Source organism: Sarcophilus harrisii, chromosome 2, assembly GCF_902635505.1.
Source record: "Sarcophilus harrisii chromosome 2, mSarHar1.11, whole genome shotgun sequence".
NCBI lineage: Eukaryota > Metazoa > Chordata > Mammalia > Dasyuromorphia > Dasyuridae > Sarcophilus > Sarcophilus harrisii.
The window spans coordinates 217,963,447-218,090,136 of record NC_045427.1 but is presented as its reverse complement, the minus strand read 5'-3'; the positions used below and the strand labels follow the sequence as shown (position 1 = coordinate 218,090,136).

Genomic DNA, 126,690 nt, shown 5'->3' with positions numbered 1-126,690 from the left:
TAGATGTCAAATATATTTTAAAAGCATAGGTCTGATGTTGGCACTCCTTTTGTCAAGACACTAGAATGATTCTCTCTTGCTTTTAGGATAAAATAAAAACTTTTAATGTTCTTAGCAGTTTGACTCTAGCCTATTGTTTTAGGCTTATTGCACTATTGCACCTTACTCCTTCATATAATCTAATTTCTGTTGGTATGGTATAAAAATATTGAACTTATAGTCATAAGATCTAAGTTTGAATCTCTGACTTTGCCACTTATTACCTATGTGATATTGGGCAAGTCTGAGTTTCTTCCTTTGTAAGATTAGGAGGTTTATCTAGTAGGAAGGAAGGAGAGGAAAAGTTGGAACAGAATGTTTTGCAAGGGTCAATGCTGAGAAATTATCCATGCATATGTCTTGTAAATAAAAAGCTATAAAAAAGATTAGGAGCCTTGATTAGATGATGTCTAAGATCTCTTCAAGGTCTATATCTATAAAGATCTCTTTACAAAATCTTTCATCTTCTACTTCTATACTTTGCCATATGCAAAAGCATCCCTCCTCACCTCTGTTATGAAGAGTGTAGTCCAGCAATATCAGGGAGTTTGGGGACAACAACCAGAGAAAGTGTGAGAAGAAAAATCATGGAAAGTAAAGCTATTGTGGTGATATTCAAAACTGGATCTTTATGCTTATGCATCTGAAAATACAATCCAGTGGAAATGGCATTGATAGAACTGCTGAAAGTGAACATGGACAGTTTTGTAGTGCTGGACTTGCCAGAGATGTTGAACCCTTTGCATATTGTTCCCAGAACTTGGAGTGTAAGCAGTGCCTTCTCTAAAAGTTCTCTTTAGTATCAGTCAGTTTGCAGAAGAAGAATAGATGGGGTTAGAACATAGAGGAGGGCAGTGTGCCCTCGAGAAAGGATAGGCTTCCTAGTGATGTTTGGTATTTTGATCTCCATAGTCAGTTGTTTCTGTAGATCTGGATGTATCAAGTGATTTAATATATCTTCTGCCTCTGTTATGCACTAGAAAGCCTTGTAGGCTTCAATAGATTGATGACAGGAGGAAACAAAGGGGAGAATCTGGGAATAGAACAGTGGTAGTATGTGGGCTCTATCCAACTTTGTTCTACCATGTCCACACCTGCGGTATAGTGTTCATCTTTTATGGAGTCATACAGATTCCTGGGCCTTACTCTATTTGTGCTTCAGGAATTTATCTTTTCCTCTCAGGATGATGTGTCTGTAATTTAGCAAATAGCTAGATGTGGTGTAGATGCTGAAGGATGATTCTGGTTAGGTATGTTGGGCAAGATCCTCAAAGTCGATGACAAGATCTTTAAGACCTGGTCCAACAGGTCTTAAACATCAAATTCGTGAAAGACTGTGTTTTCCTTTACTATCTATATGATTTTGGATAAATCATTTCATCTTTTGGGTTTTATTTTCTTCATCTGTAAAATGAGGTGGTTAGATCCTTCTAGCTCTAGATCTGCCACATTCCAGATCAATAATCACACTTTTATGTGCCAGATATTGTGAATATAAAGACAAAAATGAAACAGTCCCTTCAAGAAGCTTACTAATTATATGACATCTGCAAGTATATCTTCCTTTTGTCACCATTTCATAACCAGATCAGACTTTTTCCTCTTCCTTTCCTACTAGGTCCTAATCATGATCAAATTGTCCATCAAAGTGTGAGTCAAAGGTAGAGAATTTTGGTTCCAGATGGTAATGATTCTGAAGATTTAATAGTAAACCTCCAGCAGAATTATATTTTTGTCTAATAATGGAGTCCAGTGGAAGAATTGAAGAATGGGAGTGGAACCCATAATTTATAGTTTTTCCAAGAGTTTCAATAGGATTGTGGTCTTTGACATGCACAAATGTAGACTGGAGATTGTGGCTTTCAGAATTAAATTGATTTAATAATTCAACAACTTAATTCTCTGCTTCAATGATACTAAGAACTTTTCTATAGTCCTGGTACCAATGAGGGTACTTTGGCTCCAGATCTAGCTAGGAGCTACAACCAGATATGGCATACTGCTGTTTTAGGCCTTGTATCTGATAATAGTAAGATCTCTAAAAGCCACGTAGTGGCTATATTATATATATATATCACCAACCAACCAATTAATCTAAAATACTCCTGGGAAAATCAGGGAGTAGATTATATTTAGGCCAAGTATTTCTTCTGAAGTATGAGATAACCATGTCCACTTGGATTATCAAAATGTATAGAAATTGGGGCTGCTAGTTAGTGGATAGAGCACCAGCCCTGAAGCCAGGAGGATCTGAGTTCAAATGTGATTTCACACACTTAACACTTCCTGGCTGTGTGACCCTGAGCAAGTCACTTAACCCCAATTACCTCAGCAAAAAAAATATAGAAATGGCTTACAATCCATATGGATAGATGTCTGTGGAATCTGGCCCACTCCTTTCCAAGGGAGACTGTGTTTCGATCTTAAGATCATAAATATGTTCTAGTTCCTTCTTTTACCCATCTCCAAGCAGGATAGCAGACTGGAAATAAATTTATCTCGTTAAGTTTAGGGCTACAAATCTGGTTCAGAAGGGAAACTCCCTCCTTTGATCAATCTTAAGGGGAGAGAAGCTTTGGCTTTGTACAGCTTTGGGCACTCTCTTTATGAGTTCAAATCCAGCTCCAGACATTTACTAGCTGTGTGACCCTGGGCAAGTCACCTGCTCTATTTACCTCAGTTTTCTCATCTGTCAGATGAATTGGAGAAGGAAATAGTAAACCACTCCAATACTTTTGTCAAAAAACCCTCCAAAATGGGCTCACATGACTGAAATAATTGAATAACAATAAAGCCCCTGTGTTACACTTACCAGCATAGTTTCTTTTCCTGGAATACTATTAATACAAAAAGATCATGACAAAAATCAGATAGAAAGAAAAAACATTTATCCAAACAAAATAGAAATTACAGATTGGGATATATTAGAAAATACTCAAGAGTAAATGAGCTTTTAGATGGGAATGAGGTGATGGATCAACTCAAACTAAGCTCATTGTCGCCCAAAAATCCATGCTGTAGTCTCTAAGGAATAAAGTTGGAAATCAGGGATATATTGAAGAGTTGGCAATTACTATATTTCTGCAGTTTCTTTACGTGCGTTTCTTTTAAAGAGCGTAGAAAGCAATAGATGTCTCTCTCCTGGAAGCTCTGGTCCCAACTGTGTCCTTCATATAGGTATGCATCATTGTGTCACCATTCTCTCCACCAGTTAGAGTCATGATTCCCTCTATATAGAGTAGTGTGCAAAATGCCCCAGGTTTAGTTTAAAGTCTGAATTATAGAAATCTGTGCACTTAGAACTACAAGGTTTGGACCCCTGTGTCTGAGTTGAAGTAAGTGCCTGTTTATTATTTTTATCACCACAGGGACTAATATGGGATCTCTGTGGTACTAAGTATTTCATGACTGGTATCAAGACCATAGAATTTGCAGAAGGCACCAAGTTCTTCAAATCTGAGATATAATACTGAGGAGCTGGAAGTTTGATCTTCAGGGTCAGAAATAATTAGATCACCAGATATGACAAATACAGTTATTCCTTTTACTTTGCAACTTTATAACATTTTTGATATATCATAGGTTGTCATAAGTAATTAAATGGGGATTAATTTTTTGGGGGAGTTTTGTAGAAGCTCAAGATGATATGTGAAGACCAGCAAATGACACAGAAAAAGTAAATTTATTTAACATCAATCTACTTATAGCCTATGATCAAATATTTAACCCAAACTTTACTATAAGGTAATGTAAACACCCCATAAAAAAATTGAGATTTCTTCTTTGGTATAAAGGGAAGGCCAAAATTTTACATGGATTTTCTAGATCATGGTTGCACTGTCCTATTGATCCCCTTAGTGTGGAAGGAATAACTATAAAGGATATAACAATACTTTTTATGATTATAGGACACTAGAAACAAAATGAGTGCTTGTCCTTTGTGAAATAAGAAAGGGGAAAGGAAAGGGAATAAGTGTTTATATAGCATCTATAATGTGGCAGGCACTGTATTAAGTGTTTTTATAAATATTATTTCATTTACAAATGGTTTCACTGTGGTATATGTATGTCAGATTATACTATTTTACTGTAACAAAATGATAAGTATGAGGAATTCAGGGAAATATGGAAAGACTTATATGAATTGATGTAAAGTAAATAAAACTAGGAAAACAACATATACAATGACTATAAAAATGTAAACAAACAGAATGCCAATAGAGTTGAATGTTGGGAAACTAATGATGAATCTTGGCTCAAGAGAAGAGATGCTATATTTTGCAGTAGAGCTTTGGAGGTCTTTAAATATGGTATGTTGTATACATTGTTAGACAATGTTATTGTTTCGGGCGGTTTTGCTTAACTATTTTATTTTGTTACAAAGGAAGATCCATTGAATGAGTGCTGTATATTTGGAAAATATTTTGTAAAAATAAAGCCACCAGTACAATTATTATTGAAAGAAAGAAAGAAGAATACAAAGAGAGGAAAGAAAAGAAAGAAAAAGAAAAAAAGGAAGGAAGGGAGAGAAAGAGAAAGAAAGAAAGAAAAAGAGAAAAGAAAGAAGAAAAGAAAGAAAGAAAAAGAAAGACACAAAAAGAAGGAAAGAAGGAAGGAAGGAAAGAAAGAAAAAGAGGAAGAAAGGAGGGAGGGAGGAGAGAGGAAGGAAGGAAAGAAGGAAGAAAGGAAGCAGGGAAGGAAAGAAGGAGGGAAGGAAGGAAAAAGAAAGTGTTTAGCCATGGGTTGGTTTAAGGCTAGGCAAAGGGGAGAGTTGAAGAAATCCTTACTTGTGGTATTAGATAGCCTGGTATATGGATGGCTCACACTGTGGGTGGAACACTGTATCTTGGTAGTAAGGATAATTCAGAAATTGTAGCTTCATACTATGCAGCTCACAAAATTGTATAACCAGCTTCCATCCAGTGGGTTAGGAAAGTGTTGGAAAATCTTCAATAATTTTGGCTTTGATCAAAGGTAAGACTTGACTAAGCTGAGTCTCAGAGGGGTTAGTTACCTCTTGAATGTGGTAAGGTTAAATCCTTAAAACATGGAAATGCCATATAAATGAATCTACTATAGTCTTTCACTCTCCCTTATCACCGGTTGGAGTCAGGAGATAGGGGGAGAAATAATCTTGGGTTTGAATCATGTATGAAAAACTCCTTGAGCTCCCAAAAGGATTATTTTACATTGTCCAATAAGGAATAGAGAGAAATCATACAACAGGAAAGAGATGAGTTAAATTCTGACTCTGACACTATTTGTGTGCCCTCTCAAGCAAATCACTTTATATCTGTGACCTTCAGCTTCCTTATTTATAAAAATGAATATGTTAGATTTGGCAAGTAGAAAATTTCCTCTAGATCTAAGATCTTATGACATAGTAATTAACATTTATTTTGCACTAATATTTGTAAAACACTTTACAATGACTTGATGCTCACAACAACTTTGAGATAGATGCTGTTATTAGTCTCATTTTGCAGATAGTAAAACAGAGACTACAAGAATTTCAATGACATATTCACCCATCAAATCAGAGGGGAGTGGAGACTAAAACCCAGGTCTTCCTAAGTCCATATTCTAGCCACAATGCCTAAGCAATGTAAGGCATAGAAAGCAGCTGGTCTGGCCTTGGTACACCATGAAGTCTGCCATGGTTCAGTTCCTGGGGAATCCCCGGGAAAAGTATCTCCATATACAAATTGTGCTGGGCCAGAACTCTTGGAAGAAGTTGCTTTGCCTTTTCTTGAAAAGTAGTCAATTCTGCAGATGCCTAAATCCTCTGTTTCAGCAGCTCCCTAGAAAGCACCCTTTGGTTTTGGATTGGTTGTGCCATTTTCTTTTCCAGTTCACTTTATAGATAAGAAACGGAGGCTTGTCCAGGGATACACAGTAAGTGTCTGAGGCCGGATTTGAACTTATGAAGATGATTCTTCCTGATACCAGATTTGGCACTCTATCCATTGTGCTACCCAGAGGCAAAGAGGTGATGTGGTTTGTGCAGTGTCATGTAGCTAGTAGTATCTGAGGCCAGACTGAATTTAGGTCTTCCTGATTTTTTAGGCCAGGCCCTTTGCAAATTTAGAGTTTTTGTAGCTCCAATATTCACCTAGTCCTGCCACCTAAATTTACAGATGGAAAAAGATATTGGCTTCAGTTTTGAACATTTTGAGCAACAGGAATTTGTAATTCAGTCTATAAATTCATTAAGGTAAGGCTTTGTTTTCTGCAAAATTACCCAAGATGGTTTTTTTGGGCCTGAGAGCACAGGGTATATTGGCCTAGCACAATGCCTGGCAAACAGTAGCCACTTAATAAATGCTTAATAAATTTAGCCTTGGGGCATAATTGCTAACACTTAAAAAAGTGACTGAAGGTTTACAAAGACTACATAAGGACCTCATTTATAATAATAATAACAATAATAATGGGAGAGGCCCCATTATTATTTCCATTTTGTTTGATGGGGAAACTGAGGCTGAGAGACATTAGATGATTTTCTCAGGGTCATACAGCTAGTAAAAGCCAAGATTCAGATATTTGGGAACATGACATTAGTATGAGATGAGGCTAGAAAGGTAAATTGGAGCGTGTTTGCTGAAGACTTGAATGCCATGCAGAGAAGTTTGATTTTCACTGAGTAGAAGAATAACATATTCCATCTTTTTTTGCACTTAACAGTATTTTATTTCTTCTCACATACATGTAAAGATAGTTTTCAACATCCATTTTTGTAAGATTTTGAGCTCCAAATTTTTCTTTCTCCCTTCCATAGTTCTTTCTCTGGATGTGGATAGCTATTTTCCATCACAAGTCTATTGAAATTGTCTTGGATATTGTATTGCTGAGAAGAGCTAAGTCTATCAAAGTTGATCATTGAACAATGTTGCTGTTGCTGTGTACAATATTCTCCTGGTTCTACTCACTTCAGTCAGAATCAATTCATGTAAATTTGTTCCAGATTTTTTTGAAATCTAACCTGGTTAGATCTTTGCCCAAAAAAGATTCATGCACAAATCTTTGTGACCCCATTAGATGTTTTCATGGCAAAGATCCTAAGCTAAGAGACTTACAAATATTATCTCATGGAGCAGCTAGGTGGTGCAGTGGATAGAGCACCAGTCCTGAAGTCAGGAGGATCTGAGTTCAAATCTAGTGTCAGACACTTAACACGTCCTAGCTTGTGTGACCCTGGGCAAGTCAACCCCAATTGCCTTAGCAAAAAAATAAAAGATGGTTCTAGCAGCATCCTGAAGGATAGATTGGAGGAATTGTTTGGAGGCTACACTAATAGTAGAGTCATAATAAATATTTGCACTGGTATAGTGATAGTAGGAGTAGAGGACTGAGATGTATGAGATCAGTGAAACTAGAATCTATTGGCTCTGGTAAATGATATGATATGAGAGATGAGGAGAGAATGAAGAATCAAAGATAATCCCAAATTTATGAATAGGGGAGACTGGTGAATGGTAGCTCTATGGATAGAAAAAGCAATACAGGAGAGGTTGGGGATGGGACAGACAATAATATAAGGTTTGGATATTTGAAATAGAGGACATCTGCCTGAAGATGTCCTGTAGACATGTGGGTCTGGAACTCAAAAAAGGCCTCCATCCTTTAGTCAGAGGGTATTTCCCAGGTATGAGTTTTAGGGATGAAGTGATCTTCCAGGTATATGATAAAACATAGATAGTACAGCATATTGATACCTGATGGAAAAGTCCCAAAGACAGAAGGCTCATGTGAAATTAAGAGATCGTATGTCATGGAGAAGGTTACATATCACATATTTGTAGTGGATGAAATTGGCTTAAATTTTTGATTTTCTCCATCTACCTTCAGCAGCCCTGGATGGAGAGGACAGAAATCAAGGACTGGAAAATTGGGAATGGTAGAAGTACATGCTAGATACTAGGGTAACAGATACTAGGATAACAGAGAATGAAATATTAAGATTAGACCATGGACTTAAAGGATGGATATAGAAGAAAGGAAATTAGGATGTGGGGCATGAATTAGAGAATATGGACAGCCACTGACAAGACAAAGAGTAGTTAAATGTGAATAAAAATGTGGGGGAAATAAAGGATAAGAGGTTGTGGTCAGAGAATGACTTTTCCAAGTTTCCACATTTTGGATCTAGCACATTTACACTGTGTAGCTGAAATGGGGTGGGAAAGGAAGTCAAAGTTGGAGAATTATGTATTCAGGTTATTAGAGGGATCATTATTGTATATGTTAATCTTCCAAGGATGATGACAGAGGAATATGACCACCTAGGAAGATGCCAAAGTCACTGAAAAACTTGGGAGAATGATTTGTAGGCCATGAAGTGACAGCAACAACAGTTTTCCTGTGTATTCCTAATACCTAATTGAGCTGGCTTACAATATCCTAACCTACCAGTAGATCCTGCTGTAAAATATAATATACAGTCTAGCCTGAAAATTATGTAAGTTAAAGCTTTATGTTTTACAAAGCCAGCTAATGGTGTTTTCTTTATGAATTCCATAAATGAAATTCTGTATGACAAGTTTAGTTAGAAGAAGAGATGTTTCTGTTTCTATTGGGGGACCTGATCCTGTGTTCAGAGGAATCTTTCAGATTAAAATAATGAGGTTTTGGCAAAACCAAGTCATCAATGATGGCTATCTCTGATTGTTAATGAGAGCCATCTGTTTGGGGCTGCTTGGGAATGGGACAAGGAAAAGGAGAGGGGATAAAGTATGCAAAGGGGAATTCTCACTAAATCACAGGAAATATTTTTGAATTGTGAATTCCATTAGACAATGGAAAAGAGTCCCTACAGAGTTTCCAGAACTCAGGTCATTACATACTAGACTGGTAAGAAAAATCCTTATGGTCATACTGTGAAAAAAAAGTAAACCGGGATAAATAAGGTCAGGGCCCTGGACAGGGAAGAACATATGATGTAGGAACACTATCAACTTCATGAGAACAATGGGGAAGGTATATCATGTAATACCTTAATCTAGTATTATTATTATTATTATTATTAGCCTTAATCTATTGGAGAGTAGGGAAGTTTGGATTTAGAATGACTGGATAGATTTGTTGGCTCTGATGGTCAATGTTACTTGATAGCAGAAGAAAAGAAATGGCAATGTACTGAAACAATTTCTCCTTTTCCTCTCTCTCTATATAATAACATAGGGATATTCTGGGGGTGTTGGCAGGCCCTTGAGAGCTAACACAGTAAAGAGTGAGGCAGGCCAAGAAAATATATGTTAGGCCTGGGTGGAACTGATATACCATCCTGTTTTCATTTTTCCTAAGTGCAAAAAAGGCTTTGTACAAGAAACATGCAATTTTCTGTTGATTCAGAGGCTACCACCAACTGCCATGTTTCCCTTTTGGGTTCAGAACACTATAGCATATCTTGGAGAGAAAAGCACAAGAAATGTTTACATTTGGCCATATTCTCTTCAAAATTAGTCTCTATGGCCAACTTCTCTTTCCCCACTCTTCTTCCTAGGTAATGATAAAGGGGAAGTGGTCTAACCTCAAGATCCTGGGAGAGTAGAGGAATGTTGCAAGGTTTCTCCTTGTCTGGTTTTCCTTGGGTGAGTCTGGAGGTAGTTTTTGAACTGGTCAGCTGATCAGCTGATGATAGTTGATGGTGATACTTGACCTTAGGTCAGTTTGTGAATCTCTTAGATTGTGTTTGGAACCCCAATGTTCTGTTTTTAGTGGGATAGGGAATACCCAGGGAAGATAGTATAGCAAGACAATGTATATTTATGGATCTGTATCTATTTCTAGATGTAAATAGAAGTATATATATGTATATTATAATATATTTGTATATATATATGTATATAGTATATAGATATTTACAGGCAGGTGAATGGCACAATGGATAGAATACCAGGCCTGGATTCAGGAATACTTATCTTCCTGAGTTCAGATCTAGCCTCAGATACTTACTAATTGTGTGACCCTGGGCAAGTCACATAATCCTGTTTCCTCACTTATAAAATGAGCTGGAAAAAGGAATTGTAAACCACTCTAGTATTGCTGCCAACAAGACTTCAAATAGAGACATAAAGAATTGGATATGATTGAAATGACTGAACAATAAATAGATATCTAGATATATTTCTCTGTATAAATATATAGATCAATATCTTTCTCTTCAGATCCACAGATCCAGATAGATATCCATTTATACTATATCTATCTATCTATCTATATGTATTTTATATATATATATACACATTTGAGATAGAGCATTTATTAAGTGTTTTTTATATTACATATGATATATAATTATATTATATATTAGCACAGTGCTAACCTCTGAGATTACAGATACAAGCAATCAAGATGGATCCTACTCAATGAACTTATGAAAGAAGATAACATAAAGGGGAGTCAGAAAAGAATAGGGAGAACAGAGGATGTTTATTGGTGAAGAGATGAGTGGGAAAGACATGGAGGCCTGATTACAGACCAGATAAGGTAAATGTTCACTTGTTAGAGCTGGGAGAACCAGGCTTGAGATCCAAGAAGAGTGGTGATGATGATGACTGGAGAGTGGGCAGCATGATGAAGAGATGGCTAGGAAAGGGCAAGATGAGGTGGGAAAGTATCCTCCTAAGCCAAAGCTCCTCCACAGACCACCCCATGAGTAAGATATTGTTCTACATAAAAATACTAAGGATGGATGTAATTATGGTGTCTCCTGTTTACATTCAGTCCTTCTACAACTTTTAGTGTAACAGAATAAGTATATACAAAGCATGTGAAAACTTTCCCTGGTAGAATAGGTGGATGAGAACAATTTGTTCTAACATTCATGAAGGTGTGGAAGCAGGGACTATGGAACATTTAGAGCCTGGTCAGACATCTAAGATTTCAGGGTCATCCACTGCATTTTGAGCCATTGCCAATCATCCTATGTCCTGTCACTAGACTTGGATAACTAGAAGCAAGAATGAGAATGATGATTTTGCATATCCTGCCTCACTTAAATCCAATTTTTTCACAAGTCAAGACACCATCTCTATGTCATTTTCAAAAACAAAAGGAAAAAACCCCAACAAGATAATAGAATACTATTTCTTTCTCCTTCTTTTGTTCTGAAGTTCTGACATGTGATTTTGCCTTCAAGGATTTATCATTAACTTCTTGTGTTGTGCAAAAAACATTTATGTTCTTTTTGTCTCTTCTTCCCCATTACATTGGTCTTTGTGGGTTATTTTGTTATGGCCAGAATGTACCTTTTTGTTTCTTTTCGTGATATTTACTCTAAATATTTTAATCACTAAAGGCAAGGTTGTTTATTTTCCATATTTCTCCATTATGCCTCTTTCTCTGAAAGCATCTTACCCTAGGAGATCTCTGTCCATATGGTTTCCTCCTCCACTTGGTGAATTCCTTCTAGAACCTTCATTTTAAGGAATTGCTTAGCTCAGCCATATTGATTCCTTCATTCCTCTCCAGGCTCTGTTCCTAATTCTCTGGAATTGTCTTGGGTTCTACATTAATACCTTTTCCCTGTGATAGATAAAATCTTAAATAACCAGGAAATCAAAGGTTTGAGTTTTATGTATAGCATATCTATATATGACAATTATATAGCAAGTTAGGATCAGGCCTCCTGTTTGACACTGGACCTTGAAAACAAGGGAGAGACAAATTTTTATGCATTAAAAGAAAGCAATTAGAATATAAACCAAAATACGGGAATGGATCATCTGATTTCTGATTGGAAGAAAGATTTGGGGCTTTCCAAGTTGGTAGGGGAAAAGTAAATAGATACAGTTCCCTAAAATCAGAAAAAAAGGTATCCCCTTCCTGCCCAAGTATGCCAGGAGAGGGCCAGTTTTCAAATAAGATGTATGAGTTGCTCAAGATGTATAATTTTTGCATTAATCTTTGGATCTGACTGTGTGTCTGGTCAGCTTAAGCTAGGTCTTTAGTTAAAGGTCTCTAAGCATCTCTCTCTGCTTAGAAAGGGTCTCTAAGAGGAGGTCCAGTTTCTCAGTCACTTCAGGCTAGTTTCAAACAAGGCAATAAAGTTTTCTCACAAATCCTATAATTGAATAGAAAGGGAAATGAGCTAGAACTGAATTGAGTCACAAGATGGAATCAATTTAGTTCACACAATTCTCATTATTCCTTTATACCTTTCCTTGCCTGTTCCAGCAGCCTTTTATATTATATCTTTCCCCATTAGAATATAAGCTCCTTTTTTCTTTCATTCTCAATGCATAGCATGTATTAAAAGCTTAATAATGCTTGTTGACTTGCTGATTGTTGCTAGGAAAAACAATTAAACCTTAAATATCCATGGCACAAAATATGGATTAGATAATTCTCTCTGTCTCTCTTTTTTCTTTCTCTCTGTCTCTGTCTCTCTCTTGCTCTTTCTCACTCTATGTATCTCTGTATCCACGTATCTATGTATCTACCAATACATCTACCTATGTATCTATCTGTTTGTCTAGCTATCTAATCTACATGTATATTAAAGAGATTTGGAATTTTCCAAATGTTGTTCTTAGCTTTCTCTCTAGTTTTGACCCTTTTTTTGAATGCTAGGAGCTATCAGATCTTTGTTTGTTGGTGATATGAGGTATGTGCAATCAGAAAGGAAGAAAGGAGCTATTAGAGGGAGAGGCAGAAGACGAGTTTCAGCTCTAAGGACCTAGAGGGGAGGGGAGATATGACATATCTTTAGCCACCAGAAATGGGAATGGATAAATGAAGGTAAGAATGAATGAATGACAGAGCATTTATCAAATATGTAAAGTATGCCAGCCATTGTGGTAGGATGTCACATTAAAAATGAAATAGTCCATTTGCTCAATTACATTCTAATAAGGGAATATGAAAACTATGGGACAATGGAAGTTAGGGAGTTTTGTTCTGGGTAGTTGGAGGGATTTAGAATGGGACCATAGGATAATAGATTATTTGATCCTTCCATGAGTAAAGGCAGCATTCCCAGAGCAATTATTCTATCCACACAGAATAGTCTGGGAATTGGTTATATCTGATAATAGCCATTTGGACTTCTTAACAGGGGAAGAGATTAAGTCCACATCACAACTAGTTAACATTTCCTTATATTTTTTGGCAGTTAACTAAAATTAGAGAACATTTTTAGGAGGTGCTTGGAACAGCAAGACAGAGAGAGAAACTGATTTTTATTAAAGATGGTGTATTTTTCTAGTCTTCTTTGATCTGGAGAAAGGACATTACCTACTTCATAGGGTTGTTATGAGGATCAAACAGTATTATATATTTTTACATTAAAATTCCATGTGTAAGAAACAAAATATCTTACCAAGAATTTCACTGATTCACTGATGAATGCAGGAAAGATTTTATTATACATCTTTGAAAGAATGGGTGTACCTTACTTCAGTAGAGTGGGAACATACCTACAGAGGCCAGGTCAAACCTTTTAATGGACTTTAGTTAGCCCCATTTCTCCCTTTAGTTTCCTAATTTGTCAGGATCCTTTCCAGGTAACCATTCTCCCTTAAAAGAAAGTAATATACCCATTTTTAAGCAAAATGTGACCAAGCAGTTCTTCCTTTGGTTCTTGGAGTTCATGCTGTTGATCTTGTCTCCACTCTCCCAATCCTTCCTTGTCCAAGTGGCTAACTGCAACCCTGTCATATTCCCTGGGGTATATCCTTACTCAAGGACACACGTGGAAGTAACTAAGATTGCAAAATCCCATTTCTTACACATTTAAACCAAATTTATTTTTAACATTTAAAAAAATTTTGAATTTTAAATTCTTTCTCTCCCTTCCTTCCCCCCTCTTTAAGAAGGCAAACAGTTTGATATAAAATATACACGTACAAGCATGTAAAACATTTCCCTATTGGGTTAGGTAAATACCCAGTGGATAGAGTATCAGCCCTGAGTCAGTAGGACTTGAGTTCGAATTTGAGTTTACTAGATGTATAGCCTCAGGCAAATTACCTAACATCAACTGCCTTGCCTGACTTCTTCCCCTTAAAAAATTCTATTAGCCATAGTGCAAAAGAAAACACAGACCAAAAAAATTCAGAACAATAATATGGTTTTTTAAAAGTATGTTTCAATCTATTCAGACACTATCAGTTCTTTCTCTAGAGGTAGAGAATATATTTTCAAAGTGCTTAGCATAAGGCCTGATTCATAGTTGCACTATATAAAAGCTTATTCCCTTCCCTTTCCCTTCATTGAATTGAAATGAATTTTAAACTATATTTAGTGGTGAAATGCCCAGGACTATGATGGGTGATAGTCTTACTATATTTCTTATTATATTCTGCCCCGATCAGATCACATATGGGATGTTGTGTTCAATTTGGGGAGCTACAGTTTAGGAAGGCTTTTAATAAATTGGAGAGTATCCAGAGGGCAGAAACCCAAGCAATAAAAGGCCTCCAGATTATACTATATGAAAAAAATGTTGAAATAAAAATCAGAGAACAGGAAAATTGAATGCAAATCCTACCACTGAACATAGACATGGGCAGAAGAATATAGACAATGAAAAATACATAATAGAACATTTATTGCTTGGTTATACTCTCTTACCTTCCTTTCTTAGGAATTCTCAGTTTTCTCATCACTAGATAAAGATATTAAAAACTATAGCCTTTAAGGGAGCATCTAGGTGGCGCCACAGAGTTTTGGGCTTGGAATCATGAAAACTCGTCTTCTGAATTCAAATATGGGCTCAGACATTTACTAGCTGAGAGTCTGGGCAAAGTAATTTAACCCTTGAACAAGGCAAGTTTCCTTATTTGTAAAATGACTTGAGGAAGGAAATGGCAAACTATTCCCATATATCTGCCAAAATCAAAACAAATCAGAACAAAAATAAAAAAAAAAACAAACAAACAGACCCCAAAGAGGTCACCAAGAGTCTGAGAAATGAAAAATGAAATGAAAAAACAAATGAACAACAAACAACAATGTAGCCCTTAACTTTAAAGTTTATTATGAGAGTCAAATGGGAAAATATGTGGAAAGCTCTTTGCAGCTCTTAAAGTGCAACAAAAATCTCAATCCTTACTCTGTTTAGCTTGGTGAAGACAAGCTTTAGGAGGGACATGATACTTATCTTTAAGTATTTAAATGGCTGGCATGAGTAATGGGATTACATTTGTTCTGCCTAGAAAAAGTGGGTACAACCAGAAGTTTAGGTGGAGTTGCAAAGCAATGGATTTATTCTTGATCCCCAGTAAAAACCTCTCAATAATTATAGCTGCCTTACAATGCCATGGGTTGCTTTAGGGATAATAAGCTTCTCATCACTGGAGGAGTTCAAGCAGAGACTGGGGGATGTTGTGGACAGGGCTTTTGTTGGGGACGTGGACTGGACTAGATCTGGATTTCCTAAACTTTTTCCACTCACAATCCCTTTTTGTCCAACAATTTTTTACTTAACCCTGGGTATATAGATATATAAAATAGAAATACAAATCAAACATTTATTTATAATAGTGTATAATTTTGTGATCATAATTCAGTTATCAAATCCCCTGTGGAGTTGTGATCCACAGTTTAACAAACTTTAGATTAGATGACCTCTGAGGTCCTTTCTAACTTTAAGATTCTGTGAAAGATCACCAATAACCTTGTCTTAAAATCCAAAATTCCTTAAAAAAAATGAAACCACAGAGACAACTCTGGGCAGTGACTATCTGGTTCTTCTTATCAGATGAGGCTTAAAATAGAGTGATACATTTTTACCAAATGTGTTCATCCCTGGCCTGAAGGATCTCTTGTTGGAAGCCTAAATCTCAGCAAGAGATTCCCTCTATATGAGACCCTCTGAATTCCTTTGTTTGCAAATGTTATTGGGCTAATTGCATTGAGCTCTGGGATATCTTGGGGCCTCCTTTGTAAGATTCATGATTATTCCCAATGATTACATTGGATCCTGATTACAGGATCTTACATTTGAAAGAGATCTCAGAGATAGGATCCTTGTTGTACAGTTGTTTCAGTCACATCCAATTCTTTGTGATCTCATTTAGGGTTTCCTTGGCAAAGATACTGGAGTGGTTTCCCCACTTTTTTACAGATGAAGAAACTGAGGCAAGCAGGATTAAATTGACCAAGATTGCATAATTAATAAGTGCCTGAGATTGAATTTGAATCCAGGTTTTCGACTCCAGAACTAGCACTCCATTCACTGTTCTACTTAGTTGCCTGACTGAGATGGGATAGTGTGGTGGAAAGAGGCCTTAACTTAGATCCCTGAACTTGGAAAGCTTGATTTGGAATTATGGATTCCTTAGCTTAAATCTTGGCTGGGCCGTCTATAAAATGAAGGAGTTGGAGTAAATGGTCCCTGAAGTCCTTTCCACTCTAGATCTAAGATCTATGATCTTATTTAGGCCATCTAATATAACCTGTAACTGAACAAGATTTTCCTCTATAGACATTTGCAACATATCTGAGAAAGCTTCCTCCAAGTATTGCTTGAAAAATCCTTCATAAGTCAGTCCATTTCCTTTTGCATAGATCTCATTGTTAGGAAATTAGCTTTAGAATTCATTCAGAAAAGCTAAATGGGTGAGAAATGCCTGCTGCCTTTAAAGTCTGGACAGTTGGATGGCCAGGATGATGTTGATCCATCAATGCATATCTGGGGCAGATACAGCAGATGGGCAATGGTTTAAACAGGATGGATTGTAGTTGGGAAATGGTGCAGAGCTTTTTAATGATTCCGTGCTGTTCTCTGGAGCAAAGGCTCATCTTTTTAGCACAACTGTAATAAAGTGCCACATAAAAATGAGATTGCACATCTTGGAAAGCATGTGTATGTTAGAGGAATGTGGTGTCTTGGACACATCCTTTATGAGTGTTCAAATGTTTGGCATAGGTACAAATTAAGTGCCAGGCTCCCAAGGAAAAAAATTAAGAAAGCTTCCTTTTACCTTTTTTGAAAAATGAAACATACTTCTGGTACTATGCCTCACTTCCAGCCTCTTACAAAATGAAGTCTTTCTTTCATGCTATTTGTGCTTAAGTAAGGAGTAAAGATGAGACTCTTTCCTTTACTTTATGTCTAGTCTGTTCTCCAGTGCCTCTTTATTTTCACCTGTGTAGATTGGATACATACAAGAAACTACAACTCAGCAAAATGAGTCACGGATCCTTTGTAACCAGGAAAATCTAATCTATACTGAAGTGGTACCTTCCTTCCTTCCCCTTACCAAATGACAAAATGTTCTATTCTCCAAAATTGAACAAGAAGGACCTTAGACAAGAGAGAAGAGTGTTAAATTGTTGAGTGTTAAACATTTTGACAGTGTAAAAGACAAATTTATCATGGACAATGTTGATTGTCTTTTCCTTGCAAATATGTAATATAAATTTCTGAATGGAGGAGAGGCCTCCAGCAGCCAGTCTCTCATGAAAGTGGGATCCAGACAGCTTTAAGATATTTTTCCAAGAATTCCCTCAGAAGTGATTTGGATGGGAACAGTGACACACATCATTCTCATCCTAAAATAAGCAGAAAATTCTTTTACATTTTATTTTGGAAAGCATTTCCTCTCAATAGATCTACCATCTTAATGATGTTTCCTTTAAGCTATATTAAAATGAGGTAATTTCCTTGAACTCACCTCAGTTGGCAGCAGTGGGAGAAGAAAGGGGTCCAAACTTTTTGGGTGGATGGAGGAAGTCAGTATGGATTAATATATTCCAAGAAATGCAAGTGCAAATGTGTTTTTTAAAAAACATTTCTCAGATCCCTCTCCACCATGATCTTGCATTTCTTTGTATTTTATTATTTTTCAATTTAAAAAATCTGTTTCTACTCTATCTTACTTCCCCCTGTATTGGAAAATAAAATAAAACAGGACCCTTGTAACAAATATGCATAGCTAACATACTGGCCATCTCCAGAAAACCCATGTCCTGGCCTAGTTTATACCCTAATTCTATTATTTGTCAGAAGGTAGATAGTTCAGATAAAAAATGAGTTCAAGTGTTGCCTAACTCTCTACCTCTTCTTCTTTGTATAGACTTTGACTTGCACACCCTGATTATGTGAAAAAATTTCCCCCAACCTTCTTCTTCCCTTCTCCCCAATATGTTCTTTTTCTCTTCCCTTTCTCCTCTTCCTCCTTATTTTCCCCCTCCTCTTTTTTTTTCTCCTTCTCTTTTTCTGCCTCCTTCTCCTCTTCCTTTTCCTCCTCCTGCTTCTCCTTCTCCTACTTTTCTTGCTCCTGCTCCTCCTCCTCCTTCTCTTTCTCCTCTTCTTTCTCATTCTTCTCTTCTTTCTTCTCCTTTTTCTCCTCCTCTTTGTTCTCCTTCTCATCCTTTTTCTACTTCCTCTTCTCTTCCTTCTCTTTCTTTCTCCTCCTCCTCCTCCTCCTGCTTCTCCTCCTTTTCTTCCTCCTCTTCCTTCTCCTCCTTCTCCTTCTTTTTTTCTCCTCCTACTTTTTCTCCTCTTTCACCTCTTTCTTTTCCTTCTCTTTCTTCTTCTCCTTTTCCTTCTCCTTCTCTTGCTTTTTCTCCTTCCCATTTCCTTTACCCTCTTTCTCTTTCTCTTCCTTCTCCTTCTCCTCCTTTTGTTCCTTCTCCTTCTCTTCCTCCTCTTCTGCTTCCTTCTTCTCCCCCCTTCCAGCCCTTCAGGGTCCTTCCTCAAATCTCTAGCATTCTTTTTGTTTCAAAAATTTGACAACCATAAATTGGGCTACTTAGAAAACAGTCTTGGTGGGGGGTGGAACTTTATTTAGAGCATATGCTCCTTTTAAAATTTATTTTCCATTTGTGTTTGCTTAAATGGATATTTTTGTTGGGTTTAAGAGTTAAGAAAAGCAAGGTTGGGGGACCAGCTAGATTTGAAAGACATTTTTTTTACCTTATTTCTCCTTTTTTTTTGAAGGTCATCAAAATAAAATCAATCTCAGATCCTCTTGTCTCATTTGACTTCTTCTATGATCTCCAATGATATGAAGGCTCTTCCCATCTTACAACCACTACCTGTCCTTTGTGACCATTCCTAGGCATAGATTCTCCTCCTCCATTTTCAATGGATCTATAAACCCAATATTGAATATAAGATCCTACTTACATTACTTTATATTTGGGGTATTGATCCCTGTTGTCTACCCAGAATTAGGCCCCCCAGAATTCATTAGTATATAAGTATTTAGCCAAGAACAATCTGTCTGTAGCTAAGAATTCACTTCCTCCTGCTAACAGAATTAATATCTTTGTACAAAGACTCTCTGACTTAAGGTCAGAAAGTCCAACTTAACTCCTTTCAATTCCTGTACCTTCCTCAAATCATTTAGGGGGCTTCCTTGTAATGATGCAAAGGGATGCCTGGGTCTTAATAATTGAACTTTTCCTGAATATAATCCTACAGGGGAAAAATAGACCTTCAATGAAATAGAGGACTTCATGTATTCCTGATGAGTAGACCAGAACTGTGGTCTTTGAAGTTAAGAGTTAAGACAAACAAACAAAATAAACATGAATAAACTATGATAAAGAACTATGACACAATAAAATGTTTATATTCAGAGGTCATAGAGGGGATCTAACTAAACAGAAAGGCTGGGAATCATTCTGTTTTTATTATATCTTGATAACCTTAAGAGAAGAATGAAACAAGAGGGGAAAAGGTATATTTATATTCTTACAGTTTCCTGGATGGATAAGTGACTTATCCAGGATTATATAACCTATATTTTGTTAGAAGTAAAACTTGAACTCAGCTTTCTATCCACTTCGCCACACTGTCTCTCATTATTATATTTGTACTGAAGAAGTGAGAGAATGTTCTCCAGCACACTAGGCTGATCTTCTAGAAAGGATTTCCAAGTATAACACTTGAGACACCTACCTTATCATCATGGATGTTCCAGAAAAGCTGCTATAGGTTCAAGAGACTTTATAAATCAAATCACACTCAGAACCATAACTCAAAATTCCTTCTGCCGGTCAGTCAATAAACATTTATTTAGCACTTACTAAATGGCTGGCATTGGGCTAAGCCTGGAAACGGAAATACTTGAAAAAGAAAGACAGTGTCTGTCCTCAGGGAATTTAAAATTGAATTGAAGAAGAAAGTAAACAAAAGGCAAATGAAAAGAAGGTAGCAGGGAAGCTGCCCTCCAAGAGGGAAGGGACAAATAGAGTCCAAAAGATACAGTCATGTGGGAAATGAAGAGATGGTTGGCCAAAGGATGAAAGTTCTGGGAGGAGCTCTCTGCTTTTTATCATCCAAAGCGAAGGAGGGTCTCCAGGAATGGAAAGTACCAATGAGGTGTGAGTGAAAGGGCTGGTGTGCTCTTGCAGGATAAAAAAGTTCCTAGTTTGGTAAAGAGAATTCCATCAGTACAACAATGTATTTACTTCTTATTATTCAGAGGATGTTCAAGGTAAAAATCTGTAATGAAATGGAGTAGCAAGAAAAATAGCAAAAAAGATTATTTTCTCTCAGCTCTTGTCATAAACATAGAGCTTATCTTTTTACAAGAAGAGGGTATTTTTTCAAAAAAGGGATCATGTATGTGATGGACACATTTATAAGAAAAGATTTGTTGTAAGGACATAGACCAGAGGGGCAATGAATGTCTCAGAAGTTGCAAGTCCTTTAAGGTTTTCTGGTGCTGTCATTGTGCTGCTCATGCTCTGCCTGAGTCTTTTATCTATGTATCATGTTGTACCTCTAAGTCCTCTGTTAGGTGTCTTGTCTTTGCCACTCCCCAATTCTCTTTTTTTCTCCTACACAGAAAATGAGGTGAGAGGTGCTACCTCATCCCTGTATGAGAGTCTGCTCTTTAATCTTCCTTTTAGTTTAATTCCCTAGAACTTACTTCATCTTGTTTAGAACTATAAGGGCCCTCCTAACCCAGTCATAAGACTAGAAAAGTAAAAAGAAAACTAAGTGTTTTCCTACCATAAGGAGTGAAAATTGTTGGCTCTTAGAGTTTTTGCCATTAAGAATTAAAGTTTATTTTTATTTTGAAACAGTAGAGTCCTTAGGCATTTAGTCTATTTTTGAATTCACTTCCTCCTGCTAACAGAATTAATATCTTTGTACAAAGACTCTCTGACTTAGGGTTAGAAAGTCCATCTTAACTCCTTTCAGTTCCTTTGACCCACCTGTACCTCCCTCAAATCATTTAGGGGATTTCTTTATAATGATTTGCAAAGGGATGTCTGGGTCTAGTCATTGAACTTTTCCTCAAGTGCCACAAAATTCTTGTGATGCTATCATGAAAAATGAATCTGAGAAAGCACAAGCTGAGCTAGGAGGGGAAGATCTTCAGCTTCTTATTTTTCCACCTTTTTGTCTTTATTATATATGTGTGTATGTATATATCCAAATATGTATTCATATTATATATATGTATATACACATACGTATTTACATATACACATATATAACTTGCAGCAGATCTCTTTGAGCTACCTAATACAAGAAAACATGGACAAAAATCACAGAATGAGATCTGAAAGCATTGTAATATGAACAAAGATAATACACAAAAGAAATAACATGCTTATAAGACTGCTTTTTTTTAAAAAAGCTTTTTATTTTCAAAATATATGTATAGATAGTTTTCAATATTCACCCTTGCAAACCCTTGTGTTCCAAATTTTTCTCTCCTTCCCCTCTTCCACCCCTCCCCCTGAGAGCAAGTAATCCAATAGATATTAAACATTTGCAACTTTTCTATGCATATTTCCATATTTATCATGCTGCATAAGAAAAATCAGATCAAAAAGGAAAAATGATAAAGAAAACAAAAAGCAAGCAAACATCAAAAAAGTGAAAATACTATACTGTGATCTACATTCAGTTCCCATAGTCTTCTCTCTGTGTGCAGATGGCTCTCTTCATCACAAGTCTATTGAAATTGGCCTGAATTACCCCACTGTTGAAAAGGGCCATATCCATCAGAATAGATCATCACATAATCTTATTGTTGCTGTGTACAATGTTCTCCTGGTTCTACTCACTTCACTCAGCATCAGTTCATGCAAATCTTTTCAGGCCTTTCTGAAATCATCCTGATGATCATTTCTTACAGAACAATAAAATTCCATAGCATTCATATACCATAATTTATTCAGCCATTCTCTAACTGATGGGCATCCACTCAGTTTCCAGTTCCTTGCCACTACAAAAAAAAAGCTGCTACAAACATTTTTTACATATATGGGTCCTTTCCCCTTTTTAATGATCTCTTTGGGAGACAGGCCTAGTAGAGATCGCTAGATCAAAGAGTATGCACAGTTTGATAGCCCTTTAGGCATAGTTCCATATTGCTCTCCAGAATGGTTTGGATTAGTTCACAACTCCATCAATAATATATTAGTGTCCTAGTTTTCCCACATCCTCTTCAACATTCTTCATTATCTTTTCCTGTCATCTTAGCCAAACTGAGAGATGTATAATGGTACCTCAGAGTTGTCTCAATTTACATTTCTCTGATCAGTAGTGATTTAGAACATTTTTTCATATGTTTAGAAAGGGTTTTAATTTCTTCATCTATTTATCAATTGAAGAATGGCTTGTATTCTTATAAATTTGAGTCAATTCTCTATATATTTAGAAACGAGACCTTTATTAAAATGTTTAGTTTTAAAATTTTTCCCCAGTTTACTATTTCCCTTCTAATCTTGTCTGTATTGATTTTGTTTAAAACAAAAACTTTTTAACATAATATAATCAAAATTATATATTTTGTGATCAATAATGATCTCTAGTTCTTCTTTGGTCACAAATTCCTTCCTCCTCCACAGGTCTGAGAGGTAAACCATCCTATTTATTTATATTTCTTATATTCTTTATGTTTAGATCATGAACACATTTTGACCTTATCTTTGTAGAGGGTGTTAGGTGTGAGTCAGAGTCTAATGTCTGCCATACTAATTTCCAATTTTCTCAGCAATTTTTTCAAATAGTGAATTCTTATCCCAGAAGCTGGGGTCTTTGGGTTTATCAAACACTATATTACTATAGTCATTGATTATTGTATTTTGTAAGCCTGATCTATCCCACTGATTGACTACTCTATTTCTTAGCCAGTACCAAATGGTTTGATGATCACTGCTTTATAATATAGTTTTAATTCTGGTACAGCTAGGCCACCTTCATTTGCATTTTTTCATTAATTCCCTTTAATTTCTTGACCTTTTGTTCTTCCAGATAAATTTTTTTTTCTAGCTCTGTGAAATAATTTATTGGGAACTTGAGTGGTATGGCACTAAATAAGTAGACTAATTGAGGTAATATTGTCATTTTTATTATATTAACTCAGCCTCCCCCCTTTCTTATCCCTTTCCACTTCTCCTTCTGTTCTCCCTTTTAGTAGCCTCCTCCTTTTCTTTCCCCTTTCCTCTCTTACTTCCCTATAGGGTGAGACAAGTTTCTCTATCAAACTAAGTATGTATGATATTCTTTCTTTGAGACAAATCTGATGAGATTAAAGTTTACACAATGCTCATCTCTTTCCCTTCTTTCCCTCAATTGTAATAGGTCTTTTTGCCTTTTCATGTGATATAATTTACCCCATTTTACCTCCCCTTTCCTCTTCTTCCAGTAGAATTTTTTTCCACTTCTTGTTTCTTTTTTATAGCTTCACAATAAGTCAACTTATACCTACACCTTCTAAGTATATCATTAACAAAGATAACTGTTCTCAAGAGTTAAACCTATCACCTTCCCATATAGGAATGTAAACATAGTTTTTTCCCCCTTTCCTTTTACCTTATTATGCTTCTCTTGAGTTCTGTATTTGAAGATCAAAATTTCTGTTCAGCTTTGCTTTTTTTCATCAAAAATAAATGAAATTCACCTATTTAATTGAATGTCTCTCTCTCTCTTCCCCCCCCCCCCGAAAAATAATGCTTAATTTTGCTAGATAGTTGATTTTTGGCTTCAATTCAAGCTCCTTTTCCCTTCAGAATGTCATATTCCAAGCTCTTTGATCTTTTAAAGTGGTAGCTGTTAGGTCCTGGGTAATCCTAATTGTGGCTCCTTTATATTTGAATTTTTTTCTGGCTGATTGCAGTGTTTTCTCCTTTATCTGATAATTCTGAAATTTAGTTACAATATTCCTTGGAGGTTACATTTTAGGGTGTCTTACAGGAGATGGTCAGTGGAGATTCTTTTAATGAGTATTTTACCCACTGGTTCTAGAATATAAGGGCAGTTTGATGATTTCTTGAAAGATGTTGTCTAGGCTCTTTTTTTCATCATGGTTTTCATGTAATGCAATAATTCTTAGATTGTCTTTCTTGGATCTATTTTTTAGGTCAGTTATTTTTTCCAATGAAGTGTTTTACATTTTATTTTATTTTTTCATTTTTGGGTGTTTTGTTTGACTGATTCTTGATGCCTCATTGGGTCATTCACTTCCATTTGTTCAATTCTAATTTTTAGTGAATTATTTTCTTCAATTAGGTTTCTGTCTCCTTTTGCATTTGGACAACTGAAGTTTTAAATGAGTTGTTTTGTTCATTGAATTTTTTCCCCATTTCACAAACTCTGTTTTTTGAGGAGTCGCTTTTTCCATTTCACCAAATCTATTTTTTAAGGAGTTATATTCTTTTTTCATTTCACCAATTCTAATTTTAAGGAGTTTTCTTCAGATAATTTCTGTTTCTCCTTTTCCAAACTCTCCTACAAAGCTCTCATTTCCTTTCTCCAATATTATTTTCTCTTTTAAGACACTTTTTGAATTTTTCCAAGAGAAGTCTTGGGAGATTGAAATCTACTCATCACACCCTTTGAGGCTGCATCTGTAGATGTTTTGCCTTTAGTGTCCTTAGGATTTGGGGTCTGTTCTTCCCTGTCTCCATAAAAGCTATCTATGGTCAGAGCTCTTTTTGCTTTTTTTTTTTTGCTCATTTGCTCATTTTGAGCTCATTTTGCTCAGGTTGAGATCTGCTTTTAGGGCAAGGGGAAGATTGTCCCAAGTTTCCTCTACAGGTAGTAGTGGCTTCACACTGCCCTGGGACTAGTGCTGCTGACTTCTTTCCTGTACTGGGTGGGTGTGGCCAAGTCTCACTTTATGCTGAGATCCAGAAGCTCACTATTTGCCTTCTGTAGTTGAGTTGGAGGTCTCACAGCTAGTCTGCTGATCCACTGGTTTCTGAACCAGGATAAAGCAGCCAATACTGCTGTATTTTGGTTGAGTCTCTCAGTAGATTCCCCTTGGCAAGCAGAGGCTACTTCAAGCTGGGTCCCTGCACTGTGCCTGCACTAGGCCAACCCCTTTTGCCCCCTCTCACCCTCCTACCCAATTGAGACAGACATTTCCTAAAGTTCTTCCAAAATATCTTCTGCTAAAATTAGTTAGACTCCAAATATTCATGGATTCTGTCATTCCAAAACCAGTTCAGAGGCTTGGTCTGGTGTTGATCTGAGGGAAGTCAAGAAGAGCTCAGACAAAGACTTGTCTATCTCTGCTATCTTGGCTCTGCACTTATAAGGTTACTTTTTTAAAAAAAAATCAATAATTATTATACTGATTTATGTCTGAAATGACCCTGAAAAATAAAAAAAGACAGGGTTAAATTATTTTAAAAATCATACTGTTTAAAGAAGCAGCTAAGTGTGATTTCACTGAAAGGTTTCTATAAAAAATGGTGAAAGTTTTTGTTTTGTTTTGTTTTTAAAGTTTGGATGTTTAAAGAGAAAGGAATATTTAGGCATCTATCATCAGTCATCCATAGTCCTGTCTTTTGTGTACATATCTGTCAGCCAATTTTTCTTCATTTTAAATACTTGGAAAAGTTATTTTAAAAAAGAAAAAGTAAAGTCACTTAATATGTAGCAGCTCATTCTTCTTGATGCTGAATAAGAGGCCAGCCAAGAGGGGGGAACTCCTCAATCTACATAAGTACAATGTTTTGATGAAACACTGTCAACTTTCCACTCCTAATTTGTTTTTTTGTTGGGAGTGGAGGAGTGTCAATGGGATGTTATTGACTTTCTTTCCACTCTTGACTTTTAATCTAAACTTTTCCTTAATTCAGTTATTTCTCTAAGTGTCTCCATTCCTCAGAGACCACAGTTTTCCATCCAGGTTTTCCAAAGCTGAGAACTGATTGTTTTCTTTCTCCTGTGGTCTTTCATTTTTCCCATTTTTCAACAGACCTGGCCAAGTCTCTGCCTCTCTTCCAAGGTCATATTTTCTATCATAATTTTGTGTCCATACTCATATGCCTCACTCTGGGGGAGTTACAAATAATGAGAAACTTACAAAGAATGTTTACAAGGGAAGATCCTGACCCTGAACATTTATAAATAAGGATGAAACAATTTATATCAAAATAAATGTTATTAAAAATCAGATTTTGTTGTTAGATATTTTTAGAAGCTAATAAATTGAGAAATTTCCTTGGTATAGGGGAACAGTGTTGCAGGTTCTCCCTAGGTTTCTTTGTGAGAGGCTTTTGGATAGGCTAACTTTTTTTGAGAAGACTCACTTCAATGCTATTGAAAGTGGGAATCCTCTTGGGACAGAGAAAGGGACAGGAAAGGGGTGTGTCCCTGGTAGTATATGAATTTTGAGTGATTAGGAAGTTTTTCTTCATGGTAATGATAGATCTACAAGTAGACCTATGTGTTTCTAAAGCACACCATTCCAAATTCAGCTTATTAGCATCTCAGGATATATGGGTATTCAGGGAAGACTAGTACCTTTGATAAGATAGCTTGTCAGATCCTTTTTAGGTTGCTCATCCACCTTTGGTGTCCATCTGCCACCCAGCTCTTATTTGTACCTCTAAGAAGTTGTGACTTTTCAAGAGGTCATATCCCAGTAAAGCTGTCATTGTATGTAGGTTAAACCATACTGAGGGTGTTTGAAGGGCTTCAAACCTATCTGTGAATTAGGAAGGTGTCTACTCAAGGATGTGAAGACTTCCCCTATCAGAATGTGTGGATGAAAACAATTTGTCCAATGATCATGAAGGGGGCTGAGGCAGGTGCTGTTTGGTGCTTAGAGCTCAGTCAGAGACTGAAGATACCAAGATCATCCACTGCATCCTGGGCCATTGTCAGACAACTTGATATTTGTTTTGCCACTGGACTTTGATGTCCACAGTGTAAGACTGGACTTTGTGCAATTTTACTTTAAGTCCAATTCACATGTAAGCAAAAACATTGCCCTGTGATGCCATTGATCCTCTTAGAAAACAAAGGATAAATAACAACTAGTATCTATATTTGAAAAGAATATGTTTAATTCACTCTTCCTCTTTCATAATCCAGACAATTAATTAAAGCACAGTGGCTAGAAAGAAAAAGGGAGAGTTTCAGTTGGTTGTCCTAACTTTGTATGGTGCCTTGTAATCTCTGCTAGATTCTAAAAGAGTATCAGTTCATCCTAGTCAGGGAAGGCATTTTGGCTTCTGAACCTTACCTAATTATCTGGGATATGTGGGGAAGATCTAGGAAAAAAGAGTAGATTAAGTGTTAGACTAAGATTAAGTATTTTTTTGACTTGCTTTGTGTGATACTGATTCCAGGTCCATGGTCTCAGACAACTATCTGACTTGGGGCTAGAAAGTTCTTAAGAATTTCTGTTAAATTCCTAACTGAATCCCATGTCCCCAAATCTCTTATGGGAGACCTAGCTTAAACAAAAACCCCTCAAAGTATGGAAGGCTAGAATGCTGAGTTTAGCCCTACTGTTAAGATCTTTGATTAGCATGCAAACAAAGTTAAAGACAAGAACAAAAGTTAGGTGAAAAAACCTGTACAATTGTCATCAGTCAGTAGCAATCCAGATTTTTATATACATATCTGTCAACCAACATTTATTGGTTGGTCAGTTTACTTCCACCTTTTTCTCTTTCATGGTTCTCAAATGAGTAAAAGTCATTCAGACGTGTTTCCAGGAGATATCTAAAATTTTGGAAGGCTTCGCAGGTTGATATCTTTGCTAGTATCCTCATTGTCACGTGAAGTTAGTAAGAAGGTAAATCCTTTTTCTCTGGCACAAAAATAGTCTAGAAATAAATTGCTTTCCTTCATCTTTCCTTTTGTGTGAAGAAATACTTAATTGGTATAAATATTCTCAGAAGCACAAAATAGATGGGTGTCTCTTTGATGTTTCTAGGCATAGAAAGCCTTATTACTTCAAAACCAATTTCCTATATTGATGCCTGAGGGAGGAAGAGAGTCTTGGTTCAAACCCTTTCTGTGCCAGTTACTGCATGTATGACCTTGGGCACGTTCCTTCAATTTTCAGGAACTGTTTTTTTTTAAATCTTTAAAATGACTAGATTGGACTGGATGATACTCCTTTTAAGATCTTTTTATTCCAAAATAATAAGAATTGGAATTTATATAAAGCTTAGTTTTGAAAAGTGATCCACATAATATACCTCATTTGCTTTTTACATCAATCCTATGAGGTAGATATGGATCATATTATCCCCATGTTACAGATAAGGAAACTGATGTTCAAAGAGCTTAAATTGGTCACATGTTTACTATGCATGAAAGAATCTAGGTCTCTTTATCTGTACCAGATTGTTTCTAAAATGTAAATACTTTTGAAAAGTATTATATGGATCTTGAGCTTATTCTATAAGGCTGATATCAGGCCATTTTTGTAGAGGTAGTTTTTCTGAAGGGAGAGGGCAAAGAGTTCAAGAATGCTGAGGGTGAGCTGTTTTCTTAGTCCTATTTCTAACCCCTTTTCCCCTCCTGCCATATCAATTTTCTTAACTAAAATAAGTTTTCATGAATCTATTCTCCCAGTCTTTTGGAGGTCTCCTCTACTTGAGCTGTCACTCACATCCAATATGCTTTTTTAGGTGTGTACATACAATAGTAAACATTAGTTATTAACTTTAGGGAGCATTTTCAGACTCTTCAGATGTCTTATGTGATATAGGCTAAACTTTGAATCTGACACTTTATGTCGAGATAAAATAAGCACCAGGAAAGACAAATAAAAATAGATTCGGGATAGCAATAAATTTGGGAGAGCATAATTATAATGAATATTTCAAAAATAGTATAATAGAAATTTGATTACGGTTCAATCAACCAGAAGAAATCAAGTCAGGCATTTATCATCGATTACAAAAAGACACTATTTTATTTATGGGTAAATAGTTTCACAGGCTCAAGAAATTACAACTCAGTATCATAAATGAATGAGCACTTTACATTTTGGAGTACACTGCTTTTAAGGTCTCAGGGAAGTAGAGGCAGTATCTATGCAGTAAGGGGAGGAAACAGGAAGGAGTTAGTAATTCAGAGGGAGGGATCAAGGAAGAATCAGGTGGAATCCACTTGGCTGACCAGGTTCCAAATCTGTCTAAAGATAATGCTAATCAAGATCTCTAAGATTGAAGATGCTCAGAGCTTGGAGAGAATAGACAATGGAGGAGGATAAAGAGTTCTGTCCTTCCATTACTCTATACAAACAGGACGATGTTGAGAGTTGGCTATGGCTAATAATAGCCAAATGGGTTTTTTCTTGATGAGGGAAGAGAACAAACTGGTTTCAAAACCCACATCGAATGGTAAGATTTTTCATATATTTATAATGTTAAGAAAAAACTAGAAACTTTGTTTTTACTTTGAGTTAACAAGCATTTTTAAAATTCAATTTTATTTTATTTTTAGTTCTGCATTTTCTCCCTCCTTTATCTCCACGCTCTACCCAGTAAGCAGGTAAGAAAAACAAAACCTGTTACAAATATGTATAGTCATGCAAAAAAAAAATTCTTGCTTTACCCATATCCAAAAAAGAAAGGAAAAATATAAATATGCTTCAATCTGCATTCTAGCAAATTTCATTATGAGTCCTTTAGAATTGTGGTTAGTCATTGTGTTGATCCAAGTTAGAAAAGCTTTCAAAGATGATTATCTTTGCAATACTGCACAATATCGCATGTGCCAGGAACTAGACTAAATCATAGCTGTACAAAGACAAAAACTTAATCCCTACCTTCAAGGGAATAAAGTTCTGGGAGTGGGGAAGCATATGTAATACAAACACTAAACACACAGGATTACAGAATTAGAGCTGGAAGATATCTTAGGACTTAATGATGCCAGCCTTTTATTTTGAAGTTTGAGGAAACTGAGACCCAGAGAGGTTAAGTTACTTGCTTGAAGTCATACAGCTAGTAAGTGACAGACGCAAAATATGAATTGAAGTTTTTTTCTGTCTTCTAAGGCAGTTCCATTGTATCAAGACAAGTAAATACAACGTAATTTTGAGGGAAGAAGGAGTGAAAGAAGCAGGAAAGCCTTGCTCTAGGAGGTGATATCTGAACTGAACTTTGAATTAAAACCAGGGATTATAAGAGGTGAAAATAAAGAGTGTGTATATTTGAAGCACAAATGTACTGAGGGAGGAGGGGGCTTGATGCACTGAGGAACAGCTATTAGATCCACTTAGTTTAGGAGGATGAGTGAGGGTCACATTGTGGAAGTCTTTAGATTCTAGGCTTAGCATTTTATCCTATAGGGCAATACACTGAAGATTTCTGAGAAGGGGAATGAAATGGTCAGACCTGTGTTCTGATGATCACTTTGGCAGCTTCAGAGATTAGAGGAGTGACTTACTGGCAGCCAGGAAATCAATCAGGAGCCCATTATGATAGACCAGCAAGGTGGTGGGTTTATGAAGAGAGAGAAGATGAATAGAAAAGATATGTAGGTGGAATGGATAAGACTTGGCAACTGATGGAATATGGATGATGATGGAGAAGAAAGAGTTAAGGATAACTTTGCCTGATGATTAGGAGAGTGATGTTCTCAATATGAATAACAGTTATTATTATTTGTATATTATTAACATTTATATTGTGCTTAAAGTTTATAAAACACTTAACACATATTAACTTATTTGATCCTTTCAATGCTTTGATCGATGCCATTATTATATTCATTTTACAATTGAGGAAACTGAGGCACAGAGTGCTTAAATGACTTGCCCAGGTTCACACAGTTGCTGTTTGAGGCAGGTTTCTCTCTCAAGTCGTCTTGATTTCCAAGTTCTGGGCTCTACCCAGTGTGATACCCAGCTGTCTATCTAGGTGGCAGGGGATTTTGGAAGGACAGGTTTTTTTTTGGGGGGGCAGAGATAACATATAATTAATTCTGTTTTAGGTATTCAGGGTTTAAGATGACAAGGGGACATCCACTAGAGATATCTAGCAGACATCTAGGGATTGGAGTCCGGAAAGAGATTAGAGATAAATATAAAGAAGTGAATGTTATGTGCATAGAGATAATAATTAACCAGCATAATTGTGGGTGAGATCATTTCCAAACAAGCCACAGATGATAAAAATAATAAAGAATGTCAGTTATCAGCTTTGTCTTGGATATTCTCCTTCTCCTATTCTCATCATCCCTTGCCAAAAGAACAAGAACAATTAAATGTTAAAAAGTAATCATTAACAATCGGATGAGAGGTTTAATGTTGCCAGTACACAATTTGTTTCTTTCTAGTTTGGCCAGTCTATGCAGGAGCCCTATTCGGGGAATGGGGATAAGGGGGAATCATATTTCTTGCAGGAAGATATTCAGAATTTACAGTAACTTTTCCATTACCATCTAATCCTATCTGAACAGAAATACTTTTTACAACATTCCCAAGGAGGAGTCATCCAGTCCTTTGAAGTTTTCTCATGACAGTTTGAATCCCAAGGATGCCCAATCCATTTTCTATTATTACAATTATTAAAAAGTTTATAGGAATATTTGTAGAATGAATTATGTTTTTAAAATGTTTTATATTGTTTTATTATCTTGTTTTAACCTCACAACCCCATAAAAAAGGTAGAACAGAACAGGTGGCTTTATTTCCTAGGTACAGTTAAGAAATAAGGGCTTCCCAAAGTTATAAGCTGAGATGAAGTATTATAGCAGATATGGTATGAGTCTTAGAGGCAAGAAGACCTAAGTTTGAATTCACTCTTGATACTTTCTAGTTGTATTTTCCTGTACAAGAAGCTCCAAGGGATGACTCTATTAATTACCAGCTCATCAAAGACCCAAGGAAAGCTCAACTTCACATAATGCTCTTTCCACTAAGAAGAAGCATACTAGTTCATGCTAGTGGTCCTGATCTTTATGTGCTCTTGAGCAAATCAATTCATCTTTCTGAGCCTCAGTTTCCTCACCTGTATAATAAGGATGTTGGAATAAACGACCTCCCTTTTAACTCCATATCTATGACCCTGAGCAAATGGTTCATTAATATTCATTCTTACAGGACATTTCTCTAATATTTCACCTAGATTGTCTCTCTGGAATTGGACCATATTTACCAGTAATGGCCTTTTAGACTATATACTTTCCCATGGAAAGGTCTCATTTTAGCTTCTGGATTTAAAAGAGTGGCATTTCTGGGCAATGATGCATAGTTACCAGTTTCCTACTAAGATTGAAATGAATAATAAAAACTGAGATTGAAGGTGATTCAAGCCAATTCCAATAGACTTGTGATGGAGAGAGCCATCTGCATACAGAAAGAGGACCATGAGGACTGACTGGATCACAACATAGTATTTTCATTTTTGTTGTTGTTGTTTGCTTTTTCCCCTCATTGTTTTCCTTTTGGATCTGATTTTTCTTGTGCAGTATGATAAATATAGAATTATGTATAGAAGAATTGAACAAGTTTGACATATATTGAATTACATGCCATCTAGAAGAGAGAGTAGGGGAAAGAGAAGGAGAAAAATTTGGAGCACAAGGTTTTGCAAGGGTGGTTGAAAATTAATTTTACATGTATTTTGAAAATAAAAAGTTATTATTTAAAAAACTAATATTGACCTTATAATGCATAAATTATTATACATATATTAATTTCATTTGATCCTTATAACTCCATAAGGTAAGTTTCATGTTCTCCTTTTTACATCTGAGGAAATAGAAGGTATAATCCTGGCCCCTGGTCACCTATGGCTGGGATTTATGTTAATGCTTGTGACTGCAAACCCAATGCTTTCTCCACAGCTCCATAGCTGTCCATCTTACTCTGCATAGTGCCTTGACTCCCCACTCCCCACATACTGACCTCTTCCTATTGAAATGAGATGATAGACAATAGGTTCAATGTGAAGAATCATTTTAAAAAATTTTATTCATTTTTGAACTTAAATACAAAAAGACAAAAAAAGAACATTGCCATGGATACAGCACAACATAAAAAAAGGATTCAATATAAAATCATGAATTTTTACTTCCCACTGTTTACTTTTTGGGGGGGGAAACTATGTAATAAATACTGCACCACTTTTTTTTCCTAGAGGCAATTTGGGTCAAATGAAATGTCCAGGGTCACAAAGCTTGTAAGTGTCTGTGGCCGGATTCGAGTTTAGCTTCTCCTTACTGCAGTGTCGTTTGCTGTTTGTTCTTCATTCTGGAAGAGGACTATGACATCAGGGATGGGATGCCATGACATGCAAGTAAACTGGATTTAAGTTAGGTAGAGCTCTGCAAGGTCACCTGCCTCACGTTCCCCTCTAGAGTGACTGGATCCAATGGTCAGATGTAGATCAAGATGACTATTCACTGCATCCCCTAACTATTCCTACACATTGTTTTCAAAGCTACCCTGCTTTTCAATGCTTCCAAGTTTTCTTTTGTTCTCTGCTGTGGACTTTTTTTCCTCCCACGCTGCCCTAGAGAAGGATACTACTAAACATTAATATATGTGTGTGAGTATGTGTACATATATATGCATTCATATTCACATATATAAATACACACACATATATACATATATACATACATTATATATATAAAACCATACTATACATCTGTTTATAAGTTCTTTCTCTGGTTGCAGATAGCATTTTCCTTCATAAGTTCTTTGCAGACGATTCCAAAGACAGAATCATTCAAAGTTGTTCTTAGAACAATATTGCTGTTCCTGTGTACAATGTTCTCTTGGTGAAGAATCAATTTTAGAGAATGATTTATCCTGAAGAATTGGGAATTAGGCCCAGAGTGGTGGTACATAGTTAGGGAATTTCAGATCTCTCCACACCTGCATTTCAGTGAGCCCCAGTGCTGGGGGGAGGGAGGAGAGGCATCCCCTTCTGTCCACTCATAAACCCACCACCCTGCCCCCTGCAGCCTAACTCACCTGGGGTCCTGCAATAGTCATCTGATTGTCTACCCTAGTTCTAGGCCTTTTTCTTTCCAGGCCTTCCTCTAAATAGCCATCAAATTAATATTCCTGAAGCACAGATCTGATCACGTCACTACCTGACTCAGGAATCTTTAATCGTTTTCCCCCTTGTCTCTAGAATGAAAAACAAAAGCCTCCTTCTGGAAGGCTCTTGGAAAATGCCCTATGTGGGATGAAAGACTTTGGGGGATATACCATGAATATACTGTTTTAAGAAAGATATCTCCCTTCTCAGGGTGGAGGTCACTCTCCTAACTTTTTCAATAATCCCCTAAATCTTATCCTCTCTGCCTTTTTTGCCTCTCTGCCCTTGCTCACAGATGAGAATTGTCACAACTCTCTCTCTCTCTCTCTCTCTCTCTCTCTCTCTCTCTCTCTCTCTCTCTCTGTTTCTGTCTCTGTCCCTCTCTGTCTCTGTCTCTGTCTCCTCCCTCCTTCCCCCCCATCACTGCCTTACTGCAGTTCAGGAGCTGAGTCCCTGGTACGCTGCAGTGCTCTCCCTCCTCCTCCTCCTCCTCCTCCTCCTCCATCCACAGAGCGCAGGTGCCCCCTGCTGCCACTCTTGCTCTCGCCGCAGCCTGCCTCGGCCCCAGCTGCCAGCTTCCAGAACGCTCCCCGAGCATTTCCAGGGCATTCTTTGTGCATGACTCAGTAAGGTTTGCAGACGGGGGTGAGAGAGGCAGAGTGCGTGCGCAGAGGGTTATAAATACCGCCCGCAGCGCCAGCCGCCAGCCATCACCCAGAGCGGGGGGAAGAAAGGCGCGGAGGAGAGGAGCAGAGCCGGGCTTCCTGGCATCCTCCTGACAGGGTGAGATGCTTTGGGGAACCTCTCTCACACGCGAGCAGGGTTCTGCGTAGAGACGGACGGGAGGGCTTGCTGGAGACCGTGCACCTGTTTCAGGAGACAGCTGCTCCTACGTTCCCGGAGCCGGGGAGGTGCAGGTTCTTACAGGAGGGAAGGGATGTCTGGGAACGAGCTCAAAGGGTAGCTATGGCTCAGGTGGGTTGTTTTCTGGGAGACCGGAGAGTCCTCAACTAGGAGTGGGGAGACTTGGGTCCCAACACTAAGTGCCTCTGACTTTCTGCACAAGACCCCTCGGTGAGCTACCCCTTCCCCAGGCCTCAGTTTCCCCATCTGTAAAAATGAGGCAAGATAATTAGATGAAATCGTTTTAAAAGTCTTTTTTTTTTTGTTCTACTATTTGATGATTCTATTAGGACTGTGAGGTTTTTAAATCAGAAATGAAAGCTATGAGGCAATTTACCTGACAAGGTGGTTTGGCAGGCTCAGATGAGCTAATAATGGAAGTCAAGGGCTTTGTAAACTTTAAAGTGTGATAGAAAAATCAACTGTTATCATTTTTCCTATTTTTATTTTTTTAGGCTCAAAATATCTCAAAATAATATAAAATGGGAATAATAGCAGTGCCTATCTCATAGGGAAGTTGGGAGGATCAAATGAGCTAGTATATTGAAGATGTTTTATGCACCTTACAATGCAATATAAAGATTCACCACTATTGCTGTTATTTCTATTGCTATTATTTTCTCATTCTTATCTTTTTTCAATGAGCTAGAAGAAAATGATTCTGGGACAAATTATTATCCTTATATTTTTCTTTCAACTCATGATTATATCTTGACATAGTCCCTGGCTCGAATCAATGAGAAGTAACCTTTGTAAAAAGAGATGAAAGGATAATTTGTAAAGAACTCTCTGGCAGTTTCCTGCTAGCTATCCTTTCTCTTCAGTTGCTAGTAAACCAGCAGGAAGATCCCTGAACTTTTTTTGGAGGGGAGGGTATCAGAGGACCCCGGTTTGAATCTTGACTATGGTATGTCCCACCTGGGTTAATTTAGGTGGATAATCTAACTTTTCTGTGCCTCAATTTCCTCAGTGTGAAAAACTTTAACTAGTCAAATCTCCTTCCAGTTCCAAATCCATAATCCTATGATGTTGTTAACCCTTTACTGCTTATAAAAATAGCTAAGATTCTCATCTTCCCTGCTGCCCTTCTTCCTCCTCCTCACCTCTTAAACAGTTTCCACAAATTACAGAAAAATCTCATCCTTTATCTTCAGGGAGTGAGTCGAAGCTTCAATACAACCTGATGAAATGGGTGCTGACTGTAAGTGAGAGGATTTTCTGTTTTCTGTCAAGGAGAAATCACTTTGACCCAGAGAGGGGGCAAAGAGGGAAAACACAATGTAAATTTAAAACCCAGGTCCCTGCTCCATAGTCCTTGCAAGCTTCTTAGGGAACTGAAAAGAAGAAAGAGAAAGGCAAGTTAGTTAACTGACCAAGGCCAAACATTCTGCCTTGGTTATGGGTCTTGGAACAAGGAAGAATTCTCTCAGGGTCTTATTGCCCACATGCTTTTCAGACAAGTAGTGAAATCTTTTTGGAACAGATAATAAGCAGTTTTGTGATGTCAAGGAAAATTTTGGTGTCTAGATCCTTGGGTTGGAACCCTGTTCTGTGCCACTAGCTGTGTGATACTGGGCAAATCATTTCACTTTTTTGGGTTCCCTATCTACAAAAAGAGGGGAGATGCTAGATCTTCTCTGCTGCATATTCTGTCTGTAACTGGTAGTGAGACCGAATCTTTTTGGTGTGTGAGTATCTCTAAACCACCCAGAAGAATAAGGATTTTCTAGTACCAGTAGCATGTACTGTAGCACCAGAATCTCAAGGAACCTCTATGGGCATCTAGTCCAACTCCCTCATTTCACTGATGAAGAAACTGGGATACAGTTATGAGAAGTGACTTAACACAGACAGTAAATGATCAAAGGTAGACCTTGAAATCCTGAGGCTTATTTCGTGTCAATTGGTCAAGGAAAGAGGGTATTTCTAGAGGCAGTGGGATAACATCGTAGGGAGGAAGCTTCCAGATAAGATTAATTCTCTAAGTGATCATAGGCCCATCTACTCCTTAGCTATTACTGGGGAAGCTGCTCACAGCCTGTAAGCATGGTTATCGAAGTCTGCTTGTGCTTCCTCTCATTTCCGGTGAAGCACTTTGAGTTCTGTGATAATGTAACTTGTCATAAGATATAAAGATAAAATTAACTAATATTTCCTTTACAATGTGCAAATCACTATATATTATATATATAAAATTGTCATCTATGTATATGGTATATATATTGTCATCTATATATTATATATACAATAAGTATATTATGTTATTGTATATTATTATCATCTACACATAATATGTGTATATTATTTTTGTATATATATATATATATGTCATCCATATATATATTGCCATCATCTATATATAATACATGCATATGTATGTAATTGTCATCTGGATATATTATAAATGTTAATGCATATGTGTATAATATATGTATATATTAAATGTATATATGCATATGTATGTATATAATCTTATTTCACCCTCATGATAACCATGGGAAATAGGAGCAATTATTTCTACCATTTTACAGATAAAGAAACTGAGGGCCTAGAGAATCTTGTCTTGGGTCACACAAAGGAACCTGTCATCCTTATTCAGTGTCTGCTTCTTTATCCATGACCTTCCCTACCTTCCTTGGACAGCTGAGTGGTTCAGTGGATAGAGTGCTGGTCCTAGAGTCAGAAAGACCTAATTTTAAAACTAGCCTTAGATGTTTAGCTGTATAATCCTGGGAAAGTCATGTAACCTCTATGTGCCTCAGGCTTCTGTACTGTAAAACAGGGATGATAATAGTACCCACCATGCAGGATTATTTGAGGATTGAATGAGATAATATTTATAAAGTGCTTAGCACAGTGCTGGCACACAGTAGGAGTTCTATAAATGTTTATTCCTTTCCCGTTTTCTCCACATTCAGCTGTCTTCTTCCTGATGAGTCAGAGCTATCTCAGCCTTTCCATCTCCAGTTACATGAACAGATAGAATATTGGAAGATCATCGGCCATCTTTATTTGACTGAGAAGAAAATGGAGCCTTAGGGAAGCAAAATAGCCTTTCAAAGTCAAATAGCTTATTAGTGACTGGCTGAGATCAGAGCACAAGTCAGTTGTTTTCTAGTTTTGTTATTCTCTATGACATTAAAGATGTTTGGATGTATCTCTAAAAATAATAGTTATTAGAGCTGATGATCTGCCCGACAGTAGAAAGGACAGAAAAAATGAGGACTGTCATTGTGAAGATCTTTCCAAATCCCTAAAAGTCAAATTATGTTCATAGATTTTAAGCAAGGGACAGAAGAAGGAAGGAAGGGAGGAAAGGAAGGAGAAAAGAAGGAAAGGGGGAATGAAGGAAGGAAGGAAAGAAAGGAGGAAGGGAAGAAAGGAAAGAAAGAAGGAAGCAAAGAACAAAGGAAGGAAGAAAGAAGGGAAAATAAATAAAGGAAGGAAGCAAAGAAAGAAGGGTAGAAATAAAGAAGGAGAAAGGAAGGAAGAAAAAATAAAAGGGAGGAAATAAGGATTGGGAAAAAGGAAGGAATGGAGGGAGGCAAGAAAGAAAGAAGGGAGGAACAAAGGAAGGAAGGAAAGAAGGGAAAAAGGAAGAAAGGGAAGAAGGGATGAAGGAAAGAAAGAAAAGAAAAGAAAGAAAGAAGGAAATATATAGTGTCTGTTATGTGCTAAGCTCTATGCTAAGCACTTTGCAAATAATGTCTCATTTTCCTTTAAGAAATAGGTGCTATTATGATCCCTATTTTATAGTTGAGATAATTGAAGCAGGCAGTAGATAAGTATCTTGCCCAGGATCATACAGTGAGGATATTTACCACCTGACTGTCTCACTGAAGGGAAGGATAATGTTCATGTTATCTTTTTTTTTTAACCAGAGAAATTTTATAGATAGAATAAATGTTTGCTGAATAAAGTTAAATAGGCTTAGTAACTGAGCATTTGAGAATTCTGCCCAATTGTAGCAGGTATTTACCCATTACTTTGAGTTATCCATTGGCTCAAGGCTTAACATTCTAGTGGAAGAATAAGGAGAATTGGGTGGACAAGATGAAACTGAAAAATACTGATAGATTTCTAAAGCAATTAAATTGGAAGAACCAAATCAGCAAAAGAATTGGGAAAAGTGGGAAGTATAGATGATGGATGGCTTCTTATGTCCATTAGGGTATCTAGCAGCCCCCGACTAGGTTCCCTCATCCCTACTTTTCAACATAAAGGTTATTACTGAATCCCTATCATATTAGAATTTAGATTTAACAAGCATTTACTAAGTATCTACTCTGTTCTAGACACTGTGCTAAGTGCTTTTACAAATGTGATCCCATTATATAACTTATTATTCCCATTTTATAGATGAGGAAACTGAGGCAGATAGCAATTACATGATTTGCCCAGGGTCACATAACTAGTAAATGTCTGAGGCTGAGATCTTCCTGACTCCTGGCCCACTCTGTCACTTAGGGACACCTAGCATACTGAGACCCTCAGGAGCTTCCCTTTACTCTCTCCCTCTCTCCTTTTCCAGCATTAAGGTAATCTATTGCTGATCCTTGAAATATTAAGAATAATAGCTTACATTTGCAACCTCCTTTATGGTTTTCAAAATTCTTTCTTTTTGCTGCCTAACTTCATCTTCAAAACACCTGAAAGGGTAGAGGTCAGATAATATTCTCTCTGTTTTACAAGTAAGGGAAACTGAGAGTGAAAAGAGATGGAACAATTTGCCCGAAGTCAGCATAACTAGAAAGTAGAAGGGAGGGATTCGAACCCAGAGCCTCTGACCTCTGTTTCATGTTGTCTTCACAACACAACTCCAAGGATTGTAAATGTGCTGCCTGGGACATAATAGGCTTGCTGACTGTTGACTAACTGTCTGCATTTGAGGTGCTATCATGCTTCTGGTATTTCCCTGTCCAGAATATCAAATCCAAAAAGCCTCTGGTACTTACTCAGGGCTGTCTATCCAAACCAGAGGATTTTAGGGATTTGGTACTTGTAGAGATTTCCAGGCAAAGTTAGGTTCGAATTCTACTATCTTTCTTTAGCATCTTGAGCCATATCCATAAAGTTTCAGGCATTCCTTATTTAATTTGGACCCCCATGAATCCTTTAATATCATCCAGGACTTCTCAAAGTCTTTGGACTTATCTGTCCCTTTCTCTGTCCCTCAAATCTTCAAGGTTAATCACCCAAGAAAAGGTATACTTGAATAGCAGTGTATCAATTAGACCAACTTCTTGCATCTTATTTGCTCTAAATTCAGCATTTGAGAGACTGAGTAATGAGGCGACTTCTAAGTTTCTCTCACACTCTAAGATTCTACAAATGTGTGAGACTCTGGGAGGGGAATGGGAGAGTCTATTCTATCTGGCTGTTAAAAACAAACAAAACTGTAAGTGAGCATTGTGGGCACAGTGCTTGACATATAACAGGAGCTAAATAAATGTTTATTGATTGAATGCTTGTTGAATTGAATTGATTTGGGTGGTGATTGGTGGTGTGGGGAGAGGAATGAATTTCTAAAAAAGGCAGAAAACCTCCATTTGATCCAAATGTTTAGTGGAGATCAATATGGAAACTCGGAGTGCCTGAAATTATCTATCTCTTCCCTTCCCCCTTTCCATTCTGCCTATTGCCTCCAGGACCAAATATAAACTGCTCATTTTGCCATTTAAAGTCTTGCTTAACCTTGTCCCTTTTTCCTCTCTAATTACACACACACTCAGACACACATGAGTGCAGCCAAACTGAACATTTTGCATATATATATCCATCTTTCACTTCCATGCATTATCTATTCTCACTAAACCTCTCTATTCTCTTTTGCTAAAGTCCCCTCCTGTTGCAGAATGAGGGTTTGGGGACTTTCAGTGGAGGTGAATGACCTCGCTCCTTTGAACTATGTATGTGCTTTGATTCCGATTCTAAGGGGGGAATTATTCTTTTGTGGTGGAGGTTTAAAAAAGGCACTATCTAGAGCAGCTCTTTTGGGGGTGCATTTTCTTTCCTTTTTATGATGTACCCCCTAAGCCCATTCACAGCCAGCTCTTGTGGCTCCAGGCCCTGGTTTGTGGCACCAGCCCTGGCTGAGAACAGAATGCCTGCAATGTCACTTCAAGTCATCTGGTCTCAGGGATATGACCCGGATTGAAGTGCCTGGGGAGCAAAAGGAGGGGAGGAGTGAAGATCACCCAATGGGAGCACTGAGAAGCATTGCACCCGATTCCCACCCAGCGGGAGGTAGCCGACAAACTAGAAGGTGATGGGGAAATCGAATCGATATAGAGCAAGGTCAAGCAAACAGAACTACATTTAGGCAGAGCTTCGGAAAGGAAGGAAGTAACTGATAAGTTAGCCCGAATAGGGCCAGGCTATTTTTGAATAGGGTCTGAGTAATGCTCATTCATGTGTATCTCAGTGTATCAGCCCACATAGCTGAGCTTCAGTTCACCCCTATTCCCACTGCCAAACCTTATGCAATACTTAAAAGGAGATATATTTATATCTGTCTGTCTGTCTGTCCATCTAGCTATCTGTCTGTCTGTCTATCTATCTTTAAGTAATGAGGGCTTCTTCTGTCAAGGAATATTTATTAAATTTTTATAATATGCTAAGCCTTGAGACACAAAAAAAGCTAAAAAATCATCTTCCCTCAAGAAGCTGATATTGTAAAGAGGAAGACAACATGCAAACAAGATATATGTTGAACTGATACAAAGCAGTCTCAGAGAGAAGGCAGAAAAGTTGGGCAGTGGGGGCCTGGGAAAGAGCCTAAGAAGATGGGATCTGAGCTGAATCCTGAAGGAAGCCAGGCTCTGAGAACGATAGTATATGTGGAAGTCACTCTTAATTTTCACAGAATCATAGGAAACTCAGGATCAGTCACTTTGCCCAAGGTCACATAGGTAGTAACTGCCAGAGCTTGAGGCAGCTAGGGATAGAGTGGATAGAACTTTGGACCTGGAATCAGGAGTTCAAATATTTTTATCTCAGTCACTTATTAGCTGAAATAATATTTATAAGTACCACATAACTATAAAGTACTATTTTTGTGGCATGAACCTACTATATGCCTGCTGATATAAGTATTTTACAAATATTATGTTATTTAATACTCACAACTCTGGGAGATAGATGTTAATTATTATCATACCCATTTTATAGTTGAGGAAACTGAGGCAGACAGAGATTAAGTAATTTGCCTAGAGTCACACAGGTAATGTTTGATGCTGCATTTAAACTCACGTCTTTCTGACTCCAGGCCAAGCTGTCTCTGAGGGAATTGGACTTGATGGTCCCTAAAGCCCCCCTTCAGCTCTAGATTCCTGATTGTATGAGGATTTTCTGGGAAAGGCCTCATTGAGCAGGTAGCCACAATATTTTGGACTGACGTGAGTAGGAGGGATGTCTGAAAAAAAAATCACAGGCTGTTCCCAGCTACCGTCTGTGTGGACAGGCACTTCTGGCTGAGTGCTCCTGCTGCTCGCCCATCCTTGCCCATCTAGTTCTGGAGAGACAGTTCGGACAACCCATTAGTTGTGAAATTTCTTCCAGGCACTCTTTCATGAGTGTTTCGGTAAGGATTAGGGGGAGGACTGCTGCTCTGAAAGTTCTCTGCCCCTGCTCCAAGTTTGCCCGCTTGTGCCCGGGGCCTTAGAATGCCCCTGCTCCCTTTTGATGGATAAACAATTCTAGGGGAAAGGGACCCCACCTCCCCCTCTACGGGTTATGGGAAATGGGTGGCCTGCAGCTGGGGGAGGGGGTTTCAGATCTTGTGCAACACCTCTCTTAGCTTCTGGGAAAGTATCCATTGCATAAGCAAGAGGCCCTGGGCCAGGCTTTCAGGCCCCAAGGCTACAGTCATAATGTGGCAGGAGCTCGGTTGGCAGGTTACACTGGCTAGGGCACTGATGAGGGGAGGAGGAGTTCCGTTTAAAAGAAAAAACACAACAAAAATAGGCTGGTGGTCATTTGAAAATGCTGATTGGTGGGGGCTTTGTGGCGGCCCAAAAAAGCCAGAGGGGAAGTTGTTTTCCCTTCAGTCTTTCCTCTTCTCCTCTCACAGTCTTGGGGGAGGTAGCTGACATGGGAGGTTAGAAACCATCCACCCAATACTTCATTTTATAAATGAGGAGACAAAGCCCAAGAGTAGCTAAGGGGCTTGACCAACATCAGGCTGGTCACATGAACCACATTTTAAAAGGCCTTAATAGCCACAAAATCTCAAAAGAACTTGTGAGTAAGCGTGATTAAGAATGTTAAATTTTGTTTCTGCCGAATGAGAAAGCAGTGAGCTAGTGAGGATGGTGAGGAAGAACTAGATTGGAATCCTGTCTCAGACTCCATGTGATCTTGGGCAAGTCACACAATCCCTCTGTACCTCAATGTCTCCAGCTGTGAAATGGGGGATAATAATAGCACCCACCTCTCAAGGCTGGTGTGAAGATCAAATGTACGTGTAAAGTACTTTGCAAACCTTAGAAGTGCTCATTCTCCCTCCTTCCTTCCCTCCCTCTCTTTCTTTCTCTGTCTCTTTCTGTCTTTCTCTGACTTTGTCTCTCTTTTTCTCTGTCTCTCTGTCTTTTTCATTGTGTCTTTCTTTTTGTCTGTGTTTCTTTGTCTCACTCTCTGTCTCTCTGCTTCTGTCTGTCTCTGCTCTCTGTATTCTCTCTCTCTACCTTTCTGTTACTCTCTGTCTCTCTTGCTATTTCCCTCTGTCTCTTTGTGTCTCTTTTGTTTGTCTCTGTCTCTTTGCCTTTCTTTGTCTCTCTTTGTTTCTCTTCTGTCTCTCTAAATCTTTCTTTGTCTCTGTCTGTCTCTTTATCTCTCTGTTCCACTCTGTATCTCTGGGTCTCCCTCTGTTTCTGCTTCTCTTTTTGTCTCTGTGTCTCTGTCTCTCATTGTTTCTGTCTCTGTTTTTATCTCTGTCTCTGTATCTGTCTTTCTCTCTCTATGTATATATATATATATATGTTATTATTATTAAAAAGATTCCTAATAAGAGGAATATTTTGTAGACAATCTGTTTACATCTGTTTGCATAGTGAAGCAGAGGGTGTTTGTTTGTTTGCTTTGTTCTGCTTAAATAAAGTTTCTTCATTACCTGCAGATTTACATTCTGGTCCTCAGAAAGGAGAGATGAGTCCAAGAATAATGCTTTCTCCTCTGTATTGGTGGTCTTCAATGTTTTTTCCGCTTCATTGAGGATGACCAATCTGAACCTTATTTTATTACCAGGGTAACTGGAATCCAGTGTCAAGGAGTGATTGACTCCGATGTGGAATCTTCTTGCATTCTGGGCCTATAAACTGGGATTCAACTGCCTTAGGTAGCTGCTGTTTTCACAATATATACTGGAAGGCAACCTCTGAGCCGTAGGTGCCAGCAAGCTCTGTCTCCACAGTTATTTTAACCCACCTCCTCCTTTTTCTTTATGCAGCCTCCTTGCCTTAAGATTCTGGAACCAAAACCTAAAGGAAAATGAAGTCCTTGTTGCTGTTTTTGTTCCTTGGGCTTTTGCTAAGTGGGAAGAAAGGAGATGCACTGCTTTCTCCCAATGACCTGCAGGGTAAGTTGGCAATGCTGTCATATTTCTCTATGAATTTTAAACTCTTTTAAGCACGAGATTTTCAATATGACTCAATCCATCAACAAACAGTTATTACCTGCTTACTTATGTGCATAGTCATGGACCAGGTGCTAGGGACATAAAGTCAAACAGTCCCTGTCTTCAAAGAGCTTACATTCTAATGGGAGAGGTAACATGAACAGATATAAATGTATTCAATATAGATATCTTACAAGGGACCCTTAGGGAAGAAGGCATCTGCTGCTGGAGGGACCAGGAAAGTGTTGGAGGAAGCTAGGGATTCCAAAAGATTTCTTAGTAAGAAGATGAGGTGGAGAGAAGGGGACAAACATTTAAACACTTACTATGTGCCAGGCACTGTGCTAGGTGCTTTTCAGATATTTTCTTATTTGATTGAGCACATTAATGCTCATTATGTTCCTGGCACTCAGAAAGATGAAAAGGTTAGTTAAGACTGGGTTCATACTCTCATGAAAATTACCATGTAGATCAGAAGGGAAAGTCTAAAGTCAAACCATCAGCGATTATTTGCTCTAAACTGTTCCAAGTGGATTGCCAAGTGCTGAGCAAACAAAGACAAAAATGAAATAGACCCTGCTCTCCGGGAGCTTATCTTCTCTTTTTTTTTGGGGGGGGGAGGGAATATGAATTAATGAACGAAAAAGCATTTTTAAGTGCAAAGTGTTGGCCATATAAAATAGAAAAGAAAGAAAGAAAGAATAGAGAGAGCCCACATTCTAGTGGGAGAGATAACACCTAGAGAAGATTTCAGCTAAAAGTCAGAAGGAAAGGCTCATGGTCTTTAGGGTTTAACAGGAAAATTGAAAATAACATTTCTCTTTTTTAATAATAGCTATTTATTTATTTATTATGAGGAAATAGCTATTTAATAATAGCTATTTTATTTATATGCAAAGATAGTTTTCAACATTCACCCTTGTAAAAACCTTGTGCTCCAAATTTCTCTCTCTCCCTTCCCCCACCAAACAGCAAGTTATCCAATATAGGTTAAATATGTGCAATTTTTCTAAACATATCTCTACATTTATCATGCTGCACAAGAAAAATCAGATCACAAAGGAAAAAATAGAAAAAAAATCAAGCAAACAATAACAAAAAAGTGAAAACGCTGTGTTGTGATCCACATTCAGTCCCTAGGGTCCTCTTTCTGGATGTAGATCATAAGTCTATTGGAATTGTCCTGAATCATTTCATTAATGCATCTTCCTTAATCCTGGAAAAACCATAAACATGTTTACACAAAATACACATTCACCTACCCATTTACATATATGTGTGCACATACATGCACATACAATACAAAATACACATTCACATACCGTATGCACACACATATAATGTACATATGCACAAATACATAAGCACATATACACACATATATACACATACAAATATATACAAAATAAAATGCAGGCAGAGTAATTTTATTGAGGTGGAAGGAGTTACTTGCAGCTGGGGAAAGGTCTCAGGAAAGACTTCGTGTAGAATCTTGACAAAAGCTGGGATACTCTAAAAGCGATAAAAGGAGTATATTTTAGGAACAAGGGGCAGTTTGTCCAAGAAGCCAATCAAGGAAGTGTCCTGTGTATGGTATCTACTGCCGAAACATTTGTGGCTTGAAGGAATGAGCATCCCCTGATGTCTCTCAGACTTCCTCAGTTCTTTTTCCTCAGGCATCCAGCCTAAATGCCTCTGTCTGGCTTTCAAAGCCTCCCCTAATCTGACCCCACCCTGCTACTTAGCTTTTCTACTATGATTCACAGCCTATCAATCCAGTCTTCCTACTGTGCCCTAAGCATGCCCTGATCCTTCTGGTTATCCTAGATCCACTTATCTTGTTCATCAACTTGGGTTGTTTTTATTGTTTGGACCTCTCCAAAGTCTCTTTGTTGTTTTAGTTCAGTCATAGCAAACTTTTCATGACCCCGTTTGAAGTTTTCTTGACAAGGATACTGGAGTAATCTTTTATTTTCTTCTCCAGCTCATTTTACAGATGGGGAAACTGAGGCAATAAATGACTTGTACAGGGTCATGCAGCCAGTAAATGTCTGAGGCCAGATTTAAATTAGGTTAAGAATGAGACTTCCTGACTTTGAGTCTGGTGCTCTATCCACTGCCTCACCTAGTTACTCCTCCAAAGCCTACCCCACCTTCAAAAGCCTGCTCAAAGCCTCACCCAAATCAGGAAGGCTTCCTTGATTACTATGCTAATACCTGAGCTCCCTTAATATAGAGTTATTTAAACCTCAATTATATACTGTTTTGTATTATTCTCTGATTCTAGAGGAACTGCATACTGGGTGGATGGCACCAGGCTAGTTTAAACCTATTCTATTATTGGACCTGAATACATTTTTGATACAGTGGGATAGTGATGTGGTAAAGATGAGTTGGGATCTAAGCTGGGCTGGGTGAATGTACACAAAATATTTGACAAATCTTAAAATGCAATATGACTGTCAATTATTATTAACAGTTAATATTTTATATAGTTCCCATTAGGAATCAAAATATTATGTGCCAAGTAGTATCTGAAGCTGAATTTGAACTCACAAAGATGAATCTTTTTCTCATTTGATCCTCAAAACAAATCTGGGAGGCACACGCTAGGAATTATACCAATTTTACAGGTGAGGAAATAGAGGTTAAATGGCTTGCCCAAGGTCACAAATCCAGTAAGTGAATGAGGATTTAGACTCAGGTCTTTCTGATTAGCCCAGCATTCTTATCTATAGAGCCATCTTACTGCGTGAGTCACTGGGTGATGATTTTGTTCTCTAAGCCCTTTTCAACAATCCTGTGGAGTTCAAGCAATTATTTATACAGCATCACAGGAGTGTCCAGATAAATGTTTAACAATTGGGCTCTTCAGTTCCAATGGTCTTGTGATAGAGAGAGCCATCTACACCCAGAGAAAGGACCGGGAACTGAGTGTGGATCTCAATATAGTATTTTCATGTTGTTGTTGTTTGTATGCATTTTGTTTTCTTTCTCATTTTTTTCTTTTTGGTCTAATTTTTCTTGTACAGAATGATAATTATGGAAATATGCATAGAAGAATTGCACATGTTAAACCTATATTGAATTATTTGCCTTCTAGGGGAGACAGTTGGGGGAAGGAAGGGAGAAAAAATAGTTGGAAAACAAGGTTTTGCAGAGGTAAATGTGGAAACTATCTATATATGGGTTTTGAAAATAAAAAACTTTATTAAAAAAAACCTATTGGGAACTTCCAGCAGAAAAAAACCCAGTGGATAGGTCTCCAGTTGTGGAGTCAGGAAAATTCTTCCTGACTTCAAATCTGGCCTCAGACATTCACTGACTATGGGACCTGGGTAAGTGCCTTAATCTTGTTTACACTGGATAAATGAGCTGGAGAAGGAAATGGCTAACCAGTCCAGTATCTTTGCCAAGAAATTCCCCAATGGGATCATGACACGTTGGATACTATTGAACAACAACAGTAATAACACACACTTTTATCTGCATTAGCTTTCTTAAGTCTAACAGTCAAAACAATAAATCCAGCCCTGATTTGTTGCTATGGATTTTTGAGGCACTGATGCTTATGTTAAAAATTGAAGCACTCCTGAACTGGCCCAGCTGTTTCCAGCACACTCCTGGGTCTAGGATTTCCAGGGAACAAGAACAATTCCCTTCTCCAGAGGTTGCTTATCCATCAATCTCAATGACCTTGAACACATTTGAAATTCAAGAAGGACCAGAAGCTGGCACCATATCCAAGGAGGGGCTCTCATGAAATGCTTTGAGCCTATACCTTTCCCCACCAGCTTCCTTCACAACTACTCCCAAGTCTTACGATTGTTCCCTGTAAAACCCAAGAAGAGCCTTAGCTTGCCTTCTCCTCACTTTGGACCAATTTTCTTGGCACAAACAGTTGCTGGATTTTTTCCCCTGATTATATGGAAGACAAAGAACACATGTCCATCAGTCCAGTATTTGCCAGTGTGCAAGCACATACCTGTAGTTGGGAACATCTGGTTTTTAAATCCAGACTGTGACACCCGTATGACCTTAGGCAAGTCACTTAACCCTATGTGCCTCAGTTCCTCAGAGAAGGAAGTGGCAAGCATTTTGCCAAGGAAGTCATAGGACATGACTGAGCGACTGAACAACCCCCAGATAGAAGAAAGGATGGACAGAAAAGCATCTTTCCCAAAGCTGCTTCTCTAACTTGTTTTAAACTTCTTCCCTTGGTTTCTGCCTTGCTTCTAGATACTTAGTTAATTGCCTCATGAGCCAACTCTACTGGCAGGATCAGACTAAAAATGACCCAGGGAGCAGCTTCTTCTTCTTCTTCTTCTTTTTTTTAAGGCCTGGAGAGCCACCAAAATAAAAATATCTTCCCTGGACATCAGCTCTTCTACACTGAGCTTAATGGCTGTTTTAGACAGAGCTATAAAGTGATTTTTCTGCATCATAATAACAATGATCTCTACACAGTCCTTTATACCCCAAAAATGAAATAACTACTTGTTTCCTGTACATGGTATTACCATCTTTTGCCTTATCCCCTGCCTGGAATACCCTCTCTCTTTATCTACTTTCTTAAAATCTCAGTTTTTTCCCCCCACCAAGGCTCAGTTCAAGTGCCACCTCCTATACAAGGCCTCTCTAGATTCACCCTAACATTTGGTTGTCACTGCTCTCCTCCTATAATGCCTTTGTATTTATTGTGTCTATGTTTTACATTTGTTTATATTGTTTGTCAGTCATATAAGTACTTATTTCCTTATGGGTTTTTTTTCCCTGTAGAATATAGGATGGTTTTAATATTGTCTTCGTATCCACCCCAATGCTTAGAGCATTTTTTATTGTTAAGTCATTTTCTAAAGTCATGTCTGAATTTCCTTTTCCAGTTTACAGATGAGCAATTGAAGCAAATAGTCATTTAAGACTTGCCTAAGGTCACATATGTAGTAAATGTCTGAGCCTGGATTTGAACTCATGAAGAGGAATCTTCCTCTTCATGAGTTCAAATCTAGCCTCACTCTATCCATCATACTACTCAGATGCTTAATAAAAGCTTGTTGAATGAATGAATGTCTTCTTCAGCATCAATGAAGATGTGTAGATATAATAGTCTGAGTGGTGAATGAAGAAATCTGGCTAACTCCCACAACCTTAAGTCACCAGAGACAGGGGAGACATTTATCTCACCTTTTCTCTAGCTTGATGCTAGATACTAGCCACACCTTTTGCTTGTGGCTGTACAGATACTGTTTTTTCTAGGCCTTCAACCAAGCCTAGGATTTGGGTGAAGACTTTCTCCACCTGAAAATGTTCCATTTTTGTAAATATTGACCATGAACTGTGGACTCCAAACTCTCATTTTAGGTTTTCATTGCTTCATTTGTAAAATTAAAACTGAAATTTGTAAAAAGTGGGAGAGCAGTTATGTGCTGGTCTCGAAGATGGATGGGGATGGGTAGACTGCAGGGACTTGTTCTTGATGGTCTCTGAGGTCCCCATCATTTCCAGCATTCTGTGATTGTCTCTCAGTCTCACTTTTTCCTTCTGTTGCAGATATGTCTGCCCAGGGGAGTAAGTACATAGGCAATGAATTTGAAAATGCTCTCAATGGCGTGAAACAGATGAAAAGTCTAATGGACAAGACAGGAAAGGACCGGAGAATGCTGCTCACCAACCTAGAAGAAGCCAAGAAACAGAAGGAGGTAAGAATGGACAGCTTCACCCCAATTGCTTCTGGTGGGCTACACCATGAAGACAGGGAAGAATAATCTCGTCTTCATTGGACACTGATCCAGAACTGTGATTTTCTTGGTTAGCTTGCTACAGTAGCCTCTGATTTTCCTGGGAGAGTGTCTTAAGTAGCTGTTGTACATTTTTTTGTTTTGTTTTTTAAGGGTTGTTTTTTTTAAAGGGAGGTTTTATTATTTAAGGGTTGTTATTATTTTTCTTTAAAAAATGTAGCAGTTGAATAAGCTGTGAGTCACAGGAAATGTCTGTTTGATTTGAGGCCTGCTGGAATTAGCAAATAGGATCTGTGGAGGCTTTTGGGTTCCAGTTTGTGGTACTGGTTCTGGTCCAGGGAATATTTCCAAATTGCCAGAGTCGAGGTTTTTCTACTATGTCCACCATCTTTCATTAATTTTTTTCAGCAAATATTTATTGGTTTCTAACATATGTAACACAGTGAGCTAGAAAGAGTGTAGGTGGAATTGGGGATAAAAATATAAAATGTGGACTCTGCCTTCTTGAAATTTACAATTTAATGAAGTTCTTAATGAAGAGACAAGCCCAGGATACTAGAGCTAGTGGTGGATTGATTGATAATCAAGAGCTTGGTGGTCCCTTTTCTTTTCCATTTGCTGACTCTCTTTGGTATAGTGTAAAGGTCACTGGGGAGGAGTCAAATAGGAATGAGTTTTGGATTCTCCAAAGTAAATTTTTCCGAATAGTTCATAGCATTGTTGCTTTCTGGTGTCACATAGCAACTGCAAGCTGATCACATGAGGCATTATTACATATGAGCATTATAAGGCTCATTTTGCTACTGGAGTAAATCAAGAGATAGTTTTTTTCTTGTACTATACCCAGAGATACTGGCAGAACTGTGGTTTAAACTTGGCGCTTCTAGTTACTTAGCTGGCTGCTTTAGTCTCATAAAAAGACTTGTCTAATATTGTAGCATTTATTCCTTCAACTTTACCCTTGGAGGCTAAATGAGATATATGCTGGGGAATGAAATGTCCTCTGTGGCATTCTACCCTTATGAGTATACTTTCCCTTTTCCAGTAGTACTCCCTTCTGGTAAATAGGGCCTCGTTTCTAGTTTTATAAGTCTACCTAAAGTTCTGGTCACTATCCTGGCAACTTAAATATATATAGATACTTTTATATTTTACAGCTCCCTCCAATGGACATAGACAGACTAACAGAAACCCAGCAGGGATCTGCACCTCCCTAGGGATCCTGAAAGGAAACACTCATATTAATACCATAGGCTTGTTCACCAGACATAGCAAGGGGAGAGTTCCTTGGCTCAAAAAACAACGTCAATTATACTTTGTTCAGAGATACTTCTGTGAATCTGGGTGGAGCAAGCAGTACATAGAGCACTGAGCCCCTAGTCAGAACAATACGACTTCAAATCTGGCCTCAGACACTTATGAGTGCTGTGTGACCCTGGGCAAGTCACTTAATCTGTTTACCTCAGTTTCTTCATCTTTAAAATGGAGATCATAACAGTACTGAACTCTCAGGGGTGGTATGAGCATCAAAGGAGGACATAATTGTAAAATGCTTAACATTACCTGACACATAGTAAGAAATATATACATGTTATCTATTATTATAATGCAATTCTTTAGCAAACTTGACAAACCTAGGAAAAACCCAGCTAGATTTCTTTTTTCTTTTTCTTTTCCTGAGGCAATGGGGGTTAAGTGACTTGCCCAGGGTCAGACAGCTAGGAAGTGTTAAGTGTCTGAGATCACATTTGAACTCAGGTTCTCCTGACTTCAAGGCCAGTGCTCTATTCATTGGGCCATCTAGCTGCCCCTTCTAGATTTCCTTTAGTCTATGTATGTCATTTGGAAGGAGCTGCTAAGGTTACTACACAAAAGTAACCCCTTTGTACTTGCTGTGACATGGATGCTTCTAGAGGGAAACCTGTGGATTGGCTGCAGCTGTAGGGAATGAGTTATTGTGCACAAGCTTTCTGAACATCGCATGATGCTTTTTGAAACTGAAGGGTGGTCTTGGCTGAAGGAGTGTGGATCTAATAGACTCCCTCATTCTGAGAGGTATCCATATGGGACCCATTCACCTGAACCTTCCTGGGTCCTGCAGGAACATAGACTCAGAATGGGATGATCTCAGAAATCCATGGGGCCGTTTATGGGATTTTTACCAAAGTACCAATGACAATATGTAGTAGGCAGTTTTCAAATCCTTCCTGGCATTTTCTAGTAACCTGTGGAGAACTTTTAGATATCTTCCCCTCTTTTCTTTCAGTGAGAAAATAAGGAAGTAGGCAAAGGAAGCTGTCTGTCCAGTGGTCATGAAAATGTATATTTTTTGGGGGGGGGTATAGTTCTTTTGGGCCTGCTCAAGTTTAGTATAAAGGAATGAAGTTGTTCTAGGCTCTCAGAACTTAATCTAGAGGGACCCTACTACCTGAGAATGATAATTGGCTTTCTTTGGGAGCTGAGAAAAACAAATAAAAAAAAATCCAGAGCTTATATATCCTTATAGTTGGGGCATGGGGAGCAGGACAGGCTGAAATCAGATGCATATGTCACCTTGGCCTTCCCCCAAGGGAAGCCATCTAGAAGAAGGAGCCACACAGGCTCTTTGGTGGGCAGAAAAGTACAAGTTTGGAGATGAAGGGTGGTGGTGATCACACCCCACGCCAGAACCAGGAATTAGCCTGAGACATCAAGCATGCAGCAGCTCTGTGGAGTATTCATTGCTTTTGCTCTGCCTAACCTTCAGGAAGCCATCCAGGAGGCCAAGAACCTAGAGAAGCAGATTGTTGAGAAGCCAGAGGTGTGCAATGATACCATGATGGCCCTGTGGGAGGAGTGCAAGCCTTGCCTGAAACAAACCTGCATGAAGTTCTACACAAAGGTCTGCAGGAGTGGCTCAGGCCTTGTGGGCCGCCAGGTAAGGAAATCCCACAGGGAGGGAAGGAAGGGACTTGTTAAGGTAATAGTAGCCATGAGCCATCAAGAAATGGTAGTCCAAAGTCATGAAGGCTGAGAATTCTTATTTCTAGGAGGATTAAACCGAGGCCAGAAATAAAGCAAGAACAGAAAAGCCTAATAACAACACAGTCCACCTAGATGAAATGATCCTAATATCCCTTAGCTTCTAATTCTCCTCATTAATCCTAATCTAAAGTTAAGACCTCCAAACTAGGCTCTTTTTGTGGAGAGGGCTGCTTCCATATCTTTGCCCTTCTTACCAAAATGATTTTTGTTTACCCTTTATCTACCACTCCCACGTATTACCTACTTGGTTACATTCTAGAAAAAGAACAAGGAAATGAGAAATATATGACAGGGGAGGGGGGAAAGATGGGCTGCTCATTTATCGAGAGCTTGAGCTAACTAATGGACAACCCACGTGCCTCACTGAGGCTGTCAATGTCAAAATGATGAGAGAGATCCCCAGCATGGTTGGGTGGTTGCCCTCTGACAGATTCATGAGACGAGCAGTCTTTCACAGGCTTGGAGAGAGTTGGAGAGAATGCCCACATTGATGTGATCACAGGTCCATTGCTTCTTTGTAACCTAAACCCAGTATATATGTACCATTTCCTCAGTACCAAAAAATCCATTCTGGTTTTAGACCAAACAAGTCAAGAAGATTCAAGACACCCACTGAAAGGACTTAACAACAACAAGATTGAGGGAAAAGTCATATGTGGGATCCAAAATCCAAATTTTCTCATAAAAAAATGGAGATTTCTCTCCCCTGAAAATGATGACTTTTAATCTTTCCTCATGATGCCTGATTCTGTGGGGTAATTGGCACTCAATGTAGTTTCTCATTGCGTGAAAGAGACAGACAGACCTGTTGGATAAGTCATCCCTAAAGCATGGCCCATCATCCCTACAGATAATGGAATATATGCCAACGATGGTTTTTGAGTAAATTGAAATAAATAAAAATTCTTGGATATGTAAACATTATCCACTCTAACTTAAGCCCCTTACAAATGCAGTATATACCTAATACTTAAGAAGGCATTTTAGGATAGGGATGAGGGAAACATGTTTTTTTAAAAGATACTTTTAACTGGAATCACACTCAGATTCCTTTATACTTATTAAAACAAACAAACAAAAACCCTTCCCTAAAAGGATGCCATTAGCATTCACTCCTATGGGCACCTGGCCTATAGAAATAACTACACCCCCCAGTTTGGCTCAGCCCCCCAACATGAGTGAATGATGCAGGGGAGTTTGGCACTCAGCTGTTCCTTTCTTTGCTTTTCCAGTTGGAGGAGTTTCTGAACCAGTCCTCTCCTTTCTCCATCTGGATAAATGGGGACCGAATGGATACCCTGTTGAAAGATGATCAGGAACAAAAACAGAAGCTGATGAACCTGGAAGAGGATTACAGCTTGTTTCAGCACAACATGGATGAGTTATTTCAGAGCAGCTCCCTGTTCTCTGAGAACACAAACCCTTTCATCATGAGCCCCTTTAGAGGGGTATTCGGTGACTCTTCAAGGTCCCCATTCAGACCTTGGTTTTTCCAAAAGCAGAGGGTGGTCCGAGACATTTCACCTTTCTTCTCCCAACATCCACTAGGTTTCCAGCATCTATTCCAGCCCTTCTTTGAAATGTCTCAGAAGATTATGGAGAATGCCCACAGGGCTATGGAAAGGGAAAAGCAATGGAATCTCAATACCTATCACTCTTCAGGTAGGTTTTTACTAAATTGGAACTATCCAATGATTCTGTTTTTAGATTTGGGTAATTGTCTCTTCTTTCTTTCCTTCTTTTCCTTTTCTTCCTCCAATTCTTCTCTGCTCCTAGCATTTCCCCAGGAACTCAGAATGCCTTGTACCTAAAACTCACAGGTCTGCATAGTCAGAACAAATGAGATCATCACATTCTTATTAGAGATAAGGGAGCTGTGATTGATTGATCAACAAGCATTTATCAAACACTTTCTATGTACCAGGCACTGTAATGAACACTAGGACTAAAAAGAAAAAATAAAAACTATTCTGGGTTTCAAAGGTCTCACAGTGTTATTGGGGAACCAATATCTACATAAGTAGACATAACAAGAATCCTATCCTTATCTTCTACTAATTGCTCTGTGTGTGTGTGTGTGTGTGTGCTTAAGTTCAGAATAAATTCTCTCCCTAAAAACCCCCACCATATCTATACAAAATAAGCAGTAAAAGCTAAGACTTCCAACCTGTTTTTGTGCCAAAGTTTTATGCTAAGGTTAAGCTAAAATAGTTTCCAGTACAGAGAAATAGGATTACAGATTTAAAGTTAGAAGCAGGCATTTCAGAGGCCTCCCAGTCAAACCCCCTTATTTTAAAGCTGAGAAAACAGAAACAATTAAGTGTCCTATTCAGTGTTGCACAGATAGGAGGAAATAGGAGAGGGTGAAGGCAGACTGTGGCTGGCCCCAGCTTCCTTTGTCCACACAACCCTGTTCTACCTTTTCCAGTACTAGAGCCCTTAATTTTCTCCTGGCTCTTGACAGTTAGATTTCCTGTCTTCCTCCCCAGATTAGCTGTGGTGACTACCCTTTTCTAGAGGGGGGGATTTAAGGTGAGGGAAAGCTGGGGATCTATACTGGTTGCCATTTTGCTGGCCATCATGCCTTAAAATGAGGATTATTTCATTTTTGTTTTTGTATCTGCAGTGCATAACCCAATGCCTGGGACATAGTAAGTACCCAATAAGGAATTGAACTGATTCCTTTCCCTAGCTGAGTTTTTGGCCACTCTCCAAGGCAGTCCTATCCAACACCAGTGGATCTGAATAAATTAAATAAATGAAAAGAAAGTAACTTATGCCTTTGAATATGTTCTTTTTTTTTTTTGAAACACTTCCAAGTAATTTATTTATTTATTTTTTGTAATTCAACAAGAATTTAGTGAGTAACAATTTACTATAGGCTAGCACTAAAGTTACAATGAATATATTCTTTAATAATTTCTAAGGTACCTTCCATCTTTATGATCTTATGTTTCTATCCTAGAAGAATGATATTTTAGTTACTAATTTTGTTTCTTCCTATAAACTTCAGTTCTTTATATTTTAAAACAAACATTTAGGGTTAGAGAGGCAGGGAGGTAAGGAAGAGACAGAAATCAATTTTATTTTCAGAGGAGAAAGGGATATATATGTAAGATGGGAATACTCTTTTTTCCTGGTGATTAGTCAGCAGTTTTAACAGTGACAAGATGCAATTTTCTTCTTCCTTTGTCCTTAGAAAATGGCACCAATGATCGCATGGTATGCCGGGAAATCCGTCGTAACTCAGCAGGATGCTTGAAGATGAAGGATCAATGTGAAAAGTGCCGGGAGATTTTGTCAGTAGGTAAGGAAGCACAGGGAAAATATTTTCCATAGGCACAACATCATTCTTACTGATTATTTACTATTTTCCCAGAGAATATATGTATCCCGCTATTCATTGTACCAGTAATACTATGGAAGGAGCACTACTAGATCGAAGTTCAAAACCTAGCCATTTATTTCCCATGTGACCCTGGACAAATCACGTAACCTAACTGGACTTAAGTCTCCTTATTTGTAAAACGAGAGATTATTGGAGTAGATAATTTTTAAGGTTTCTTCTGGCTCTAGATTTACAATCCTATGATTATTCACCATAGCCCCTGTTTATTTACCCAGATCCACACCTTTTTTCTTTTACTATGTCTACATTTTGTCACAGTTTTAATAAACCTGCAATTTAGGTATGGCCCTGGTCTGATCTCTTAGAACTTTCAAATAAGCAGTAAGATTGTTTCATTTCAAAGAAGGTAGTGGTTCAGCCCAAGAACCAGGTTCCCTGCTCCATAAGGAGCTTCCATTCTACTTGGGGGCACAACATGTTTGCAGATTACTAAATAGAAAGTGCCCAAAAATATTTCAAGAGGGGAAAGAGAGCAAACATCTGATGCATTAGGAAAGGCCTCAGTAATATTTAAATTATACTTTGAATCTGTCAGTTCTATAACAAATGACCAAAAAGTCTTAGCAGTTTTACAACTTGTTAGGTCTAAAACCAAACTAAAACAAAAAAACAAGGGAAAAATCCCCAGAGAGCTCACACATTATCAAAATCATAGTTAACTCTCAAAAAGAAAAGAAAACCAAAGAGATAACAGTGGTCAAAAGCAAAAAGCTTTCTTAATTTCACTGGAGTAGGGAAACTAGACACATATGCAGGTGCCCCTTCTAGTAGGAGACCCACTTTAGTTTGGTCAAATCTCAGTATTTATAACAAAGGCTACATAGCAAGAGGTAGTTCTGACAATGGAGGGGCAACAGCAACAATGAAGCAAATTTAATTCATAGAACATCATGACCAGAACATGGGTACTGCAGCTGCTTATTCAAACTCAGGGAGCACCGGATGCTGGTATGAAATAGTTCTGGGATTTTGCTCTGGCTGAGATCCTCCAGTGCAAAGAATTATTATTCTTCCAAGTCTGGAGTATAGCTCACTTGCTGGGCTTTAGTTGTGGAAAACAGAGTTTCTCCTCATAGTAAATAGAAAAGAATAAAAAAAAAAGTGGTGATCTTAGCTTGGGGATCCTGACAAATCAAACCTTGAGATTCTATGTGGTAAGAACAGAGATCATGCTCTGTTTTTCCTCTCTCCTTTCAGAAAATTTGGGACAATAATATCAAGGGTTGATAATCATTGGCGCCTAAGGTCAGAATGCCACTTTAAATAATATCTTAGTACTTTATCACTTTTCTCTTTGTAAAGACAAAAGTAATATTTTTCTCCCTATGGGTTCTGTAAATTCCACCAGGAGTCTAGGAACTTGTCTTTCTTCTTTTTTTCATTGTGTGAATAATCCTGAAACAGTAGTCTTTTTACGAGTGCCCAAGGTTTTTACAAGCTGTGTCAGTTCAATGATTGACATATAACTTCACAGATTTAGATTTTACACAATTAGCCCTATTGTAACAGGTTACTTTTAGATACCACACCTGCAATTCTAGTAGCTGGCAGGAGATGAATGGGGGTAAGGGAAGAGTGGTGAGAGCATTGAAATAGCTGAAAAGGTTTTGAATGTAGGCAGCTAATGAACTGTGTCTGCTGTTTAAGGACCAAGTTAGTTCATTTTTAAGTGGCTCATTGTCAGAAGAAAATTGGCCATTGGGGAGTTAATTTTTGGGTTTTGTTCATAACAACTCACAAAGACTATCCAATGAGAAGTCTTTAGCCTTTCTGTTTTTACTAAGTGAATGTGTGAAGAAATTGTAATTCTTGTGAGTGGGAGAAGTCCTGACGCTGTTGAAATTATAACTCCTGATAGAACTGAAATAGAAAAAAGTGATTTATGTTTGAGCAACATTTAGTGAGATACAAATATCTGGGCACAGGCCTTTACCAACTAACTCAACTGTTATCAATCACTACTTAACTGAATTGTTGTCTCAAGGAAAGCGTTTCATTTTTTCACATTTGTGGATTTGTTTTTTATTTTTGCTTAGTTTTTTTTTTAAATAGAGAAGTAAGGTGGTGCAGTGAATAGAGCACCAGATCTGGAGTCAGGGGACCTGAGTTCAAATCCACCTTAAGATACTTTAGCCCTGGGCAAGTCACTTAATCCTGTTTGCCTCAGTTTCCTTATCTGCAAAATGAGCTGGAGAAGTAAATAGCAAACCACTCCAGTACCTTTGCCAAGGAAACTCCAAATGAGGTGGTGAAGAATCAGACATGACTGATACAATTCAACAACACGGTGTTTTTAGGGGTAAATTGTTTATTATCAGGAAGATGGTATTTGTTTCTTTAGCACAGTTCTTTGTTGCCTCCATCATTAAAAAAAAAATCTCTTTAGTTCCTTTTCAGTATAAAGAGGCTACTTCTTTATGAGGGGAATCATTCCCTACTCTTGGCAACTTTCTCAACTCAATGAAGTTGCTTCATTTCCTTTCTCTAACAAAACAAAAGCTTAGTTTTAAAAACTCCCAACAGAATTTAGAAAACATTTCAAAAAAACAAATCCTAGTTTCTTGCCAGAGGTTTCAATAAAAGGACCCTAAGTATTTTATTTTTCTGAGCAGTTTAAGACACCATGGGACAAAATGGCAGCCTCATAAAACACAGTTATATGTTGATTATCTCCCCAAGACATTACTAGTCAGAAATCCACATTCACAGGTAACAAAGTGCTTGAAATTCATATCCTTCTTATCACTCTCTTGGCATATTTTGTTACCTATCCAAAGGGAATAGACAAAGAACATCAACTGACAGTGAAAGAATAGAATAGTCTATGCTTTTTGCTGTTCTATTGATTCTGAAGGGCTAGCCTATGGCTATCCTAAGTAGGAAAACTGATCCCTGATTCTGATGTCCAAAGAACAAGTGTGGAGAAAAAGCCCAGAGCCATTTGCATAAGCTCAAGAGACTGGAGAGAGGACCTAATTTTCAGGCTATTACAGGAACTTTTGAATAAGTAGTGAATTGTTGCTGTTTGTTGTTGAGTCATTTCAGTTCTGTCTTATTCTTTGTGACCCTGTTTGAGGTTTTCTTTGCATGAGCACGGGAATGTTTTGCCATTTCCTTTTCTAGCTCATTTTACAGATGCGGAAACTAAGGCATAAACAGGGTTAAGTGATTTGTCTAGGGTCAAACAGCTAGTAAAAGTAAATATCTGAGGCCAGATTTTAATTCATGAACAGGAGCCTTCCAGATTCCAAGCCTAATGCTTTATCCATTGGGCCACTGAGCTGCTGAAGTAATGAGTAATAATAAAAATAATGACCACAATAGTTTCCATTTAGATGAGCACAGCTTCCAAAGTGTTTTCTATGAAAGAACCCAATGAGATAGGTAGCCCAGGTGTTATCATTTTAAAAATGAAAAAAAGGAATTCTGAGATGTTCACTGATTTGCTTGAAGTTACACAATTAATAAATGTTAGGATCAGAACTTTTGAATTGGAATCTGGTACTCTTGCCATTCTATCACCCTGCCTAACTTTGAATACCCCCAAATGGATTCTATTTAAATGGAGGTCCAAGTTTCCATTCTTATCTCATGCATTTATTTTCTACCTTTCTCTTCATTGTGTAAAGACTGCTCTGACACAGACCCAAACCAGAGCCAGCTGAGAGAAAAGTATGAAGATGCTCTTCGGATAGTGGAAAAATTTGGCAGAGAGTACGAAGACCTCCTCCAGTTGTACCAACTGAGGATGCTGAACACCTCCTCCCTCCTGGACCAACTGAACCGGCAATTTGGCTGGGTGTCCCAGCTGGCCAACCTCACCCAGACCAAGAATGGTGACTATCTCCAGGTCTCCACTGTAAGTTTCTTCTCTATGAGCAAATGAAACAGATCAAAATGTTTACTAAATGCATGCATTCTCCATATTTTTATTGGCTATTTCTCCAATATGCTAATTTGTACATTTATGTTACCCAGAGTTCCCATAGGTTTGGGAAGATATCTCTGAGTGTGTCCACTTTTATTGGCTAAGAAATTGTCAGTATTTCACCCAACTCAGAGATTGTAGAAGGGTAGAGGGGTGTGTGTGTGTGTGTGTGTGTGTGTGTGTGTGTGTGATGGCAATCTTGAAAGTTTGGGGATATTTGCTAAGTATTTGGTTTTCCCTAAGAGCTCATTTGGAGTATCTTCCATATATTTTGTGAAGCTCTTTCTATGGTCAACCTGTTTTAAATTTACAGATTGTTATAGACATTTGAGATTTGTCATAAGATTATATTCCTTCCATTGTAAAATGAGGGGGTTAGACCAAGATCTGTTTGAGTCCTAAATAAAAAATGATAAAATATCATGCTAAAGTCATGAGCTCAAAAGTTAGAAGTCTTCTAGTCCAACTCCCTCATTTTTTTTTAATAGATGAAGGAACTGAGACCCAGGAAGATTAAATGATTTACTCAGGATTTTAATTGATCTACCCAAAGTCACCTAGGGAGCAAGTGACAGAGATGGGATCGTCCTAAATGTGTTTCTTTTAGATTTCAAGGTGGTGCACCTTTAGTTCTAGGATTTGGTAGATAAGGTTCACCCTAGTCGAGTTTTATCAATTTAACAAATTTTTTTCCTTTTCTTTTAGCCTTAGTTACCCCAAATGAAAAGGATGATTATTTTAAGCCTTCCCTTAGACTGTGATCCACTCTATCTCCTTCTCCAGATTTTTTGCATCTCTATTAGATTGGAGATGGAAGTAGGGGATGGAGGATTTACTGGTATAAAATATATTTCTGGGGAGAACTCCCAATAGTCAGCACAATTGTTGTGGTTGTTTTGGTTATTTCAGTAGACTCCAACTCTTCCTCATCCTGCTTGGAATTTTCTTGGCAAAGATACTGGAATGGTTTGTCATTTCTTTCTCCAGCCCATTTTACAGATGAGAAAACTGGGGTCCATAGGGTTAAGTGGCTTGCCCAGGGTGACATAGCTGGTAAGTGTCTGAAGTCACTCAGGAAGAGGAGTCTTGTTAAATCCAGGCCCATAACTATCCAGTGTGCCACCTGGCTGCCCTCCAGCGCAATTGTAACTGTTTTATAAGTTACAGGAACTTTAACTGTTCCTGTTAAAAACTGGAATTTTTATAAGAATTCTAAGAATTCTATTGCTATTTCCTATGCTCTGCTTCATAAGGGCTGCCATTGTATTAGCCTTTGTGCCTCACAGAAATACTTTATTCCGAGGCTGATTCTATGGCACTACTAAGATTTTTTTTAAGAAGCAAACTTTTTAATTAATGATCATATAGGTATAATTATTAAATATATTTGATATAATGTATAATATGCTTAAATATAATCATTATAATAATAGATGACATTTATATAATATTTTAAGGTTTGCAAAGTGTTTTACATATTGTTACATATAAAAAGTTTGAGAGACATAATTTCTGGATAGTTAATCATTTTATTAATCATCCTAGTCAATAATTAATAAAAAAGCGTCAATGGTGTTCTCAAAGGCCAAAGACCCCTTGTGGAACCCATTCAGTGCTTATATATCCTTGGCAGAGGGGATGATCCTGAGGATGGCAATGGACCCTGATTGGTGAATAAGTAATAAGAGAGTGAATATTATAATAAGAGGTGGATCTGTTCTAATGAGGGCCTGGCCAAGTGACTGATCACTCTGACCTCTTTGATGAGAACACAGTGGCCTAGATTTTGTCCAGATTACATTAAATTCTTTGTAAAGTTTTCTAGTTGCATGGGGTTTCCCATCAAGGATTGAAAAGCATGTACCCCAGCAATTTGGGCAATCTCATCCACTAACGATGCTCCTCAGAGACTGAACATCCTACAGGCTTCTGAAAAAGATCCTTGTTCTATTCAATAATTGATTATCAATATAATATTATGTAATTTATATAATTATATTATAATATATATAATACACTATGATATAAACATAATTAATATGAGAGAAATAATCATTTCTATCAATATTAGTATTTCTATCAATCAATTACTATCAAATACTCCTCTGATCCCCACAAAAGCTCTGGGGCATAGAGAGGTTAAGTGACTTGCTTGGGTTGATTGGTTGGTTGGTTGATTTTTCTTCATTCTCAAAAAGAACCAAAGGGCTTGGAATACTCTGCCTCCGGTAGGGAGTGTCTGTGGAAGTTGGTTCCTCCTGACTCCAAGCCCACATGTCAACCACCTCTTCATCTAATTGCCTAAAATGTTTTAATAGTGGCTTTATTACTGCCTTCAAATATTTGAAGTGTTGTTATTTGGAAGAGTCTTACGCTGCTTAATCCCAGAGGACCAGAGGCTGAAAATTATGGAGGAGGCAAATTTTGTCTCAGAGATAGAAAGAACTTCTGAATAATTAGAGTTGCTCCCAGAATGAAAGGAACTTCTCCCAGAGGGAAGGAGTTAGCAAATGAGATACTTGTAAAGTGCTCAGCACAGTGCTTGGCACATAGTAGGTATGATATAAATGCCTATTTGCTTCCCTCCTTTCTCCTATCAGCAGAGATCAAGGGGATTTTTGCTAGGTAACTGTTGTCATGGACATTGCAGACAAAGTTTATACTTCAAATGAAGAATGAAGCAGTCAACCTCTAAAACCTTTTCAAATCTGACATCTTCTAGCAAATCCTCTCATACTTAGAGATGAAAAACTTCCAAAGCTCTCTCTTATATTCTCTTATACTCTTATACGCTCTTATACTCTTTTCCTAGGTGTACTCCAGATCTTCAAATCCCGATGACCCATCCAAGCCTTCTGATACAGAAGTGGTCGTGCAAATCTTTGACTCTGAACCCATCACCCTGACTGTGCCTGCAGAGATCTCCTGGGATGACCCCAAATTCATGGAGATCGTAGCAGAAGAAGCTCTGAAGCAATATAAAAAGAAGAATCTGTGAGTCAAGTGGTCTGGGGATGTCTGTGGCCATTCCTGGTGGTCCCTATTGTAGGGGGTCCTGGCATGGATCATAGGACCACGTATTTAGAGCTGAAAGCAGTCCCCTCATTCAATTCATTAATTTTATAGATAAAGAAACAGTATCAAAGAGTGACTTGCAAGTGACAAAGACAAAGAGTGAGTGACAAAGCAAGGCAGGTAGTAAGAATTGAGATTTGAACTCAGTATCTCTGATTCCAAATCCAATGTTCTTTCTTCTCCACCATGCCATCTCAAACAAAAGTGGAGTACCCTTCATTTATGAAATTTGTTATTCTGAGGAGGGCCCTTAGCTCAATCCAGAAACCAAAAAAAATTTACATCCTCATTTTCCTTTTGCTTGCTAAATTAAGTCATGGACTTTTCTTTTTAAATTTATTTTTCTTTAAAATGTTTTATTAATAAAATATCATATATATTAATATTTAGTTTTCTTTTCCTTTAAACCACCCTAACTCCCTCAAGAAAGTCATCCCTTGTAGCAAAGAGTAGGGAATAAAAGGTGGAGGTGATGGAAAGGAAGATTAGTAAAACTAATAGATCCATTAATAAGCTTGAAAGCATATGCAATATTATGTATCTGCAAAGAAAAAAAGTAAATGCATTTTCTTATCTTTTCTTCTGGACCAATATTGTGTTCAGTTGGGGTTTTGAAATCAATCCATATGTCACTTACTTCATTCTGCAGTGGTTCATATGTATTCCCATGCAAATTGGAATTCTTCGTATTGATCCATTGTTATGGTGCAATAATATTCCACCACTTTCATGTGTTTAACATTTAGCATTTTCCCAATTAATGGAGCTCTTCCTTGCCTAAAGGAACTAACTTTTTTCTTCCCAGCTAAAGGAAATTAACTATCTGTAGAGTTATTTCAGACCCGATCAACATTTTCTCAAGGAACATTTTTTTTCTTTCTCTCCTTTCCTCAGAGAAAATCAAATCGTGTGAATGGAGCTTTCCCCATCATTTGGATGACAGAATCCAGATCCCGCAGCTTCTCTAAGAGGTTCCTGCATGTTAGCCAGTCACCAAGGTCAGGTGGGGTCATAAAGGAGACCTTGGTGCAATGCAAGCCCCATTCACACCCCACAATTGCCTGCACTTCCAGATTTTACACTGTTAACACCTGTACTTTGCTGCTGTAGGGAGATACCTACCTCCTTAAACAACTAATTCAATAAACTCAACTTGACACTAATGACCTGGATTTATTTTATATTGTCCCTTTGGGGGGTTGGGAGTGGGGATGCTCATTGAACTAACCTTCACACAACATCCAGAGAACAAGAGCTATCAAAATGAAGACAATTGAGGAAGATGGGAGAACAGACTATTATAATTAAGCTCTTTTCTGATTCAGAAATCTCTAATTTCGATGCTTCTCCACTGGAGAATAACAGCTAGCATTTATGCAATGTTTTCAAGTTTGCAGAAAGATTGGTAAATTCGATGAAGTAATTGATTGATACAATTAAATGTCACCTCTATACATGTATATGATCAATTTGATTCTCACAATAACCCCATGAAGTAGATATTATATATATATATATATATATATATATATATATATAAACTAATAAGGAAATTAAGGCTGAGAGGTAAAGGGACCAGGATCATACAATTAGTACATTTCTGAGGCAGGATTTGCATTTGAGTCCTCCTGCTCCAAATCTTGCACTTGCTTTATGGTCTAGATAAATTATAGCAAAGTCTGTGGTAAAGTAACTTTACGAAAAATGAATTTAATCATTCCGTTGACTTATGTGATAAAAATCACAGAGATATTCTTATGTAAAGGAAGGACATCTCAGTGGAGTATATTTCTTTTCCTTTCCCCATCACCAGAAGTCAGGGGAGGCTGACCAGAAACTGTTGATATGGATGCTGCAGAAAAAATTTCTACTTTTGATAGAGGCTAAGTGAGTAGATAAACATGGAGGGAGCCGTGTCCATCGGCATGCTGTGCATTTGGAAGCACCAGTAGTGATTTTGTGGATGGAGACTGTAGTTCTTGTGAACTTGTGAAGCAGTATAGCAGTTTCTTTTCCTTCGAAGCTCTTTCAGGACTGTGACTCTGAGGACTTCCCTCCACTATTAAGCCTCTCCTATCTTCCCACCCATGCTAAGACCTTGTGAATTTTTCCTGTACCTTGGGATCCCCAGTTCCACACACATTTGTTTCTGGGAAATTTTATTTTCTTCTTTCTTTGACCTCAGTATTTATAAAGTTTAATAGAGTTGGGCTGATATATGTCACCAGAGAGTCCTATTATTGAACATTGTCCTCCAAGGCTCGTTCCTCACCTACCAGGGTTCAGATTGCACTCAATGCTTCTTGTCTTACCATTTCTACAAAGTACTAAAGATTGCACATTAAACTCAAAGAATAGTAGGTAGAGGGCTGACCTGCCTCAGCGTGTCCCTGGAAATTTTCCAAGACTGTAAATAACAGACAAGTTATACCTGCATTAATAAAAGGAATTTCCACACTTGGAGTTTCTCACACCAATGCAACAAGCACAGATCTCTTTCCCCACTCTCCATATAATCACTCATCAAGTTCTGTTCTTTCTACCTTTATAACATCTTGCCAGATATTCCCCCTTCTCTTCTTTGATTGTTGCCATATCCTGGTGCAGACCCTAATCACTTCCTATTAAAAATAGCCTACTGGTGGGTCTTCCTCTTTAAAGTCTCTTCTTACCCCAGTCCATCCTCCATTCAGCCACCAAAGTAATTTCCCTAAAGCTCAGATTCAACCAGATTGCTCCATCACTTGCTCCTCAATAATAATATTCCAGTGTTAACAATATTTCAGTGGTTCCCAATCCCCTCTGGGATCTAATATGAAATCCCCAGGCATTCAAAGTCCTTCAAAACCTAGCCTCTTGCACCTGCCATGCTCATGGAGATCCAGTAACTTGCTCTTCTTTACATAAGGCACTCAATGGGAATGTTCCCCTAGTTGTCCCATGCCTGGAATTCTTTCCTTCCTCATTTTTACCTCCTAGTTTCTCTAGCATCCTTCAAGTTCCAGCTAAAATCCCACATTCTCCAAAAAGCCTTTCTCAGGCTCCTTAATCTTAGAAACTTCCCTTAAACTTCTCCCCACACTTTATTCTGTATATATCTTGGTCGTGTGCAGTTTGCCTGTTGTGTTCCCCCATTGCTCCTTGGAGCAAGATATGGGTTTTGTTTGTTTGTTTTGCCTTTCTTTGTATCCCTAGGTGCTTAATAAATGCTTTTTTGATAGACTGATCCAAAAAAGGAGGAGAAATACCTAAATGGACCCCACCTATTTGTAGCAAGGCCTGAGTATATTTTAAATCTTTTGTCTTTCTATCACTTGATTTCTGAATATATCTCTCATCCCTTCCTATTGACAAAGCACGGCCTCAGACAAACTGAAACCTGGGACTGGACTTCATGATGTTATTGGTCCTGTTTGAAAACAAAGAATGAACGACAACTTACAATAGAAAATAAGGAAGGAAAAAAACATCTCAGGGAAACTAATCACACCAACCAAGTCTGACAATACATGCAATGTTCTGCCCCATATCTTCCCTTTCCCATATCCAGAGAGGAAGAGCCTACATTTTCTTATCTCTTTTCTAGGATCAAGCTTGGCCATTGTACTTACACAGAATTCAGTTTTGTTTTACAAAGTCGATATTGAAGCTAGTAGGTTATATTATAGACTATTGAAAGTCAAAATTCCATTTAATTTTCAAAAACAAAGAGGAGATTACCATTTTGTAAGATCAACTGAGGTTAAAAGTTGAATGAACAAAGTTTAGGATTATTTTATTGAATTGTTGCAACAAAGCTAATTGTATATACATTTCATGAATAGTGTAGGGAATGTAGTGATTTAATTGGGAGGGAGAATAGAATAATGATTGCCTCTCATTTCCTTTGATTTGCAGATTCTACTCTTAACAGCCAAATGTGAAAAGATTTTTCTCACCTTAAGTCAAAAAAACATTTAGACTTGAAGTGCTAATAGGAGAAAAATAAAAATAGAATAGAAACAAAATGGATTAAGATACTTGTGGGCTTCTTGAACTGGCTGACTGAAGTCTGTAATCACAAGGGATCTAAGGTTGCACTGAAATTAAAATTTGTATTTTAAAAGTTGGCAGGTCCTTCCCCAGGGAAACCACAATACAGATAAACACCAGCAGGTGGAATCAGAGAGCAGCCTCAATTCAGGAAAGATGTCCCCAAAAGAGGGAGATGCATTAGGGCAAGCGCTCACTGGAGATACCCAAAAGAGGGCAGTACAATGACATCACTGCAGGATTTCTGCAGCTCTGCAGGATCGGCAGTGCGTTCTCCCTGGCCACATTTCTGTGTGTTCTTCTATGTGTATGTTTCTTAGTTGGGCATGTTCCCAGGCTGTGTCCCCTCTCCCACCATTTGCTAATCTGAAAATTCATTTTCCTGAGTTCAAATCCAGCCTCAGACACTTCCTAGCTCCGTGACTCTGGACAATCACTTAACCCTGTTTGTCTCCGTTTTCTTCATCTGTAAAATGAGCTGGAGAAGGAATTGGCAAATCACTCCAGTATCATCGCCAACAAAACCCCAAATGGGGACTGAATAACAACTAAATTAAATTAGATATCTTTTCCTTTGAATTAGACCATCTTCAGGATAGTCAAGTAAAATAAACACATTCTAAGGGTTCATGAATTACAGGTTTGAGTGGATATTGTTGACCCACAAGATGTTTTAAATCTGGGGTAGTTTTCTGGGGCTCTATGTGTGAGGGAGAATCCTAGCTGCTATAACTATTTTGCCTTATGCTGATTAAATATTAAATATAAATGGAGAGCAGTTCACAGAAATCATTATAATTGAATTTGGAGTTAGAGAATCTGGATTATGAAGTCAACCTGTAGACCAGTTACTTAATTCCTGAGAGTAGAGATTTCATCATTTGGAAAATGAGAAGGTTGGCCTAGTGTAATTGCAGAGATCCTTTCCCATCCTGGAATCTTTCAATCCTAATTAGTACCATACACTCACTCTCACACCTCTGGGATCTGTTATTCCATCAATGTGGGCAATGCCTTCACAGGAGAAAGATCAAGGTGACTCCTAGTGTCCTGATGATCTTTGAAAGCTGAAGTATCTGTGGGACTGGACCTCAGAGGACAAAGGTATACAGTCCTTCACTGGGCCTTTAACTGGAGCTTTTCTATAGGTAGGATCTGTCAGAGTATAAAGCCTCATGGAAATGCTTCAGTTATAACTTGTAGGTGAAATCTCTTATTTCAGTTGTTTCTGCCATTAGAATGTGAACTCCTTGAGAGCTGGGACCATTTCTGTTTTTCTTTTTATATTTTCAGTGCCCTCACAGTGTTTTGCACACAGTATGAACTTAATAAATGCTCATTCACTTATTTATAACCTTCAAGGTTACACAATCAAATAAAATTTTCAGTGTAATCAATGAGCCCCAAAGTCATTTTGGTGTGGGAGGGAAATCTTATTTTTTGCTAGGAGAGAAAGCAGAAGATTAGAGATAAAGGATGTCCACCACTCTTCTCTTAATGGAGTGAGGGGTACCAGGCTAGAATTATATAATCTACTCCTTTAATTATTAGACTAAGGGATATGGTTTTCAGGTTCAAGTTAAACTTCTGATGACTGTTCATTTATGAAGGAAGTAGAAGTCTGAGCTTTATATCCAAGGTTTGACTCTGCTCCCACCAAAAACCAGTTGCACAAGGAACACACAGAGCACTTAGCCAAGAAACCCATTTATCCAAGTCAAAAGTAAAACAGAAATCAGAGAAAGTATACATTTTTTGTTGTTCAGTCATTTTCAGTCATGACTCTTTGTCCCATTTGGGGTTTACTTTGCAAAGATATTGAAGTACAGGGGCAGCTAGGTGGTACAGGGGACAGAGTACCAGCTCTGAAGCCAGGAGAACCTGAGTTCAAATCTGGTCTCAGATACTTAATACTTCCTAGCTGTGTGACCTCAGCAAGTCACTTAACCCTAATTGCCTCAGCAAAAAAAAAAAAAAAAAGATATTGGAGTGCTTTTCCATTTCCTTTGCCAGGGTATCTATCACCTTTTGTCAAAACTTTCTACTTCCACCTGTCTATCTTAGATAATCCTGCATGGCAGGGTTTCACTGAACTATGCACTCCCCTTTCCTGTGACAAGGCAATAATCTAAGAGAGCATATACTTGTTAGATTTAGCTATTATCATCAGTAGTCTGTTTACTATTCCTGGGCATGTTTCCTGAAAACATCCTTGTGTTGTCCTCTTTGGATATAGCATTACTTCTTGAGCTCCTTGGGGTTCCCAGGATCTGTTCCCCTCGTGGGCCTGTGGCTAACTCTAGTGACTGACAGATGTCATGCTTCTTGATGTTTCTCCCTCCTTCAGGAATTCTTTCTCTAAATCTAATGTATGTTTCCCACTAGTTATAGTGTCTCCCCAACATTCCTCCTCCTGATATGAGGATCAGTGTGGGGAGAAGGGAAAAAAAGAGATAAATTATCTCCTCTCTGCAGAGGTATCCTCTCTGGGCAGCTTCTGGTCTTTCATCTTTCCCACTCTCATTCAAACTAATAAAACTCCTAGAGGGCTTAGCTATTTAGAGCTTCTAAAGGCATGGCTCAGCCAATCATACCCTTTTTGTTTTTCTTTCGACCCCATCCCAGGATTCTGGCATCTTGCAAAGGAATCAGGAGTTAGATACATATTTTTTTTTACAGTTAGTTTAATATCTCATTAACACATTCTAGGCTTTCTGTGACTACAATGGAAATAGAAAGGGGTATCCCTCTCTTATTATATATATACATGAACTTTTTTTTTCAGCCCTCAACCCACTCCAAATCTAGTCAAAGTCCTATAGTGATTTCTGTGAATTGTTCACCATTTATGTTATTTACTAGACTGCACAAAATAAAAATGTAAAATCTTAGGGATCCTTTGATAAAAGGGCTTCCCCCAAAATGTCCCAGGTGCTTTTGATTTTTGTGTGATTTGTGGTTCAGAATCCCTTCAAAATGATATTCACCTCCCACTACAATCCAATATTCATTTATTACCATTAAAATCCAAGAGCATGTCCTCTTCCCTATTGGTGAATGTTGGATGTAGATGGAATGTGTCTACACCAATATCTAAGCTAACTGAATGTACTATTATATGATATTTAGTTAAGAAAGGTGCTGAAAAATTGACTGGTTCCAGTTGAGCTATTAGATCAAAGAGAGGGAGTACTCCAGGCAGTGAGAGGGGATAAAGGGAGAGAAGGTACATAAAAGAAGAATCAAATAAGGAAACATTTCAGGAGTAGAGGTGAGACCAGTGGTTCAAAGACCATAGTCTGCTCTGTGCAGTGAATGCAGAGAATCTCTTTTAGGAGTCTCCACCGAGCACACTCACTGTTGGACATCTTTAATGAGTTAAACTAGAGATCATAGACTCTGGAAGGGATGTCAAAAGTGATTTTATCCAAATATACCCATTTTACAGATAGGGAAACTGAGACCTAAGATGGTGTGTCACTTGCTAAAGGTCATACAGTAGCATTTGCCAGGGGCAGGGCTTAACCCCAGCTCCTCCGATTCCATAGCCAGTATTCTTTTGTTTATACCAACCTTCTTCCATGGAAGTTAACTTGGCCCACATCCTCACTCTTCCTGGACTTGGGTGGAAGCTGAGTAATGGCAAAATGTGTGATTTTCTTTTGGGGTTTGGGTGATAACAGGAAATTCAGCTTGAGTGATTTTGTGAAGTTGTTTTTTGAGGGGACTTGGAATGGGTAGTGAAGGGAAAACATAATATAATTAGGAAGATCAAACCAATTACTCAGTCAAGGAGAAAAAGAACTGGGCAAGGAAAAGAGCAATTGCTTAATTGGACAGACTTCTAGAATCCAGAAATCTCTAGGTACGTGAATTTCAAACTAGACAAAGCCAGACTCTGCATTTATTAGTGTCCATCTGCTACAGTCTGTACTTATATAAATCCTTAAACAGTGTAAAGATGCTTTTAGTGGCAACTGGTATATAACTGTGTTTCTTTGAATAACTGTTTTCAAAAGGAGAGGCCTGGTAGCAAGTCTCCTTGATTTTACTTCTACATCTCTCAAATTGTCACCTTCCTTCTGCTTACAGGAGAATCACCAAATTCAGCTCTTCAACCTCTCTCCCCTGGGCTTTTGCATCAACCTCCCAACTGGTCTCTCTTTGTCCAGCCTCTTTTTTCCCCCTATAACTCCATTCTCCACCATTCATTCATCCATTCTCCATTATCCATCATGGCCAGCCTGATGTTTCTACAGTGTAGGCCTGACCATGTCCCTCTTTTGTTCAAGGAGTTTCAATGGCTCCCCATTACCTCTAGCACATGCAAAGATTAAAAAACGGTCCTGTATTATTAATTGTATTTACAATTAATTGTCCTGTAACTGCTTAAGTCATGATTCTTAGACTTCAGCTGGCCTGTAATGGGTTGTTTGACAAATTCAGCCCTTCTTGCCTCAAGGAATACTGCTAAGCTTGGGGAATGTGTATGGAAAAAAGGGATTCAGGCCTGATATTTTTACTCCACCAACCTATCCTTCCAGGCGGTCTGGGTTGCTATCTCACACCTGGACTCAAACAATGAGCCCATTCCCCCAGGTCAGCAGCCCACGCTTCTAAAGCTGTAAGCCAGCTGGAATCCCTCTCTATTTCTAACTCAATTATTGGCTGCTCTGCACATCTGCTAATATCTACCCTGATCAGATTACAGCATTGAGTTATAGGCTGCAGTATTACAGAGTTGGGCTATTTGCTCTCTCATTGATGGTCTTCAGCTGCTCTTCTCTATTCAGGAAGGATATATCGACCTTTTTTAGTTGATAGTCCCAAGGGCTCCCTCAGCTATTTGTGATCCAGATTTAGCTAATATGGAGTCAGCAAAATAAGTTTCCAAGAACTGTCTGTCTTTTGGATCTCCTTTGCTGCTACCTCTGTGCTGTTCTTACTTACTGACTTAGACTTTAAAAATCCTTTCAATTCCTTTCCATTCCCACTATGCCAATCATAGTGTATACCGGGCCTTCTTAAACTTTTTCCACTCATGACCCCTTTTTGCCTAAGAAATTTTTAAGCAACCCTAGGTATATAGGTATATAAAATAGGTATACAAATCAAATATTTACAGATAATAAATCATAATTTTGTGGCTCCCTCATTCAGTTATATATGACCCCCATATGGGGTTGAAACCCACAGTTTAAAAAGTTCTGGCCTATGCAAATATTTTCCAGGGACAAGCTCTAAAAGAGGCTTGATTGGACTGTTTTGATATACCTCTCAAGAGCATTTAGTCCCATCAAGTTTCTTTCAGTTGCTGTCCTCCCTATATTATAGAACATTTCACCTGTTTTATTTCCCCAAAATAGATGGTAAACTCTTCCTTGGTAAGGGCCATGTCTTCTTTTTATTCTCTATAGTTACCCTTTCTTCATTCTTTCAAAGTACTCTAGATCAGGCACAAACTGAAAACATGGCAAAACAAAGGAAAAATCTGGAGTGTCTTACAAAGAAATACAAAATCAATAGTTATATCTTTAAATGCATATAGTAGGGGAAATCAGCTGGACAGTTAATAAAAACATACAATCCCAAATTGTTCATTCAGGGATGCTGAGAATGTCAGGGAGATTCCTAATACTTAAAGTTTATCCAGAAATAGAAAAGTTGGAGGCATTAGATTAAACAATAAATGAATGAATGAATGTGTGCAAACTGCCAGCCCCAGAAACCCCAGTGCAAAATGCCAGTAACCAGGATCCTGGTGCAAGAAGCTTGGAATTCCCCCTGTACCCTAGGAACAGAGCTCAACTTTAGAAGACCTGAAAAAGGCTGGAAAATGAGAAAAGAAACAAAGAAAACCCTCTGACCATAGACAGCTATTGTGGTGACAGGGAAAATTAAAATACTAATTCAAAAGAGGACAACAATGTCAAAATACCTACATGAGAAGCTTCAAAGAGAAATATAATTGATCTCAAGCCCCCAAAATCTCTCTGAAGAGCTCAAAATGATTTTTAAAAATCAAATAAGAGAGTCTGAAGAAAAATCAGGGGAAGACATGAGCATGAAATAAGAAAATTATTTTTTAAAAAAAGTCAACAGCTTGGAAAAAGAAAACAATTAAAAAGTAAGAATAGACCAAATGGAAAAGGAAGTACAAATGCTCACTGAAGAAAATAATTCCTTAAAAATTAGAGTTGGACAAGTGGAAGTTAATGACTCTATGACCCATTAAGAATCAAAAAAAAAAAATCAAAAGAATGAAAAAAAAAAAGAAGAAAATATAAAATATTGAGAAAAAAAAAAAAACTACTGACCTAGAATATAGATCCAGGAGAGATGATTTGAGATTATTGGACTACCTGAAAGCCATGATTCAAAAAAGAGCCTGTACAACATCTTTCAAGGAATTATCAAGGAAAATTGTTCTGATATTCTAGAATTTGAAGGTCAAATAACTGAAAGAATTTACTGATCACCTCCTGAAAGAAATGTTAAAAACAACTGGGCTGTTGATTTGATTATTCTGAGGAGAAAAAGAGATGGAAAGTAGGATTTGGGGGATATGAAAAGTAACCGGACTACAATAACAAAATGACTGGAGTGCACAGCTAGCTGTCCAGCTGGATGGAATGCAAATTGTATATGGTCTGTTCTGGACTGACTAGACTGGGCTAGGCGAGTTTATGTTCCCTCCATATGGCTTAGCCCCATGGTGTTTCAATAAACCAAGTACAGATGAGGAGTGTGTGAGACTGATCATTATTCACTGTGATGTCACCTCAGTCCATTGAGTTTGCTGGGCTCCTGAATCTCCATGTTTTTCTTTTGACAGAGAACATATGTTTCTCCATGTCTAAAATGGCCAGAACCAGCATGTCACTCGTTGGCCATTTTCAAGCCATGCCATAATGTGTCTGTGTCTGTCTATCTAAATGAAAAATCCCTAGAAGGAAGTAGAATCCTGAGTAATGAAAAAAACAGTGAATGCTCTGGAGAACAAATAATCTTATTTAGCAAAAAGTTGCAGGGTACTATTATATGTCTTGTCAGAAATAGTGTCTGTATTCAGTGTTTTTACTTAATTGTTTTTCTTTGATTACAAAGGAGGGTTCAATCTGAAGGGAAATGGTGTGGGGGGAAATGATGTAGAGACAAAAAAGATGTCAATAAAGCATTTTATTTCAAAGACAGCAAAAATAAGTTTAATGGAGGAAAATAGACTGATGAACATAAGATGAAGAAAGGAGTATGGTTGAAGGTATGTGATGCTTATAATATTGATTTAGGACCTTATTTCTTCATTCCATCAAAAAGCCTTTAGCCAGGCACTGTGCTAGGAGATACAAAAAATAAGAAAGAAGATAAAAGGAGGAGAAAGAAGAAGGAGGAGCAAAAGAAGAAGAGGAAGAGCAAGAAGGAAAAGAAGAAGAAGGAGATACAGGAGGTGAAGCAGGAGAATAAAGAGAAGGAGAAGAAATAAAGAGAGATGAGAAGGGTAAGGAAAAGAGAAAGAGGAGGGAAAATAGTTCCTGTCCTGCCTTTAAGGAACTTTTTTTCAACTTAGTTGTGGTGGGGGACAGTTGATTTATCTCCTCAATATTAAAAATAAATGAGATCACTGCTGGTAATGCAGATCTGATAATGTAGTCATTTTGGTTTGGCTGGTACAGAAACACTTAGTCTATGTGCACAGAAGGGAAGTTCACATTGAGTATAAGATCTTTGTCTGTTAATTTTTGGGGGCATTATAATCAGGATAATGATCCTCTTATGTTAGGCTTTGGGGTTCCATATTTTAGGAAAAGATGTTGATAAGTAACCTGATTGGTGAAGGAACTGAAGTTCATGCCATAGAAAGGTCATTTGAAGAAATGGGGGATGGGAGGCAGTTGTAGTGGAAGAACATTGAATTTAGAATGAAAAACCTTTGTTCCAATTCTGGTTCTGCAACATATTACCTGTATAATCTGGGACAAATCACTTTAATCTCCTTGGACCTCAATTTCCTCATCCGTAAAATGATGTATGAAATCAGATTACAATGACCTTTAAAGTCCCTTCCAATTCCAAATCTCTTATCCCATGGTTAACAGTCCAGGGAGAAGAAGAGACAGTATTTAGGGTTGAAAGACTATCAAATAGAAAATGGAAAACCTTTTCTGCTTGAAGGCAAAATTATGAACAATGAGTGGAAACTGGAGAAATGCAGATTTCCATTTAAAAGAAGGAAAAACTTCCTAACAATTAGAATAATCCAGAAATGAAGTGGGTGGCTTTTGGATCTAATCCTGGAGGTTTTTAGGTAAAAGATAGTGTAACCAGCTTTGTTACTGATAATATCTGAAATTCTGTGGATCTGAGATTTGCTCTAGTACTGCACTATACCAGGTAGAGTAGAAGGTGGTGGGAGTAGAAACTTGTGGTATCTTAGAGCAAGCAGCTAAGGTTTTGCTTTTTTTTTTTTTTTTTTTAAGATTTTTAAAATCTTTTCTCAGAAAAACACTTTCTCCAAGGATGCATTCAGGAACATTCCAGTGGGGTCCAATTTTTCCCGGAGAGCACAGAATTTCTGAAAGGATGGATACATCTTCTCAAAGTCTTTCCGAGTGCAGTTGTGTGCCTAGAAAGGGGAGAAGAATCAAAAAGACAATCAGCGGGGTTAGAGTTATAATACTCATATACATATATATGCTTACACATTTGCAAACACGGAATGTGTTAGGTCTCACAAGAAACAGTTGACTAATAACATAATATAAATATATGATAGTAGCTTATACTTTATGTATCTTATTTTATTTGAAAAATCACAAGAACCCCAATGCTGTGTAAAGAAAATTAGAAAATAATCATCTTGAAACATCTTGATGGGCTAATAATACAAAAATCTCCCAACCACCTGATGACCTAATCTTAGAAAGTCCTCAACTCCTATTGAAAAATAAATAAATGATAACTAACTATGAAGGAATCTGGCAAAACTCTCATCCACTGCTGTAACAACTATTTATTTCCCTTGGATAAGAGATCTGCAGCTTTGTCTAAAAATACTTCTTTCACAATTATAAAAATATTTGTCATTTCTTCTTGTTTTTGGCCCTTGAACAGGGGTTATGTTCTTATAATAAATCCTTCCAGTTGCATTCCAAATATGCCCCCCTTTTTTTTCTTTAGCTGATCCCTCCTTTTTTCTACCCTCCTCCTATGAAATGCTTTTCTCATCTATCCTAAAGTGCCACACAATACAACTGATTGGCTGTATTCCCTAAAATCCAAAAAAGATTATAAAAACTTATTCCATACTCTAGGAAGCTGATGTTGCTATTATCAACTAGCAGTCTTCCTTAGTATGTAACAAATGTCTTTTCTTTTGGTCTGTCCTTTTGTCTTTAATTGATCAGATTCCCCCCACCCCTGGTTGGTGGATACATCTCTCCCAAGAAGTCCTGTTCCTTCTGTTTGACAGAATTCCCCAATAAGAGGTAAAAGAAAGAGAAACAGAAGAAACAGGAGCAAGTCAAACATGGAATGAGGAGGAGATTCAGAATATGCGATTTCACTGATGGGAGAGGACTTCCACTTGGGAAATTCTCTCTACTGATTGACTGGTAATCTGAATTGTCTTGGAGAATTGCTTGAGAGTAGTAAGATCTCAAGTGACTCTGTCAGAGAACTTGAACCTAGCTATTACTGCCTACTTCTGTCCACGAACTAGGATTGTCTTTTTAAACTGACATTTACAGAATTATTTAAAGTTTGGAAAGCAGATTGACAGATGATCCTACATTAGTAGGCATTGGTAGGTGTTATTATCCCCATTTTCCAAATGAGAAGACTGAAGTGAGAAGAACTTAAGTAAAAAGTCCATGGTCACAGAGCTAGTAAGTAGCTAAAGCAGGATTGAAGTCAAGTCTAGTTACCGCCAAAGAGGAGGATTTCTTAGGGCATAAAACAAATAAAATAAAAATTCCTAGATCATGCATTGAGTGTTTCCTATCTTCTCTGTCTTGTTGGTGCTTGTGGGTTCCATGGAGAAGAGAAATTGGGTCCCAGAAATGAATAGATGCTTCTGTCTTTTGGAATATTTTGTTATATTATATATATATATATATATATATATATATATATATATATATGCACTCTTTGGGTCAAAGGGACAGATCTCGTCTCCTTAAATTCAGTTAGCATTTTTCCTAGTTGCTTTTCATTTAAGCAAAACCATATTCTCCTTGGGGCCAAGAAGCTTCTTAGGAAGTGCTTTCAATTCCTGAACTGCTCAGGCAACACTTTGTCCTTACCTTGGCCCAGTGGGGTCTCCCTCCAACCCCCTTCATGATGCGCTCATAGGCCAGCCAGTAGTCTAGGCGGGGAACGTCCTTTCCATAGGGCCTACAAAATAAATTGCAGTCAGTGAACACACACCCTGTTTCTCACGCTTGTTGGCATTCAGCAAAACCAGGGGAATGAGTCGTTTTTGAAAATCTACTTGTCCCACACCAAGTGGAACTATGTAGAACTTGGTTGTAGAAAAGTGCTTTCTAAATCTTGGGCCATTAGTGACCTCATTTACAAAAGAAGCTCTGGAAATCTTCACTCATGCTGGTGTGCTGTGAACTTCAGTTTCCTGGAATTATAATCTTATCCTTAAACCAGCCATTCCCAAGATTTTACTGGATTAGAACTTTACTATTTTGTGAAGACCTGCTTTTGTGCACTAGATTAAATGAACCTCAGTAGCTTAAAATTATTAATGCAACTCTAGCTGTAGAGCAGAATTTGTGGTCTGAGCTCCTGCTAAGTATCCATTAGCTAGCACTTTATTGTCCTGACCACTTCATCCCTTCATTCAGCATCTCTTCTCTGAAGCAGGCTTGTTTTATCTTGCCCCTTCCTCCAATGACATAGTCTTTCATCAATCTTCTCTTCTGATAGCATTAGCATTTGATAATTAGCCAGTGGATTTGATGTTAAATACTAGTGAATCAATGAGTCAACTACCACTTATTAAGTTCATATTTTGTTCAGGTTCTAGAGCTAACCCCTGAGAACACAAAGACAAAAGCAAAAACAGTCCCTGACTTTAAATTCCAATTGAAGAGACAATATGTATATGAAAGCCATGATCTTTGGAGTTCACTTCAAGAGAAAACAACAGTTAATGAGTTGTCTGCTTTGACAATTCATTTGTCTGGAGGCATAAATCTAACTCAAAGTTCTAAACCATGTCTGGCTTTGAGTTCTATCTTGAGATAGCATTTGTTCAGTTACCAGCCTTGGAACTTTGTAGTAGATAGAAAATACAGTGGGCTTCAGTTATTTGCACATGGAGAATCTAGGAATTGGGGAACTAAAAGTTTGTAAATGGGAAAAAGAGAACTAAAGGTTTATGACTGGATACCAGAACCATTCTATATTTATGGGAAAAACATTTTTATGTGATTATTGCTGTTTTTATTTCCAACACCAATCCTAACAAGGCTTCTGGGCCATTTCTAGTAGTCTGTGCTTACTTTTGCATTAACAGTCACCCAGAATTATAAGCTTGTTCTCTTTGATGATGAGAATCTCCAGGTATTCACAAAATTCTCTGAACTCATCAGGGTTCATCATTGTAGGAGCATGCTCATTGATGATGATGACATGGAACTTTCTTGCAAGTGGCAATCACATTGTCACAAGTTTGTTGGTTGGCTGACAGATTTGTTGACTAGATTAGTTTTGATTACAAAACCCATACCAGCTTCACAACAGCCATTTCAGAAAGACATGTATCCAGCTCATATTTTGGTGAGCTGGCTTTTGTCTGCCAGCCTTGTTTCACTCAATGCTTTTTTGATGCAATACCTGCTGAGTTCTCTTAAAAAAGCTATTTTTCTTTCACATCTACTGTATTTTGCCCATAAGTGTGTGCCCAACTGATGAGGAGTGGAATCATCTTTAGAAAAGTTTTTGTGCTCTTTTGTGTTTCAATTGCAGAGTGAGATCCCTGTCTGCTGCAGTAAGCAAGTCAGGATTAGGTGAAGCACAGTTTTCAGGGCATCTTTTCTGGTTCCTTCATAATGCTAGGAGGTAGATGATACAGCCCTTCAAAAAGGTTGCTCAGATACCTGGGACTGAGGAAGATGACCCTATGCTGTGGGTAACTGTGTACAGTTATAACCCTGGTATATTTCCTTTATCACTTGCTTGTTGCCACAGGACTTTGAGGTAAGTAAAAATGGTACAAAAATATAGATGATGTCTTGATTCACACAAAATTGGATTAAAATGAGGCAGAGTTGCTGGAAATTCTCAGATTCACTCTCTTTTCCAGAATCATCAAAGTCCAGTGGCAAGAGAAAAACTGGAGTGATTGGTGATGTCTGTAAAGACCTTAATATCTTTATAACTAACCAAATTCTAAATGCTCCACAGCACCTACTTCTTCCACCTTCATAGCCATTAAAGCAAATTGTTATCAGTTTCTTCCATGGGATGTCTTCCTGGGGCAGACACCCCTTTAACACACTGATAAGTTTGAGAATCCTCAGCTACTCTTAACCTGGTTTAGTCAAAACAGCTTACCCTGTGTGGTTGCAGCACATGCTATAGCTTCTTGGAGCCACAGGTAAGAGCTGAGTGAATCAGGTGCACACCAAAGGTAGAAACACCTCTACACCCCATATGGACTAGCAGGTGGCAAGTAATCTGAGTCTCGAAGGGATTGTAAGACTGGGAAGTAAGGATAGATCACATTTCAGGAAAGAGAGAGAGCTGGAGCATGCTAAGCACAGAAACAAGCACAACGTGTGCAGGACAGTAATTGGAACAAAAATTTTGAGGAATGGATTAAAGTATAAGAAGATTTGACAATGTAGGAAAGGGCCAAGTTGTGAAGAAAATAACTGTCAGATGGAAGAGTTTATAGGAAGAGAGAATCACTGAAATTGGGGGATTGGTAACATCAGGTAAAGGCCTGAGCTTTAGAAAAATCACTTTAGCAACTGTATAGATGGATTGGAGTGGAAAGAGATTTAAGACAGGGAGAACAAATACATTTCCTGGTACATAGGAAGCTTCCCTGAAGCTTAACACACTTCTTGACATGGAGTAGGTCCTTAATAAATGCTTATTGACTTGACTTGGGGGTACTGATTGTAGGTTGCCTTCTTACGGAGCTTAGTCATGAAAAGGGAAGAGAGGTATAAGAAGTTCGTTGGAATGGACAAGTCATGTGAAGATTTTTTGAGGATAAGGAAGACATATAGTTTTGTTGGCAGTGGAGAAGAAGCCCAGAGAAAATGACTAAAGAGTATTGAGGGTAGAGGAATTAGTCTGCTGGAGAAGAACAGATGGAATAGGATCACTTGCACAGGTATAGGGTCTATTTTGGCAAGGAGAAGAGTCAGCTTCACATGTAAAATAAAGGTGATGGAGAAATAGTGGCAGAAGGCATCTGAGTAAAATGACATGAGGAGGAGGAGGAGGAGGGGGAGAAAAAGGACTTCTCAGAGAATGATTTCAACTTCTTTAGTAAAGTATAAGGCAAGGGACCCTCAGCTGAAAGGATAAAAGGAAGAGAAGGCATAGGAATTTGGAGGAGAGATGAAAAGTCTAGAAAAGCAGCTCTGGTTTGGCATAGTGAGTTAATTAGGGAAGTGTAAAAAGATTGCTTTGTCATGGTGATTATGATTATGTAACAAAGTCACAATGAATCCAACCAGCATAGTTTCATAATTTTTTTCTCCAGTTTCATTCAGGAGTACATGAGGAGAAACAAAGACAGTGATGATGGGAAAGATGTTGGGGAGGTAAAAACAACAAAATTAAGCAACTAAATGGATATATGTGGTAAAGAGGGAAAGGAGGCTTGTAAACCAGCAGTATTTGCATATGGGAGAGAGCAAACTATGCCTAGGAGCAAGTATAAATTAAATATACCTTCATAGCTCCTTAAAATTATTTTTAGATTTTTTTAAAGTAAAGCGGTAATGGAGAAAGGGAACTGGTGATGAGAAGAGCTTATCAGTGATGTGACTAGGGAGAAGGATATTATCCTATTTTAACTCATTTTTCTTGCTATGTACTAAGTTCTGTTGTTTCTATATTATATCTGTGTTTCTATGCTTCTAAATTTTAGAGTGCTATATAAATACTAGTTAATATGAGACAGCCAGGCAAATGCAATTTAGAGAGTGCTGGGCTTAGACCCAGGACAACCTATGTTCAAATCTGATTTTAGCTACTTACTAGCTGAACCCTCCAGGGCAAATCATTAATTGTTGTCTGCTTCAGTTTTATCATCCATAAAATGGTCTTTACCCTCCAGGATTGTTGTGAATGGGAGACAAAATTTGTAAAGTAGCCCTAAATAAATGTACTTTATCTTTCCCCTTCTAAAGAACTGCAAGTATTTTGGTATCTTCTAAATTAAATATCCTAGGGAAAAGTCCCAGTATCAAGCCCCACTTAAGGTATTGTGGATGTATGTTTATATGTGCATCTGGAAGTATTTAAATAACTGACTCTCCTTGGGTTAGGGACCTGTCAATGATGGCTGTCTGAAGTACATCTCCATTGCTCCAATGTGAATACTCCTAAGTCCATTGCAGTAACTCTGGGTGCTGGGCTATGGACAAGAGTAACAAATTAACAACCTTGCTACCTCTCAGATACACTGCCTCCAAAGATGGCCAGCCTCTCATTTAGATTGAGAACAAAGCCACAGGACGGGTTAGAGGGAGACTGTCTACATGTGGAAGCATTTGGTTTTAATTTCTTCTCTTCTTTCCTGTAACTTTGCCATTTGGACTTCTGGGAGAGGCTGGGATGAGCAGAGACAACATGGAAAGGTGCATCTTTCTGGATACTCAGGGAGAAGCAACAAGAATTCATGCATCTTCAGGAGCCATGAAGGAAAACTGGGGCCACAAGGAGAAGTTCAGATCCTGGAGTACGGAGAGTGACTGGAGATCTTAAGGAGGAAAGGGGTCCATTGATGTGGAAAATGACAGACATTATAAATTTTCATTTCTCATGCTTCTTTCCTTTTTTTAAAAAAATCTGGGATCCTGAGATGGGGAGTGGAAACTTCTCCTATTGTCCCATTTTATTTTTTTTTGATCCACCATCATAAGATGGGGAACAAATGTTCTTCTATTGTTTATAAAATATGTGTGTATAGTCCACATTAAAAGACTGGAAGAGAAAGGGGAGGAGTGGATGAGGGAGAAGATTGGAGACAACTGTCTCCATATGGGAGTTTGGGGTATAGTTTCCTTTCCAAGTATTTTTATGTACATAAGAAGGACATGCAAAGTCTCTGAATTTATAAATGCATTGAGAAATGAATGGGGAAAGCAGAATGCACTGTGGGACAGGGCCTCGGAGCTAATTATAGACATCAGGTTCCATATTTTTACATTTGGACAACAGCCCATTCCATCCTTTAAACTAAATTGGAATATGGCCAGCAAAACTACTTCAATTCAAGAACAGTGGGAGGAAGCAGCATGGACCCTTTTGGACCAGGTTCCCTCTTGTGGCCATATGAGATATTGCAACCTCTTAGGATAAAGCTTTGGAATGGGGTCCTCAAACTTTTTAAATAGGGGGCCAGTTCGCTGTCCCTCAGACTGCTGGAGGGTCGGACTATAGTAAAAACAAAAACTTTGTTTTGTGGGCCTTTAAATAAACTTCTTAGCCCTGGGTGGGGAGGATAAACGTCTTCAGCTGCTGCATTTGGCCCGCGGGCTGTAGTTTGAGGACCCCGGGAAGATTTTGTGACTATCCCTTATCTTTTATAAGGAGCTCTCTACTCTTTTTGCCTCTAACATAGAGCGTTGTATATAAGATATGTACACAACTTGGTTGAACCGACAAAGGCTAGTGGTTCAGAGTTCCACCTGACGGGCAACTCAGGTATTGCACTCAACTCGTTAAAGTCCCTTGTTGGATAATTTAAAAACGTATGTAAGTCTCATAAGTCTTATCTTGCTAGCTGATGACCTCATTGAAAGGGAAAAATACCCCCCTTCAATGTTATGTTCAAGATTGAAATGCTTGTGGGTTTGAGTAAAAAAAGTCCATTTTTGGACTAATAACATTTAGTAAGAAGAATTTATATATTTCTTCCCCAATCATCCCATCCCCCCCTTTTGAATTGCTAGCTCCCTACAAAGCTGAAAGCTGAGATCAAGTGATCCAATCATTCAATTTGGAACTATGCCTCAAGGGCAATTAAACTGTTCAACAATATCTCTAGTAGGTCAGTATCCTAAAGAGATCATTAAAAAAGGAAAAGGACAAAAATATTTAGAGCAGCTCTTTTTATGGTGGCAAAGAATTGCAAATTGGGGGGATGCCCATCAATTGGGGAATGATTGAACAAGCTGTGCTATATGAATGTAATTGATTGTGCTATAAGAAATGATGAGTCAATTGATTTCGGAAAAACCTGGAAAGACTTATAAAAACTGATGCTGAGTGAAGAAAGCAGAATGAGAACCTTGCACATAGTAATATAACATTGTGTGATAATCAGCTATGATTGACTTAGCTATTCTCAGCAATACAATTCTCAAAGACTTATGATGGAAAATACTATCCACATCCAGAGGAAAAACTATGGAATCTGAATGCAAATCGAAGCATATTATTTTCACTCTTTTCATGTTTTTTTTAACTCCCTTTTGTTCTTGACTAATATGGAAATAGGTTTTACATTACATATGCAATAATGTAAAACCTATTTTTATATGAGAGTGTTGTTTTTTGGGGGGGAGGAGGCGAAGAAAGGAAGAAAAATAGAAATTCAAAATCTTTCAAAAAACGAATGTTGAAAATTACCTTTACATGTAATTAGGAAAAATAAAATACTATTAATTTTTTGAAAGCTCTGTTCAAGTACTATTTCTTACACGAGGCCTTGATGTTTTCTTGTATTTCCTTTGTTCATTATTTATATACTCATTACATGTTATTTATATGCTCATATGTTTATAATTGTTTTTTTCTTGATGGAATATAATCTTCCTAAGATCAGGGACTGTTTCGTTTTTGTCTTTGTATTCCCAGAGTCTAGTCAAAATTTGTACTTAAAAATATTTGTTGATGAACATTATTGTATACTGCTGACAGAGCCATGAATTGGTCTAGTCATTATACTCTAAATATGTACCCTCTTTGAATTAATGATGTCAGTACTAGGCTTGTACCCCACAGGGTTCAAAGAAAGAGGAAAATTATCTATATGTACAAAAATATTTATGGTGAGGACTAACAACAAAGGGGGTGCTTCCCAGTTTGTCTACAATTTGGAGACTATCAGCCCCAGAAAACACAATAGTTTTAGAACTGGCAAACATACCAAGTAAAGAAGACCCAGATTCCTTCACTGCTACAATGTTAGGGCTCAGTCTAAGTTTTGCAGGAAAAGTACACTGACTGACAATAACATCCCTTCCCACTTCCCTCATTCATCCAATTCAGAAAATTGAGGACCCAATTCTGGCCCTCCTCTCTCTCATCCTGAATTGGGAATTGAGGAGAGCTTGCAAATCCATCACCCTGTACCTGTACATGATGATGTTCACGTAGCAGCTGTTCCTCTGGAAACATGGACTAAGTAGGATGTTATCTCCCTTCACAAATCGCACTTCCACAGGGAAATGGGCCACCACATTGGGATGACTTTCCAGCATGGTCTTCAGCTCTAACAAGGCCTCTGCTGTCTTTTCACTGCACCCAAGACCCCAGAGGAATAAATAGAACAAGATCATTGTGTGTTGGTTTGACCCACAGATTTAGTGTCTCTATCTGTGGACCCTAAAGCCTGATTCCTATCTCTTTTACATTGCTGCAGAGGGGACACTCTGGTACCAGTACCATTTTCAGATAGGAAGTCTGTCTGAACACAAGCAGGGAAAAGATTTAGAGAAAGGCAGGGTGAGCTAGAGAATAGGGAGCAATAAACCAGCATGAATTTTTTAAGCACTAACTAGCTGGGTAATCCTGCACAGGTCATTTCACTCTGTTTGCCCCAGTTTCTTCATTTGTAAAATGAGCTAGAGAAAGAAATGATGAACCACTCCAGTATCTTTGCCAAAAAAAAAACCCAAACCCAAATGCAGTCATGAAGAGTCTGAAATGATTCAGTGTATGATGTTAGACAATTTCAGTATTCCTGAATTCTCTTAACTCCTATATGTAGGCACTCAATTAATATTTGTTAAATGAATGGGGCCATTCTATAGTCTTGAAAGTATATGTTAACCTATTATCAGATTGCTTGCTGTTTTGATGAGGGGGGAGGTAAGGGAGAGAGAGAGAAAAAAAATTTTTGAACACAAAGTCTTACAAAAATAAATGTTGAAAATTATCTTTACAAGTATTTGGGAAAATAAAATACTATTTAAAAAAGAAGGTATATATTTATAATCCTAAAGATTTAAATTGTGTTTCCTCATAACAATCCCGTGAGGCAAACAGGTCAGATATTATTTTCCTTTTAGAGAGAAGAAAATGGACTCAGTCAGAGGTTAAGTGACAAACAAGTCAACTTGCTAAGACTAAGTCACAGACTTAGCTGATCTCTATCAGTAAAATGCAGCTTCCATACTAAAAGTTTCTCACATGAAGGAGAGCACAGGTCATAGGATCATAAATTGGGGGCTAAAATAGACCTGAGAGGCCTTCTAGGCAACCCTCTCATTTTTGCAGATAGGGAACCAAGACCCAGAGAGAATTTGTCACATAGACTGTAAGACCCAGAATGGGGCTCCTCTTATTCCAACCTCAGGTCTCTTTCCAAGTTGTTGTTACACTGAGGCTGACTCTTTGTGACCAGTGGAGCTCTACCGTCCATGGGGTTTTCTTGGCAAGAATACGGGAGTGATTTGCTATTTTCTTCTCCAGTATTGTTGTGATAAAGTTAATAGCACCTAGGATGGATGAAATACCTGCTAGGTAGAGCGAGAAAATAGCTAAATCCACAGAGGCCCCTGCGTGAGCTAGGTTGCCTGCTAAAGGGGGGTAAACTGTTCATCCAGTTCCAGCAAGATTAAGATAAACAGCTTAAGTGACTTGTCCAGAGTGACACAGCTATTAATTCTGAAGCCACATTTGAATTCAGATCTACCACTTTATGCACTGAGCCATCTAGTTGCCCCACTGGACCACGCTGCTTCCCATTTAAAAAGTAAATCCTTGAACCTCACAGGTACCATCACAGGGATGATGTGATGATTCAGCAAAGTAATTAGCATATATGCAAGTACTATGGAACCACAAAATGTTACACAGAAGTGAACTGTTATTAATGATCACACCAAAATAAATGTTAATAATAACCGTTAGAAGAATTACACGTTTAACCCCTTATTGGATTCCTGGCTGTCTTGGGAAAGGGAAAAGAGGGAAAGAAAGGGAGAAATATTTGGAATATAAGGTTTTACAAAAGTGAATGTTGAAAGCTATCTTTACATGTATTTAGAAAAATAAAATACTATTAAAAGTAAATTTAGAAAATGTTTATACTCTTCTAAAAATATTAACAATAACCAAATTTGAGATGCCTGAATGTAAACTGTCAGTTACAAATAGATGTTAATCAGGGGCAGTTTTGTGGCAATTTCTACTTGGCTGGTTATTTTACTTCATGAAGAATAGGGAGAGGCAAAGATAGGGTGAGGAAGCATTTTTGGACTCCTCAGCCTGTGATTTCTGTCTGTGCTAGGCACATTGTAGGCACTTAATAAATGCTCATTAATTGATGGATCTACTGAGGTTCCAACTTGATACAACCTCAGTAGGGGCAGGTAGGTGACCCAGTAGATAGAATGTTGGACTTAGTCAGGAAGACCAAATATTCAAATTCAGCTTCAGACACTTACTGGCTATGTGATCCCGAGAAAGTCACTTAATCTTTGTCTTGGTTTCTTTGTAAAATGTGGACAACACTCTCAGGAGTGTTGTAACAATAAAATGAAATAATATTTATAAAGCACTTAGCACAATGGTAGCATATGTAGGTGCTATATAAATGCGTATTCTTATTTTTCCCTCTATCCCATCCTTCACTGGCATCTAGCTATGAAGATGCTTTTCTAGGATCCCAAAGGTCACTGACATGAAACTGGGGGGTTCTGGATGTATCAGCAAGGAATTTGTGGATGGGGAAAGGAAGCAGAATCAAGAGGTCAGTTTCCATCTTTATACCATGCATTGTTCTCAGTAAAACTGCCAACTGCTGCTTGGAGCCACCATCTCTGGAGCATCAGGTAGGGTCCTTGCTATGCTGAACACCTGAGAAGGAGGTCTCATAGCCTGAACCCAGCTAGGTGAGATGAACTTTGTCCTTCTTTCTATGACCCTTAAACTGAATTATTCATCCAAAATCAGTTTGCCCTCCTGAAGCATGCTTCTCCAGGCCCTACACCTCAATCATTTTCAGTGGCTGCTATAATTTCCCATTACCCCTATCTGTCATCTTTTAATCAACTCATCTTCTCCCTTTGTTTCCTGCTTATTCCTAATGTCAGAATAAAAAAACGAACGACAAGCATTATATGCTTGTCAGTTGGATGTCAATTATAGTAGGGAATTGGGAATTCTGGATAAATACAGGAAACACTCCTAGCACCAAGAATAAAGCCTAGAATGGGAAAATGGCTAAAGAATAATTTTTACTATGGATGATAAGTTTTTTTTGGTAATTTTGCTACTGTAGCCATTCAAATTGATAAGCAGGAAATATAATAAGTTAGGTGAGATTAGGAACCAAGTAAGAATCAAAGAAATAATTTAGAGATAGTTTTGCAAAGCAAAATATGAAACTAAGAGGAATGGAAGCAGAGAGTTTTCTGTGGGCATCACATTCATTATTTCTTGTTTCATTGCTGTTGTTTACCTGAAATTTTCCCTATTTCCCTTTCCAATAGTTAACCAGTAAGTGAGAATATTTAACGGGGTAAAGGAGTCTTCCTACTCATTGACATCCATCCCCGGTGTCAATGCTGCAGCGCTTGGAAGCAAGCCTCCTAGTTTCTCAGTTAAACATAATAAGCTTTGTTACTTCTATTGAATATAATGATCCTGAAAAAGCACCGTACATGGGAATGGCCCAGTCCTGGACGTGCTGCTTGAAGCGACACTCGTAGTTGAGGATCTTATAGCTGATATTCCTGTTCTCCATCTTGCTGGTATATAGGAGCCAGAAGAAAAAGCGATTGATCCAGTGCACGAGGAAGGGCAGGAAAGTGCTGGAAAGAAACAAGACATGACCATCGGGATGCATCACCATGAGACTGGATCACTGACATTGTATACAATTTCCATACCTTATCTCATTTGAACCTCACTACAACAGTGAGGGAGGTGCTATGGGTGATATTATTCCCATTCTACAGATGAGGAGACAGGTCCAGAGGGGTTAAAAGATTTGCCCTTGATCACATGGCAGGTATGTCTCAGAGGTAAGATTTAAACCCAGGTGTTCCCAAGTCTACAACTCTATTCAATAAACCACAATACCATATCTTCCAAGATTTCCTGAAAGAATGGAGAGATCCCACAGCAATAAATTATCACCCTAAGTAAGGAATCTTCCTTGGGGACAGGAGTGCCCCTCAGATGACTTCAAACAAAGTCTCCTGTCCTGTGAGTTTTTAAGTTGATTGGGGGAATTTGTCCAATTGATCAGGCTGTCATCTTATAATAACTTTGGACCTTTTCTACTGTCTCTTCCCTAACATTCACCTCAATATCACTAATCTACTGATAAGCCAAGAGGAAGAATTTTGTTGTTTTTGTTATTGAATTATGTCCAACTCTTTTTGACCCCATTTGGGGTTTTCTTGGCAACGATACTGGAGTGGTATGTCATTGCCTTCTTCAGCTCATTTTACAGATAAGGAAACTGAGGCAAGGTTAAATGACTTGTTCAAGGTCAGATAGCTAGTAAGTACCTGAGCTGAAGTTTTAACTGAATTCTTCCTGAATTTAGAAGACTGATTCTGATTGTTGGTCTGATGCTCTATCCACATCCCATCTATAAAAAGTCAACTCACATACACAACAAATACTTGTTATTTTCTGTAATAAATTCAGCTCTATGCAAGTGGCTATGTTGGATCCAAAAGAAGTAGATAACATGATTCTGGTCCTCTGGGACTTCTCTCTCTCTCTCTCTCTCTCTCACACACACACACACACACACACACACACACACACACACGTTCTCCCCCCATACTCCTTCCCATAATAAACTGACATTTTATTTTGGGGGGTATCAGTAAACTAGCAAGGGAGAGAGGAACTTTCAATACAATGTTGTAACTGAAAGACTTCTCTGGGAAATTTTTTTTTAGCTATCACCACATTCTAGTTCTGCTTCAATAACTACAGAAACGTTGTTGTTGTTGTTAGTCCTTCATTCTTGAAAAGAAACATGGCATGTAGTAAATTGAATTTAAGTAAGGGGAGGCTGTGAAAGGTCATCTGTCTCATTTTCCCTTCCAAAGACATCCAGGTCCAGTGGCCAGAGAAGATACAGGGTACAGATGTGATAGGAATAACAGAGGGAGAATCAATAGGACTTGTTAACTAAATGATGGATCAGTCTTTTACAATTTACAGCTTGTATCATTTATCCCACACATTTATTACAGAGAAAATTAATGGAGCCTCAGTTTCCTCATTGACAAAACTAAGGGTCCTTTAAGCTCTCAGTCTATGATCCTATGATTCCGTCAAGTCTTTAACCCACTTTGTGTTCTGTTAGACTTTATTAAAGGAGCTTGGACTCCTTTCTGGGTAGCAAAAAATTAGAAAGAAAGTTAAGTGCCCATATATTAAGTAATTAGTAAGTAAGGTGTGGTACATGAAAGTAATGGAGCATCACTGTGTTGTTAAAAGGGGACAATGTGAAGAATTCAAAGATGTAATCAATAATTGATCAACATTTATTAAGCACCAACTATGTCAGGTATCGTGCTAATCTTGTTAAACAAGACTTTGAGAACCAATAGCAAAATGAGCAGAATCAAGAAAAAATATACAATGATTTCAATAAGTAAATGGAAAAAATAAAACCTCAAACTGAACACTTTGTAATTATAAAATCCAAGTCCAAGATATGAAAAAATGTCCCTCTCTACCTTCTTTGTAGAAGTGGGAGAGTATGGGTATGGAATATTGCATATGCTCTTAGACTTAGTTGATTTTTAGTTTGGTTTTGCTGAAAATGTTTTTCAAATACACATCAGTTTAAACAGCATTATTAATATCATTAATAATACTAATGACATATTATTAGCTACAATTGATAATTAATATTCTAATAGTGTTGCTAATGTGACCATAATTCCTAATGTTAATATTAACTTAATTAAGGTGGAAGGGAACATATTTAGAAATAAAGTTGATTTAAAAATCAGAAGATATCAATAAAAATGAGATGAAATAAAGACAGGATTAACACATTCCTATCTTATTTAAGGGGGGTGGATTTTGCTCAGTTAGTTGATTGGTTGACAGGCACAAAAAATTTTGGACTAGTTCCTAAGCAGACTTAAAAGAAGATCTCTGAAGAAGGACTGTATTCAGCAGAAAGGCAGTAATAGAAAGGCTGTAGCTTTGATTTAGTGCTTAATTTATTCCCCAGACATTAACTTCAATGACACAAACACATAAAGCTGTCATGTTGCTAGTAATGAAATTCATAGCCATGAAGAAAGACTCTGATGTGGCATTTTCCATCCTTCTTTACAATCTATAATCTGAGTGCCCTGAGTGACCTCCATGTGAAATGGAGGTAACTTTTAAATGCCAGTAATTTGTGAATGTAGGGATTTTAGTTGCCAGTAGAAAGTAAGATGCTTTTACCCACCCCCACCTCCTCCTCCCCATTCTACATTTGCTTCTCTGGAGATTTTTCATTTTTTCTCAGGCTGGTTTTCAGGGCAGCTGGGGTAATGAAGCTAGAAGAGACAAGGTGAGATAGGAATTTTCTCAATCCAATTCTCCCTTTTTTTTCAGCACTTTTGTTAAATGGGTCCTCAGTTTGATATGAAGGCAGCTCTGTGGTACAGTAGATAGGAGATTATCATTGGTTATCAGAGTTCAAATTCTGTCTCAGAAACTTATTGGTTGTATGACCCTGGACAAGTCATTTATTTGAATGACGCTCAGATTAGCAACAAAGGGATGCTACAAGAAGCTAAGAGAAGTTTTAAACCGTGACTTAGATTCCTCAGTTGTAAAATGATGTAATTGAAAGAGATGTCCTCTACAAGTATGCTAAACTTTAAATCCATATATGCTGAGGGACTACAAGCAGCAGCAAAGAAAAAATTTTGTAAAAGATGGACAATCTGGGGCAGCTAGATGGCAGCGATAGAGCACTAGCCCTGGAGGCAGGACCGCCTGAATTCAAATGCAAACCTCAGACGCTTATCTGGACAACTCACTTTACCTCTGTCTGCCTCAGTTTTGCCATCTGCACAATGGGGATAATAATAGCATCTCCCTCTCTCCCAAGATGGTTGTGAGCCACAAGGACCATATCAGACCATTGCACTCAAACCAAGACTCTTGTCAAATGAGAGATTTGTGCAGTGCCTGAACCTATGCTAATAAATGCTTATTTCCTTCCTCTCTCCTCCCTTGTAAAAATGACAATGAAAAGAGCTTTCCATGAGTCAAGTCTCATTTTATGATCCTAGAATACACAAGTAGTTTGAAATAATCCCGGTTTGAGGCAACTAGATGGCACAGCAGATAAAGCACTGGTCTTGTAGTCATGAAAATCTGAGTTCAAATCTGGCCTCACACATTGACTAGCCATGTGACCCTGGACAAGTCATTACCTCTATTTCCTCAACTGTGAAATGAGAATAATAATAGCACCTATCTCCTAGGAGTGTTGTGAGGATCAAATGAGGTAATATATGTAAAGAGCCTGGCACACAGTAGGTTCTTAATAAATGGCTTGTCTTCTTTCTTTCTCCTGGGTACTAGGAAAGCGACAGGACACAATGGGGATTAATAATAGAATCAGGGGACTTCAGTTCAAAACTGGGTTCAATCTTTTATTATTTGTAGGATCACAGGCAGGTTATTTTATCTCTGAAACTCAGATTCTTTTTCTGTAAGTGGCTTGAGGCAGGGAAAGCATGTTGGAATAAGAGGGAAAAGACTTAATTTCCAATTCTAGAACTGCTAATTACCAACTATGACCTTAGACAGTAATCATAACAATTGCTAACATCAATTTTGGTGCTTTAAGATTTGCAAGCCACTTTTCATATATTATTTCATTAGATCGATTCATTTAAGTTCTGTGGGCCACAGTTTCTTCTACATTAAAATGAGAGGGTGAACAAGAAGACTTTTAAGGCTCTTTCCAGCTTTGGATCCATATTTCTATGAATTCTAGGATGTGATGTTACATGTGATGTATGTCAGAGCACATACCCCTTGGGGATTCTGTTATTTCACCGGAAAAATGATGAGGCTAGATTAGGTCACTCCTAAATGTCCTTCCTGCTCTAAATCAATAAATGCACAAATATAGTTTTGTTTAAAACAGTTGCTGGTACCTAAAGATCCTCACAAAATCTTGGATATATGATTCCTATGAGTCCAGTATGAGCTTTTAGTTTGAAGATTGGATTCTGTGTAGAAAATAGATGGTCATTCATAACTATAAAGAAAAAATGAACAAATGAAGCCTCCAAGAGCTGTCTTGGGAAAGAACAAATGTCTTAGACCAAACAACTAAGGAAGGCACTCAGCCTGAGTCAGAGGCACCATGCTTAACCCTCCTAAAATTCCTTTCATCAAAACCAAGGGCCTGCCAAAGGACACCCTGGTCACATGGGAAGTGTGTGTTGATCAGCCCTGGAGCTTATATCCTAGAAGCAAGGGAAGATTAGGAGTATCTTAGATAAGAGATTCCAGTTCTGGAATTTGGAAAATAAGACAAAACAAAACAAAAAGCAAGCTCTTGTTGTCTGAAAATTCATTTTATGTGTTCTTCCTTCCCTTTAGTTAAGATTTAGGGGTGAATGTATAGATTTCAGGGTTTCTGTGAAATGGGATGGCAGAAAAATACATCTTTATTCTCAGTAGCCTTTCGTTGAAATTTAATACTTCTTTTGATTATAAATATAAAAAAAATTCTGAGAAGATGTCCGTAGACTTTTCCAGATGTCCAAAGATTCGCAAAACTCCTGCTTTAGTTGCAAGTAAAGTTCTTTTTTGAAAAGTTTAATCTCCAATCTCATTTTTCCAGAGAAAAAAGAAAGCAAGGCAACTAAATGGAGTGGCTCAGTGGATAGAATGCTGGGCTTGGAATAAGGAAGGCTCATATTCATGTGTTCAAATCTTGCCTCAGACATTTACTATTGTGTTTATTACTCTCAACAATCACTTAACCCTGTTTGCCTCAGTTTCCTCACCTGCAAAAATGAGCTGGAAAAGGAAATGGCAAACACTCCAATATCTTTGCCAAGAAAACCTCAAATGAGGTCATGGAGAGTTGGACAAGCCTGAAACAATAACAAAGAGGTAGAGATAGTTCTCCCTCCTGCCCCAGTAACATAAGAATTACAGGACACAAACTGAGAGCTGGAAGGGGAGGTAGATCCCAACTCCATTTTACAGATGAGGAAACTGAATCCAAAAGGTGAGATTACTTGTCTGGTGTGATATAGCTAGTGTCTGAGGTGGGATTTGAACCTTGATCTTCATGATACTAAGTTTAGTACACAACTCCTTGCTGAGTTACCAGTCAGTGAAAAATAAGACTAAAAGAACTGGAAAGGGAGAAAACCCCAAGTGAGGCAGAATCTATTGTATTCTCTTCCTGCTTAGGATCTTTTTCTCCATAATAACAGATACAAATTGTGAGAGGATTTTACATCAAGATCTTCAAAGCATTTAGGTCAACCAAGTCTATCCCGTAATTTTATGGATAGGAATATTGAGGCCCAGAGGTGTAAAATGACTTGCCCAAGATCACATAGGCAGGGGCAGACTTGAATATGGTCCTATAACTCCAAGTTTAGGATTATTTTCACTGATTTCTGCTTCCTTCAAGGAAAGTCTGCTTCCTTGATTGTGGAATAGTGGTTACTCATATGCTGAATTCATGAAAAGTAATGAAAATGCCTTTACAATGAGTTTACTAAGAACTTTAGTATGAGTTTACTAAGAGGCAACTAGGTAACTAGGATAGAACACTGGGCTTGGAATCAGGAAGATCTGAATACAAATCCAGCCACGGCAACTCAACTTCTGTTACCGTAATCCACTGGAGAAATAAATGGCAAACCATTTCACTATCTTTGCCAAGAAACCCCATGGATAGTATGGTCTATGGGATGTTAAATGCTGGGGATAAAAATTCAAAATAAAAAAGGATATCTGTTTGAAAGAAGCATACCCTAGATAGATAGTGACTAGAAAGGTAATGATTAAGACATTTTGGTCTTCAAAGTAAAGGTAATTTTGACTATTGGAAAGATTATGGACATATCTCACCCCAATCCTAGAACAATGGCAAAGTAGATTTACTAAGAGTTCATGGTTCTAGCACCAGAGACAGGGGATAAGCCAGGAACTGGGGAGTTTGGGAATGAGAGTCTCTGGTGTGAGTGGTCAGGTAGATGCCCAGGGAGCTATCTTGGAGATGGCCAGAGAGGAGGAAGCAGGGTGAAACAGAGTCAGAGCTTTAAGACTCTATTCCTGGCTGAAATGACAAACTCTCCAATCCAGTGATGAGCACAGTCTTACCTGATCCAGAGCAGGAACTCCAGCAGGTAGAATCCAATGGCATAATTCCAAAACCAGTTGGCAGCTGAGATGGGTGGCTAGGGAAACAGAATGGTGGTTAGGAAAGAAGCAGAGGAAGGTAATCTACTGACCAATTATACTACCTGATATGGTCCTGTAGCCTAACAAAGAAGAGACTTTGTCCTTCTGTAAATCAGGTGAGGGAGAGAGGGAAGTTTTTTAATTGCTTGGATGGAGACCTTTTTCTGCTCCCCAGGTCCAAGATGGTTGTGCTGGGATCCTCCAGAAAATGGGAAAGGTCAAAGGATATGAACAGACAATTCTCAAAGAAATTGAAACTATTTCTAGCCATATGAAAAGATGCTCCAAGTCATTATTAATCAAAAAAATGCAAATTAAGACTATGGTGAGATACTACTATACACCTGTCAGATTGGCTAGAATGACAGGGAAAGATAATGCAGAATGCTGGAGGGGATATGGTAAAACTGGGACACTGATACATTGTTGGTGGAATTGTGAATACATCCAGCCATTCTGGAGAGCAATTTGGAGTTATGCTCAAAAAGCTATCAAACTGTGCACACCCTTTGATCCAGCAGCGCTACCCCTGGGCTTATATCCCAAAGAGATTTTAAAGAAGGGAAAGGGACCTGTATGTGCAAGAATGTTTGTGGCAGCCCTTTTTGTAGTGGCCAGAAATTGGAAACTGAGTAGATGCCCATCAATTGGAGAATGGCTGAATAAATTGTGGTATATGAATGTTACGGAATATTATTGTTCAGTAAGAAATGACTAGCAGGGTGATTTCAAAGAGATTTACATGAACTGATGCTGAGTGAAATGAGCAGGACCAGGAGATCATTATATACTTCAACAATGATACTAGATGATGATCAATTCTGATGGACGTGACCATCTTCAATAATGAGATGAAACAAATCAGCTCCAATAGAACAGTAATGAATTGAACCAGCTATACCCAGCGAAAGAACTCTGGGAAATGAGTGTGAATCACTACATAGAATTCCTAATCCCTCTATTTTTTTTGTACGCCTGCATTTTTGATTTCTTTCACAGGCTAATAGTACACTATTTCAAAGTCCGATTGTTTTTGTATAGCAAAATAACTGTTTGGACATATATACATATATTGTATTTAACTTATACTTCAGCATATGTAACATGTATAACATGTATTGGTCAACCTGCCATCTGGGGGAAGGCATGGGGGGAAGGAGGGGAAAAATTGGAACAAAAGGTTTTGCAGCTGTCAATGCTGAAAAATTACCCATTATCTTGTAAATAAAAAGCTATAATAAAAAAAGAAAGAAAGAAAATGGGAAAGGGATGAACTGGTCCACACCAAAACTTCCCCTCTCCTTTTCTTTTCTACCTGTTTCTTTTCTTTAACACTTGGAAGAAGGCTTGTACCTCTACATGGAGGTACCTCAGAGTGTCTGTTTCATTTATCTGAAGATCACGTTTGTCTTTTTTATGAACTCCAAATCCTTACCTTTACCTGAAAATCCCTGGAATTCTTCAAAACAAATTCAAGCCCTGATTCTGGTACTAGGAAAGTCCTTGAGGGGAAGAGATATTTTTTGTCTTTGTTTTCCCAAGACCAAATAGTACTTAACATCTTATAAGTGCTTAAACGAGCTACAAACAAGATTGTAACAGCTTGTTGGATTTCTTTTGACTTCTCGATCTTCTTCCCTCTTCACCCAGGTGCTAATAGTCTTCCCTCCAAAATAACTTTATAATTACTTTGAGCATCCAGGTGGCATTGTGGATAGAATGTTCTAGGTCTGTAATCAGGAAGCTCTGAGTTCAAATCCACACTCAGGCTGTGTGACCCTGGGCAAGTCATTTAATCTTTATTTGCCTCAGTTTCCACATCTATAAAATGGATATCACAATAGCTTCTACTTCTTGAGGTTTTTGTAAAAGGATCAAATAATATAATAATTGTAAAGTGCTTTGGGACAGAGTAAGTGCTATATAAATATTAACTATTGTTGTTATTGTTATTATTATTGGAGAGATCATTAGGTGGTATGGATAGCATGCTAGACTTTGAATGTAAAAAACCTAGGTTCACATCTAGACTTAGACAGTTATCTATGTTACCCTGGACAAATTACTTAATGTCTCTCTGTCTCAGTTTCTTAACCCATAAAATAAGGATAATAGCATCTTTTCACAGTTATTAAGAAGATCAAATGAGATAACGCTTGTAAAGTGTCCCACAGATGTTTGCTATTATTATAGATTTTAAATTTATTTGTCTATATATATATATATATATGTACACACACATATACATATAGTTTTTCTTGAGTAGAATATAAATCCATTTGAGGGCAGAGACTAATATTTCATTTTTTCCCGTCTAGTCTTGGTGCTAACATAGTGCCTGGCACATAATAAGTACTTAATAAATGCTTATTGACTGAAGGCCTATGTTCAGTAACAGGATTCTGAGGAAACTGAGACCCTTCAAACTTAAGTGACGCAGGTCATCAACATCACAGATGGGATTTGAGCCCACTTTCTCTGATTCCAGAACCAATATATTTTTTTCCCCAGTGAACCATACTATTAAGCCTGTAGATAGACTGTGATCTATGTTGATACAGGGAGTTTTCTATATTAGGAATACCCCCACACTAATGGAATCACAATTGTTAAAGATGTTTCTATATTTGTGTATCAACAAATTAAAAACAAAAGTTACTTTAAAAAATGAAGTATACAGATACCTTGTTTGTGTGGTCTTGGTAGATAACACTGACATTATCACTGTGTGGAAACCAAAGGAATCGGAAATATTCGGATTTCTTGAGATGGCTGTCTAAATTGTCAAGAACCTAGAAAAAGATAAAGGAAAGAAAGGAGAAAGTACGTTTTAATCTGGTGGCTTCTTTAATAAGGTGCTGGAAATCACAAGTTTCCTTTGGTGCCCTAGTTTATCCTTATTTGCAAGAAATAGTTGTGTGAAAATGGAAAAGACGATACAGTAAAACCCTATTATAAATAATATTATTATATCAATTTTGGTAAACTCTCTGTTAATGATGGCCCCTCTGAACTAATCACCTATATCAATCAATTGATTAACTAACAAGAATTGTTGAAGCATGTATATGTGCCATGCACTGTGCTAATGCTAAGGATATGATGAAATAACACAAGCAATCCCTATCCTTAAATTTAACTTCTAAAGGGAGAAACAACATGTCCATAAATGGAAATATAGAAATTACACACAAAATCATATAAAAATACAGATAATATGGGAAAGCATTGCATGGCACATTTGTGTACCTTGGTTCAAATCTACCTCAGGCATTTACTTGCTCTGTGGTCTTAGGCAAATCACCAGACCTCTGTCTGCCTCAGTTTCCTCTGTTGTAAAATGGAGAAAATAATAGCATCTCTCTCCCAGGATCATTATGAAGATCACATGAAATATATTTATAAAGTATTTTGTAAATCTTAAATAATGATGTGAATCCTATGGTTATATGATGATGATGATGTGTAGAGCCATATTTTACTCCAAACAGTGTCAAGTTTATGTCTGAGGTCATATGCCATATTTGTACAGTTACCACTATTGCTCCCAGATGCTTTTTTGAAATTATTCTCTTGGTTTTTCCTTGTTTCCCTTGACTTTATTCTAGTCCATGATGATTTCTCCTTTCTTTCCCTCTACTACACATGATTAGTTGGAGTGAGAAGAAATCTTGGAGAAGGGAATCAAGGGGATTGCATCAATGGGGAATGGTTAAACAAGCTGTCGAATATACATGCAATAGAATATAATTTTTCTATAAAATTTATGAAGGGTGTGGGTTCAGAAAAACCTAGGAAGATTTAATATGAACTGATAGAAAGTGGGGTGAGCAAAACAGGAAAACATTGTACACACTAACAGCAATACTGTAAGGATAATCAACTGTGAAAGATTTTACTATTCTGATTAATACAAGGATCCATGACAATTAAAAAGACTCATGACCAAAAATACTATCTATCTCTAGAGAGAGAACTGATGAACTCTTGAGTGCAGATTGAAGCATGTTTTTTTTCACTTTGTTTTTCTTGTATTTTTTGCAACATGCCTAATATGGAAATATATTTTACAATGACATCAAATGTATAATGAGTTTTCGTATTGCTTGCCCTCTCAATATGTGTGGGAGGGACCAAAGGAAAGGAGAGAATTTTGGAACTCAAAATTTTAAAAAGAATTTTTTTTAAGGGACAGACTCTTAGAGTGAATACTTTTCTATATACTAGAAGGATAGATGAGGCATGTATTAAGTGCTTACTGTATGCTGTGTTAGAAGTATAATTATAATCAGGTAGGCAAAATCTGTCTATGTTTTCTTCAAATATCTTATATTCTAAAGAAAAAAAGCAATACATAAAGGAGTGTTAGGAAGGAGAGGGAACTCAAGGAAATAATAACCACCTAGAACATATGTAGGAAGTAGTTGTGGCATGGTGACTTGGTTCCTGGCACAATAAGGCCAAAAATTCATGACTGGAGCTCAGGATCCAGGGAAGAAAGCCAATTTTCCAGTGGGATGAGATGGTAATAGAACAAGGTCATTATGTTATCTTGATGGCTACTTCTTTGAAGGCAAGCATCAAAATTTGTTAATCTCTCCATCATGTCATCCCCAGGGATGCCCCTGAATTGCCCCTTTTTCTTTCATTTTGCATTTAATAAAGAACAGCAGTTTTAATATGTACTTCAATAAATGCTTATTGCTTCAAAGATACTTACAGCTACAATGCTCACAGTTGTTAACAAGAGCCATTACCAGGTACAAATGAGGTAGTTAATTAACCTAGCCATAATGGTGACTCAGAGAATGAGTTTTAACTTTAGTGTTTACCATGAATAGGAAGAGAGTAGAATTCAAGACCAGGAGACCATTGAGGAAGAAAGTGAAGCAATTATCCTACTGAGAAATCAATAGGCCTAGAATTTAGCTGTCAAGGTGAATAGTTATGACTAGGGTAGAGTAAGTAGAACTTTGATCCAGGGCACTAAATTTAGTGGGCACTGAGAGCATTTGTAGTACTATGGCAGTAGAGAAACAACAAACTGCAATATCTAGTTAGAGCATAATAAAATAATAAAACTTAACTTTATATCATGCTTTAAGATTTACAAAGCCTTTTGCATATGTTATCTCATGGGATCATCCCCCAAATTCTGTGACATAGGTATTATTATTATTATCCCCCTTTACAATCAGGTAAACTAAGGGCAGGTTTAAATGACTTGCCCATGGACACAACTAGTAAGTAGCTGAGGCAGCATTTGAACTAAAGTTTTATAACTCCACATCTTATAGCCTGTCACCTCCCTTCTTCCCTGTGCCACCCAATTGCCTAAAAATAGGAAAATACCAGGTCATTTGCTTTTGCAGCCATATGTGACGGCAGCTCCTGTCTAACCTGGACCCATTTCTCCTTCCCTTTTTCCTCATCTTTATCACTTGACCATAGCTCTTCAGTCATCCTAATTTTAAAAGCTGATTTCATACTGTTTGCCCTAGTTTCAAACATTGTTAGAATGTCAAGAAAAGGGAAGGCTCTAGCAGAGATTGAATCCCAGGACCCCAACCAGAAATATCAGACACAAGGCTTTCTGTTATCTGGAAAGTAAGAGGATTTCTAGGAGAAAGGAGACCGTGAAGACAAGATGCAATGTCTAGGGAAAGAGGCACTGAAAACCAAAACTCATTCATTGAAGGATTCAAGATCCCTTTTAGCTGCTTCACTCGTGAAAGGGGAAAAAAGGGGTTCACTTCTAAATTAATTAGAGCTGAAGGAATGTTTAAAAGGAAATACACCTTCATCTTAAATTGCTAGAAGCTTCAGATCACCAATTAGTAGATTTGGGGGATTCCCAGGCAGTCGTGGACCAGTTCTACCCTTGAACTCCCTAGACGATCCAAGTTTCTCAGATTCAATACAAGGATGAATCAGACAAACTCTATCCTTTAGAAACTTAGTCTAATGAAGGGGATGTATGAAACAGGAATGCACAAATACTATATAATATTCCAAAACAAATGATGAATATTCAGAATTCAGAGAAACAGAGTGAGGTAAGTTGTACCAGGAATAATGTCTATAATGGCTCTTAGCAATCTAAAGGAAAATAACTCTGAAAGACTTACAAATACTGATTATCATAATGATTGCTAATCACTCCAGAAGACAATTGGTAAGTCATATCTCTTTGCAGAGAGAAAATGGACTAGAGGTACGAAATGAAATGAGCATTTTAAGATATGGATAATGAGGTAATTTGTTTGGCTATATATATAATATTTATATATTGTATTTATATTTAATGCATGTTGATATATAATAATTATGTATTAATAGATGATATATTATAGTTGATAAAATATTTATACTAAATTTAATATTCACTTATATTATATTGAATATATTTATGTAATATAGTATTTAAAATAAAATATATATTTATACAAGGGAAAGCATGTATTTGGGGGAGGGAGAGGAAGAAGAGTTGTAGAGGAGAAGGGAATGAAGTGATGTATAAAAAGAAAAGAAAGGAAAGAGAATAGAATAAAACTACAAGGAAAACAGAAGAAAGTTGAGAAGAAGACAGATGAGGAGTGCAGTATTATAGTTTAACAATATCTAATATATATTATTTACTATGATATACTACTTTACTATATACTATATATACTACATATATATGTATATACGATATACAACATGCTATTTAGAATATATACTTTAAAATATATAGTCTTTATATACATCGATATATTTAATTTTCATATTTAATATATATAATATGGTATATATTCACTATATAATATGCATATTATATGTTCAGTATCTATCTATATATCTAAAACAATAACTAAACCCAGGCTGTTTACAAAATTGATTCAAGATTTCATATATAATTCTCTTTTCCCCTATTCTTTTGTATATTGAAATGTTTGCCTACTCAATTTGTAATTTAAAAAAAGAAAAATTTAAAACAAAACATTATAATAACTGAACTTGGCTTCAAGAGAGACATGAGAAAATGTATCTCTGCCTTCTCTGCAGAAGTGAGGGATTGTAGGTGTGGAACACTATATACTGTCAGGCTCAAATGATCATTGGTTAGTTTGCTGAACTGCTTTTTTTCACTGTTTTTAAATTTATTATTACAAGGGAAGATGGAGAGAGATGGAAGGATTCAGAAGAGAGGATGATATAAAAACAGAAGATATTGACAAAAAGTTTTGTTTGTATATTTCCTTCTCTAACTAATTTTACAGATGAGAAAAATAAAGCAAACAGGGTGAAGTAATTTACCCAGGGTCACCCAGCTGGAAAATGTCTGAGGCCAGATATGAACTTAGAAAGATGAGTTTTCCTGACTCCAGGCCCAGTGCTCTACCTATTGCCTATCTAGCTAGCCACAGGCAAGAACCTGGAGGACATCTTCTCCCAAGAGAAAGAATGACCCATGGAAAGCATAAAAGCAGGAAGGAATAGGTGGTTGATCTAATTGTTGATTCTAATTTGGCTGGAAGGTAGATACAGGGATGACTTGTCACATCAAAGGATGCCATTCCCTGATAAGGGACCACTATCTCCTGTGGCAGAGGGTCAACAAGGAGCAATGACCAATCATCTACTGGACCTAAAGGAGCAGTGGAATTCAGATTAGTCTGTAAATAGTACTGATATGTGGGACTGAACCAATTCTGTTTGTACATTGGGAGTGCAAATAGTTAGCTGATTTTATCTCTTCTTGTTAAAGGACAAAGGGTAAATGTAATGCAAATATCTTCCTCTGTCCCCAATTCAACAAAGATTTATTAACTCTTCATTCTGTGGAGGGTGAGAAGAAATATAGTTAGAAAATGGAGTGAGCTTTGGAGTCCAAAGGCTTGAATTTAAATCTTCACATTGATGCATGCTGGTCAAGTGATTGTGGTCAAATCATTCACTCTCAAAGGTCCAAGCAATTCTCTAAGATTATAGGTTGAAGAGGAAACAGTGATCTGTACCGGAAATTAAATCTTGAGTGCTGTTTATGAGTAAGGAGGGCACTGGCCTATGTGTTGAGGATGCAACGATGGGTTAAGATGGTCAATGGATTCAAAGAAGCTGAAGGGGACCTTGGAAATCATTTAATTTAATCCCTTGATTTTATAGGCATTGAGTTCACTAGCCAAGTAATTTATCCAAAGTCCCACAAGTATTAAATAATCTTTGACTTCAAATTCAGACACTATGTTCATGAACAAACAATCCCTATAGAACTATAGTACAGGGCAAAATAGGACAAGAGAGTGATTTCAATAGATAGACACATAAGAGAATTCCATTTCAAGTATGGAGGACTGTAGAGCAAAAGTACATAGGAGAAGGCAGGCAGAACCATATTTGGGAATAGCAAAATATGTAGAAATTTAAGACCTATAAGAAGGGAAATGGGACTGAGAAATCTGACTGTGTGGTGCGCCAACACACTTAATGTATATAAATGGCCCCAGCTTTATCAACATTAAGTCCTCCTTCTTGGGGGGGGGGGCTTCTCTTTGCAAATGTCATTTTCCTCACTCTGAAATTAATTAAGCTTTTCTTTGTGTCCTGAGTCTCCTGTCTCCATCCTGCTTTGTGTGACTTTGGCCACCCATGGTTAGAGATCCATTATAGTCTGGATGACATTTATCATCAAAGGTTTATTGTTTAGTTAATTCAATCATGTCTGACATTTCATGATCTCATTTGATATTTTCTTGGCAAAGATACCAGAGTGGTTTGCCATTTTCTTTTCCAATTATCTAAGATAGTAGTCTTCCAAATGAGGGGAAGGGCTCATGGGCAAATCCTGACCTCAAGGAATATCACAATTGGGAGGACCTGGGATTACCCATGTTTTAATTTACTTTTTCCCCTGGTGATTCATATTTTCCTTATTTGAAAATACTGAACAGTGATACCCTGCCTGGGGAAATTTCAGGTTGAAACAAGTCTTTCTTTCCTGCAGAATCTGTTTCAAAAGATTAGAATTAAGTCGTTTAAGTTCTAGAAGTATTAGCGCTGTCAAGATTGGGTCGGCTGTTTTAGGGTCAATGGGCTTCGGAATCACTGTATTTGGTGATCTTAAAGTCTGACTTGTTACCTTTGCTTTGGACTTAGTGATCTTGTCAAACTTGTTTTCCTTAGCATCAATAGGCTAAATGAGTTTGGTAATCTTAGGTTCAGGGGCTTTGGTAACCTCTGAAGTTTCTTAGCTGTGTAAGGTTGGGGAAGTTTCTTAATCTCCCCAGGTGTCAGTGTCCCCATCTGTAAAAGATGAGGGATTGTCATCTTAGGCCCTTTCTAACTCTATGAGGCAACTTTGTAGTACAGTGGATAGTTGGGTCTGGAATCAGACTCAAATTTGTGAGTTCACATTACTTAGCATAGTACTTAATTTGTGGCTTTGAACTTAATCTGCTTTCAACAATTCCAATGCTATGGGTACTCAGTCTTCATTTTCCAAGAACTTTTCATTATATTTTACTATTTAGCGAACACAAAGATAGAGGAAGTGAGATGATAGAGTGGACAGAGTGCAGCCCCTGGAGTCAGGAAGACTCTTCTTCTTGAGTTAAAATCTGATCTCAGACACTTACTAGCTGTGTGATTTTTGGCAAACCCTATTTTGCTCCAGTTTCCTCATCTGTCAAATGAGCTGGAGAAGGAAAATGGCAAAACCATTCCAGTATCTCTACCAAGAAAATCCCCAAAAGGGTCACAAAGGGTCAGACATGACTGAAAAAACAACTGAACAAGTTTGACTAGAGGGTGAGGGGACTGATGGATAAAATCAACTTGGAAGATTAGTTGGCACCAGATTATAAACTGCTTTAAATGCCAATCAGAGGAATTATAATTTGATCTTAGAGTTAAGAGATAGCCACTGAAGCTTCTTGAACAAGGATATGAGCAAGACAAATTACTTAACCTTTACAGGCCTGTTTTATTATCTGTGAAAGGAGGAAAACTGAATGTCCTTTAATTAATAGAGATGTCCTCTAAAGTCTCTTCCAACTTTAAACAAATCTATGAACCTAATGATCTTGATAATCTAGATAGAGTTTCTATTTGAGCACTTTCCTACTCACTCAGGATTCCATCCTGCTTATCTCTGCTGGGCTTCAGTTTCTCCTTTTAAAGCAATGGAGATAATAATCAGACCAGTTTTGCAGGAAGTCATTGAGTTTCTTAAAACTGGGAGGTCTTGAACCACCCTAATACATTATATATGTATGTATGACATATTATTTATGATACATAAATTAAATATCCATATAAACATGTGTGGCACACATACATGTATACACACATATATGTGAATGTGTATATATACATATACAAGTATACATACACATACACATTTTTTAAAAGGCTCCCTGTTTGGACTTGATTATTCCCAGATTTTATCATGTCTAATCATGTGATATTCCTGAATCCTGGGGCAGTTTGAAGTGATGTAGAACTGACATTAATCAGTTTTAATAATATATATTTCAGAGTACTTTCAAGTTTACTTTCTTTGCTTCTGAGAGGATAAAAAGAGCCTCAGGAATACATTGATCTGATTTCAATTAGTCTGGTCCAGAATATTATATCTCCTCTAATCTGACTGGTCATTTTAGGTTGGGGTTAGCCCTGACAAGTGATTATCTTAGTCTGGTGATCTAAAGTAGGAATTACTAAAGGCATGGCTTTTAGCTGAGAGCCAAAGGAGGGCTGGGAATGTTTTTTTTTTTTTTTTGTCCATTATCATGAATACCCAACTTCTTAAATTAAATAGCCAAACTTATAATAATATTTCCAAATACTACTACATGAAACATAGAGAAGAACTCAGAATTTATATTGCTATTGAGTCAGTTTTCATTCGTGTTCGACTCTTCATGATCCCATTGAGGTTTTCTTGGCAGGGATACTGCAATGATTTGCCATTTCCTTCTCCAGCTCATTTTATAGATGAGGAAACTGAGTCAAAGAGAATTAAGTGACTTGCCCAACATCCCACTGCTAGTAAGTATCTGAAGTCAAATTTTAATTCAAATCTTTCTGACTCCAGGTGTTGCACTCTATCCACTGTGCCAATGAGCTGCCTACTTGCTATTCTTCTGCACAATATCACACCTTCCATCTCTGTCCCTTTGTAGAGGCCATCCTTACCTCCTCCATATAATATCACCTTCTCCTAGCCTACATACCCCAAGCCAGGTGTAATCTCCTCCTAGACTTTATCTCCTAGAATTCTTAACTCCCTTCAAGGTTCAGTTCCTTCTCCCTACCATCTACCCTTTCCTAACCCCATTACTTTGCACATATTTTATATTTAATTATTTCCGTATAGATTATTTCCCTTCCAACAGAATATAAGCCCCTTAAGGACAGTGACTACTTTGTTTTTGTATGCTTTGCAACCAGCACCTTAATTAGCATACAGTAATTTAATAAGGCAGCTAGGTATCATAGTGGATAAAATGCCAGGCTTATAGTCCAGAAGACTCCTCTTCCTGAGTTCAAATCTGGTCTCAGACACTTAACAGCTGTGTGACTCTGGGCAAATCATTTAACTCTGTCTCAGTTTCCTCATCTGCAAAATGAGCTGGAGAAAGAAATAGCTAACCACATTAGCATTTTTGACAAGAAACCCCTAATGGGATCACAAAGAGCTAGATATAATTGAAACAAATGCAAAACAATAAGCTAAAAACAGTTACTCAATGGTTAAATTTTTTTTCAATTAACAAAAATTTCTCTCGGCTTCTCCCTACCCCAGAAGCAAATGCTTGTTGAACTAAATTGCCTAAGATCACAAAGGTTGTCAATGAGGTTTCAACCCATGATTCCAAATCCAGAGCTCTTTTCACTGTGCAATACTATCCACGTGCTCCATCACTCCAAATGGATCGACCCTATGGCCCAGAAAAAAGAATCTGTTCTCTTTTTTTTATCTATCCTGATTTATCTCCTAATCCTAGCAATAACTATGCTTCATTCCAGAGAGCCTCCAAGAAGCCCCCACACCATGCCCCCAGTCTGTTATTTGTTGAGCCAATTCCCATAATCAAATGACTGAAAATGCCATCCCAAGTTCACCATGAGTCAGCCTTATTTATGGCCCTGCTTCTTTGCAGTGGAGATAACTGTCAAGAGGATATGATGGAAAGTGATCATGGCTAGATCAATAGAATATTTGAAGCACCCTCAGAGGACAAGGACATTAGCTCTAAGAAGAACAAAGAGAATGTAGCTTAACTGTACCCATAAGCATCAGCCAATTCCTCTGGCTCTCCTCAGAAAAGAGATACCTGGTTAGAGGCACAGTAGCTGCCCATCCCAAGCAAGGACATTTCTAGGGAGGATTTGGACAAAGGTCTTAGCATTCATGGGAGTTCTGCTCTTGGTTAGCTTGAACCCAAGAGATGAGATTGGGACTGCACGGTGGCACGGTGAATAGAGCGCTGACCTTGGAATAGGAAGGACCTGAGTTCAAATCTGGCTTCCAACACATCCTAGCTGTGTGATCCTGAGCAAGTCACTTAACCCTGTTTGCTTTAGTTTCTCATTTGTAAAATGAACTGGAAAAGAAAATGGCAAACCACTCCAATATCCTTGGCAAGAAAATGCCAAATGAGGTGATGGAGATTTGAATGTAACTGATTTGTATATAACAGTAACTACACCACCTAGTGTTAAAAATCAATTCTTTCCAGAATCTATACTCCTTATAGCATCCATCTGCCTGCCTCAATCCCTTGCCTCTTCCTGCTGTTCGAAGAAGGTCCTGCTGCTGTAATCCATGGTTTAAGAGGATCAGAAATGGTAAAGGATCAAAAACTCAGACCAGCACCACCCTGAACCAAAACCTGGGTGAATTAGCAGGGGCTTTGCTTCCAAGGCACAGAAATTAGACAGCGCTACTAGCAATTACGATCTTTGAGCAGCATAGTTCCCAAACAACTGGGCTTAATGCCTCATTGGCAGGAATAATTAATTTAAAAACAGGAAATGTTTTTCATATACTTCGTATACTACATATGTGTTCCTCCCTACTCCTTCATAACTCTGCGTCCTCCCTTCAAAGCTTTTTCCTTGGCACCAGCCTGAGTATATGGGGATTTTTCTTTCCCCAATATAATGTAGTATTCTGGCTTTTTTTCTTCCCATTCACTTGATGGCATCTGTCTCCAGAAACTGATCTGAAAGTATCTTTGACTTTTTTAATGTTTGCCCAGGGAGCTCAAATTCCAGTCCTGCTCTGGCAAGATTCTCAAAAAAGCTTCCAAGGGACACTGAGGAGTCATGAGAGAAGCATACCTCTTTAAGGGTGGAAGGAAAGGAGATCTCTCGCAAATGGAACTGGGGTACACACTGGATGGTGATGGTGAGGATGATGCCCAGAGAGCCAAGGTGCACCTGGGAAGCCTTGAATAACTCCGCGTTGCTGGTTTCTGAGCACTCCATTATTGTTCCTGCTGCTGTCATCAGAGTTAATGCTACCACCTGGTACGGAGAGAAAAAGAAAAACCACATTTCAGACCCATCAAACTTCCTGATTTGATTAATCCTTCATTCCCAAACTCATAGTACTTGAGTGAGTGAACCAAACATTGGAGATTAGAAAGAGAAGTAGTAGCTGAGGAGGGGTGGCTCATGCCTCTCTACAGAGCTAGGAACTAAGAAATCAATGGCCAGCATCACCTTTTCAATATCCATCCTTGCAAAACCTTGTGTTCCAAATTTTTCTGCCTCCTTTCCCATCTCCCCCTGCCTCTAGATGACAAGTAATCCAATATGGGTGACACATGTGCAGTTCTTCTAAACATACTTCCATATGTCATAGCACCTTTTAAATAAGATCACGAACTTTCAATTCTATGAAACCTCTGGAAGACTGAGATAGTGGGCAACATCCCAGCTTGGGATATAGAGGCAATACATTCGGCATCTTGAGTTAAAAATCAAATTTTGGGAGTAGAACACAACTACAAATATGTACATTCTGGATATTGGTACAAATCCTTAGAAAAAGCCCAGAATCCTTTGGATTCTGGGCTTTTTCTCCAATTTTCTTCAATCTCCCAAAAGTGACAATATCCTCACTTTCTAGTATTCCAATCTACTCAATTCCCATGACTTTGTCTTCCTCTCCATCTCAGCTATCCTCAAAAATGGTCAGATCATTGATCTTGTCATCACCAATAGCCGAGTAGTCCAAAAATTATTTGACCCTCAGCAACCGAATCAGGGAACTTTTAAAGTGTCCTTAGCTAATTAGCATTTACAAGCAGGATATAGAAGCTGAGAAGGCAATTACTCTAACATTTTACAGCTGTTGTTTTTACTACAGAGAGAGAGCCGAGAGAGAGAGGAGTTACAACTTGGATCATGTCTCAGTTCCTGTCAGAGAAGGGAGTAAGACCATGCTTGGATAGATAGGGACTTCTAATGAGGGCACAGGTGGGAAGGGAGATAATATAATTCCACTCCAGGGTAGTCTTGGATAAGGATGGAGTCAGAGTGGCAAGCACCTGGATCATTGTTTTTCTTTTCTATTCTATATTGTGTCACAATGGTATGTAAGACTCAATTTCCAGTCTTAATGGCAAGGAAGGGAAGGGGGGCAGTGCCCAACAATACTAAGTGTCTGGGGTTGAATTTGAATTTAAGGCTCACCTAACTCTAGGTCCACCAATCCACCTACTGTGCCACCTTACTAACTTACCTGATCATAACTTTCTATTGTTCCATCTTTCTTTCTGCCTTATGTCCCCTAACTCTGTTCATCATCTTCATCATGGCTTCTAATACTTCTATCCAAAGTCCCTATCTAAGTCAAAAGCCCTGCACCATCTATTCTTACCTCTTTTTTCTATCTTGACTTCTTAGTGAACCATTTTTATTGTACCCTATCCTCTTGACTTGACTCCTTGTCCAGTCAAAGATCACACCTTGGATCAATGCCCAATCCTGGATTATTTCCACCAACCAGATATATCTTCTCACTCTGCCCTTGAAAGCATCCGATTAATATTCAATCAATCAATTAACAAGCACTTCTTTCCTGGGCACTGGGGATCTAAGTACAAAAAATGAAGCAATCCCTATTCTTCTGAAACCTGCATTCTAATAGAGGGAACAGAAGGAATAAATACAATGAAGGGTTGCCTTCCTAGGTGTAGAAGTATGTAAGATTAAGGCCATATTCGTGTCCTAAAATATTAAGAATTAATGTTAGGAAATATTACAGTCTAGAGTCCTTATTTTCATTTGTAAAGACCTAATCAGTTTTCCTGAAATTTAATCAGCTTCAGAAAGGGATCTTAATTTCTTGAGACTCAGAAAATTAGAGAGAACTTGTCTTATGATTTTGTAAGAATCTCTTTTTGTTTAATTCAATTAAGAGGAATTTCTTTTAGTACATCTTGATCTAGATTGAAAAGGGAAATTAGAGAGAGGAGAGAAAGAGGGAGTAATTGTGTTGGGGAAGATAATTTTTCAAAGCAACTCCTGCTGCTACCTCATAATTGTCTTTGTTTGGTAGATTTAAAAGAAAATGTCCCTTTATTTTATGTGGTTGTGGAATTTTGTCTTTTCTTTTAGAATTGTTATAAAATAGAAGAGGACACTTCTTAGGTGAGAGCTAAATCCAATTATCAAGGGGGGGAAAGAAGAAGGAAGGAAGGAAGGAAGGAAGGAAGGAAGGAAGGAAGGAAGGAAGGAAGGCAGGCAGGAAGGAAGGAAGGAAGGAAGGAAGGAAAGAAGGAAGGAAGGAAGGAAGGAAAGAAGAGGGAGGGAGAGGGAGAGAGGAAGGAAAGTTGTATTACAGGATTGAGAAGCTTATTGTAAAGATTGGAATTGTAAAATCTAGGTTCAAATCCAGTCTTAGAGGCTTACTGCCTGTGGGACCTTGGCAATTACTTTATCTCTCTGGGCATCAGTTTCCTCATCTGTAAAATGGGAGGGAAAGGTTGGACAAAGGGGCTCTGAGTTGTGTGTCATCCCACTTATTACAGTTACTACTTTTATGACTTAGAGCAAGTCCCTTCATCTGTCTGAGATTCAGTTCTCTCATCTGTCAAATGAGAAGGCTGGGACTAAATGGGCTCTAAGAACCCTTCTAGTTCTAAATTTATGATCTTAAGTAATATTAGTAACAATGATGGCAATCCTATGTCACAGTGGGCTAGAAAATTCATGCTCTGCTGCACTCATTTCTAAATTTCCTTTTGGTGTGGAGCTCAGGACAGCAGGTGGCATTTGGGAAATTAACCATAACATCCCCTTTGGTCCCCATTTCCAAATTAAACCCTTCTCTTGTTCCCTCCTTCTAATATTCCTCCACACTTTGTTACCTGCTAATTTGGAGGAAAATTGTTTTTGACAAGTACGATTGGTGCTGTTATGCTCAGGGTGAAAGAACAGATAATGCTGAACTAATTTCTGATTAATCATAGTCCAAGCTTGTAGGACAGAATGAGGTCTCTTACCAGATGGGCAAAGGAAGGAACCAGAAAAAGCTTTAAAACTTTGTGAATTCACATAAAAATGAATGAATTGTGATGTTCCATTTTAGCTCTGGAGTTCAGGAACCCAATTGGAACTTAAAACTATGAAGTAGCTAAGGGGTACATGGATAATGTACTTAAGAGTCAGGATGTTTGTTGTTCAGTTGATTTCAGTCATGTCTAATTCTTCATGATCCCATTGAGGGTTTTCTTGGCCAAGATATCTGAGTGGTTTGCCATTTCCTTCTTTAGCTCATTTTACAGATGAGGAAACTAAGGCAAACAGGATTAAATGATCTTCTGAGGGACACACAACTATGAAGCATCTGAGGCCAGATTTGAATTCAGGAACCTGAGTCGTTCAGAGTCAGGATGACTTGAGTTCAGATCCTTCAGGAAGATAGTCTCCTAGTTCTGTGACTCTGGGAATGTCATTTTACTTCTCTGAGATTCAGTTTCCTCAAAGATAAAGAGAGTATCTATTAGTATACTATTATACTAGTAGGTTTTATTAGGAACCTACTTACAGGATTGTTATGAGAATCAAAGATACAACATATGTAAATTGATATATAAATGCTATTTATTCTTATAGCAATTTGGATCATTACCTCCAGTACCCAGTCAGATGGTTCATGATATGTTTTGGTCCAGGGCTTTGTAAACATTTTCCACTCATGACCCCTTTTTGTCCAGGTGTAGAAGTATATAAAGTAGATATACAAATCTAACATTTACTGATAATAAGTCATAATTTCATGACCCCTACATTCAGTTACATGACCCCACTTGAGGTCATGAGCCACAGTTTAAGAAACTTTGTTTTAGGTTATAAGGATCTGAGACTCCAGACCCATAGAATGTGTGAACATTTCCTGTTCTTCAATCTTCTTGCACAAGTGCTGTTCAGTGGCTTGTTAATCTCCCATTAGGATCACAGTAACAAGTTCACATTTACAGGGAGCTTTTTAAAAACTTCAGGATCCTAACAACCCTATTTATTCCCCTACAAAATAAGTGAAACAAGTATTATCATCATCTCTTGTATGAGCTACAAGAAAAACCACTCAGAGTGAAAGTTCCTTAATCCTTGACAGAGTTCAGCCACAAAAATGGAAGTTTGCACTTGATCCCAGAGCTCTCACCTCTCATGGGAAAAATTGGCTCTCATGGAAACAGAAATAGATGCCTTTCCCACTTTCACTCCTCTCTGAGCCTATGATTTTGTGAATTAGTCACCATTAGCCTGTGATTCTGGCATAGAATTCCATTCTCACCTGAGTGGCCAAAATGCCATGCTTGATCCCGGTGTTGTGGGTTCCTGTCCCAATCACACCAGCAGCAGTAACATCTGATACAGCTCCCAAGCTGCAGCCCCAGAAAAGAAAGTGGAAAAAGAGGAAGGACAGAAGAAGTGATTAATTTTCCTTTGCAAAATAGACTATTTATCCATGAACAGTCAGACAGGTGTATGCAGACCAACCCTAAGCCAGAAAACTGAAGTCTACTCTCAGCCTACCATGTTTTATCTTCTTCCTTTTCAATTCTAACATCCTGGTTCATCTTTTATTTTTTTTAAAATTTGTATTTGATTTGTTTTTTCCCTAGTTACATTTAAAACAACTTTTTTACATTTGTTTTTAAAACTTTTGAGTTCTAGGTTCTCTCCATTAACTCACCCATAATTAAGAAACCACATGTAAAATTATGCAAAATTTTCCATAGAAGTCATGTTGTGAAAGAAAATGCAGATTTCCCAACCTAATGAAAATAAAAACTCTCAAGAAAAATAAAGAGAGAGACACAGAGAGACAGAGAGACAGAGAAAGAAAGAGAGAGAGAGACAGAGAGAGAGAGAGACAGAGAAAGAGAGAGAGAGACAGAGAGTCAGAGAGACAGAGAAAGAAAGAGAGAGACAGAGAAAGAGAGAGACACACAGAGAGAGACAGAGAGAGAGAGAGACAGAGAGAGAGAGAGAGAGAGAGAGAGAGAGAGAGAGAGAGAGAGAATATGCTTCAATCTGTATTCAAACACAATCAGTTCCTTCTCTGGATATGGATAGGATTTTTCATCATAAGTCCTTCAGAGCAGTCATGGATCATTGTATTACTGAGAATAGCAAAGTTGTTTCCAGCTGGACATCCCAGAACATTGCTACTTTATACACAGTACATTTCACTTTGCTTGAGATCATGGAGGATTTTCCAGGTGTTTGTTTGTTTGTTTGTTTTTTGAGAACATCCTGCTCATCATTTCCCATAGAACAATAATATTCCATTTCAAACACATCCCGGTGCTCCTTTTAAAGCAATATGTTTATCCCAAGCTCTAATATGGTTAGGGTTCAAATTCTAGAATAGAGTTCTAACAGGTATCATAAGATATAGTTAAAAAAAGAAAGAAAGAAAGAAAGAAAGCTTTAGATTTGGAGTCCGAATCCTAATTCTCCTATTTATTGCTCCCTGATGACCTCAAGCAAAAAACTTTATGTTCCTTGGTATCAACAGCTTCTTAAAATTAGCGGGAGAGACAGGGTTTATGTTATGTGGATTCCATAACTTCTTAGACCCTTTTTAGTGCTAATCCTGTAATCATTCAACAAACACTTTTTAAAAGCAACTACTTTGTGTCAAGCATTAGATTATACTCCAGGGGATATGGAGATAAAAGTTCCTGCCTTCAAAGAACTTACATTCTATTGAGGGAGGCAACACACACACTACTTGTAAAGGAACAGAGCTGGGCTGGAGAGCAACCAGACTCTCCAGAGAAGCCCTTACTAGTTATGGTAATTGATCTATCATTTTTCCTAGAAGGTAAAGGCAGGTAGGTGTCACAGTGCATATACACATACATATATATTTATATATCACTGCATATATCAGTATAGACAAGTAAATAGAAGGTAACAATACTAGGGGAAAATCAGAAAAGGCCTCCAGCAGAAGACGGTACTTGAGCTGTATCTAGAAGGTTTGGGAGTTCAATTCCAGCCTCAATCAATCACTAGCTACATGATCTTAAGTGAGTCACTTAACTCTGCCTTGGAGGCAGTTAAGTTTAGGCTCAGTGGATAGAGTACTGGGTTGAGTGCCAAGAATTACTAAAGTCAAATCTAGCCTCAAACACCTACTAGTTGTATGATCCTGGGCAAGTCACTCAAACTGTTTGTCTTAATCCACAAGAGAAGGAAATGGCTAAACACTCCAGTATCTTTTCAAAGCCCACAGACAGTATGGTCCATGGGATCATGAAGAGCCAGACGAGGTGGACAGCAACCATGGAGGGAGAGCATTCTGGATGTGAGGTGCCTGTCCAAAGGTACCACGGTGAGAGATGGACTATTGTGTGGGATAGATAGCAGGAAGCCCCGTTTGATTGGACTGCAGAGTGAATGAAGGGAAGTGATAAACCATAAAGTTGGAGTCAGGCTGTCAAAAGGCACTGAATGCCAAACAGCGAGATCTGTATTTGATCTTAGAGTCAGCAGGGGAGTGATATTCTGCCACCCAGGATCTTTGTGCCTAAGGAACTTAGACCTGCCTCCTTCCCCACCTCGTTCCTTGCCCACAACAGAGCTTTGATAAATACTAACTGACTGTTTATCAAAGTGGCACTTTGCTTTGTACGATCTGTGTGACCTTGGATAGTATCTTTGAGTTCTAGTTTCTTCATCCATAAAATATAGGGTTAGACTGGATGGCCACTGGGATCCCACCTATTTCTGGATCTATGAAATCTCTTATTCTAAATCCAGAGTTCCTGCCTCTGCCAATTATTGCTGTCCTTCTCAGCTAACTCCCCTGAATCTATTAAAATTAGAAGGTTGAAAAAGATGAGCTTGAAGAGGATCTAAAAGCTGGGATTATAAAGCAAAGGGTCTTAACTTTTTTGTGCTTCTTGGACCTCTTCGGCAGTTTTGGTGAAAAGGCCTAGGGACTTCAACTCAAAAGAACAATTTTAATTGCATAAAAGACAGAAAGTTATAAAGGAAACCAAGAATATAGATATAGTTACATCCTTTTAAAAAATAAACTATCAATCATTTGTGAGGGGAAAGGAGGAGAGAGACATTGGCAGAGTCAGGAACCCAAGTTTCCCTGAGTTCAGATACCAAACAACACAATAAGCCACTCAAACTCTGCCACAGGGAAATAAATATGAGTGAGATGGCTCACCTTCATAGTCCCAAGGACTTTGCTTGATTAATAATTATTGACCATTTTTAACCTTTATTATATATATTTATTGGCATCATTTATTAGTTTTACTGTTCATTATTTTCAGTCGTGTCTACCTGTCTGTGACCCATTTGGGATTTTTTTTGGCAAAAATATAGGAGTGAGGAAATTGAGGAAGACATTTCAGTGACTTGCCCAGGGTCACCCAGCTAGTCAATGGGATTTGAACTCAGAAAAATGAGTCTTCCTGATTCTAGGTCTGTTGCTCTATCCACTGTACCACCTAGCTGCCCATTTATTTATTTATATTATTTATACATTTATATATGTATATATGTGTGTGCATACATGCATACTATATAGAGAGATATAGATCTATAGTGTGCATATATATAAATATTCACACACACATATACATATATATAATATTCTAGTACCTTAAGATTACAATGGATTCTGCATACATTACCTCATTCAGTCTTCACAAATTACCCTTCAGGCAGATAGGTGGATTGGTGAAAAGAGAACTGGGCCTATACTACCCAGTCAGGATGACCAGAGTCCAAATTTAGCTTGAGAAACTTACTAGATATGTGAAAGTCTGGGCAAGACACTTAACTCTGCCTCATTTTCTTCCTCTGTAAAATGAACATAATAGTTGCTATCTTCCAGGGTTGAAGGGATCAAATAAAGTAATATTTGCAAAAGTGCTTAGCACATGGTAGAAGCTATATAAATTTTGGCTATTATTGTTCTTATCTTTTAGAGGTGGATGCTTCTATTTCTATTTTGCAGATTAGAATAAGTAAAATTCAGGAAGGTTAAGTGATTTTCCAAAAGTCACATAGATAATGAGCATTGAAAGTAGGAGTTGAAGATAGATTTGGTGCTCATCTCCTTAACCCTCAACCCCCATACCTGAGTTGCCTCCAGAAGAGCAAGGGGGGAGCCTACCAGCCTGGAACACATTCATTTTTAAGAGCACAGCAGGGACTGTACACTCCCCCAGGAGAGAGAGCATGACCACATTCTTAAGATGAACAGAGTGAAAGAAATTCTAATGCTCCAGAAATTAATGCTCATAATTAATAAGAACAAATTCCTTCCTGTCCTCATTGGTCACAGGATCTAGTGTGAAAAATTCCTACTGAGCTCAGAAGAATTCAAGAGACAGCTCCTTCCTCCCTGTTATGGGACCACATCCTTGGGATGTCAATGATTACTGAGAGACAGTGAGCAGAGACCTTAAGTCCTGACTTTGAGGCACTGATTGAACAGATCAATACTATGTTTTCAGGGTCACAGAACCCAGAATAATTCTCCTAACTGTTACCCAAAATCCCACAAGTGGAGATTTATTCCTTTGGCTTAATTTTGGTGCCCATCAAAATGCCATTGCCCTGGGAGAGAAAAAAAGTATTTCCATCTCTGCCTTTACAAAGTAAAATTTCATCTTTTCCTTGCAGACAGAGCACATGATCTGCTTGTTTATATATCAGTATTTCAAAAGAGCTGAGATGTCACCAATGTGGGTGGAAAGAGAGCAAGCAGAAGATGCTGGATTTGTATCCTTTTATTGCTACTTAGAGGGTTGTGGGTTTATAGCTGAAAGGATTTTAAAGTCATCCAGTCCAACTTGAAGCTCAAGGTCACCCAAGGAGCAATCCTGAGGTTGCTTCCAACGTTTTCCCACTGTGCCACACTCTTTAGTTATGTAACTGTGGGAAAGTCGTGCAGCCTGGAAAGTGTGCTAGATTTGGAGTCACAGAGAATCTGGTTCAAATCTCAGCTCTATAACTTATTCTCTCTGTGTGACATCAAGCATATCTTCCTCTGAGATTTGATTCTTTCCTGTAAAAGATATGGTTGGTGCTTTCTAGTTCTAAATCTGTGATATTTTAATTCTACAAACCTCTCTGAGTCTCAGTTTCCTTATCTGTAAAGTGGAGATGCTAATTCTTCCACTACTTCCAGTTCACTTGCATCACCTCCCTAATTTCATGGTCTTCTTTGAGAACGAAGGACAAACAACTTAATAGAAGAACTCTTTACCATCCTTAAAGTGCGAGGTACAGATGAGTTCTTGTTCCCTCTCCTAAAGGATGCTAAAATACAGCTCTCCTCCTGTGCCTTAATTGAGGGTCCATCTATCTATCTTAGTCAATAGACCAAATCCCAAAATTGTTACTAGCCTTTCAGTAATGTGCTCTCCAACCTTACTGAGGCTGGACCTCAGAACAAAAATCTTCTCAGTCTTTAGGTCCAAATTCAAAGCCTTTGCACTATTGGTAGAACCTCTGAGAACTCAAGGTCAACCTCCTTGCCAGGGTGATGGATGACTCTAATAGAAGTTCTCCTTTGCTCTTTCCAGAAATTCAAGCATCCACCTGGACAGCATGATAGGGTTGAAGAGAATGAGCTGAACTTTAGAGTTAGAGGTTTTGGTTATATAGTCATTTGTAGTTCTTTATTACCCCCTTTGGGGTTTTCTTAGCAAACATACAGGAGCAATGTGCCATTTCCTTCTCAAGCTCATTTTATGGATAAGGAAACTGAGGCAAATAGGGTTAAATGAGTTACCTGCAGTCACAGAGTTTGTAGGTGTTTGAGGCCAGATTTGAATTCATGAGGAGGAATTTTCTGACTCCAGGTCTGGAATTCTATCCACTGCACCACCTAGCTACCCCAGAGTCAGAAAATCTGGATTCTAATTCCAGCTGTGTCACTTATTTCTCATGTGACTTTGAGCAATCAAATGAGAGTCTACCAAACCCTGTCAAAAATAAAAGAGAAACAGATCCTGTTCTCAAGTCATGTAATTCCCCCTGGGCTGCAGCTTCTTTATCTGTAAAATGAAAGGATTGGAGTTGGTGACCTCTAAGGTCCCTTCCCACACTACAATCTATGTTGCTATGACTTGGGATTAGAGAGAACCAGGAAATCAGTCTCTCCTCTTGCGACAATAAGTCACCACTAAGATAGAAAGGTCTTGCTTACTTGGAGAGTGCCAAGCCATATTTTCTCAGCTCCACATTCAAGTCCATCAGGAAGATACCTGCTTCCACTGTGACTTGACGCTTTTCCTTGTCTACCTGCAAAAGAACAGAGCTGGAGAGTTAATCTACTGTCCTGAGAAGCCCTTGTCATTCATAGTGATTGAGCTAATCTTTTCCTAGAAGGTAAAGATAGTTAGATGTCACAATACATAGGGCACTGGGTTTGGAGTCAAGAAAACCTGAATTCAAATCCTGATTCATACTTACTAGGTTTGTGCCTCAAGTTAAGTCACTTAACCTCTAAATGCCTCCATTTCTTTTTTCTTTTTTTAAATTTTATTTATTTAAAGCCTTTTATTTTCAAAATATATGCATATAGTTTTCAACATTCACCCCTGCAAAATCTTGTGCTCCAATTTTTTTCCTTCCCTTTTCTCTGCCTCCTCCTTTAGACAGCAAGCAATCCAGTATATGTTAAACATGTACAATTCTTTGATACTTATTTCCACAATTATCATGCTGCAAAAGAAAAATCAGATCAAAAAGAAAAAATGAAAAAAGAAAACAAAAGGCAAGCAAACAACAACAACAAAAATGAAAATACTATATTTGGTCCACATTTAGTATCCACAGACCTTTTTCTGGATGCAGATATCTCTCTCCATCACAAGTCTATTGAAATTAATGCCTCAGTTTTCTCATCCATGAAATGAGAGGGCTAGAGTCTCATTTTGCTGGTCTCTAAGGTCCCTTCTGACTCTATGTCTATGATCCTCTGATGCAGCCTGCATTTGTGGTAGGAATGCCCCCAGCCTAACTGAACTTCTCCCTTGGGAAGCTGAGGACTAAGTGTAGCTAAGTGGAGAGGGTTAGAAGAAAACTACAAAGAAAAAAGTAATCCAGGAGATCCTGATTTGGGAACAGAGACTAGAGCAATTAAGCATCATGTCCACAGTTAATGTGGGGGGTGAGGCTAGATTCTGGCAGGGATCATTACACAGGCATATCCAGGTAATGGAGCCCATTCCCCTACATGTCCAGGTTTCTTTGGGAAGCTGTCAGGTCACTGAGAAAAGACCCTCAGTCTCACTAGAGCTCTGAACTCTCCTTGCCTTCTTCCCAAACTAGACTGAGTTCTTTAATTAACGAAGCAGCAGGAGAAAATCTGGACAGGAAAAAAGGGTAACTGGATGCTCCAGCAAATACTTTAGGGAAATCAATTAGCATAATTCTGCTAATTTAGTCACCCTTAATTATTACCATGGCTGATCTCTTGATGGAATTTTTAGGAAGAGGCATTTTACATCAATGAGCCTGCATGGTAATGAATTGGATTTAGGCAAGAATTGGACCTTCAAGGTCATCTTCAAAACCTCATTTTACAGATGGGAAAACTGAGGCTTAAAGAAAGAAATTAACTTACTCAGAGATTTATCTTTCCACCTCTTTTACATCTTATTCCCACCTTTCATATTTTTCAATCTAGTATCACTGACCTCCTGATTTTTCCTTGAATGCAATACTCTATCTCTTGACTTAGCACTTTCACTGGATGTCTCTTCTCTCTAGAATTCTTTCCCAAAACATCTTCACCGGCTGGCTTCCCTGGCTTTCTCCAAATCTCAGGTAAGTTAAGTCTTACCTTCCATAAGGAGGCAGGGTCGTTTCCTGATCCCTCTTAATACTAGGGATCTTTCCTCTATTGATTATATCCAATTTACTCTGTAAATAGCTTGTTTGTACTTAGCTGTTTCGCTTATTACTGTAAGCATCTTAAGAACAGGAACCAACTTTTTGACTTTCTTTGTATACTCAGCACAGTGTCTGGAACATAATAATTGCTTAATTAAGGCTAACTATTGTTGAGTGATGAATGATTCATAGGTAAAAGGCACAGATGGGATGAGGACCCAGGTCCCCTGACTCCAAATACAGCATTCTTTCTTAGAGGCTGATGACTAAGTGTGCACCTGATTAAAAGAACTAGTTCTGCCAAAAATCACTACCAGAAGATATTTCTAACCTCCTATAGGGTCTGTGCTATAGGAAAGAGCACTAGGCTGAGTGCCCAGGAGAGGTGGGCTCTTGTCCTGGCTCTGCTATTAATGAGCTTGGTGGTCTCCTCGGGCCTGTAAAATGAGGGGGTTGGACTAAGTGATCTCTAAGGTAGAATCCCTTCCAGCTCCAACATTCTCAGACTCTCTCCCTGAGCCAAGGCTCACTTTTCAGCAAAGAACACAATAGTTCATAATAAGAGGGCCTTGCACTCTCACTCAGAGGTGGGAAAGCTTAAAGACATCAATTTACAGGTGTAATGGGGCATTAATAGTTGTTTTCCACTTCTACTACCTCCTCAAGGCGTCTGCCCTAAACATCAAGCCTTTGGGAAGGAAGGCAAAGTTTGTCAGAATCTGGGGGTCTCAGAAGGTTAGAAATCTAATCGTTTATGGGGTTACCTTGAGAATCCGGTTCATCTTTCCCATATGGATCATGAAGCCATCAGTGCAGGCGATATCTGAGGGTGAATGGCCTCCCCCAACTGCCTTCACACGTTTGTTTTGCTTCCTGGCTAGATCCAGCACCTACAGAGATATCAAGACTAGGTTTAGGACCTTCTCTCCCTCCCTCCTTCCTTCTTCCCTCCTTTCCCCCTCCTTTCCCTTCCTCCCTCTCTTCATCCCTTCCTCTATTATTTCTTTCCTTCTCTACTTCCTTCCATTCCTTCTTCCTTTCTTTTATCCTTCCTTTCTTCCCTTCTCCCTCTCTTCCCTCCTCCCTTCTCTCTTTCCTTCTCCCTCTCTTCCCTCCTCCCTTCTCTCTTTCCCTTTCTTCCTCTCTTCCTTCCTTCCCTTCCCTCCTCCCTTCCCTCCTCCCTCCCTTCCCTTTTCCTTCCTCTTTTCCCTCCTTCCCTCTCTTCTACCCTCCTCTCTTCCTCCCTCTCTTCTTTTCTTCCTTCTCTTTCCTTTCATCCCTCCCTCCTTCTTCCCTTCCTTCTCTCTCTTATCAGTATCCCCACATTTCATAACACTTAGAAAACTAAGTATGTGAAAATGAATTCAGTCCATTCTCATTAAGTCTTTAAAGAAAAGAAATATTATCGATATCTTTTGTTTTTATACAACTTTCATTTCCCTTTATATGTATCCTTCCCAACCCAGAGAGTCATCCCTTATGATAAAGAATAAAAAAGAAAGTTAAAAAGACAGTTCAGCAAGACTACCCAACACAGAGTCCAATACAGTCCAGTACAATGCCTTGTATTCAGTTCCCCACCTCTGTAAAAAGAGTGACCTCCTCTACTATGAAGAAATGATGACTATAAGCCAAGAAATAATTATGTAGTGGTAAGCTTTCTCCTGGAAGGATGTAATGAAAAGAGGAGCCAGGGAAATCAAAAGAGAGCTAAATCTAGAAAGAGGAAATAAAGAAGTGGGAAAGAAACTGAAGTGTGTGTGGGTGGCTGATGGAGTGTGACTGAAAAGAAATAAAAGCAGAGTGGCTTAATGGTAGAATGTTGGGCTTGGTGCTCCAATCATTCCTCTGACACTGTTAGTTTTGTGATTGAGAAAGGCAATTTCCTTGGTCTTAACTACAGTCAGTTCTGCTATTGACCTATACAGAATTGAGCAATTCAAAAACTGCAAAGCTTATGGGAAAAATAGGTTGAGGTACAAACACTCAGAAACTTCATCAGTTACCCACTAAAACACATTTGAGGTAATAAAAATGATAGCACAGTTTTAAATGGTTAGGTTTTGTTTATACACACACACACATATAATATATTAAATGGTTAGGAAATACATAAATGTGACAATAAAAGTAGCAGGCTACTGCTCTGTCTAGGCAATTCTAGGACTAAAGTAGAGCTAAGGAATGCATTACACAAGTGGGGACCAACTCTTCTCTGCCCATACTTTCATCTGTACTAGAAGATATCTATATAATAAATGTGATTCTTAGATATGTTTAGGATATTGAATGGTTTTTTTATATATGGAAAAGTTGACAGATGCAAAAGTATAGATAACCACAATCTTGCAGAATAAAAGGAACTGAGGCAGTTGGCAGATGTTTGACATGTATGACTGGAATACTATCAAGTTCAGTTTAGTTGGGCAGATTTCTTTCATTCTTGCTATTTCTCAAGGAAGAAATTGAGCATAAACAAGCTCAAAATTTAAGTTATGTTCAAATTGTTCTCTAATATAGCAATTTAATTCAGACACATTCACATTTTCAAAACAAACTTTAGCAAAACTGACCATAGTTAGATAGAGGATCACCTATAGTCTTGAATTATGGAGTTCCCACAAAGGAAATTTTGCACCCTTGCAAATTCAGGCAGGAAGAAATGAAAATGGTCATCATGGTTCTCTGAGAGTAAATTCATTTAGCTCTTTTCCATAATGGCTTGCCATGAAATTTTGGACTTTTCTGGGTCCAGGAAAGACAATCTCCTGGGTCTCTGCCATAGGAGAATTGTAGGGATGAAACTGCTGTGCTCATACTCTCACAGAGCTAGATTTTAAAAGGACAGAGGTATTTTATTCTACCTCCCTCACTACAGGAGAGGAAATTAGTCTCAGGCAGAATACATAATTAGTATGTGCCAGATGTAATATTGCAACCCAGGGCCAGCATTTCTTCCATCATACCACACTGCTTTTCTATGGGTAGAACTGTGGGTCATCCCTGATGGAGGCTTAGTTTAAGCCTCCCATTGTTGACAGTGTCACTCACCTGTCTGACCTCCTCCACACATGTGGGCTGAAAGTACATCTCCGGGGAGCAGCCATAGGTCTTTGCCCAGTTCTGGAACTTGAATCCTTTCTGGCCATGCACCTGAATTGTGAATAACATAAGATGAACAATCACTTAAATGATGGGGCCTCAAACTTCAAGAAATGACCTTTGCTTTCCAGAACTGATCCCAACCCATCATTCAACCTGCTTTCTCCCACTCCCTTCTATTTTTCAACTCTGCCCTGACAGATGGACAAGGGTATAGGAAAGTCATTTCCATGTAACAATTCACAGGATTATAAATTTAGAGCCTGAAGGGACTTCAGGTGCCATTTAGTCCAAACTAAGTCACAGAGGTAGTAATAGGCAGGATTTGAACCGAGATTCTGACCCCAAATCTAGCTCTCTTTCCATTATACCATGAAACATAAAGGCAGAGAAGACATTTTACCCAAGTCATCAACCAACTGGAAACCAACTTTTGGTATCTTTTGGAAGCCCTTTCCAAGCTGGATTAGGGTTTTCTTTAAAATGGCTCCTTAAAATCATTTATTTTTTGAAGATATTCAATTTGGGAGGATTTAGAACTGGCCAGAGAGGTGTCTGCAGGTTCCCCATTATCAGGAAAGGGGGAAAGTATCGTTAGACAGAGCTCATGAGTAATTAGGGGGGAAGAGAACACATCCAGGCTGACAAAAAGTTGGTGGAGAAAGAAAATCATGGATTTGGGAAGATTGTAGAGGATTTTGGAAGATCACAGATAATTAATAATCAGAGGCAGGATTTGAACCTGGTTTTCTGGATTCCAGCTATGTGGTGCCACAGTGCATAGATCTCCAGACCTGAAATCAGAAAGACTCATCTTCTGAATACAAATCTGGCCACAAATGGTTACTAGCTGTGTGACCTTGGACAAATCACTTAATCCTATTTGCCTCAATTTTCTCATCTGTAAAATGAGCTGGGGAAAGAAATGGCAAACTGCTCCAGTATCTTTGCCAAGATATAGAGTCATAAAAAGTTAGACAAGACTAAAATAAGACTGAAACCAAACAAAAGCAACTTCTGATTAGAGTTAATGCTCATTCCACTGTATTGTGCTACTGCCCTGATCAAATGATAGCAAACCCTTTATCAAATATGATAGGCAACATCAAATATTTTGCAAACTTTAAAGCATTTTTATGCCTTAATTTAGCTAAGAGACATAGAGCTGAGAAGAGAGAACTGGGTTCAAATGCCAACTCTGAAGCATACAGACTGTGTGATCCTGAACAAGTCATTAACCATCTTAGTGTCCTAGAACAGAAGTATCAAATACACAATCTTGGAAAATATTTGGCAAAATAAATAAAACTTCAAAAGAAAAAAGATCATACTCATATATCATTTTCTTTTTCTTTTTTACATTTTTAAAAAAATTATTATTTTATTAGTTTTTTATTTTCAAAACATATGCATGGATAATTTTTCCACAATGATGCTTGCAAAACCTTCTGTTCCAAATTTTTCCCTCCCTTGCCTCTACCTCCTCCCTTAGATGGCAAGCAATCCAATATATATTAAACATATTAAAAATATCATATGTAATTTTCTAAGTCAATATGCAGCCACTAGGGATCCTCAGGTAAAGGTTAGTGACTACGGTTTCTATTTGCTCTAAGCAATTCGTTAAGTGGCTGAGGTGCTGAACTGCATTTGTAAAGAAAATTTCTTGATTAGGCAGTTGCCCAAACCAATTAATATGCAGATCCATTATTATTACTATTGGAGTCTAGTCCTATATCAGATATTACAATGCCCCATGAAGGTATTTCATCCTTGTATTCTAAATGCAGTGCCTAAAATTCCAGTACGAGTGTAAGGAGCAAATCGTCAAACCTTTAAATAGGTCCCCTGTCCACATGGCTGTTGCTCAGAATCCTTGACCCTACTTATTTGAATCTCTGGAGGGTCCCAGACCTAAACCAGACTTCTAGAACTGACTTATGCTAGTTTCATAATGGGAAATTTCCTACCATCATATCCAGCTATCCAGTTGTTCCCGGTCTGGGTCTGTTTCTCTCTCTCTCTGGAAATGAGATGTTCCTGGACAGAGATGTCAAAGCAAAGATGATTTTCAGAAGAAGAGAAGTAAGGAGTCCTCTCCTGGTTTTAACAGTTCTATCTCATCTGCTGCGTCAGCCCTTAGGGGTTTGGGACTAGGTAATATGTAACTGACCCTTTTCCCCAGGGAGGGAGATGAGATTATGAACTGCAAGCTGACCTATATCTCCAGGGCAGGGGAAAGAAAAAAAAAAGGGGGGGGGGGAAATAGAAGGAATATCTCTCAGATTATTTCCAGTTTATCCTATATATATCCTGTTTGTATTATTTATCAGCCTATTATCCTCCCCTAAAGAATGTAAGTTCTTAGAGAGAAGGGGATGGTTTTGCTGTTGCTTTGTGGTCA

At 38.0% G+C, this 126,690-nt stretch overlaps 2 protein-coding genes across 2 annotated transcripts; one reads left to right on the top strand and one right to left on the bottom strand.

The window, feature by feature from the left end:
• Positions 1-34,637: 34,637 nt before the first annotated feature.
• CLU (clusterin) lies at positions 34,638-65,068 on the top strand. Its single transcript, XM_031951462.1, has 9 exons — positions 34,638-34,998; positions 44,564-44,692; positions 50,282-50,430; positions 53,216-53,386; positions 54,726-55,155; positions 56,693-56,800; positions 60,532-60,761; positions 63,643-63,824; positions 64,800-65,068. Exons 2-9 carry the CDS (start codon positions 44,605-44,607, stop codon positions 64,816-64,818), a joined length of 1,377 nt encoding a protein of 458 aa, XP_031807322.1. The 5' UTR covers positions 34,638-34,998; positions 44,564-44,604; the 3' UTR covers positions 64,819-65,068.
• Positions 65,069-75,673: 10,605 nt separating this feature from the next.
• On the bottom strand, positions 75,674-126,404 carry LOC100931979 (L-gulonolactone oxidase). The gene is made up of 12 exons (XM_023495428.2): positions 126,257-126,404; positions 124,236-124,337; positions 121,949-122,074; positions 119,494-119,588; positions 113,593-113,683; positions 109,125-109,310; positions 98,480-98,587; positions 95,715-95,791; positions 89,030-89,179; positions 85,494-85,658; positions 78,239-78,329; positions 75,674-76,560 (listed from the first exon to the last, which is right to left on the bottom strand). The coding sequence occupies exons 1-12, from the start codon at positions 126,260-126,262 to the stop codon at positions 76,432-76,434; spliced, it is 1,326 nt and encodes a 441-aa protein (XP_023351196.1). The 5' UTR covers positions 126,263-126,404; the 3' UTR covers positions 75,674-76,431.
• Between the last annotated feature and the right edge of the window lie 286 nt (positions 126,405-126,690).

Excerpts from the sequence above, each read along its gene's own strand:
- CLU (XM_031951462.1), top strand. The coding sequence starts at position 44,605 with ATGAAGTCCTTGTTGCTGTTTTTGTTCCTTGGGCTTTTGCTAAGTGGG. Across the intron at positions 55,156-56,692 it reads CAATACCTATCACTCTTCAG|AAAATGGCACCAATGATCGC; the intron begins GTAGGTTTTTAC and ends CTTTGTCCTTAG. Across the intron at positions 56,801-60,531 it reads CCGGGAGATTTTGTCAGTAG|ACTGCTCTGACACAGACCCA; the intron begins GTAAGGAAGCAC and ends CATTGTGTAAAG.
- LOC100931979 (XM_023495428.2), bottom strand. Across the intron at positions 113,684-119,493 it reads TATGGCTTGGCACTCTCCAA|CTTGGGAGCTGTATCAGATG; the intron begins GTAAGCAAGACC and ends CTGGGGCTGCAG. Across the intron at positions 89,180-95,714 it reads GAGTTCCTGCTCTGGATCAG|CACTTTCCTGCCCTTCCTCG; the intron begins GTAAGACTGTGC and ends GTTTCTTTCCAG.